This window comes from Myotis nattereri, assembly GCF_964212035.1.
Source record: "Myotis nattereri genome assembly, chromosome: 18".
In the NCBI taxonomy this organism is placed as follows: Eukaryota; Metazoa; Chordata; class Mammalia; order Chiroptera; family Vespertilionidae; genus Myotis; species Myotis nattereri.
Window position 1 is genome coordinate 27,180,681 of NC_138093.1, and position 144,179 is coordinate 27,324,859.

A 144,179-nucleotide genomic window follows, 5' to 3' on the forward strand; every position below is an offset into this window, starting at 1 on the left:
AAAGTTTCATTCTTCACCACACCCCCAATTGGGTACTCCTGTTGGCATTGAATTGATGCCAACAACCATAGTTGATATAAGTATTGTTAGAGCTTTAATGGTTTCCACTCAAAAGAAATGTTGAAGTTCTGACCCCTAGTATCCATAAATGTGACTTTATTTAGAAATTGGGTCTTTGCAAATGTAATCAAGTTAGGATCAGATCATTAGGGTAAATTCTTGACCCAATAGGACACCGCTATCCTTTATAAGAAGAGCAATTTGGAAGGCAGTCAGGTGAAGACAGAGACAGAGATTGGAGTTATTATACCACAAACCAAGGAGCACCTTGGTTTACCAGGAGCTGCAGGGGATGTGAAAGGATTTTTCCCTAGAGGCCTTGCAGGCAGCATGGCCCTGCCAACACCTTGATTTCAAGCTTCTTGCCTCCAGAATTGTGAGACAATAGATTTATGTTGTTTTAAGCCACCAAGTATGTGATACTTTGTTATGGGAACCTTAGGAAACTATTACCAGTATCTCCCCAGATAATCTCTTGTACATCTAACCTCATTTTCATATTTGAATGGAGGAAAGAGGAAGAGCAATAAAATGACTCCAAATATTTTCACCTCCTCCTTAATATAAAAATCTCATTACCCTTACTGGTTAAATCGCATGTATTAGTTCTTCCATCTGACCTCCTCCAAATCTAGCAGTTTCTTGACATCCATTGTTTTATGTCTTGCATTCTTTTTTTGGTATATATCTTAATAAAATTCCAATCAAAAACCGGTATGTATTATTTTTAAAGTGATACTAGACTATATCTGATTCCTTTTTTTATTGATTTGACAGAGAAAGGTAGAGGGAGATAGAGATTGAAACATCAATGATGAGAGAATCATTGATTGGCTGCCTCCTGCACACCCCTCACTAGGGATGGAGCCCATAATGAGGGCATATGTCCTGACTGGGAATTGAACCGTGACCTCCTGGTTGATATGTCAAACACTGAGCCACACCAGCCAGACTAGATATGATTCTTTATAATATTTTCCATAGAATTTAATGTGTGACATCCAGCAAAAGAAAGATTTATCTGTTTTCAAGTAAATGAGAATGGCATTAATATGAGGTTCTGGGATTCTGGGATGGTAAAATGTGAGAGAGTGGAGCAGTCTGTTTAAATCTATGGTAAAATTTGGTACATTATATATATATATATTGGAATATGGGATGATGAATTTATAGATTCTTTAAAATAAAATTTAAGTAATATATATATATATATATATATATATATATATATATATATATATACATATATATGTAAGGTTAATTCTTTTGTCTTACTCAATCCAGTTATGACTTATTTTGACTTGTGGTTTTTATTGAGCTATCCACATTCTTCACATAATTTCTTAATTATTTCAAGCAAATATCTTTAAAATGACTGGCCAAGAATTCTAGACTGTGCCCATGAAACAGAGGGCAACTCCTTGGCATTTACATTGTCATTATCACTATGCCTTGCCCATCTGAGCAAACTCACCCAAACAAAACTTAAACACCATTCTTGATGTGTTTTCTCTGCTAAGAGCAACTGTCACAATTTCACCTGAAAGCTAGAGAAGCATTTAACACTATAATATCTGGCTCTGCAGATTTGTCAGAGTTTATGTTTAAGGTGCATACCAACCTCTCATAGTACAATTGACACACCCTTGTTTTTTTACATTGGACAAAAAGGAGTCGTAGATCTTTTTAGAATTGTATATCTAGTCATAGAAAATATTTCCTGATGATAAAGTATATGCATATAGCATGTAAGAAAGTCATACTTAAATATTGAGCAAGGCAGAATGCATTTCACTTATGGGAAATCAATATAAGCTATACCTCTAATGACCAGTTTTCCTTTCTTTTTAGAGATTTACATTTTTTAAGTACGTATAATGGTTATGAACTATCTGAGAAGATCTGTCCAAAAACTTTTTAATATATTTTCATTGATTTCAGAGAGGAAGGAAGTGGGAGAGAGAGAGAGACACATCAATGAGGAGAGCATCATTGATTAGCTGCTGCCTCCTGCATGCCTCTCACTGGGGACTTAACCCGCAGCCCAGGCATGTGTCCCGACCAGGAATCGAACTGTAACCTCCTGGTTCATAGGTTGATGCTCAACCACTGAGCCATGCCGGCTGGGCCAAGAATTATTTTATTAGTTCACATTGTGAAAAGCTTGAACTTCTACCTGAAACCAAAAATGATTTTCTTAAATATGCAATGACGTCCAGTTGGTTTAATCATGAGAATTGGTGTCTAACAGATCTGTGCATATATTGCCTTCTGCTTTCATTTTGAAGATTCATATACTTATAATTCCTCAACAATTGTCCAAGGGAATGCTGTCCAGAGGTTCCTCGAGGGGAAATAAAAGGAGTATAACATAGCAATTCCCCAATTATGTTCCATTCTACAGGATTATTAGCTATGGTAATAGGTATTATGCTCAAAGCTTCTGTGGTCAAGTAAAGAAAATGATGGATTAAAACCATTTGTGATGGTTCAAAATATGTCCAAAAATAGCACTGTAGCTTCCTGCTTGCTCTCTTTCTCAGGCTACCCATTCTTTGGGAAGTGAGCTGCCATGTTATGAGGACACTCAGCAGTGCTGTAGAGAGGTAGGTGTATGTCTTGAAGAACTGATTCCTCCTGCCAACAGCCATGTGATGGAGCCATCTTTGAAACAGATTCCCCTGCCCCAGCCAAGCCTTTATATAACTGCAGCCCCAGCCAGCAGCTTGACTGCAACCTCTTGAAAGACCCTGAGCCAGTCTATGCAAGGCAGGTAAGTCATTCCTTGTCTTTAGAAACTTGATGAGATAACAAATGTTTGTTTTAGGTTGCTAAGTTTGGGGGTAATTACCTATCAACAATAGGACTTCTCAAAGCCTTTATAGTTTACTGATGTTAGTTGTGGATCTTTAAGTGAGTTGGATATACTCTATGATGTATCCCTTTTTTGTTTTTTTTTTTTTTGTTTTTTTTTTTACCACAAAACATTCTTCCCCTCCCCCTCCTGCCCCCAAAATCCTGAAGGGTAGTGTTTCACTAAATACTTTTGGGAAAGACTGATATAGAGCTTTGATTCTTCACAGTCATGTTAACAAGAGATCAGATTCACTTGGTTACGTAACAATTTCAGAGCAGTCAATTTAGAGAAATTTGGAAAAGCCCAGATGCACTAGACTGAGTGGTGCACTGAAGTGAAAAGCATTTCCAAATCTTTGATCTTCGGAGCATTTCCTGCAGTGTGCAGAGGGCATTGCTACACCTAATTGGCAGAAAATTATCAAGATTTGATTAAATAGATATTTTTCTGCAAAGAGCCGTTGCCAAAATAACTCACGGCAATTAGAGTCCCTCATTGTAATGCTGGTCATGTTCCACTGCCCATTGCAAGAAATTTTCAAACTATAAATGTTAAGCTTTTATAATTCAGCCTTGCCATGTGGAGGGCATTCACAAATTAATAGGAAATGTACTTAATTCCTCCATGGAAACTCAGCCTCATTTTACTGCAGGAAATTGCTATTTGGATTTGGATGAGAATAGGACCTATTGACTACCTTATTGCAGGAGGCTTCTTCAGGGAACTAGGGGGAGAAAGGCTCAAAGAGGATTTACAGGAATCTCAGGGTAAAAGGGTTTTCAGAAAGGCTTGTTCTTGGGCCACTGACCCCCAAAATGCAGACTTAGCTAATGCAGGCTTGTGGCAAGCATAGCAGATGGAACTGCTTACTAGCTAACCACTTCCCCTGGTTATGATGGTTGCCCACAGATGGACACTGTAAGAATTTCAGACCACAATGTCAAAAATGGCTTTGATTCCATTTAATCTAATCATGGGAGCTCTCTAGTGCTTGAATTCAAGTCCATTCAGAAGGAATTGCAGGCAACTTACCTACTTCTCCTCATTCTTTGGTTTCATTTCCTTAGTTTGAACAAATTTTGGGGCTAAACTGAAAAAGTTTCACTTTTCACTTTGGCTGCCTAGAAACTAAGAGCCATTGGGGTGTCCCAAAAAATGTATACACAGCTGATAGCTTTAGATTCTATTACATTTTGAAAATGAAATGTATTTTAATGAACACTGCCTTTATAATGTGTATACAATGAAATGTATTTTAATACACACTGCCTTTATAATGTGTATACATTTTTGGGGACACCGTGTGTGTGTGTGTGTGTGTGTGTGTGTGTGTGTGTGTGTGTGTATAATCGATTTTAGAGAAAGAGAAACATCAATGTAAGAGGGAAACATAGATCAATTGCCACCGTACCCAGGGATCGAACCTGCAGTACTTATATATGTGCCCTGACTGGGAATCAAACCAGCCACCTTTTGGTGTACAAAATGATGCTCCATCCAACTGAGCCACTTGGCCAGGGCTGCATTAACGTTTAGAATATTATTATCAACATTGACTGTGAAGACTTCACTTTGTCATTATTAATGTGCAAACTTCTAATGTCAGTAATTCCCACATTCATTTCCCTCCATGGGATTCCTGGCCTGAGTGCATTTGAGTATTCTAATTGCCCATTGAGGGTTTTCACTTGGGTGACTCCATAGGTGTCTTAAATTCAAAGTATCAATCTCCCCTTCAAACTTTCTCCTTTTTTTTCTGTAGCCCATGCCCCTAATGCTAACAAAAGGCCCCAGCATCCATCCAGTGCCCTGGTATGGTTCAGACCGAAATTCCTCTCTCAGGGACCCCACAGGTCCCCTGACTTTCTGCCATGCATCTCAGCTTCCCCCTCGGCACCTATTCCACACTTTTGCCAGAGTGATAAATCTAAAAGCACCAATCCATCCACATTATTCCCTATTTTAAAGTTGGAGATCATTACAGGCCAAGAGCTATACATGATCTTTCAGGCCCACCCATATGCAATGTCATGAGGGAAATTGGTATCATGGGGGAAACTGCCCTTCCCACAGTCGACATGCTGGGATTTTCTGGATGGAGTTGCAGGCTAGAGCTTAGACACAGGTGCTAGCACTTGGAGGCCTCCTTACTAGGGCCTATTGAGGCACTTTTCTCCTCCCTGACTCAGCAGCTTTCTGCTGCTAGCCCCTCCCCCTTTTCTTTCTGCCTCAGCCTCCTGTCCATAAAAAGGCCAGAGCCTTTTGTTCAGGGCTCCCTGCAGTTAGCAGACTCCTCCATGTGTGCTGCATGTCACTGTCCCACCCATGCCTGCATCTCCTTGACAGCAGATGTTTATTTGGCTGAGTATATCTAGTGATTGGCACATTAAAGGCTCTTAAAAAATATTGACTTAGTAAACCGTTTGTTTGCACATACAATGTAATCATTGAAGAGACTCATACACTTGGCTAATCTGCTTGTATATATCTAGGCCGTGGCAATATTAAAGTCAACTTTCTCAATGCATGTAAAAATCCTGAGTTGGTGCACCTGACTGAGAAACAAGATGGGTTAGTTAGATGTAACTCTGAAATATTTGGGCATGATAAAATTTGAATATGGACCAGACATTACCACTTACAGATGCCTGTTTAAAAAAAATTTTGTTGTTAAAAATACTACCCTGAGGATATTTTTCTAGTGATTTTTAGAGGGAGTGGAAGGGAAAGGGAAAGACAGAGAAACATTGATGTGAGAGAAACACATCGATTGGTTGCCTCTTGCACACTTCCCCACCAGGGCTGGGGAACCTGCAAACGAGGTATGTGCCCTTGACCGGAATCGAACTCAGGACCCTTCAGTCAGCAGGCCATCCTCTACCCACTGAGCATACCAGCCGGGCTTATTTAAATTTTTAAATAAAAATACAGAAACAGCCTAAAACAGTCTAATGCCATAATATTTAAAAGTCTAAAGTGTTTTCAAAACAGTATAATACAAATCATCTACATATTACTCAGTATTAATGGGATAGTGTGAAAGGGATACTATCTACAAAGTCAGGAATCAACTAAATGAAAACCAATGTTTATTCTATGAGTTAATTTCAAAATTATACCATGTAAGTGACTAACATTCTCTGTTGGATACAGTTCAAAATGTGCCTAATAATGGATTTCTTCCCAGACTCTTATAAATTTGTTTAAGCGTGAAAAAGCTAAATTTCATTTGGCAAGGATAATAAATGTGCATTTTGCTCTTTACTAATAAAAGACATACATTTAGTACTATTAGCAAATTTGTTTTGCAATTAATTTCTAAACAGATTTTCAAGATTAGATTATGCTTGAAAAGCTCTGATAGTATATATTGTGAGCCAAAAGTTGGAAGTAAAAAATAATGAAACCCTTGCTCATAAGGAGTAAGAGTATATAATGACAAACTGCAAGTCTGTCTAGTTAAAGAATTGGCTTTGACTTTTTTGGTCAGCTAATAGGAGAAATAATTGCTGTTTGTATTCTATTTACTACTAAGCCAGTAGAAGAGGACAGATAAATGTTTGTGGAACAGAGAAAATTTGGGATATGCATACACAAGAATTCTTCAGATGGTCACAATATTTAAATCCCTGTTTTCATCTTCATTCCTTTGTTCATCAAGTATTTTTTGATCATGTACTATATGTATTTTGCTAGTATCTGGGAAATAACTTAGTAAATTAAAACCAATGAATTATATTCTAGTGGGAAAGACAGATAAAAATCAAATAAGAAGAGTGATGAACATCTAATCATGACCTAAGGAAAGGAGCAGAGTTTTTTAAAAGAATATTATAAAGGTACCTGAATTTCTATCAGGGATGGCTTATCAGAGAAAGTGGCACTTGAGCTGGGTTCTGAAGGATAAGTAGGAGTTTAAGTGAAAAAGGCTGAGGAGCCAAAGGAGAACGAGTATTCCATACAACACATCAGCATCACCTTGTGATAAATGAGAGATCCAGTGGGACCGCTATACAGAGCGCTGGAGAGCAATACAAGATGAGTCTGGAAAGGATGGCATAAAGTAGACGAAAGGAAGGCCATGTGAAGGCCTTTGTCTTACTCCTAAAAAAATGAAAAACTAATAGTGGATATAAAACTGAAGGGTGTCCGGCCAGTGTTGCTCAGTGGTTAAGGGGTGACCCATGAACCGAGAGGTCACCAGTTCAATTGCTGGTCAGGGCACATGCCTGGGTTGCAGGCTCGATCCCCACTAGGGGGCGTGCAGGAGGCAGCCGATCAATGATTCTCTCTCATCATCGCTGTTTCTCTCTCTCCCCGCTCCCTTCCTCTCTGAAATCAATAGAAATATTTTTTTAAAGAAGATCCTGCATGTATTTAGTGAGTGTAGTAATACTGCATCAAAAATATTGGAATTTTTGAATAAAGGAGCCACTCAGCATAGAAAGCAACGTCCTGCAGTTCTACTTAGTCAGAATCAGATCTAAATTCTCAGCAGCAAGCAGGAGACTCAGAAAATGCTGACTTTAATTACAAACTTTATTTGTCATACAATTCACAGTTTATACATGGTGCAGTCCACCATATGAACTTTCAGAACAGTTACTGAGGAAATGGGTGTAGCTTTCTTTATCAAAGAGCCTGACCTTCTAAAATTTCAGTTAGAATTTAAGTTTATAAAAGTACCTTTAACAAATTAACTGAATATTTACATTTTGTAGCTTAAATTTAAATTTTGGAAAATAAGCATCTATTAAGATTTTTTAAAGATCCTGGGTTTATTATTAAGACTCTAATATGAATGCCAGTTATTTAGATATGCCCCCCACAATAGTAAAAGAAATGTTTTGCAATTATATTTAGGGAAATCATTTTCTTTCTGCATTTTCAAAAATTATATATACAATGTACAGCAGATCTAAGTATGAAAATAAAAGAAAGAGTAGCAATCTATTGGGCGCCTTTACCGAATTTCTTCCGAATTTTGGAAACATCCAAAAAGTTACAGGCTATGAAATGAAACTAAAAGGATTACTGGCCTTTCCTATCTAAACAAAAAGCTCTCAAGATTTAAATTGTGCTATAACAGCCTTTTCTCTAATGTCGGAGATGAATTATGCCTGCAATATGCATTTTCCTTGTGCAAAATCACAGTGATCCCAGTTTCAACTTCAGTCACCACTCCAGAGATACACCCAGGGGAGGCCAGGCCTGTGCCCAGCCCTGCCGGCTGCTTCGCCTCCCCTTGTCTGGCAAATGTCACCCAATGAGAGAAATCATACAAGCTTTTCATACACCAAAAAGCAAATCGATACTGGCAGTATAATGTTTATTAGCAAGTGCTCATAACACATTGTTTTGCTCTCTTCATCAAAATAGTAATTCACATCAATTGTCTTAAATTGCCTCCAATAATATCCGTTTTTAACAGTTTTCTTCTGTCAGATCACATATATAGATATATATTTTTCTTCTTCCACCTTTAAAAATGTAGTTATTAATAAATGATAAATTCCAAATACTGCCAGGAAAAAAGAGACTGGGAACAGCCAAATTTACTGGCCTGGTAATCATTCCACTGTGTATATGTGCCACTGGCACCTGAGACAAATAAATACTCAGAGGGGCCATCTGTGCACCCCTTGTGCTGCCGCGCCTTTTACGCTAGGGTTTCTGAGTGTTGCTTCAATATCCATCTAATTTGGCATCTAGTCCTTCTTCGGGCATCACCACTTCAGTCATTTTACACGCTGTTTCCAGCAAGGTATGGCATTCAAATGGGAGTCGTGGGGTAAAGGACTGCAGGTGAGCCTAGGGGTGGGGCGGGGAAGGAGAAACCACATATTAACTAGAGAGGTTCTGTTTCTTCGTAAGATAAGGCACTGACAGAAAATTTCTTAGGTAAAAGGCTGCATAAGAATTTCTTGCCATTTACAAAAAGAAATGTTGTCATCCATACATGGTCCGTATCTAGGCTCAGTTAGGTAGACCCTGAAAAGTTAAGGACTCATCCCTCGAAGCTACATTATGACCAGAAACAATTATAATTCATTCTGAAGCCTTATGGCACATTAGGAAAAAGGGAGAAAAACAGTCTGGGCACAGAAAGGCATCAGACATTGCTTGTTTTATTCCACTGGTCAAAGAAAATAGACCGTACAAGCATCATCAAAAAGATAGTGCTGGCTCGGAATTCCAAATTCTCTTGATGGTAGATGACCGTGATGGGTGTATCTATTTTCCCCCTTTTGGAGTTCATGCACAATTTTTAAAAATGCTACCAGCAACAGTCTTAAAGAGCATATAGAAGTCCTCACCTATGGCTATGCCTAAGGCTCTTCAAAGAGAGGGCTATTTAATGTTTTCAATAACGGCAATTTCCTCCCCTCCACAGTGTGGTGTCAATCCATTCAAATAGATACTTTCAGTTTTCAATAAGGGAGGCAAGACATCCCTCTCGGTGGCTAGGTGGTTCACGGACAGGGTCCTCCTACAAGGGGTCAGCTCCTGGTTGTGGTTCCCAGCCAGTTCTGCAGAGAGCTTCCGCTTAATGGAAGTGGCACGCTGGAACTTGTCATATATCTCCACACTCAGCCGCCTCCTGGTTTCCTTGAACTCAGCCGTGACATTGGCTGTCCACTCGGCAGCATGGGCTCGGAACTCTCCCACCTGGAGCATAGAGGCAGAGACAAGACAAAGAGACACCAATATGAGGGTGAACAGTTTGTGTGCTTTATCTTCTGGCCGTTGGATTTGGAGGGAGGGTTGTTAAACAAAAGACTAGCCTGTTGTAATGCTGGAGGTCTGAGAAATGATAAGACAAGATGTGCTGACCAAAGTTTCATTTTATATAGTACGGCTCTAAAAAGGAATCTACTAGTATGAATATAAACTCTTTCAATGAAATTGTGCATGAATCCTGTCGTTGAAACTTCAGATAATGTAACAAAAACAATCTCTAACCTTTTAAAACTTCGGGAGTTTTGTTTTTTTAATCTGTAATTTCAGGAAGTACTTGGATGTAGAATAGGCAGTAGCAGCAGCAGGGCAGAATAAAAGCTTGGGTGTGAACCCAGGTGACCTGGCTGATTCTGAGAGCACGAAAGCTGTTTACTCGGGATACAAATTCAGGTTTTAGAGACCAGAAGTGGTGTGTGCAAAAGCTTCGTATCCACCTCATACTGCTCATCTATGACATGTCTACTTCCTAAATAAGCAATAAAATATCTTGTTTTTGTCTTTAGGGGAAGCAAGACTTGGCAGGGCCATTTTAGAGAAAGAGCAAGTCCAGGGAACCGTTCCTCCGTGAATGCTTGTGGAGTTGGTGAGGGTGCTCAGCCTGTCTGAGCTCTTGTTCCCTCAGCTGTAGAGCAGCATCGTCACGGTGCACACCTACCAGGATGCTGGGCTAATGGGCTTCACCCCTTGTAAGAGCCTGTGGAGTCATCACTGTGCACTTCTCTTTCAAGGGGTAAAGAAAAAACATTGTCCTGCTGGTCGGTGTGGCTAGTTGGTTGGAGCATATTCCCGGTCAGGGCACATACCTAGGTTGTGGTTCAATCCCCAGATGGGAGGCAACTGATTGATGTTTCTCTGACCTCTTTCTCTCTCTTCAGTAAAACATATCCTAGGGTGAGGATTAGAAAAAGAAAAAAATTTCCAAGGCCTAAGCTTGTGCACAATGTTTCCTCACAACTCTGTAAAATTGTCTGCACTCTTGTGACTTAAAAAGAACAGTGCCTAACCTCCTGGAAATTTTATAATCCTTTTCGTAGCCAACTAGACTTTAATAATCTAGACTAACCTCTGCAGGAACCTCCTATTGTGGAACAACTCTCCCATCCCTCTTGCTGGCATTTCTGCCTTCAGCTTAAGGAGCCCCACAGAACTCATTTTCTAAGTGACATGGGCTCTTCTTTACTTGGTGAGCACATAACTATAGCTCTGTTTTCTTAGTGTTGTTTTAACCTCTGATGATTTTTGTTTTAAGCTTTGATATAGCTGCTGGTTTCTGCTATGGTCCGAATGTTAGTGATTGCTCCGATGGGAGGGTGGGGCCCTACTGAATGGGATGAGTGCCCTTATAAAGGAGGCTCCAGAGAGCTCCCTAGCTCCTTCCACCTGGTGAGGACACAGCAAGGAGGCTCTGGCTATCAACTGGATCATGCTGGTGCTCTGATCCTGGACTTCCTGCCTCCAGAACTGTGAGAAATAAATGTTTGTTGTTTATAAGCTTACCCAGTCTGTGCTATTTTGCCATAGCAGCCTAGTCAAACTAAGCTGGTTTCTAAATATTTATTTACTGAAGATTTGAATTTTAAGGGAATATTCATGTGCCCTGGCCAGAATGGCTCGGTTGGGTGTCATTCTGGGCACCAACAGGTTGCAGGTTCAATTCCCAGTCAGGGGGCACATGCAGGGGTTGCAGACTCAATCCTCCACAGGGGGCATACAGGAGGCAGCTGATCCATGTTTTGCTCTCACATGGATGTTTCTCTCTTTCTCCCTTTCCCTTCCTCTCTAAAAATCAAACATATTTTTAAAGAGGGGATATCTAGGTACATATATTTCAACATGATGTGTACATGCACTTGGGTAATCATAGATGTGTGTGTACACAAAAATGAAATGGAAACTGTTCAAATATCCTTAGAAGCTGGCACACAGCAGATCAGCTCTTCCTCATCTTTCCATAATCACATATACACACACATTTGATGATACACTTTATTTTAAAGAGGTCTTTTATTTTCTACTTGTATTCTCTTAACAAGAAAGAATTGCTTGTTGTCTGCATCTGGTTCTAAAAAGCAAAGCTGGAAAAATGAGAACTTCGTGGCACACATAATTGGAAAGATCAAGGGAGCATGCAAAGAAAGAGGTGTTAAGTTTATAGCAATTTAGCCTGAAGATTCTCACTGCTCCTGTAAGGGACCCTGTCCCACTATACTTTGGCATAGAAGAGATTATTGAATGTTTTTTCCTACTTTTCAGGGACTCTCTGGTTAGAAAAGCATAGGCAATATCAATCAGTATTAAGAAACACTGAATCGCTCCATACCCACTTATAAATACCCCCCAAACATTTGTATTGTTTTCTTGTTTACCTTGCTGTCTGCTTAGATTACCAGTTTTTGAGTCCAGAGTCTAGAGCAGTGGTTCTCAACCTTCTGGCCTTTTAAATACAGTCCCTCATGTTGTGACCCAACCATAAAATTATTTTCATTGCTACTTCATAACTGTAATGTTGCTACTGTTATGAATCATAATGTAAATATCTGATATGCAGGATGGTCTTAGGCGACCCCTGTGAAAGGGTCGTTTGACTGCCAAAGGGGTTGCGACCCACAGGTTAAGAACCGCTGGTCTAGAGCATAAGCAATGATGTGTCTGGTACTGAGAAGGCCCTTGGTAGAAAATTGTTGAATTGCACTGAATAAATAAATGCTGTCTATAGAATTTTAAAATAATACCTTTGCTATAAAAAGTTAAGTGATTCAGTTGTTTCTCTACCATAGCAGCCTGGTCAAACTAATTATTAAAGACTTATAATTGTAAATTGTGCTCAAATACCAAAAGAAAACCTGATTGATGTGGTCTTGAACAAAAGTTATTTTTGAACATGTTATTAAATTTTCCTAGTTTACTCAATAAGCAGACAGTCCTGACAGTGTGAAATTTGAAGTTTATAATTAATAATTAATGAAAAATTTTAAATCCCAACTAACCTTTATTAGCACCTTACCAATGATTTTTAAAAAAGGAATTAACCTGTTTTATTTGAAAATTCAGGATTTTCTCAATGTAAAAAGAACAAATGCTAATTATGACTATTATTTGCATTTTCTATGAACAGCTTTTCCTAATAGTAAGGTTAATATAATAAAAGGAACAGAAAAGAATATAAATTTTTGTTTAAATAGGACTCTGGCCCAGCCAGCATGGCTCAGTGGTTGAGCATCGACCTATGAATCAAGAGGTCACAGTTCAATTCCTGGTCAGGGCAGATGCCAGGGTGTCGGGCTCAATCCCCAGTGTGGGGTGTGCAGGAGGCAGCTAATCAATGATTCCCTCTCATCGTTGATGTTTCTGTCTTTCCCTCCTCCCTTCCTCTCTGAAATCAAAATATATATAAATAAATAAAATAGAGTGTGAAAAGTATAAGAACCAGCTACTATATTCAGTTTCCACCCACAAACAAGTGGTAAACCAAAAATAATCTCTGGCCTGGAAGACATCCATCGGAGTAAGCCCCTACATCAGGGCTTAAGTCCTGGGCACTATTAGAACTGATAGACCGAAAATTAGGTCTACTGCATTGGTTTTATGTGGTTACCAGCCTTTTACCTCCATGTTCTGAAAGGCCACTGACATTCCCTGGCTCTGCCTCCCTTTTTTTTTTTTGTTCATGGTCTCATCTTTTTACCTTAAATATATCTTCTTCTTATTCATAGTGATAGACTTTGCTTATCCAGAATTCAAATGTGCATCTATTTATTTGAAGGTTTTCTATCTCCTCTAACTAGAATTTAAGTTTTATGTGTATCCTCAGCAACTGGAATACACCTTGTATGAAGCAGACTCATAAAATCTGTGAAATGCATAAACACATCACTGAAAATGCATGTTCTCTGTAATCTCACACCTCAATGAAAAATTAGCAATAGTGTTGGCACAATTGGTTTTCTTCTTCGTATACTAACCTTTCTTCCTCTTCAATTTTATTGTCATTTTTTCAAAAGTAGTCTTATAATAAACACATTGTTTTGCAAATGCTCTACCCCAACCAATTTTAGTCTTTTCCCCCTGTTAGTACCCATTATTCTACCTCACAGTTGATATCAGCGGCCTAGCATTGCACAGGATGATGGCTATAGCATGCTACTATTGGTGAACTTTTTGGTGGTTTCTGTTGTTGACATTGGGGTATATTTATTTTTGCTATTGGTAATAAAACTTCAGTGAATATTCTTGCACCCATATCTTTGCTAACGTGTCCATGTATTACTAGAAGTAGAAATGCTGGTTCAAAAGACAGGAATATTTTCAGATTTTGAGTACACTGAAATTTCTATCTAACTGTCGCTGTTTTCTAACTCAGTGCTTGTAGTAGCCCCAATATTTCCTCCTTCTCTCCATGCTGATGCTTCCCACCCCTTCGTCACTTAGTTGTCTCGGTTATCAGATTGACTGTTGTGATATAACAGTGCCTGTGTTCAAGAAACCCTTATTTTACTACTAATGGTCCCAAAGGACATGAGTAGTTTAAACTTATCACAGGTATGTATATGTAGGAAAAAACTGTACATATAGGGCTCAGTCCTATCTGTGGTTCAGGCATCCACTGGGGGGTTTAGAACATATCCCTCAGGGATGAGGGAGGAGTGCTGTATTTGGTTAACACTTGAAAGAGCTTCAACTTTTCTTTAAAAAAAAATTCTATTTTTATGCAGATCTCATCATTGTCTTTGATGTGAGCAGAATAATGTGGATAGAGTCTTTTCCCCAAGGGACATTGTCAAGAGAATCTGAAACAAAACTGAACATTTAGGATTTCATGGCTACTAAGTAATTTTCTTCACCAGAAATAAAACTAAGGAAAATAAAACTAAGGTTTATCTCATCTTTGACCAATGCTGTTTCCTGTACCTCTGTCAGTGGGATTTTAATTTACTTTTCTCAGATACTTATAAACCTTAATGACTTGAAGAAAGTTAAGTATTAAAAGCAAGCGGGATAAATATCCCATGTTCATGGATTGGAAGAATCAACATAGTTAAAATTTCCATTTCACTCAAAACAATATACAGATTTAATGCAATCCCTAACAAAATCTCAATGTCATTTTTTAAAGAAATAGAATGAGAACTCATCAGATTTGTATGGAACCACAAAAGATTCAGAATAGCCAAAGCAATCCTGAAAGAAAAAAAAAAAATGAAGCTGGAGGCATCATGCTATCTCAACTCAAAATATACTACAGAGCTATGATAAGCAAAACATCATGGTATTGGCAGAGAAACAGATACACAGGTCAATGCAACAGAATAGTGGGCCCAGCTATAAAACCACACATATACGAACAGATAATTTTTGACAAAGGAGCCAGAAATGCACATTGGAGTCAAGATAGTCTCTTCAATAAATGGTGCTGGGAAAACTGAATTGCAGTTTGTCCCCACATACAAAAATTCAAATTAAATCAAAGACCGAAACATGAGATCCGAAACTAAGTCACATAGGAAAAAAAAAAGGTACCAAACTTATAGACCTGGGTGGGAGAGAACATTTTATGGGCTTGACCCCAAAGGCAAAGGAAGTAAAGGCAAAAATAAATGAATGGGACTATATCAAACTGAAGAGCTTCTGCAAAAGAAATGGACAACAAAACAAACAGGCAGTCAAACAGATGGGAGATAATATTTGTCAACAGTAGCTCTGACAAAGGTTTAATTTCCAAAATATATTAAGAACTCATAAAACTCAACACCAAACAAATAATTCAATCAAAAAGTGGGCAGAGGACCTGAAAATACACCTCTCCCAAGAAGACATACAGCCAATAGATACGTGAAAAGATGTTCAACCTCACTGGCAATTAGAGAAATGCAAATTAAAACTACAATGAGATACTACCTTATACCAGTTAGAGTGGCCATTATTAAGACAAGCAATGCAATAACAAGCAATGGAGAGGTTGTGGAAAAAAAGGAAACCCTCATTTACCCCTGGTGGCAATGTAGATTGATACAACCACTATGGAGAGGAGTCTGACAATTCCTCAAAAAATTAAAAATAGAGCTTCCATATGACCCAATAACCCCACTCCTGGGTATATACCCAAAAAACTCGAGATCATTTATACACACAGATGTATGCACCCCTATGTTCATTGCAGCATTATTCACTGTGGCCAAGATATGGAAACAGCCAAAGTGCCCTGTGGTAGAGGCCTGGATAAAGAAGACGTGGTACATATACACAATGGCGTACTACACGGCCATAAGAAAGGATGAAATAGCGTCATTTACAACAACATGGATGGACTTGGAGAACATTATGCAAAATGAAATAAATCAGACAGAAAAGCTAAGAACTATATGATTTCACTCAGATGTGGAAATATGAAACACAAACAGTGTGATGTTGCCAGAGGGAGGGGGTGGGGGGATAAAGGGGTCCTAGAAGAGGTGACAGGAGATTTGACTCTGGGTGGTGGACACACAGTGCAATATTCAGATTTGTAACTTAGTCATCCACACATGCAACCTATATGTTCATGTTAACTAATGTCACCCCAATAAAATTTCAAAAAATTTAAAAAAATAAAAGTGATGAGTTGGAAACATTAAATCTATAAAAGTAATTTGAAGCCTATTTGCATTCTACTTTCAGTGGTTGACTAGACTATAATTCTTGATAATTATCACTAATTCATTTTCTGAAGTATTGACATTTCATTGTATTGTTGAACTGTGCTGTTAAAAAGAACAATTCAAACTATTCTCTTTACCGACCAGGTTAATAAAAAAAACCCACTAAAATAATTACTAAGTGCCACATTATCTTGACAGAACAGTACATGATGTTTTTCTCTGGTATTCTGGAAAGTATATGTAATATTCATAAGGTCTTAATCTAAACTGCTTTTTTTAGTTAGCAATTTCTATACTTCTTAATGCCACACACAGTAACATAACTATTTAAAGATTAAGCACAATAGTTTTAATAAAAACAATACTATTAATACCATGATTTTAAATAATATCTTTTAAAATTTGAAAGTATTATGCACCATGTGGATACACAGTATTAAGAGGCAAGGCTGCAAAATCAAACATCCACTTGTTGTAAATGCAACGTCTTAATTTTTGTCATTGTAGTAACACATTGTCATTGTGTCACTGAACATCCTTGAAATCCTCCCCACTGGTCTGGTATTGGAATTACTTTAACAATCCATTTTATAGAGCTCAGCTAACTTATACAGCAGCTTATTGTATTATAAAGATGTGGATATTAAAATTCATGAAACAATATAAAATAATTTATATACTTTTTATGAAATTCCACATACGCTTATGTAATTGAGTTATAGTAACTAGATATTTGCTTGTCAGCACAATGGAAATTCTATGATTAGGGGTGGAGTTGAGGGGGTAATCATCTGTTTCAGTTCTTAAATGTGTATCGCTATGAAAAATATATCACATCAAAAGTAATAGCTGAATGAAGGGGTGTGCTGACACCTTAAAACATTCTGCACAAAATATATTCATTATATATTGAATAAAATCCAAACGTTTAATGATATTTCCAAACTTACTCAGGAAACCTAGATTTAATAGTTCACCTGTAACAAAAGGGCATTTTATGTTCACTGCAGGAATACATGACCTGGCCACTTAAAAAATGATGTTCTTTCCTCTCTCATTTTCCTTCCTAAACAAGGCAGCCCCAAGACGGGGTAAGCAGAACAAGGAAGGCAGGGCTGTAGTGCCAGAGTGGACTGTCAGAGGAGGACCCGCACAGGGGCCTCCACACAGGGCATGGCAGCCCCGCCCCCAAGAGAGGCCCAGCGTATAGTGCTGAGGCCCGAGCATGGTGGGAAGGGCATCCCTGCAGGGTAGGGGTGGTGGGAGAAGTGCAGTTCAAGCCTGGCTACATACAAGGAGACTGAAAAAATATATATATAATGAGAATAATATCAATTACTGTAAGAGAAAGGAATTACAAATATAAAAATGCAGAAAACTAGAAGGGAATTGGAATTAGACACTGGTATGATCTCAAGGTTTTCAAGGTATGTAGATATAAATGTAGATGGAAATATTTATGTGCATGAATATAAAATATATTCCTTAGCTCTACTTGCAGTACCAGGGAGAAGTAACAATCCATTAGCAACAAAAGCCCATATCTTTTTTTGTTTGTTTTTTTTTTTAATATATTTTATTGATTTTTTACAGAGAGGAAGGGAGAGAGATAGAGAGTTAGAAACATCGATGAGAGAGAGAAACATCGATCAGCCGCCTCCTGCACATCTCCCACTGGGGATGTGCCCGCAACCAAGGTACATGCCCTTGACCGGAATCAAACCCGGGACCCTTCAGTCCGCAGGCTGACGCTCTATCCACTGAGCCAAACCGGTCCCGGCAAAAGCCCATATCTTCATTTCTAAATACCACCATCCACTAAAAGAAACCATAATTCCTTGCAAAAACAAATAATTCCAGGGCTGGGGCAGAGAAATTGTTTGAATTAAGTTGAGCCCAAAACATCATCTTGTGTCAAAAAGTAACAAATTGCCCCCCAAATTATGGGATATACCAAAAGACAGCTTGAAGGTCTCTCACTGGCGAAGACTAGGGCAACTTGAAGATCAAAATAAATGATTATAACAGATTATAACCCATAGTTTTACAGCCAAAATCCATGAGTCTATACTGATGAAACTAACTAAATAACAAATTGAGAGTTCAATGAGGAAAGAATAACCATAAAATCATTAAGTACATCCCCACAAAGTATGCATTAATTTTACAGAGTTATCTATACAGTGAATAAAATTAACTGCTTTTTCTTTTGAACTATTCACCCGGATTTTATCAAAGTATTTAAATCACGCATATTTATGCATAAAAATTGAGTTCAATAGGTAAACTGAAGGTGATTGTTTTCAAATTTAAAGCCATTAAGTCCAGTTTGTAATCATGAAATGTAAGCACATTGGAAATTCCATTGCAAGCAGGTGCCAGATATGTATTCTTTTATTCTATGAAAGTCAGAGGAAAAAGTCATTTTGGCACCGAAGGCTAAACCAGTCTCTGAGCAGGTGCACTCCCAGCAGTGGTGTCAGGACAAGCTACAGATGAGCAGCTGGGAGTCCCGGAGTGTGAAGAAGAAGATGAGGCATGCCTACAAGGATGTGAGAAAAGAGCGAGTCTTCACTTTGTTGTTCTTTGTTGCCGTTATTTTCAGAGGTTCATGCACTGAGCTCTGGAAATGTGCTCTATCAGTTTAAAAATATCTTTATCATACTTAAACTTTGCAAATGGAATGTGGGAGAAAATATTCAATATGGTCTAAGCAGATCCAGGAAAATTATACTTCCAACTTTGGTTTCAAAGGGGAAATTGCTTCCAGAGGTTTCTCTCACAGAGTTAACTCTCCCATGTAGAATTGCACGGGTGTGGGTGGTCACCATATACAGAAAGCGTCTGAAATAATTGACAATCCACGTATAGCTGTTCACTTTGAAAAAGATGAAATGCAGGAAGGAGCAATAGCAATATAAGGGGCAAAGACGTTCTCCAAGTACTGCTACAGATTGGGAAAGGAGTAAGTAATGTCAGTCTCCCATTTAATCCACTGCCTTTGCAATTAGCCTTTTACCCTTCTCCTCTCTAACTCTTGGAAATGATATCAATTAAGGCCGATGAAATTCTGGGAGGAAAAACACAATCTACAGCACTAGCACATGAGCAGCAGCTTTGTTTTAAAAGATTACTGCCAGAGACTCTTAGTCTGTATTCTGTAATATAGACTATAATCTGTATTGTATTAGTCTATAGCTGTGCTGTCTACTTCAGCGGCCACGGTCACACTGGCTATTAGGGACTTCAAACGTGGCCAGTCTGATTTGAGATTTTTTTTTTAAAGTGTAAAATATATTCCAGATATGGAAATTTTATTACAAAAGCAATGTAAAATATCTCAATTATAAATTTTATAGTATTCAAAATAATAGTTTAGATAGATGGGATAAAGTAAAATGTATTACTAAAATTAATTTCACCTGTTTCAGAACTTTTTTAATGGGGCTAAGAAAAGTTATAGATGTGGCTTGCACATTTGTGTTTTGCATTATATTTCTATTAGACAGTTTGGTCCATAAAATGCCCTTCCATTGTACCATCTTTATTTTTATTTTTTAATCCTTACCTGAGGATATGTTTTTATTGATTTTTTTTTTATAGAGAGTAATGAGAAACATTGATCTGTTGCCTCCCATACATGATCTGACTGGAGATCAAACACATAACCTAGGAATGTGCCCTGACCGGAATCGAACCTGCAACTTTTTGGTGTATAGGACGATGCTCTAACCAATTAAGCCACCCAGCCAGGGCGTTTTTGCCATTTTTAAGTTGAACCATACAGAATTATGCTTTTATGAATGTCTAATAAAAGCAACCACCAACTTACACCATACACAAAAATAAACTCAAAATGGATAAAGGACTTAAACGTAAGACAGGAAGCCATAAAAATCTTAGAAGAATCCATAGGCAGCAAAATATGATGCATATGTCATAGCAATATCTTTACTGATACAGATCCTAGGACAATGGAAATTAAGGAGAAAATAAATGGGACTACATCAAAATAAAAAGCTGCATAGCAAAAGAAACCATCGACAAAACAAGAGAGGCCACTGTATGGGAGAACATATTTGCCAATAATATATCCAATAAGGGGTTAATCTCCAAAATTTATAGGGGACTCATACAACTTAACAAAAGGAAGATAAACAATCCAATAAAAAAAAATGGGCATGGCCCTAACTGGTTTGGCTCAGTGGATAGAGCGTCGGCCTGGGAACTGAAGGGTATGTACCTTGGTTGCAGGCACATCCCCAGTAGGAGGTGTTCAGGAGGCAGCTGATGGATGTTTCTCTCTCATTGATGTTTCTAACTCTCTATCCCTCTCCCTTCCTCTTTAAAAAATCAATAAAATATATATTTTTTTTAAAATGGGCAAAAGACCTAAATAGACAATTTTCTAAAGTGGACATACAGAAGAGACATGAAAACATGCTCAAAGTCATTAATCATCTGAGAGAAGCAAATCAAAACGACAATGAGGTCGCATCTCACACCTGTCAGAATGGCTATCATCAACAAACAACAAGTGCTGGCGAGGATGTGAAGAAAAGGAACCCTTGTGCACTGCTGGTGTGGAAAACAGTATGGTGTTTCCTCAAAAAATTAAAAATGGAACTCCCATTTGACCCAGTGATCCCACTTCTAGGACTATATCCCAAGAAATCAGAAATATCAATCAAAAGGATATATGCACTCCTATGTTCATAGTAGCACAATTTACAATAGCTAAGATTTGGAAACAGCCTAAGTGCCCATCAGCAGATGACTGGATTTAAGAAACTGATATACCTATACAATGGAATACTACGATGCTGTAAAGAAAAGATTCTTACAATTCGCAACAGCATGGATCGACCCAGAGAGCAGTATGCTAAGTTAAATAAGCCAGTCTGAAAAAGATAAATATCACATGATCTCACTCATTTGTGGAATATTATGAACACTATAAACTGATGAACAAAAATAGACCTAGAGACACAGAAGCATTGAACAGACCGTCCAACCTCAGAGAGGATGGGGGTGGTTTAAGAGATAAAACAAAGACCTTGTATGCATGCATACCAGCATAACCAATGGGCACAGACAGTAGGGGGGTGAGGGCATGTGCTGGAAGATGGGAGTGGCCCAGGAGAGGTCAATAGGGAAAAAAGGAGACATATGTAATACTTTAAATAATAAAGAATTTAAATTATTTAAAAAAGAATAAAAGCATTATTGGAAAACAATGCGAAACCAAAAATCCCCCCCCCCACTTGATTCAACAAGTCAAAGAAGCAGAGAGGGTTCAATAATGCAATGTATTCACTGCACACGAAGCAAGTGCTCAGGGCCACCTCTGCCAGACCCAGGAGAGCACTGCCAATTAGTTCTACAGAAACAGGACTTGCTCTGTCTTACACTCATGCCATTGAATTTCCATGAACTTGCCCAAACTCTAATGAGGCTGCCTAAGAAACAGGAAGACAAGACAGGAAATAAAAGAAGGAACGGTGGAAATACCAAGAAAGTGACAGCAAGGCAGGCTAGCTCAGCCTGGTGTCCTACAGGGGGATCAGACATGCCCTGAACCTGTCTCCCCAGCTGTGTCCAACTGATGGCTTACAGGTTTAGAATTTAGGGAAAAACAACTCCTCTAAGTGAAAGGATAAGACATAGGAGGCATCCATTGTGAGAGGAAAGTCAAAGAACTATATTTTAATATTCCTTCAGCAAATGCTTCTGACACTGTGTGGCAAGGCAGCATGACAGCAAACATGCGTCCAGCCCTCGCCTTCGGCATGGGAGCTGCCAAGAGCATCTTCTCAGATGACACAAATAATAAAGAGAGACAGCGAAATGGAACCCCTTCCCTTCCACACTCATCTCCTCGGGCAGGCTGACTTTCACATACAGCCCTTATGATATCACTTTATGCTTCAGAGGCACAATTTGACCTACTTCTGTCTGTATCCATTTAACAGCTGTATTATAGTGGGTTTCTATTATACCTTGGTCTGGTTATTTTATGAAGCCTGTATTACACCGAGTAATAAAGTGGTAAGGAATATTCAGGAAGGTGAGAAGGCGGGGAGAAGCAATGACAAATTCAAATCCCTCTCCAGGCATCTTTCCAGAGTTACTTATTATTTTTGATATTGACTGCAAACCCAGCTTCATTATCGCTCACATTAAACCAGCACTCACACTGGGGAGTGAGATGGAACTTTGCCTCAGTTTGATTATAACATCTTCAGGGCTCATCACAAAGCTCTCAAAGGCTTCAACTATTCCCAAGTTCCCCCCACTAGCCTCCTTATCTTCTTTTCCTCCAGAAGTAAAAGTTGGTTGCTTGTACATTTTGAATAATGGAAGGTAGAAAATTCCATGAAGAGAGATAAAAACAGTCAATTAACCAATTCATTTTTCTCTAGTTTAAAAATGTCCTCAAAATGCTAGGCTGTCCAATAGGGGACAAGCCACACATATGCCCAGCTACCCGAGAGCCCTAGAAAATGAGAACCTCACACTATTCATGGATGCCAAATGTGGATAGACAAATGGGATATATTTTTAATAGTAAACAGGTTCCAAGAGGCCATGATGAGCCATGTACATCTAAAGTTGTTTCTGGCTCCATTGGAAACGTTAAATGAGGGATGCTTGCAAAGACTCACAAATAGACAGTAGGAGAATTAAGTTAAACATAGGACATTTTTTGAATATCAAATTCTAGAACTTTCACGTTTCTTAAGAATTTTTGAAACAACACTTCTGAGTTATGGGCTTTCAAATTATAAAACTTGTAATCAGGAGAGCCTACAGCTTATTTGTCAAGGTAGGGATTCTAGAGGCAACTTCAAAATACATTTCCAACACTTCCTCTGTTTATGTTAAGGAAGTACTGTTTTATGAGATTCAGCTTTAGCATATTACTATGTAACAATAACTATCATTTCTCTTTTTTTCTTCTTTTTTTTTAAATATATTTTATTGATTTTTTACAGAGAGGAAGGGAGAGAGATAGAGAGTCAGAAACATCGATGAGAGAGAAACATCGATCAGCTGCCTCCTGCACATCCCCCCCTGGGGACGTGCCCACAACCCAGGTACATGCCCCTGACCGGAATCGAACCTGGGACCTTTCAGTCCGCAGGCCGACGCTCTATCCACTGAGCCAAACCGGTTTCGGCAACTATCATTTCTAATAATTCCATAGCGATAATGCTTATGAAATTGGGGAAGCTTTTTTGTAAAATTGAATCTGCTTATTTAAAATAAGAGCCCAGCTGGTGTGGCTCTCTCATCATTGGTGTTTCTACCTCTCTCTCCTTTTCCCTTTCTCTCTGAAATCAATAAAAAAAAATATATTTTTTTTTAAAAAAAGCAGGTTGCTCTATTTTACTTCAACTCTCACCTGATGTTTCTATTTATATAAAACCACTAGCAATTCTTAAGATAAATGCAAATATTATTCCAAATAATATACAGGGTGTCCCAAAAAATGTATATGCACTTTAACAGCTGATAGCTCAATTTTATAAATGAAATGTATTTTAATAGCACTGTCTTTATGTGTATACATTTTTGGGACTCCTATACCTGCAGATAATATAGCTAAATCTATCAGAGATTTCGAAATTAAATTCAGCAAATATGAGCACAGTGCATAAAGTTTAAATCTCCCAGATGATGATGATGATGACAGTGATGTTAATTCTCTCCTTAAACTACAGAAACAATGTTTATGCAGTTTACTGAATTATGTGAGGGCAGGAGAGATTATAATCTAGAACAGACAGCCCCTTAATCTTCGTGGTTTTAAACAAAGCTTAATTTCTCACTCCAGCTAACTGCCCATGCATGTCAGCAAGGCTACTGCTCATTGCGGTTACTGGGAGACCCAGGCTGACACAGCACCCTGATCTCCTATGGTCATTGTGCCAGAAGCAAGGAAGCTCTTGAGGGGCTCAAGGCGCAGTTCAGTTTTCTTCCCATTTTCTCATGTCAGTTCCGCCCACAAGTCATTGGCCAGAACTATTCGTATGGTGCACCAACCACAAGAGAAAGAGGAAATGCAATGCTAACAAGTCTGGAAGAAGAGAGAAATGGAAATAGTTCATGAGGAAGAACAAGGGTTCTCTGTCTTGATGAGAAGAGATTTTGTATATCTGTGTGTGTGTGTGTGTGTACATGCATATACATACACACATATTATTAATAGGAAGCTGTTCTTTGGTTCAAATCAGTTTGAGGCAGGAAGAACTAAATTTCCTTACTACAAATAGGGCGCCATCCACTGAACACTAATGAAATCCCCATACTTTGTTATAAAAGATGATCCAATAATTCCTGATTAAATGTCAATATTTCCCTCCTACTCTCAGCTCCAACTAACCACAAACTAATACTCTTTTAGAAAGAGCCATCTATGAAGAGGAACTGAAAACATTCATTTTGTTGACCCATCTTTGTAAATACACTTGCTTGTGTTCTCATCAAACATAGGCTTAATTTTTTTTTTTTGTACAAAGTGATTGATTTTAGCTCAGAATATAGGCAAGCACAATACTCTGGCTTGCTGCAGAGAGTCCAAAAACAATTTTAAAAGCAAAGTTCATAGTGGCTGCTTTTTCAAACACAAATTCTCAGAACAGATGGCAGTCTCAAAACAGTCAAAAGAGAAACATAACATTATATCTTGATGTATTAACTCCCTATAATGTGCTCTCTAGCTAAAGAAAATGAAATTACTTATATAAAGTGCTTTGAGGCAAAAACTATTAACTTACTTTCCCATTATGAACAAATGAATCGAAAAAATGACTCTTGCCATTACCAAATATTGCATTCTGTGAAATACTTGAAGCAAAAAGAAGCCATAATTTATAAATAGTGAGAATTCAACTTAAAATCTAAAAGATAAGGAAGAAATCTTCCCACATGTGTTTATTTTTTAAAGTACCAACTGAAATATTCTTTCTTGGCTTCATAAAATGAAAATACAAATGGATTCTACCTCAGTCACAATCAGACACCAGGAAATCTGTGGCTCTAATTCAGGAAAAGACTTAGGTAATCGCAATGGGTAGATTTAAGAAACATTTCAGGCAGAAACTAGTTTTTAAGTCCACAGAACATCCAACATAATGAAAATTCCTATACCTACTTCTTTTCCTAGGCCATTCTGGACTCTCTGGGTTTGTGATGAACTTCCAGCAATAACATGCCCTAATGTTTTCTTGTTTGCATTTACTTATTTCAACCAGATAAGATTTTCAGATATGTAGGCACTTACAGCATTTGATACTCATGAAGAACAATATCCTATATAATAAAAGCCTAATATGCAAATCGGCAGACCGGCAGAATGACTGACGGAACGACCGGTCGCTCTGATGTGCATCGACCACCAGGGGGCAGATGCTCAACGCAGGAGCTGCCCCCAGCACACAGGGCAGCCAAGGTGGGTACCAGTGGGGGGGGGGGGGGGGAGGGGCGATTACCCCGCCAAGGGAGGCGACCAGTGGTGACAGCAGAGGACGGGGCTGGCAAGCGGGCAGTGCCAGGCTCGCCAAGGCGGGTGCGGGGGGGGGGGGCCCTGATTGCCCCACAGATCAGCCCTGATCACCAGCCAGCCTAGGGACCCTACCCGTGCATGAATTTCGTGCACCGGGCCTCTAGTATGATGATATCGAGATGATAATCTTAGAACTTTACAGGATTAGGTGAATTGTGACAATATTGATACTAATTTCTTCCGAAACCCATGAAGAAAAGAACAAGCATTTAGCACATCCCACTCTCTACCAACTCAATCTCCAAGTAGTCTCATAAAGGAGGTTCAATCTAATTTTTAAGAAAATGGAGACTCAGAAAAATTAGGTGTTTTAATGAAGTTTATAGAACTATTAAATAGTTAAGATAGAATTATATCTCAATGGCCTCCAAAGCCCAGGCGTTTATTCAGAAATCATAAAAATCATCTCTATTCATTTGAAAGAATATTAAAACTTTAGGTTTCAAGATTCACTGATTGTATGGTAACACAATTCGTGATCAAACTATTCATAAAGCTCTTCTTTGTAGCTACATAGTAACAGATGGGTTAGACTGGAGTACTTCTAATATGTTGATATTACTTATGTATAAAATAAAAAGAAGAAGAAAAGAATGACAATAACAACAACATGACCAATTCCTTTAGCCTTTGGAAGGCAGCATAGCAAAAAGTCTGGAAGGCTGGGCGGAGGGGTCAAGCCTTCTAGGATGATTACTGATCCCACCACTTACCACCTACCAGCTGAGTGAACTAAGCAAATCACCTTACTACCTCCTCGTGCTTCCATTTCCTTATTGGCAATTATTACTTGACCGCTGTGGACTTTACATCATTATCTCAATATTTTTAAAGAAATAAAGTCTATTCTAGAAGAAACGTATTTCTGTTTTACCGCTCTCAAATCCTATTTTTGGCGTGTATTTTGACTTTCCTAACATTTGACCCTCAGTGGTTCATAGTCCACCGCATAATACTGAGACTATACAGAGACGTAACCTGGGGTCTTGGGTCTACAGAATGACGGTTCATAAAATTCACTTGGACATCAGACATGCACTCATGTGTGAGAGTTACTGTGGTCTTACAGCATAATATACGTCTTCTATATTATTTTATTTTTATTCTCCTTTCCTATTGCCTATTTACCAAATAAGTAACAACTTGCTGAGCCGAGTTTGGGGCTGGAAAGGGACGGAGCTTTCTCTTTCACCCAACACAGACCACTGGGTGAACAAAAGGCTGACTCTGACCTGTTCCCCCCAGCGCAGAGGGATAGAAATCAGAGGCCCTTCCTGGGCGCTGAGCTCGCGGGTGGCGGCGGCCCCCTTCCCGCCGGTGCTGCTCGCCTCCAGCTCCCCTCGGCCACCTTTCCCTGCTCTGGGGTGGGCCCGGGGCAGGCAGGTCTGAGCCTCCTCCCGCCCGCCTTGGCCCCTCGGCCTGGCTTACGGCTCCTTCCGACCCTCCGGGCCCAGACAACTGGCCGGTCCTGGCGCAGCCGAGCCCAAAGCAATGGGAACCCCTGCGCGGTGTACCTTTGCAATGCAAGCAGCAGTGTCTTCCAGGAAACCGGAGCCCCTGCTGGGGAATGGACCTGGGGCCCTGCGTAGCCTGACCTGGGCTGTCACGGATATGCTGGTGAAGGTGACATCCGCATTCTAAACCACGAAAAAGCCCACCGGAGAGACACGGCGACTCCCTCTCAACACACTGAGATGAGTCTGTTGCCTCACATTTTGCCCTTGTCACTGCACATGAAGACATCAGAAAACGACTCAAGAATTGAGAGAGAGAGAACTCTTTCCTAAAGAAAAGAGTAAGGTTTTTGGAAGAAAAGCTTACAGGCGCTCTATTAGATGAAGAAACAAGTTCTGTGGGGCAGAAGCAAGTCCCAGTAAATAAGGTCTATCATGCATATCGAGAGATTTGCATCGATAGAGATAATTTAAAGAGCAAATTGGATAAAATGAACAAAGACAACTCTGAATCTTGGAAAGTACTGCATGAACAGCTGCTGTCTAAGGAGGTAGAACTCCAGCTAAGAACAGCGGAGGAAACTCAGCAGGAGATGAGGCATTTAAATCCACCTTCATCAAGCTGGGAGGTGGAAAAGTTGGGTTGTGACCTGAAGATCCATGGCTTGGAACAAGAACTAGAACTGATGAAGAAAGAATGTCAGTCTCAGAATCCTATCTAATAAAAGAGAAACATGGTAATTAGCGTAGACTGCTACCCTTCCCATTGGCTAATCAGGGCGATATGCAAATTAACTGCCAGCCAAGATGGCGGCTGGCAGCCAGGCAGCTTGAAGCTAACATGAGGCTTGCTTGCTTCAGTGATGGAGGAAACCAACGTTCCCCGTTGCCGGCCTCTGAGCTAGCAGTTTGAAACATTATAACAAATATAGAAGCTAAACAAAACCCCAGAAACCTGCTTTCAGCCTGCGGGGATCTCAGAGCTGGAGTTATACATTGTTTCGATCATAGAACCCAAACAAACCAGATACCTGCTTTCAGCAGCAGAGGCCTCAGAGCTGGAGCCAGAGCTAAAGTTGGCCCAGAATAAAAAACAAAAAGAAAAAAAGGAGCAGTTGGGAGCTTCAGTCACCCACCAGCCTGAAAACAGCCCTCAGCCCCTCACCCAGACTGGCCAAGCACCCCAGTGGAGACCCCCACCCTGAAGGGTGTGTGACCAGCTGCAAACAGCCATCATCCCCTCATCCAGGCTGGCCAGGCACCCCAGTGGGGACCCCCACCCTGAAGGGTGTGTGACCAGCTGCAAACAGCCATCATCCCCTCACCCAGGCTAGCCAGGCACCCCAGTGGGGACCCCCACCCTGATCCAGGACACCCTTCAGGGCAAACCAGCCAGCCCCACCCATGCACCAGGCCTCTATCCTATATAGTAAAAGGGTAATATGCCTCCCAGCACCGGGATCAGCGGAGCTGTGAGGCCTCCCAGCACCGGAATCAGCGGAGCCAAGAGGCCTCCCGGCACCAGGATCAGCGTGACAGGGGGCAGCGCCCAAACCCCCTGATCGCCCTGTGGCTCTGTGTATGACAGGGGGTGGGGCCACAACCTCCCTATCCGTCCTGCTCTGTTCGTGACAGGGGAAGGCACCCCAACCCCCTGATCAGCCCTGCTCTGTGCCTGATATGGGGGAGCTCCCCAACCACCTGATTGCCCTGCGGCTGTGTGTGTGACAGGGTGCAGCGCCCCAATCCCCTGATCGGCCCTGCTCTGTGTGTGACGGGGTGCGGCGCCCCAATCCCCCCCTTCCCCCACGGGCCCTGCTCTGTGTGTGACAGGGTAGAGCCATAACCTCCCCATCGGCCCTGCCCTGAGTGTGAGAGTGGCGGTGCCCCAACCCCCCCTCCCCCCAACGGGCCCTGCTCTGTGTGTGATGGGGTAGAGCCATAACCTCCCCATTAGCCCTGCCCTGAGTGTGAGAGTGGCGGCGCCCCAATCCCCTGATCGGCCCTGCTCTGTGGGTGATAGAGGGTGGCGCCCCAATCCCCTGATCGGCCCTGCTCTGTGTGTGACAGGGGGTGGTGCCCCAACTCCCCTATCGGCCCTGCTCTGTGCATGACAGGGGGGAGCTCCCCAACCCCCTGATGGGCCCTGCTCTGTGCGTGACAGGGGGTGGCGCCGCAACCTCCCCATCGACCCTGCCTTGAGTGTGACAGGGGGCGGCGCCCCAACTCCCCAATCAGCCCTGCTCTGAGCCCGACCAGGGGCTGCACCTAGGGATTGGGCCTGCCCTCTGCCACCTGGGACAGGCCTAAGCCAGCAGGTCGTTATCTCCCGAGGGGTCCCAGACTGCTAGAGGGCACAGGCCGGGCTGAGGGACCCCCCCCCCTACCCCCAAGTGCACAAATTTTTGTGCACCGGGCCTCTAGTAGAGCTATAAAAAGCCAAACAAAGGGGTCAGGAAGGCAATCTGCAGAGCAGAGATCTCCAGAAACTAAGCATTTCAAGTGATGGCAAAATGTATACTGGGAGCTGGAGAGAGAAATGTCTAATTTACATCTGGTGACTCAAGTACAGGTTGAACTACTGAGAAAACTGAAAACCCCAACTGTGGTCAAGAAAGCCTGTGCCCCTGTAGGACTCATGGAAGAGCTTGGTAAAGACAGCACAAAACTGCACTTGACGAATTTCACTGCAACATACAAATGACACCCCCCCCCCCCCCCACACACACACACACACATCTTCCCATTTACCAGGAGACGTGAAGATTTTATCAGAGAAAGCAATTCTCCAATCACGGACAGATAATGAGACACGCATTCCTCACAACTTTTCAAACTTTCAGGAATACTACTCGTATGGCAGAAATTCTTTGGAAGACAATTCTTGGGTACTCCCAAGCCCTCATAAACCAAGTGAAACAGCATTTGGGAAGACTTTTAAAAATAAAACTTTGCCTTTACCCATCCTGCCACCCCCGCATAACTTGGATCAACGTAATCAAAACTGCCTTTATAAGAATCAATTCTGAAGAGATCTATGACTTGGTCATGGGGTTGCTGTACCTCCCACAAGGATACTCTTGAGAAATTACTTAATAAACTGAAAGCAGGTTTTGATTAAACTTTTGCAAAGTTCTTCAATGTACACATTTGCACATACTGTAACATACTATGTAGTTGATTTTCCAGTATGAGAGCGCAACCCTCCAACTTCACATTTTGGCTAAGAATCAAAAATACACTCCTGATAAATTAATAAACTGGAGGTGTTTCAAAAAGACGAAAGCAAACAGAGGCCCTTTATATATGCCTTATTTTGAATAGCCCATAGTGACATGGCTTGCCTCTATTTTATTCTTTCCTACTGTGCAAAAAAGAGTTATATGCATTAAAATATAAACCTGTGAAGTCTAATGATCATTGTATATTGTGCCCATAGTCCAACTCCAAATAATCATTCATGATTACTATCTCAACAAGAGAATAAGTAAGTACTAAGGAAAAATTGGAACTAAAGAATAATTCTCCATCCCCCAAAAATGTTAGAAATCAAAGCAACAACTACAAAGCCTGAAGTGCTCTCTGAAGATTAAAGAAAAAAAGGGAGGAGGGGGAAGTAAGTAAAAGCCAGCTATTTTAAGAACTAATCAAAGACTAAGTGCCTTTATATTCAAAACTCCGTTTTCCATCTCTAACGGAAAAGAAAAGCAAACATTATAAAGATCCATACGAAAAGGAATCACCATGTAACCCTTCTGATACAGAGATCAGCCCCCACTACCACAGGTGAAGACTTACTCCCAGAACCTAACACAGCACTCATGACAGAGTCCTTAGTATGTATCTTTTTAATGAATGAATAACTGGATGATTTAGGGATGAATCAGACCTTAAATAATCTCCTAACTGGCCTCCAAGCCTCCAGGCTTTCCCCTTTCCTGCTGCTTTGACACTGTCATTCCACAGCTCACCCCTCCATCTCCGCCTCACAACATCCATATGTACCATGTATTTGTGCCTAACAGTACCCTGGGTCAGGGCTGCTGCCTTGCTCAACTCCAGGGAGCACTATTCACAGCTTTCCACTTTTTGTGCTCCAAAGGATCCCACTTCCAGAAAATACACCACAAATGCTGCTCTTTGGGACTGTGCTTGATGCACCTGCCCAGAGAAGTATCTTATGATGTACGCACTCCACTGCACAATTGCAGGGGACAACATTTACAGAAGTGACATCCCTGGAGCACAGCCTCACTAAAAATTCCAATTACTTCATTTCTCTATTTTATGTTATTGTGTCAGCCTTTTCTTGGATTCCATTTCTTCCCCACAGTCTTTAGCCATTTGGATCCATTAGTTTAACTGTCTTTTCTTCAAGACCTCAACTCCTTTGACCTTCCAACAGACCCCTACTGTGAAAAAATTGATTAGACAATGTTTTGCTGTAACAGTCCTTTATAGTCTCCACATTCACCCTCTTAAATGAAGGTGTTACTCCAACTTCCAAAGGTAGCTCTTTTGTGGACTTACTATACAAATCTTCATTAGGTGAATTCATCTGTACTCACAACTTCCATTGTCATGTATGTCATGATCACCCCAGGCCCCCAAACTATTTCTCCAGCTCCCATCCTTCTGACATTCCAGGCATGCATATCCAATCATCTACACTTGAATTAGCCACCTAGACGTCCAACCATCCATCAATCAAAACATGTCCAAAATCTATCATTTTCTGTATTTTTTAATACCAGCCAAAGCTAGAATCATAAATGCCATCCTCTCTTTCTCTCTCTTTTTTATTGATTTCAGAGAGGGAGGGAGAGGGAGAGAGAGAGAGAAACATCAATAATGAGAGAGAGTCATTGGTCAGGTGCCTCTTGCACGCCCCAAACTGCAACCCAGGCATATACCCTGACCTGGAATTGAACCTGACCTCCTGGTTCATAGGGTGACGCTCAACCACTGAGTCATGCCGGCTGTGCCTCCCTTTCTCTTTACTGCCCATAGCTAATGAATCACCAAACCCTATTCCTTCTGTCCCCCAAATACTTTGAAATCCCTACTTTCATCTCTGTGCCAGTGTGATCAGGCAACAGATCTTTCTTCCATGCAATCATCTCCCAACTGATTTCCTGCATCCCGCCTTGTTTCTAAGCCATCTTCCTCACTGTGGACAAGGTCATTCATTCCTCTCAAAGTCCTTCCATGACTCCCTAGGGTTTTCAGAATAGTATTGTTTCAATGACATCTAAAGCCTTTCATATTAAAAACACTTCTCCCATAAGAAATAATGATAAAGTGATGCACAACAACCTTCCCAGTGCCCAGCCACAACCGCTCTTTAATTGCCCATCTCCAGACACGATAGCCACCAAATCCTGGCTTCGTCACTGGAGTGACTTTCGGAGAAGACCAAATGCTCTCTGGCCAGGTAACCAGTGGAAGAAAACTATATCCCTCCATATTCTTGGGCTCCTTCATAGTGCAGGGGCCAAATATCAGTTCTTCAAGGCTTCTTGGCTAGTGCTTCACAAGCAAAGGGAGGTTTCCTGATATGGCTGAGATAAGGTCAACGTCCTAAAGTGAGCGTCCGCATGTGCATGGACACCTCCAGACAACTGGTTAACAATTGATGCTTGGCTCGGCTGGCGTGGCTCAGTGGTTGAGCGTCAACCTATGAACCATGGTTCAATTCCCAGTTAGGACACATGCCCAGTTGCGGGCTCAATCCTCAGTGTGGGTGTGCAGGAGGCAGCCGATCAATGATTCTCTCTCATCGTTGACATTTCTCTCTCTCCCTCTCCCTTCCTCTCTGAAATCAAAAAAGCAGCGATGCTTGGCTATCCACCCACTATGGCCAGCTGTAGGGCCAGGACACCAGCATGTTGTGATAGGGGCTGTGGTAGTGTTTATCTCACAAATGGACAGGAACATTGCAAACACTGTGGTATATGTACATCAGTACAAGAACTGTACAAAAATCCAGGCCTTTCCCACGTGAGGAATGTAAATGGTAGCAAAATGAACTATATTTATGCATAATAAGGATGCCTGTTCCCTGCTTGCTTAGGAATTTACCTTCTGAATTTTGTGACCACGTCTTACTTTTATTTCTCCTGCGTCAGATATTAGTATCACTGTATTATCCAGAATACCTAAATAATCTTTATTTTCTAAATGGAAACATCAGTTCCTCAAAAGAGGGTACATGGTTCTAGAAAAAGGTAGTCATATCAATTCTTATTGTTACACATGGACCTACTTTCCATTAGAGATTTAAAAATAATGAAACAAACACTTTACAGAAAGTCGTTTGTCTCCATGGAAAAAAATATTGAGGTCATTACTATTTTCCTTGAGGAATGCACATCAATTGTAATTATATGTGACACTTCTAAAGCCTTGCAGTATCATTCCCACTGATTATCTCCTCTCCAACTATGTCAGAGGGGTCAGCCACACCAACATGTTTTATTTCAGCATGTTCATCAGAAGCTATTTCTCCTTATTTCTAAACATAATATTTTCATTAAAATTAGTCTTCATTGGAAACAATGTATTTTAACATAAAAACAGAAATAAGAGCACATATGATTGGTGCTATGTTTATACTTAAGCAATATATCATATTTGTTTTTAAACTATAACCTAACCAGATTATGTTACAAGATTATTTGTAGGTTTTTTTTTTAAATTACGTAAGACTGGGATTTATTATTTGTCAAAATCTTTTCATTCAAGGAAAGCATGTGTCTTAGCATTTTCAACTGGAGATTTAATGCTACTAGTATATATTACTTTGTATTTTTTTATGTTTTGTACTAGTTACATTTTTTAATAGGGAGGATTCCAAGTTATCAAAATGATCTGGCATTTTCATTCATCAAAATTAAAAACTAGAAATAACCTTGTTGCTTCTAAACATGTAGGGAGTATTTAAAAATTGGGGTATCTGGAACGATTTAGGTTAGAAGGTAAGAAATACAGACGGAACGGTCATGTGGCATGGTTCATCTATGTGAAGATGACAACTAGGATGCATTTAGTTGGTTTTTATTTAATTATGCCCTTTAGTGAGTTATTTCAAAATGAAAATGATCTAATAATCTTATTTCAAGAGTTGTAGAAATTCTAGTAGTATTTCATTTATAAAACTTTGGTCCTGATGATTTATAGATAAATTATAAATTGTCATTCCCTCTCTTTCTTTACATTTTCTGTTAAATTTGTGACCTGATTTTGTCACTTCCCTAAACAGCATTTTACATTAGAAAACACGCGTCTGCCTGAATTGACAGTCCCATTTCAACTGGCTCAACTGTCTGTGCAGCTGCAGCTCCGGAATATTCACATGAACGTGTTCATGGCCTTCACTCCCATGACCTTCCTACAGATGCAGCCACCAGAACGGATGTTACTCACAAGGCGAGGCACAAGCCAAAAGGAAAAAACACTACTACTTTTCAGTGTTTAACAGCATGAAAACAAAGTGATACATCTCACACTTTTGGTTGCGAATCATGAAGATCACTCATAAGTAGGCACACAAACTTGTTTTTCATGTGAAATAAACCAATTTATGTAGAAATTTAAGTTTATTTCAAATAATGCTATTATGGCCTGAATTGCATTCTCCACAAATTCAGATGTTGAAGCCCAAAGCTCCAATGGGACTGTATTTGGAGATAAGGCCTTAAAGGACACGGTTAAGGTTAAATGAGGTCATAGTGTGGAGCTCCAATCCAACAGTCCTGGTGTCCTTATAAGAAGAAGAAAGCCACCCGTGCACTCTCTCCCCACGCATGTGCACAGAGGAAAGGCCGCATGAGGACACAGCAAGAAGGCACCATCTGCAAGCTGAGGAGAGAGACCTCCCAGGCACCAAACCTGCTGGCACCTCCAGCCTCCTGAATTGTGAGAAAACCCGTTTCTGACAGTTCAGCCACCCAGTCTGCGGTGTTTTGCAATGGCAGCTGGAGCACTAGTACAGATGGCTATCTCATTACTCTGAAGAAGCTCTGTCCTATCCCCAAAGCACTGGTTTTTAACAGACAGCTTTTAAAACATTAATCAAATATTCCTGAATGTTTAATTAAACAGGGCAATGTGATGCAGATAAAATTTAGCCCTGTTCTATATGTGCCTTAGTGGCTTTCAAACTGTGATCCACAATATTATTAGTATGTACATATGTACATATGTATATAATATGTAGAAATGTATGTTTGTATATAATATGTAGAATGTTTATAATATGTGTATAAGATATATTTCACAGACTTACTTTTTCTTAACTATAAGAGATATATTTTGTACAGTTCTATTTTATTTAAAAGATAAAGGCATGTGCGTGTTTCTAAGAAACCATTTGAAAGAAAGCCAGTTGATGGCTAGATGTTTGAGAAGTTCTCCTTTTGGCTATGTCATCTAAAATAGTTCCTATTTACAATTTCTTTTTTTCCTTAGCATCTCAAGATCCTTCAAAGTACATTGAAAATACATTATAGTGAAAATAATCACAATTCATTCTTTCATCCTCTCTCTCTCTCTCTCTCTCTCTCTCTCTCTCTCTCTCTCTCTCACACACACACACAGAGAGAGAGAGAGAGAGAGAGAGAGAGAGAGAGAGAGAGAGAGAGAGAGAGAGAGAGAATGAGCTTGTCTAAGGCTAAGCCAAATAAGTTGATGTCCTATACCAGTGGTCGGCAAACTCATTAGTCAACAGAGCCAAATATCAACAGTACAACGACTGAAATTTCTTTTGAGAGCCAATTTTTTTAAACTTAAACTATATAGGTAGTTACATTGTTATTAAATTAATTAGGGTACCCCTAAGGCTTAGGAAGAGCCACACTCAAGGGGCTAAAGAGCCGCATGTGGCTCGCGAGCCGCAGTTTGCCGACCACTGTAAGTAGAACTTTTCACATGATTTAAAGTAGAACGTCAAGCAAATATTGTCTTGCTGATTTGTTCCTAATAAAAAGACTGGTTTTATGGTGCAACTAAGATATAGATGAATGCATACAGACTGAACATGTGAATGCCCAACTGAGAAATATAGCATCCATGAAGGGAACTACTGGATAACTTATACTCTTTCTAATCACCATGGGTACCTTCAGTATTTATAAGAAATCATATGACTTGAGGATTTCTAAATAAAATTGTTTTGTCTGTAGAGATGAATTAATTCTATCATATCCTATTTTATTCTATTTCTTTTGGGTGTGTGTTTAAAGATCATTGCTTGTATCAATCAAAGATTTTGACACTAATGTCTCTTGGCTTATGAACAACAGATAATGAATTGAAGGGGATAATTAAAGAAAAACAATGGGTGCACATTTTATAGACTTGTTCTCTGAAAAAAAATAGTAAAATTGGCTAACAACCAGAACAAAAAAACACAAAATTCATACTATTCTATCACATTCAAACTAACAGGACTTCTGGACCTAAAAATATTAAATCAAAATTTAATTTCAGAGCTCTGTAATTTCAAAATCAGATTTAAATTTTAAATTTTCTAAAATGTCATGAGTCAAAATTCGGATATTCATTTCTATATATACAATTGTTCAAAATATGTAAAAGTGTATGTTTTTGAGCAGCTAAAATTAGTAATAAGAAAATTGGCCATAACACATACAACTTTGGGGCATATATGTGTTTGTATACATCTGGACTACCACACATTTATGTAGACATAAAAAAGGAAATACTTGACTAAATTCAATATTCTACAGTACATTCACTTTTTCATGCTACTGATACCTTGACAAAAATATTTTTTATTATACTTTTCTCTTATAATTTTCTATTATACATATTTTGAGAGAAAAAAATGAAACAAACTAAAAAAAGAACTAATGAAAAACACACTTTAATTACATCCTTTTTAGCACAAATTACCCTAAGCACCTAGATAGCATCATGAAGATAGGAGTGTTTAGTATTTGGTAAGTGAATGAATTGTAACTCACATGATAGCTGTGTAAAACAAACTCATACCAAACATAAATGTTTAAAAATTAAATAATATTTAAATACTGCTTTAAAATATAAATGTAAAAAAATTGTTACCGTTTATTAAATTAGCTAAATAGAAGTTTTTTGAAAACTTCTTAATTCTTACCTCTTCCTTTGTCTTTTTCGAAATCACTCGGAGCCAGTCTCCAATCATGCTCAGGACAGCAGCAAAGTAAGCAAGTCCTACGAGGATCCAAAACCACACGACAGGCTTATAGAAGTCTAGGTATTCAATATCGGATCCACCTGTGAGAACAAAAACAAAGGAGAACAAAATAACTTTAAATTCATAAATGTTAACAATATAGACATTTGCTAAAATATGGCTTGCAAATCAGCAATTTTCTTGTCAATTGACCCATGTTATTTCCTTCACATGAAATTCCTCCTTTCCCTCATATACAATCATTATCTATTTTTTCAACAACCAGTTTAAATTTCATTAATTCTCCAGATCATAATATTTTCTTGTTCCTTGTTTCTTTTTTTATTTATTACAATGTGTCTTATAATTAAGTCTAGCACTTTACTCCAAGGTCTCTTTCCACCTCAGTTTTAACAAGGAGAAGACAGAGATGATATACATTAATTCTTTGGTATACATTTAATTGAGTAAAATTACCTTATTACCAACCAATTCATACTAACCAGTCACTACATGCCAATTCAATGATAACCTGGACAGAGAGTGGTTCTTATTTTAAAAATCATCAATCCAATAGATTGATAACAGAGGCAGAGACAATGCCTTAGTAGGTCTCATTTAAACAGTAATTTGCAGGTAATGCTGTCATTCTCTGTTCTCTGACTTGTTGGAATTCCCATGTTTGTCATAAATTTATATCTCTAGCTCTCAAGAAAAAAAAATGACAAAGGAGCGCTTTTGCTTCATTCTAATCTTTACTTCTCCATCCATTTGGTACAATAACTGCACCTATGAGAATGTGAATACATTTCAACACATCCCTCCTTCAGCACATTTTATTGGGACTCATATTAAAACCCAAACACTGAACAGTGATTTTTTTTTCACAAGAGATGAAAAGAAAGCTCTCTCTTAAGAAATTCGTAATTTAGCCCGAGAAAGCCTCACATAGACAATTAACCATTATGGGATAGATCCAGTGACAGCGAAAGAATAAAATTGTGCTAAGAGAAGACACAGAAGAAAGGATTTTTACTTCTGGAAGGAGGAAGGCGAGTAGACAGAAAATGAGTCTTAAATGATGAGGATCAAAACAGAGAAAAGTTTAGGTGGAAATGTGTGGTATATTCAAAAGATATTTAGTAGCAGCTAAATATATATGAGTGCCAGGGAGTAGATGGGTAGAAGAGAAGAATCTAGAAAAAGGAAGTTATGTCAGGTGGCAAGGACGGGCTCCTGACACCAGTGGGGAGTAGGTAAAAGTGGACAGAAAGGTAAGTCCTATGTTCACGTTTCACTATATGCACAGAAAGATCTAGTGGCAGAAAGGAAGGGCTGACAGGGAAGCCCGTTAGAAAGTTTTGTTCTAAAGGAGCTAAAAATTACTGTGCCCGAGTTGAGGCTGGAATGGAAAAAGAGGCATTTTGGAGACAGAATCATCAGGCATTAACAACCAGTTGGTTGGTGTGGTAAGTAAAAGGAAGGCTCTAGAATGACCAGAGGCCCTCACGTGGGAGATGTGCCAGCAACTGAACAGGAAACACGGGGGATGGGAGAGTGACAAAGAAGAGAGAAGCAACCTAAACTGGGACATGATGGGTTTGATGTGCTTGAAATACAAACAGGTGGAGATACCCAGTAGGATCCTTATATTTACAGGATCAATAGCAGAGACTGGGATGTTTAAACAGGGGCCCATCGTATCATAAAACAGCTAATAAGTAGCCACTATTCCAGTGATGGCGAACCTATGACACGTGTGTCAGAGGTGACACGCGAACTCATTTTTTGGGTTGATTTTTCTTTGTTAAATGGCATTTAAATATATAAAATAAATATCAAAAATATGTCTTTGTTTTACTATGGTTGCAAAGATAAAAAAATTTCTATATGTGACACGGCACCAGAGTTAAGTTAGGGTTTTTCAAAACGCTGACACGCCGAGCTCAAAAGGTTCGCCATCACTGCACTATTCATTAAAAAACTAATATAATGCCCTGGCTGGTGTGGCTCCATTGGTTGGAGCATTGCCCCATGCACCAAAGGGTCTGGGGTTCGATTCCTGGTCAGGGCACATACCCAGGTTGTAGTTCGATCCCTGGTTGGGGCGCATGCAGGAGGCAACCAATCCATGTTTCTCTCACATTGATGTTTCTCTCTCTCCCTCTCCCTTCTTCTCTCTCTAAAAGTCAATGGAAACATATCCTTAAGTAAGGATTTTTTTCAAATCAAGTATAAAATTTTGACTGTAACATTCCTTTATCTAAATTAAGCTTTGACTTGCCTGCAATGACATTTTCAAGAATTAAAGAGTCAGAGTAAAAGGCGACCATTTTTCTATCAGGCAAATACACTTCATTTAAGAATACATTTCAAAGTAAATAGTGTTCCTTCAAAATGTTGTGAAAATTGTTTTCCTTGTGCAGTGTTTGTTTAAAAAACATCTTTTCTGGAAAGGATTATGGAGGCTAAATGCATCTCAGGATGGTTAAGACTTGGCCCTAGGGGATGCAACTCTACGGATTCACAAAAGTGACTTAAGAAATGTGTGTGGAAACTTGTCACATGATAGGCTCACTAGCGAATTCTATTTTTCAAATGTTTCCATTTCAATAAAACCAAAATGACATTTTTTCCGAGTACTTTCTCTTTCAAAACCAGAAAATCTTCATCCAAATAGTTGTGACTCATTTAACACTTAAATTCACCAAAATGTTGATATGAGGAGTCAGATCAAGCTCAAGATGACTTTTTATAAATCTTCCTTCTTATAAACAGGATGTCACGGTTTGAAAAGAGTAAATTAGCTTAATCTCTAAAAGGTTTATATTTGGGTAAAATGTTTACCCCACATGTTTCAGCGGATTCTAAGCCACGGTCGAGGGGGCTGGAGGGGGCAATGTTTTCCCATTCTTAATTGCCACTCTTAAGATGAAATACCAGCAGTCAAAAGATCTAGGAAAAACTAATGTATATGGAGTATTGTCAAACAACTCCCAAATCCTGGCCACTTTCTGACAGCTGAGACTTATGAATTAATTTCCACCTTATTCAGTTCACTTGATACAAGAATCTTACCCAAATTAAATTATCTGCAGATAAGTTGCTTAAAAGAGCTATTGGATTTGTTTTAAATTAGAAAACATTCAAAAAATGTCTTGGCTGTTAGAAGTATTAATTTTAATCTGGCTACATTCAGGAAACCTATCCCTGGGTCTCTTGCTAAGTAAGGACGCAGGGTAATTTCTCTGTCCTGGATTCACTCCCTGTAAGCCCCTTACCCCCAGGTCCATTCTGCCACTCCATAATTTTTTCCCCCTCTTTCCACAGACTCCCGAGACACGGCCTGCAGGATGCTACAGCCCACTGTCCACTTTTGGGATCCTCACCCACTTGGCAGGAACAGTCACCTCACTGCTGTTTTCTTTGTTGCCACCCAAAATATGCACACAGATCCTTTCCATTTTAAGAGCTTTTGGCTAATCATTATAGGAGAGTAGGCAGATGGCAATAAAAATAGCAAAGAGGGGTGGAAGCACACAGGTTTCAGGAATCTGATAAACTTTTCCAAGTAGTTAAAATAACTCTCTTCCTGACTCGAATATGATATGTGACAGCCTCTTCTAAAAGTCGCTATTGCTCTCTGGACGTCTTCTCCCTGGTGCTTAAGGAAGGAAGCCAGCCACAGCCTGATCGCATCCAGCAGATTAAACTACAGGCACCACATGTAGCCCAGGAGAGGCGTGGGCTGTCAGTAATGCTCGGGACTCATTCTCTCCCCAGATGTGCTTCCTAAAAATCTGAGAGAGGCTGCATTCCCACTCCTGACATTTCCACTGACTTAGGACAGGGGATTAGTAAAACCATTTGTCCTCAGATTTAAGCCATAACTCCAGCTGCCTTTACAGTAATTTAAGCTAATAATTCTTTTTTTTAAAAAAAAATTAAATCTTTACTGTTGAAAGTCTTACATATGACCCCCTTTTTCCACCCACTGACCTCTTCTAGCCTGCCCCCACCGCCCACTCCAGGCTTTGACCTCCCTATTGTCTGTGTCCATGGGTTACAGATATATGCATACAAGTTCTTTTATCTCTTCCCACCCTTCCACCCTCCCCCGCCTTTCCTCTGAGGTTCCATAGTCTGTACAATGCTTCTATGTCTCTGGATCTTTTGTTCAGTTTATTTTGTTCATTAGATTCCACATATGAATGAGATAATGTAATACTTTGTCTTTCTCTGGTTGGCTTATTTCACTTAGCATAATACTCTCCAGGTCCCCCCATGTTAAGCTAATAATTCGAACTGCCATCTTTCTCACAGTCTCGTTCAGAACTCTGAAGTGAAAGACGGGTTTGTATTGGCTCCTTGAAATCTCAACAGCAAGTGTCCCCACTTTTCAACGGAGAAGACAGAGTCTCAGTAGGTAAAGTAACATGTCAGGTCTCCCAGGAAGGGAGGCAGCAGAGCTAAATTCAAACCCAGGCCCGCCTGGCTCCGTATCCCAGGCTTTTGCATTGACCTGGTTGTCCACGTCACCTATGATGCCATCCTTCATCCACCAGCCTTGTTTGCCCACACTGAATGGTAAACACCGAACTGGGCTGCAAACACTAAATCAAACAAGGCGTGCCTCTTCTTGAAGGGTCTTGCCTAGAAACCAGGTGAGTCTGAAGATAAGCATTATTTTACCAGAAGCCTCCTCACCTTGCTTCTGTCCTCATTCCAACAATTTCTAACAGTTGGCCCTATTTAAAGAACCTACCTATCCCATGCCCTCACCCCTTAAACTTAATTTTCTTTCCCTGTGATACTCCTGACTCAGAGAATATTACTTATAAAAAAATGATGATGAAAGGAGACTTGACTTGGAGTGGTGAACACACACTGTCATATACACATGATGTATTATGGAATTGTACATGTGAAACTTGTATAATTTTACTAACTAATGTCACCCCAATAAATTCAATAAAAATTTTTAAAAGCCCTAGCCTGAGAATCATCTAGCCATTCTGGGCTAAGTTATCAACATTATTTCTAAAATGCTATCTGTATTTTATGTTTGCTTGACTTTATTTTTATTAATCAAAACCATCCTGCCTTAATATAAAGGGAGAAAAAAAAACTTCCTGCTTTAGTATATCTTTCCTTTTTTATAGTAAAGCAATTTAACTGAATAAAGTGTTTTCTCCATGCTTCAAGGACTAAGAAGCTCTTTCAGTAATGTTATAAATTCTATTTTCCTTTTTACAAATGGAAATATGACTTTAGTATTAAACACTAGCTCACCCACTAAACAAAGCTTCTCATAAGCCATTGAGTCAGAAAAACACAAGGTTGCAAAAGATAAACCTGTCTAGCATTTGAACCTATATTTTGGGGAATTTCAATTTCAGCATTCAAGACATTGTCCATTTCCTGTTCAGCACTTGGTCTAAAATTAGGAAAACTGACATTAGAACATCTCACGACCATTAAGAAAGCAAGTCCAGACACTGCCTCACTCACTCATCCTTTACGAGGACGGAAACTTATAAGGTGGACACAATTATCATCCCTAGAAATTACTGTTAAGACTCAAGATAGAGCAATTTGGATTTTTTTTCATCAAATTTAGTACAATTTACTGCCAACCTCCCTAAGCCATAACTATTAATCATTGAATGATTTCCTTTTTTTTTTTGTCCATATGTTTCCACAATGCTACTAATATATCCATTCTGAATCCTGAAGTTACATAACTTCTTCTCTACAGTCCCTAGGACTTCTGAGCCATCTGGGTCAAATCCCATTTAATTAATCATGTAGATCGCTATCAGTTCTCTCATGAGTTCTCTGAGAGCCACTAGCTGAGTCAGGGTGGACCTGACTCCTTGTAGAATTTCCTACACTATCAAACAAAATAACTACCAGGATTGGTAGCTCTTCCTGCATCTCACACATTCTATCCATAGGAATAGGCAATCATTATCACTAAGTGCTAAGCACAGTATGGAATATACGTGTGCTCACTAAATTGCTGAATGAATGAATGATACAATACATCTGGCAGCCACATAAACCCTCTCTTTCCAATCAAAGCAGTTTTGGGGAGCCATTGCAGTGGTGATGGTAGTACTGACTGTTCTTTATCAGAACTCTTCCTCATCAGGCACTTTCCTTGTTATCCACTGAATTCCTGGCAAACTTTTATTAGAGACCAGCTCCATAATAGCAGTTTTAATAACTGGCCTCTGACATAGTTGCAAAGCTTTTACGCATCAGCAGGAACTGTTTTCTGCAGGGTTGCTATTAGAACAAACTGTTTTAAACAAAAATTTTAAAAAAATCTTGACGTGGTTTTTCAATAGAGATTTATATGTTTTCATGATAAAAATCCCCTTTCATTAATTAGGCAAGCTCTGAGCACTCCACTCAATGAGTCATGTTTTCGGTTATAAGGGAAAGCAATGGTGTGGTTACTAAAACCTACTTTTTCAATAATGACTTTGAAAATACGATTCTAAGAAAACTTAATTGTTAATATGAGATAAACAAATATATTTTTCCAACTCAAAAAAAATGTGATGCCAAATGACTATACAACTGTGAAAATTTGTAAGAAATAATAAACGTAAATGCACCAGAAGAAGAATCTGACCTGGGAAAGCCCCAAGTTATATTTTCTATATAGAGGAACATAAGGTACAAAACACAAAGTGAGCTTTCAATAACTAAGTGATATGAAGAAAATATCATTATTCAACTAAATATACTAAATTTCATGGATCAAAATTCCCCAAAGGGTATGTTTGAATAGCTAAATAAATGTATGTTCCAATGGGAAATGTGTTTTCATAATATCAACCATGAATATTTCTTAGAATATCTAAATTTTTGGCAAAAACTTCTGCTTTTTATTAATAAAATAGGTAATATGAGCTCACTGCTTTGTGAAACTATAAATTTGCATCTGGCTTTCATTCAGTCATATTATCTCTTATGAACACGCCTGGTTTACTAAAAGGAGTATTTTAAGGACTTCTTAGGGCAGCTTTTAAACAATTCATGGAAATACATTCTTGTCTTGCATGATCCACTCTAACCCTAGCAGTATATATTAAAGAAGCCACTAGCTTTGAAAAATATTTTAAATTGTGTTGCTAGATAATTAATTTTACTTTTCTCCAATTTTGAAGAACAACCAACTATGTTTATTCATATGTAAAAGAAAGGTCCTTTTTAGCCCTAGAAAACTGCACTCTAGAACACTGGGCCATCAGGAAGAAGCAGACAACAATCACTAAGATAGCCAACTAGCCACTAAAGCACACCCCTTGCATAAATATAAAATTAAAATTCACTGGGAGCACCCTTGCCAGTGTGGCTCAGTTGGCTGGGCGTCATCCATCACCAATAGGTTGCAGGTTCGATTCCCAGTCAGGGCACATGCCCAGGTTGCAGGCTTGATCTCTGGTAGGGGGCATGCAGGAGGCAGCCAATCTATGTTTCACTCTCACATCAAAGTTTCTCTCTCTCCCTCTCTCTCTCTCTCTCCTCCCTTCCTCCCCTTCTAAAAATTAATAAAAAATATTTTTTTAAAGAATTTGCTGGGAGGGCTCTTCCTGCAGAAAAATTAGTGAGTGCTGACTTCCTCTGTTCAGTCACATACACAGAGAAACCTAATGCTGTGTGGTTCTGTCGTGATGCGTGGTCTCTAAATGCTTTTGATTCGTTATCACCGCAATGAAAAGGTTCTGAGCATGCACATTTAAATATATGTTCTTATGAATTAGAAAACTATTATGCACTAATTTATATCATGCATTATGACATGTAAGGAATGAGGCCTACGAATACATAGAATCAGGAGCTGTCCTGTTTTCTTCCCGTGGTAGGAAGTCTTTCTGCACAGACTTCCTTGCCCATTCCCTGGGGATGAGCCCTCTGCTTCGGCGTTCTGGTCTAAAACACCACATGCTCACTGCCCTTGGGATGCTCCTAATAGTTACACCAAGGCTACAACCTGTATCCTAAACATTTATACATCACCCTCTCAAATTTACTTTTCTTTTCATAACACCACAGTTTGAATTTGTCTTCCAAGAAGTTCAATACAACAATGTAACTGATCCCTAATCCCTGTCAAAGGACTTGCAGGCTTGAGAAGAGCACCAGCCAATGAGGGTGCATCACAAGAGGTTCAACTTGCTTTTCTTTGGAGGTTGAAGACCCAATAGAAAGATGAGAAGTTTTAAGTTACAGCAGTGCCTCTTGTGTTTCCCAGCAAAAAATGCCAAAATGAAGTGAAAACGCTGCCTGCAGTGACATCTAAGAGCAAGAGAGAAGGTTCTAAAAAAGTAAACAGCCAATAGTCCCCAGGTGGGGTACTTGCCTTAACTCCAGGGCTAATTGTACTTGAGAGTCTCAAAGCACCCAGAAGCAAAGACTATTTTTACGTCGAACTGTATGAGGCAATTCTTTCCCAAGGTCCTTTTAAAAAACTCGTAATTTCTGTTTTTCCAAAGACTTTGGCAAAGGGCACACATTTCCTACCCAGCCTTTGCCACACACCTGCCCCCTCATCCACATTCTCATTCTCATTCCCAAAACGCTCCCTAGGCAAAAGGACCACAATACTAGCAGCAGGGCTCCAGTCTCACAAAGACCAAAACAGCCACAGCATACATCAATTAAGCAGACAGACAGACATCAGAAGCTGCTGTCAATCTGCCTCTTCTCTAATTTATCTTTCTCAGCATTTGCTAACGATTAGTAAAGTGTATTTCTACCATTTTTCGTTATTTCCTCTGTAAAATTAAAGTAATGAATTTAAAGAGGGTTACAACAAAAAGAAATCGCAGTAATAAGATGTTTACTAGACTAAACTCAATGCCATGCAAATACCATTTTGTTCCCGTTCCCCCACAAAACGGCGCCGTGGCTCTGAACTTCAGGGTCGGCACTGATCCACACACTTCACTCTGCAGGCAGCTGAGACTGAACATTAACAAGCCCACATGAGCTAGCCAGGTTCAGAGTGTTGATTTCTTAAAGTAAGTTAAAAAAATTGTTTTTCATCTTCTACAAAACCATAAAGTAAAAATATTTGTCCTTTTTTTTTCTCTGGTACTCTGGTTGCAAATATCAACATTATTTTAGGATTCCACCCACATTTCTTTTATTTATAATTTTTGTTGCCTTAGAGTCTCAGACCATGTGGTCCCTATACTAGATTGACACAGTCTGCCAATTGTTGAAAATAACGCATACACTGTATTATAGCATTGAAATTTGCTAAGAGTGTAGAACTTAATTGTTCTCACCCCAAAAAAATAAGGGACACATATGTGAGGAGATGGATGTATTAATTAACTAGGAGGCGGGAATCCTTTTACTAGTACAATGTCTATGTATATGAAAATGCCATGATGTATACTTTGAATATCTTACAATTTTATTTATCAACTGTATCTCAATAAAGCTGAAAAATAAAACGGTGCATTACCATAAAAATAAACATTAAAAATAAAATACAAATACAATGTTTTTCACCTAAAAATAGAAGATATATCACCTAATACATACGTATTCTAGTTATAAGCCCTTGTTAATTATGTTTATAAAGTGGTACAAGAGCCTAAGATTAACGTGCCATGAGTGTAAGCTTTGTTAGCATCAGTGTGTCTCACTTTCTCCTGTATTCATACACTTTCCACTTCTGCTTAAGCCAAGTAAATAGCTTTGATGAGAGGTAGAAAAATGGGTGTTTTAGGACAGAAGCGTGTAGTAGATGGAGGTACAAATGTCTGAGCTTCTTCTCTCCACATTAACCTGCCTCAGGGCCTCCATCCAACCCACAGATGTGTACACAGTATTTTTGACCAAAGCAAAGTGTCACTCATGAAAACATCCTCATCTTCAAAGATATACGTTCCCCGAGAAGGCAGGCTTTGCCAGGATACTGTAATTAGCCAATCAATAAAAAACATACGAACTATCAGCCTTCTGTGAGATTTTATAGAACACAACATGTTCTATAAACACATGTTCTCTTTCTGAAAACATTTAAGTGAGAAGTTTGGGTCAAGAAAGAACATTTTCTGATTCTGCATTGTTGGAGGTCTTAAGTCTTAGCAAGCATCGCCGATATTAAATGCCCAAAGTCCATTTAGACTTCTTTAAAGTTGGAGCAACTGTCTGTGTTTGAACAGATGAAATAAAAATATTAAGGACAAAACTAGGAGTGCCCAGAAGGGAAAACTGTACCAACTGCTAGTCTCCCTTGCTTAGGAGGCATGGCAGTTTTTCCAGGTGTTAATGATTAAATTAGAATGTGGCCACTTGTTAAACTTATGAGACTACAGTTCTTTATTTTTAGTTGAAGGTTTTGACTTCTGTAAAAATGTTATTTTGAATATATTTTAAATCGTAAGATTAAAGGAAAGAATTTTTTGTGCACTTTTTTTTTCATTTAATGGCAATGATTTTCAAGTTTCTACAAATAGGGTAATTGTAAAGCATTACGTATTTATTTGTGAAAAAAATGTATATATTCTCATTCCAAGAAATATAATAAATGAGCGAAGTTGAATAAATGCTTTAAAGTTTACCATATTGCCAATGGTTTCACAACCATTCTCTTGCATTTATTAAGTAAAATAAAAATGATTAAGACTAAAAAAAACAACAAGAAAACAAGAAAGAATAGTAAATAGCCAGAAAGTATAAAACTCTCCTAAAACTAAATTAGGCTGGTGAGTTTACTCTGGAAAATTTAACGGCACATTCCTACTATAACGTTCAGCATGTTTTTCTAATACTTCCAACTGATTTTTTTTAAAAGAATGGTTTAGATTTTCAGTAGCTGGTCAAAATGATCCATGACTACTTTAAATTACTTTTACCACAATTATACTTTACTTAAAACTGGAGTTAGAACAATATTAAATAATATAACAGGAAAAAGGAGAGTGGGAATGACAGAAATGTAAGTCCTGAGCGCTACAACAATAAAGCAAAAGCAAGGAGTCCGGAGCTGCCTCTTGCTTCAACAGTGTTTGGATGGAACAGACCCAGGGACGCCCCTTCTCCCAGCCTCCGGCCACTCTCCAGCCTCTGATCCAGTCACCACCGTCAGCACCACCTCCAAGACCAGCCAACACACCGGGTTTTTTCTACCTTAACTCCTTATGCCAAACAACCATGAGCTCCCAGATCCGTCAGAATTATCCCTCCTGCATGGAGGCTGCGGTCAACCACCTGCCCCCCTCCCCCTGCCTCTCTGAGGCCGCCCACACCTACCTCTCTCTGGGCTTCTATCTGGACCCTGAGGATGTGGCTCTCCAGGGCCTGGGCCGCTTCTTCCCCAAACTGGCAGAGAAGCTCCAGGGCTCTGAGCGCAAACCCAGCGCGGTGGCCGCACTGTCCCCCAGGACGCGCTGAGGCCTCCCCAGATGAGTGGGCAGAACTCGGGGCGCCAGGGAGGCCGCCCCGGCCTTGGGGAGGAACATGACCAGGCCCCTGTGGACCTTCGTGCCCTGGTTCTGCCCCCGCAGATGCTCAGCTTTAAAGCCCTGCAGAGCCGCTTCCAGGTGAGGAGGGGAAGCTCATCCAAAAGATGGGCCACACCTGGTTCCCTCTGCAGGCTGCGGCCCCAGGCCGGGCGGGGCGAGTGGCTCTAGGAAAGGCTCCCCTTCCAGCACCACTAGGAGCCTGTGGGGCCCCAAGGCCTGTGAGGGGCCCCTCTGCCTCCCCTGGTGTCTGCCTTGTGCCTGAGCCTCTCCCCGAAACCCCAGCCATTCTTTTAACCACCCTGCAGCCCTCTCCCATGCATTGGACTAAATGAAACAACAAAGCTTTTTGCAGCAATAAATAAATAAATAAGCAAGCAAACAGCAATTGAAATAACATATATAGAAAAGAAGAAATTTTAAAATGAATAAAAAAGTGGACACTTTAACAAAGGCCTAAAATATTTTCCCGAGAACTAAAAATTAAAGACGGTAAATATCGTAGAGAAACAAGTTCTTAAGTAGCTAAGAACATCTACATTTTGCAGGTGTTTTTTAAACTAAGATATGAAAAGGCCTAAGAAAAAAGAGCAAAGATAAACTCAAATTTATGTACCTCTAAAAAAAAAAAAAAAAAAGAAAAATTAAGAGGCAGGTATTTGGGTTTGAAAAAGAGGGTGGGAATATAAAATTCTGAATAACCTGTAATTAAATCTCTTTCTTAGAATAAAAAATAAATGTCCAACTGCACCAATCTGCTTACCTCCACTGTCATGGAATGGTTTATTTTTTTTATTTTTTATTTTTGGCTTTGTCATTGTTATGGATTAAAATGTGTCTTCCAAAAATATATGTTGAAGTCCTAACCCCTAGTACTTTGGAATGCAACCTTATTTGGAAATGAGGTCCTTAGAGATGTAATTAGTATGATGAACTCACACTAGCCTAGCATTAATCCAATATGACTGGCATTCTTCGGACACAGTGAGCGAGACACGGAGAAAGCCATGGGATGATGGAAGCAGAGATGGGAGTGATGGGGCTATAAGCCAAGAAGCAACAAGGACTGCTGGACAGAAGCAAGGCAGGATTCTGACAGAGTCTCGGAGGGAGCATGCCTTTGCTGGCACCTTGAGTTTGAACTTCCAAGAGAGAATGGATTTCTTTTGTTTAAAGCAACCCAGTTTGTGGTACCTGGTTATGGCAACCTTAGTAACGAATACAGTCACTGTGTTGTGCTGCAAACCCAAGTGAAAAGTCTAAAGAAGGGGCACGGGTTAGGAGAGCCGTGGCGGTGCCAAGAAAAACTTACCTGCAACGTAGTCACCAAATCCAATGGTTGTTAAAGTGATAACCACAAAGTAAATGGCGTCCAGAGCACTCCAGCCTTCTATGTGCTTAAAGATGATAGCGGGCAGGGCAACGAAGAGCACACAGCCAAACAGTATAAATATGATTGTTGAGATGATGCGGATCTTGGTCTGACTAACATTCCACTTCTAGGGGAGAGAGCAAGAGAGTGAGAGAGAAAGAGAAATTGACTGAGATTAGCTGATTATTGGCCTACGCACAAAGCTAACTTATGTACACTGTTATCAGCAAATTAGCAAGTGGGAATTTTATTTTATTCCCTTTTATGATTAATTTTCCATTGTCTTTATAAGTCAAATTTGGGTATAACGTAACTAGCTCAAAACATCCAATGCTAATAATGATACCACTTTAGTCTTACAGAGCTTACAACAGGTAAATTACTCTCCCAAGTAAATCACATTTGCTCTTAAAATACAAATTTCAGATTTATATCATCCTTTTGTTTACCGGAACTACTCTTAAAATATTTCCAGTCTATAGGCATACAATTGATTGTGGGGTACACACAATCTAGAAATATATGAAAATGGAAAAAAAACTGAACTATGAATTAAATATTTACTACTGATCAAATTATTCCTTCTCACTCCTATCACATTTCCAATCAATATTCAGTTTGATTAAAAGTGGATGTTCAGAGACATAAAGTTCACATTTAATTCCCAGATGAGCCTGATGAACTATCTCTCGGCCTATGGTCTTAAACTATAAAACTAAATATATCAAAGATGACATATAAATAAGGATAAATCTTCCACACCTCTAAGCTACAGCTGCCATCAGAGTACCCATATTTTTTCACCTCCTTCTCTTCTCAGGAATCTCCACAGTGTGACATGAAATGAAGACTGTACAGACAGCAGTTTATCTCCAGGTCTCTTTCTGAGATGAATCGCCGTGAATTATTCATCTCTAACTGAATCTGTCCTTTCTAGGTCACAGCCCCACCATAGAAGAATCACTGAATGGTAGAGCTTGAAATTTTTCTAGACATAAAGGTCAATGAAACCATAGAATGGAAAATAGAAAGAAAAGTTTCGCTAGTCCACCGTGCTTATCGCACACCTGAGAGCTACGTGACTTCACATTTGTAAAGTTCTCAGAAGTGTTTAGTGCTAAATGCAGAATCATGACCCCTGGACTGTATCCCCTTAACAGGGCACGGAATTTGTCTAATGCACTGATGTAGATGCAGCACAAAAGACACTGCCCAGCATCCAGTAGGTGCTTAAAACTCTGTTGAATAAATGAACAATTCAGTACTGTCAAGTTCACGCCTCTCCTCCTACCTCTCAATTAATATAAATACAAGATATTTTTATATCAATATAAGAAAAGTATAACACCATACAGAGGATAAAACTCCTGTTTGGGAATAACCACACCTACTCCACTCTTAACAGTAAAAATATTTGAGAGTGAACTTTGAACTTAAATATGAAACATAATAATGCTAAAAACTAGAACTATGATTTAAATTGAAAAACCATACTCGAGTCTTATTTCATCCATAGAGTTAAATGTAAAATGCTCTGACAATTTGGTGAAAATATGAAAATGTCATTTAATAATAACTAAAATGTATTTGGAATAGCGGTGACAGTAGTAATAAATCATTTATAACCCCATCCTCTCACACAATCATTTTCTCTATCCAGAATTTTCTTCAAGAATAGATGTTTGCACTCATGATGTTATTGTTTTTTACTTAAAACTGTAACAGAAGCATTTTCATTTTATTTTTTTCTATTGAATGTAATGTGGCCATGAACATCTATATATATATTACTGTTGGTTCTACTGAATTATATCACTTTGATAGATTTCTATCAATGACATTACTAAATTAGGTTGTATGGCCATCTTAATTGTGTTTGTCATATAGTTCTATATCCTTCATAGAAGGGTTATATGTTTACAGTGACACCAGCAATGAACAAGGGTATCAAAACAATTTTTAAATAATAAAATATTGCCAGTCTTTACTAGTTCTGTTAAACTTTAACCTATATTATCTCTAACTCTCAGAGTAATGTTTCATTGTCAGTAGTTCTACTCACATTAAATAAATTGCAAAATATAGCTAGGAGACAATATATCTAGAATTTGAACTAGGGCTGTCAGATTTCTACTTTTTTTAAAAAATATATTTTATTGATATTTTACAGAGAGGAAGGGAAAGAGATAGAGAGTTAGAAACATCGATGAGAGAGAAACATCGATCAGCCGCCTCCTGCACATCCCCCACTGGGGATATGCCCGCAACCCAGGTACATGCCCTTGACCGGAACCGAACCCGGGACCCCCAGTCCGCAAGCCGACGCTCCATCCACTGAGCCAAACCGGCTCCGGCAGATTTCTACTTTTTAATGCATATTTTAAGAGTTTTCTCATGCATTAATTTATTCATTCAGATAAGTATAAAAATAACTATTCAGTGAGTTACATGCTAATAGGAGTACATATAAATTGTTATGGAAAATCCAATAGTGAATGTATAGCTGCTCTGAGGTAATGGAAAAAGTGTAATATTTTAATACATTAAACAATAACCACATGTAGTTAAAAGGCTATCATACTTACAATAAACGTATCTTCCACTTTTGCAATTCCTTTCCCAAATATGGTCCCTAGCTGATCTCCAACTCCAGCCAACAGAAAACCAAAGAGGGGAATTCCCAGTAAGGCATAGATGATACAGAATATTTTCCCCCCTTCTGTGCGTGGTGAGATGTTTCCAAACCCTAGATAAATTTAAGAAAAAAAGAATTTGGTTGTTTATAAATGAGTACTAGTTTAAAACACATGACTTCAAGGTCAATTAAAAAATTCCTAAATATTACATCAATCACAGATTTCAATTAGTTTAAGAATCCTTTTGTATTACATAAACTTTTAATATATTTTAAATATAAAATACATATAAGCAAACATTTCAACAATCTACAAAGTAAACCCATTGTTCCAATTAAACTAGATAATGAGAACTGAGGGGGTAACACGTGTAATAAAGCAAATATTTAATTAAATGTACTTCTGTCTCTCTATACTTAAAATCCTGTTAGCTACAAGGTTTTCATTGCCAGTTACTGAGAGGAGTGTATTGCTTTAATGGGCCACTATCTGGTCACGTTAACCATACATTTTTCTCCCCCTAATATTTCCATCTTTCCCTTCTTCCTACTCAGGCAGTTTGGTGTTCATTGCTAGTCCACTCATCTACTGACGTTTTTGTTTTAATGTACGTATCTAATTTTCAAGAACTTTGCCTTTTGTCATTAGCCTGTTTTTATGAAATGAAAATAGTAATTATATTCATTTCTTTGTTTGTACCGTGTATTAACTCAATTCCTTGAGCGAAGTGCTACCCTTCCTTTATTTAGGTGAGTTTCTTCAAGTGTTTGCGAATTCCTGGCTGTATTTTCATACTTGTAAGCACAGTACAACACTAGATTGGTTAGTATTTGTGGCTGCAATGGATTTCCCAGTCTCAGTGAGAATCATGGTTGAGCTGGTGGTATATGTAAGATTCTCTTTAAAGGAGCCCTGGTTGAAGTAGACTTGTGTTGGCCAAAAAGAGGGAGACTCATGTCTGGCCAGGCTCTCCTAGTGGGTGTGCACTTCACATAACTCTTGAGAGAGAAGGGTCTCCTAATTCCTCATGATGGCCACCAACTCCCAGCCACCAACTGCCCTCTAGCCTGCTGCCTGCTCTGGGAATATCTCTAAACTTAACTCTGAAATGCTTGTATTTACATCTTTATTCTGGAGGTGAAGACTGGACACAGCTACAAAATTCCACAAATGTTGGTTAATTTATAGGCTACTGGCCCTGGGCTCCTTTCTGCTTCTAATTTTGGTGCCTTCAGAAAAATTTTCTCTATGGAATCCTCTGTTTTGCTTCTATGGGGGACGTGGGCTCCCCAGTTCAAAAAGAGTTCATTGTCAATCTGAATCTATACTAATATGCTCCATATCATCCCCCAAATCCATCCTACTGTGGTTCCCTCAATCCTTCAACCTCCAGCCACCTCCCTGCCTTCAACCACACTATGGAATTCTTTTCCCATTATTTTTATATGGTTTTTTTTATCATCTCAGTGCAACTTTTTGGGTATATGAGGTAAAATGCATGTTTATATCAAACAGCTGATAAAGTAAATTCATGTTGTATCAGATGAAGAATTAGATGTGTGAATTTAATGATGTTTTTTACGGTGGTAAATATTGATCATCTAATAAAACATCCACAGATTTAGAGTAAGATATGCAAACATCATGATTTTTAAAGCATTTTACTTAAAAGTCTAAGATTATCTGATTGAGAGAGAAATCGGGATGAACAGCCTGTAAAAATTTCACAATTTATTGTAGCCATTTCTGGATCTACTGCTCACTATATGTGTGACCCTGGGCAGATTATTTCCTCAGCTGGTGACAGGGTATGATTGTTATTATTATCTACTTCATCGAGCTGCAAATACTAAGTCAGCTGTTACATGAAGAGTGCTTAGAAAAATTTATTACACGGTATGCGCTCAATATACGTATGTTAGGCACGGTGATCATTATGATTATCATTATTATTGAAATAGTACCGGTAGGAGCAAAAAGTAGCCAATCGTGTATTTAACCCATGTATTTAAGAGCCAGTAGAATGGGTCATGATTACACAACGCTCTCCACTGCGTTCTGAAATGTTCTGTCAACCGTGGGGGCCATCCTTTGGAAGGAGCATTGGCAAACAGCACGCAGAGAGGAAGGCAACTTCTCACCCTAATGGCTGAAAGGATGGAGAATGTTCATGCTGAAGAAAAGATGGAGAAGGGAAGAATGCAGACCAGCTGCTCTCAACTATCGGAATGATCAAAACATGGGAAGGAAAGAGACCTACTGTGCTGCTCAAGGCAAAGAACAAAAGGAAAGGATGCAAGCTACAGAACGTGAGCTCACGCTGGGGTAACTACCACTTAAACGGTGTAAGTGGCTGTAAGAGGCAGGCAGTGACATTTGACATTTGGCATTGCTGTTTGACATTTTGGACCGAGCAGTACCACCATCACATTTTGCCACTGTCCTCTTAAAGGACACAGTTTTTCCTGTTCCAGGATCCAATCCAAGATTATGCATTACATTTAATTAAAACATCTTTTTTACCAGTTGTTTTTGTTTTAATCTCCTGGAATAGTTCCTAAGCCTTTCTTTGTCTTTCATGACTTTGATGCTGTTTAAAGAATACAAACCAGTTATTGCTATTTAATTGTGTCTGGTACATCCTCACAAACAGATTCAAGGGATACATTTTTGGCAGGAATATCACATACGTGATACTGGGTCTTTCTCGGTGCAGCACAACCAGAGGCACATGATGGTTTGTCTTAGGTGATGATGTTGACCTTGAGTAGTTGGTTAAAAATGTGTCCACTACATTTTCCCATTGAAAAGTTACTATTTTGACCTTTGCAATTAGTAAGTCATTAAGGGGGAAACACTTTGAGAGTATGTAAACATCTGTTCCTCAGACTTTTACTAATGAGTTATAGTATTTGGAAATAAACATGTAAACAGTGCTAGAAAACAAAATGTTGAAGGTAGGTGAAATAGTAGGATAGTAAATGAGATAATAATAATTTCACATAGAAGATAAAAAGCCCAGAATTACTAACAGATCCCAGGGTGCGGAAAAAGGAATCAGAGGAGTGAGCAAGGTTGTTGTCCATCCACTGTCTTGTTCTGAGTGGCTTCAGAAACCTCCATGGGTTGTAATGGACACACAAGTCCCTATATAAGAAGGAGGAGGGACTGGGAGCTCCTGAGTCAGGATAAAGAGCCTGCCATGGCTGGCCCTTAAGACCTAGGGGTAACTGGCAGGACCATGGGCTCTGATGTAAGGAGTCCACACATTTAACTAATTTACCTCCCACCTGCACTTATCTGCTCTTGAAACGTTCTCTATCAGAACAGTATGTGCAAAGGGTCCATCCAGGGCACATGCAAGAAAGGCCCAGAAACGTTGTATTGAGGCAGGTTAGTATAAAGCTAGGAAAATTCCTTGGCAAGTGGAATGGGGAAACGGACAGTTAAAGAGAAGGCTGAACAATTTACAGCCAGCTAGTAAATCACAAGATTTTGTCTTCCCTAACCAAGGACACTCAGAAGCAAATGGTTTACATCTTCCAGACCATGCCAGGGCAGACAAACCTCGGTCCTACTCCCTTTCTGGTGACGTCTTTGAAGGTAAAACTGACCAGAGAATGATCCTGATCCCTCTAAATGCTCATTTTGATGCACGAGAGTGTCAAAGAACACATCTGGAAAGCTGATGAATATTCTGATTGAGACCTCCCCTAAAATTCCCACCAGATAAAAACCCTTAAGACAAAGGACCCAGAGCGAGCTGTCCCTTGAGTATGCCTGTGCCTGCATCTCCTCCCCTCCCCGCCCCCCCCTCCCCCCCCCCCGCCTTCTTCCCTCAGGCATGTATCTTTGCTTTCTTTCTCCTAAGCTCTAAAGCTCCCAGGAGATTTGCAACCAGGGGAGCAGTAGGCAGTGGCAGCTTGTTCCTGGCTATACCCTGAACCTGTCTCCAGAGTCCTCCTTTTGCTCATGTACCTTATTTCCTGAGTCCATGCAGCCCAGCTGGCTCATTTCTTCTGCCTCTGAAACTTTCTTTCTAAAGGGCCAAGGCAGCTGTGCCTAGGATCACTCCTATTGCTATGATCTTGCTTCTATCTTAAGCCGTCCTTTCTTTCACTGTCCCCAGCTTTAATAAATGTACCCTCAGAGTTGCGTGGACTCATGTCTTTCAATCTGTCCTGCATAAAGTCAGGAACACACACAGTGCAGACCACCTGGGTCCTGGTCCCTTTCTGGGGACAGCATCAAGGTTATATGGAGAAGCCAAAGGCCATCCAAAGGTTAGACAGTCAGGGGATGTTTAACCAGAACTACTAGCATTTGGACCAGTGTACTATTTCTGTAACACTATCCAAGAATGGAACTCAACTGCTTTAACCCTGTCCTACATTCTAACATCAGTAAGTGAAGCACCAAGAACAGGAAGTCCTTGGCACTTGTCAAGGTGGACTGTTTTGACATCAGTTCTCTGATTATTCCAGAGAGCCCTGCTAGGGTCCAACGCTGCTCTTTATTGCCTCCCCAGATGAATATCGATGCGGCCCTACCTCAGGGCCATTACCCTATTCCACCCCATGTCCTCTTTTTGCACAAGAGGGCAAATGTCTTCAGTTATATCCATAAGAAGTATCGTGCCTCCCAGAAGGATGGGGGTCAAATTTTTTTTAAAAATATTTTTTTAAAATTCTGACTGTGGCATTGCTATAAATAGATTCTATTGTTTAAAAAATAAAAGCCTACCTTTCAGAGGGCTCCATTTGACCTACACCATGCAAGTTCAAAGGGCATCAGAAACCAGAGCTCTAGGTTTTCATCCATTACTGGTTCAGATTTGGCCCGGAGGCGACTGGGACATCTTCAGATAAGCTTATGGAGGATTTCCTCAGGAAGCCTGCTTACATCCCCAATACAATGGCCCCAAATCAAAAGAGAATTCTAGGTAGAAGGAAATCTACCTTTCATTGATCAAAAAATTGAGACCAGTCCCTTGTGGCATCTCCGTGCTGCATTTTTATCATCTCCCTAACAAAGTGAGCAGAAGGGCGCAGGAATGAAGGAACCTGACCTGGTTCTTCTCTGAATGTATCCTGCTCCACCTTATAAACAGTTGCATGGCCACCATTGTGCTGAGCTCTGCGGTTGAGCCTGTGCCGCAGGGTAGGCATTCCTCATTCAATCACCTCTCCCCAGCGCACACAAAGAGTGGCCTAGCAGTTTTCTGATGTAAAGGGAACACCTGCAGATCCCCACACATTTCCCCACACTTGACAGAATCAAGTGGCTATTGGGAGGAGGGAGGGGAGATTTCTCGTGGTTTTTCCCTTTCTCTTCTCTGTATAAAGTAAGAGTAGACTTCCCTCCAAGTTTTACCACATGTTCTAACCAGTGAATAGCTGCTAGACACTAGTTAACTGACTTGATATGATTAATGGCTTTATGAGTCACAGATGAAAGGTATCCATTAACCCTAAGCCATAGTTTGTCAAGCTTTTAAAATATTAATCTTTGTGACTGTCTGGCCAGCAGGCCGCATCTTCATTGCCCAGAGGTTTGACAGACTATAACAAGATGAAAAAGAAACAGCATTAAGTGGTGGTTTCCTTTAACTCCTAAATGAATGCTGTTCCCCCCTGAGAATGCAGCTATCAGTTTATGGCATCTCACATGCATAACAAGAGAGTGAAAGGAGTGTCAGTCATCCAGCTTCCAAAGAGCTCCAGGGACTAGGGCAGAGTGAGGAATGATGGGGCCTGGCCTTGGAGGAGGTGGGGTGGAGCAGAGACCAGAGAATGAGACCTGGGGGTTTAGGGGTGGGGTTCATTGGTATACCAGGATTGGCTTGAAAACCAATTGTTAAATTTTCAGGAATTTTTCAAGTCAGCTGACTTCACATTAGTAACTTGAAATCAGTTACACTAGGAATATTTTCCACTGCAGAAATTAGCATGTCCTACGATTGAGGGCTTCCCCACCCCCTTGCCACCTACTATTTACCAATATGTGACAGAATATAACAGGGTCAAAGTTAAGAAACTGTAAGTAGTCTGTGCCATTAATTTGGATGGAAGCCCAGCCAATACCTGTAAGTCAACTCTTGGCATTTATAGGAGTACATCACACAGAATAGCTATCATCTCTTCTCTTCTTCATATCACTTTCAGGGAAGGACCTTCTATAGGCAACTCCTGTAACTCCATTATGGATCATCTGGCAGGAGGCCCCTACCTTCCCCTGTCTGAACAGTCCCCAGTGGATAGTTCCATTTTCTGACGGAATTTATTGATACTACAGATAAATGATGCCCTCCTTCAAGCACTGCAAGCATTGGTAATTATTTAACTTGTCCTAATTTAATTAAATAAGGAAGCCATTAGACTGAGGTAGTTCAAACTAATACCTTAGCAGCCTACTTAAGCAAACCCAAACCTAACCTAGAAAATGCTCCAAGGTTAAGAAACCAAAACCTATGGACAACCAATCACAAACAGCCAACTGGAATTTCCCAAATAAGGCACCCCCTTAAGCGACAGCCAATCAAAGAACTTCTTTATAAAAATCTTTCCCTGGCTCCTGTCAGTGGGTCCCTTCTAACACTTCCTGTTTGGTATGGCCCAACTCAAATCCACTTTTGCTCAAATAGACTCTTAACATTTTTAATATGCCCCACTTTATTTTTTAGCATTTGCAACAATCCATTTAATAGCTATCTGATTTCATATGTAGATATATTTTTTTCAAGTAGCTTGCCACTTACCATAATTGACAACCAATAAATATTTCTTGACAAGCACATAAACCTCACAATATTCTATAAAGAGGGTAAAGATAAAGAAAAATATACAGACAAATACAGTGTTTCTCTGTGGGAACTCATAAAAAATTAAAAATTAAAAAGTTCTCCTTCATTAATAAATAAATGTACTATCTTTGCATTCAAAATAACCCAGTTTTTACATTTTACAACTTAATGAAATGATTCTAAAATGCATCTGCAATAAAATGAATAATAATAGTCAATAAATATTTAAAAGGAAGACTAATGTAAAGTTTACTGACAAATTAAAAAGATGCTATCTATAGTTTTAATTAAAGTTATGTGGCAAATTACTAAATAAAAACAATAGAAAACATAGGAAAGGTTCCCAGCATGCAAATGAATTTAATATTTTATAATATTACCAGATCGATTAAAGTATCAAATATTTTTAATACGATCCAAAACTATTATACCAAAAAGATAGGAGAGTAGTTCTCTAAGCGTAACTCCCAGGACAGAACAATAAAGAAAATGAAGGATAAATATGACTACACAAAAATATAAGAATGCTGTATGTGAAAGGAAGGGCAAAATCACTCTGTAAAAGCCAAACGTTTTTGCTGAGTCAGTGAAGAAAGACCCAAATGCTTCTAACTAGTCCGAGGAGGATCTCTCTTGATCAAAGAACTAAGCTTCCATTTCATTTTTAGGGCTGAAGTGGCCTGACTTTGTCAGGTTTGCACCTGTGATTTGAGATGTTCTAATTCAGTCTTTCACAACACTTACTTAAACCTTAGATTATTACTTAAGAATATACCTATTAACGGAAAACTTCAAATATCCATATTGATAAAACCAAAATACATTATTGGTTAAGTGTCCACGGGACATTTACCCTGTCAAATGGCCAAATTTCACAAATAAGTTCACTTTCGTTGAAAACTATCAGGGTAACCTTGTAATAAGCGATTATTTGGATAATAGCGGCCTTTCTACCCTCTGGGTGAGACTTACATAAAGTAAGTAACATAGTTACACTGTTTAGACTTGCTGGCTGCAGCAACATACATACTTTGTACTGAAGGGTTCTATTTGTCTACTTTGCATTTCATGAAATGACTCTTTTAGCCAGCTTTCAATGTGGAGGTAGGAGTTTATGGTTACTTTTATTAACAATAGAAATGATAAAAGCAACAATAAATTAAAATTGCATTTACATAAACCCTTTGGAAGTTAAGGACATTTTTTAACAATCTAAGTAATTCTGAGCAAAAATTTAGGATGTAGGACTCTAATACCCCAATTCCATGAAGAGAAGATTTGGGTAAGACAAAAAATGCATACTATTATTTTACTCAGTTGAATTCTACATGATAAAGTATGAAGCTATACATAGGAAACGAGGAATAAAATATCACCAGAGCAATTTGTGTGATTAAATTCGGTTCACTGAAACACTTATCAATAAATACTATATGCCAATCCCTGTGCTAGATACTGAAAACACAAAAGATAAAGAAATCACTGCTTTAAGAAATTCCAAATTATTCATAAAATCGATTAAATATGCTCTCTACCAACTTTTCTTTAAACATTAATGAAGGTAAGCACACAAATGGAGAAAGATTTGCCACACCAAAAACCAAGGATGGCAATATGTGCCTGAAAAACAGTCCCATTAAAACACTGGGTTGGCATAATGTGGGTCCTATGTTTATTTTGATCTCTGAAACAGCCAGCCTCCTGGGCCTATTCAAATTAGGTCTATTTAAATGTCGAATCTATTCAGAGGCGAGAACTGCTCTCAAAATGCAGCATTTAAGCTCTAAAGGTAGGACAGTTTGAGTTCTGAATAGTGCTGTTCCTTTAAAAATAATCAGACTAGTTTGTTTCATGTCCCTCCCGACAGTAACTCAGGTGAGTGACTATCAGATAACTATAGTGGCAGCTCATTTTGCCTTGCCACTCTCTTTGACTGACTTTTTTCTTCAATATCTCATGGGTTGTCTTACCAAGGGTTTCTTAGTGGAGTATTTGTTTTCATAGAAGCCTGCCCCTTTCCCAGCCCCTACCTCCCCACATCAGGAGTGCTGGGGAGGCCCCTGAACGCTGTCATCTGAAAAATACCCTGTTTCAATATTCTTGGCCATACCAACACTATCTTATTAGGTTTACATCAATCACCACGGGGCCAGTGTTCTCAAATCTCTGCCATGCCCAGATCCAAAGGCCATACAGCTCTGAAGGCAATAAGGAGACACCCTCACCACCCTAATGCTTCGATTCTCCTTCCGGCTTCTGAAAACTTCCACTGCCACCACCCCAAGTCATCAAAATAGCCTGACTGTGGTCTTTTCCCAGCCCAATCCATTTCATAACAGTTCATTCTCCTTAAAGCACAGCTTTCGTCCTGATATTCGGTAACTTTATAAATGTCCCAAGGTCAAGTCAATGTACAAGTTACCACTTCATATTTCCCAATTGTTAGAACTTCTAGGAATATCAGACTCATCATCACCCACTGAAAAAACAAAAAAAAAGCTGGACTTTTCTGACTCCTTACATTTTTTATGTTGTTTGCTCCTTCTAGAATATAAAATTGGGGAGCAAACTCAAGCAAGTGATGTGTCCTGACGCTCCACCCTCACTAGCCTCAAAGTAAATCTGCCTCTGCCAAATTATGATGTAGGATGACCTTGATTGGAGGACCTCTTCTGGACTGACTATGGTATTACTACTATGTTACTATACTGTCATTACTACTAATAAAATAATTCTCACTACCAGTAATAAAAGCAATGGTCAACAGGCCAACACTCTTATTTATTGAACACTCTCTCTCTCTCCGTACTATAGGCCAGATATAGCACTAATCCCTTCCTAGGCACACCTAATTTAATTTTCACAACTCTATGAGATTTAAGTACAACTAATTACTCCCACTCTCTGCATGTGGAAGCTGAGGTTTATTGAAGTGAAGTATTGTGTTCAAGATTAAACATACTAAATGCTGATGCTGAGATTTAAAGAGTAAGCATTTGGGATCAAGGCTATAGATACTCTTCCTCAAACTTAAAAGATTGTCTTAATTATATAACCACAGAGCAGGTATTCATACCTATGGCCCCACCATTCTGCCAATATCTGCTGTTTTTCCTAGTCGCACTGGGAAGGAATGTAGAGGTGCATCAAAATAAGTGTGTCCATTTATTAAAGTAACTAACTCAAAGGGTTGTTTTGATATTTTTAAAAAGAATATTTTTATGTATTTCAGAGAGGAAGTGAGAGGGAGAGAGAGAGATAGAGACATCATGATGAGAGAGAATCATTGATTGGCTACCTCCTGCACACTCCCTCATTGGGGATAGAGCCCACAACCCAAGCATGTGTCCTTGACTGGAATCAACCGGGAACCCTTCAGTCCGCAGGCGGACACTCTATCCACTGAGCCAAACCATCTAGAGCGGGTTGTTTTGATATTTTATTTTAATGTTAACATCACCAAACTTCCTCTTGGCCCAGAAGCCACTTGATTGACACAGTATTTCACAAGATGTCTCCCTTGCTATCTTTAGTTGCAACTTACATAATAAAATCCTACACCCCACTTGTAAATTTGCAATTCTTTAAGAAGTGACATGTTTCTTGCCATTGTTTATTGCATGAGCTTCTAGCAAACATATTTTCCTAACAACATACAACTGCAGTTAAAGGTGGAGGGGAAATTCCCCTGCAAAGGAATCTTGCCAAAGAACAACAATAATAATCGATCTGCATATTGTTTCCTAACTTACCCAGCTTTTTCTTCAATGCATTGGTTTACATCCTGTCCCCTTTGCACCTATGCAGATATGTGCTTGGTAAGTGGGGGGAGAGAAGGAGATAATGAGAGGGGAGCAGGGAGCAGGGGTAACAGTACATTTAAATAGTATTTGACCACCACCCAGTGTTCCACTGTGACAACAGCCTCCAGCAAACATGACCTGGGAGAAGTGAGACAGCTCATCTCAATGCCCTTCTCGAACCCCACAGGCCACTTACTGTGAGAGCATCTCACTTTTCTGGATTTGATTGTATTTAAAGATGTGCATTTTTAATAAGATGTGACCACTAAATGACCACTATTTTATCTTCAGCTGAAGCCAATAAACAGATCTGTTCAAGATGTAATGAAATAATCCTGTAGAAATGGCTGTAAATTTACATGCTATTAAACTGCCTCTTATCTGATTCTGCTCTCATCCCAAGATGCCATAAGCTTTCCCATGTATTGATAGAGATTGTAAGTCTGGAATCTAAACTTTTATGATAATGCATCTCCTGAATATCACACTTTAAAGGTTACTGTTGAAAGAATTTTCCTATAGGAACGTCAGTGTAACTTGATGTTATATTCCTGATCATACTTGGCATCAAACAATAAACCATGAAAACAATAAATAAAACTATACTGTTGATTAGCAACGATTCTCTCCTTGACCAAATTTGGGTCAGGCTCTTCTGAGCTCTCTTTTTCTCTAAGCCTTGTGATGCTATGGCCTTCCTCCTAAAGTCTACTTCTAGCAAGATTCCTGCTAAATCAGTTTAGCCAGGATTCCCCATCCTCAATATCTGATAACCCTTGATATCTAATCAGTTTTCTCATCTGCCACCACCAACCAGGTGATAACTGCCTTATAGGCCTTTAACAAGAATCCTATTAGGTTATTTTAAACAAAATCCTCCCTTATCCTAAGGCTTCCCTTTAGTAATTTTCAACCTACTGGCCCTACTTCTTGCTTCCTGGTTGTAAATTTCCACTTTGCCTGGTTGGAGAGTTAAGTCCAATTCCCCTCCCCTTTAAGAAGATTCCATGGCAGTGGTCCCTGCTCCTTCCATGATAATCCTGAATAAAATCTGCCTTACCATTCTTTAACGGTATCATTGAACACTTCTTCTTTAACACTATGAGCAGTAAAATGATAAAACTCACCTACTATCAAATTGCCCTAAAAGTAATATAATAGCAATAATAAATGCAAAATTCCTTTTTTTTTCCATTTTAAAAAGTTGAATCTTGGTGGATATTAACCTGAATTATCAAGAAAGCTATGCTATTTTTGATTTATAATAATTTTCCTCCGTTGCAAACAGACTCATTCAAATTTATTTTCAAGAAAGTGCTATTTATTTTATAGCATAGTGGTTAGGACTGCAGGCTCTTGAGCCCAAATACATTGGTTTGAATCCTTGCTTTGCCATTCTGCCACTGAGAAAGTTACTTTAAAAAAAAAGAAAATCTCTTGGTGGCTCAGTTCCCCCATTTTAAAAATAAAATTTTAATTCCTTCATGTGTATGTGAGACAATACACACCAAGGAATTAGCATGGTGCTGGGCACACGTGAGTCAATGAGTATTAGCCAGCTCATGGCACTTTCTTGACCGTAAATAAAGCATGGCTCGGGCACTGCCACTGATGCTCAGAATGTGTCCACTGTTGATAAAAATAATGCTGGTGATGGTGATGGTGCTGCTGATGGGCTCCTTTTTCCCCCTGAAACATCTTTATAGTAAGGAGTTGAGCCAACTTGCTTATTCCTGCTTTTTACTTTGCCAATTATACAAGGAACAAAAACAGCTATTACTTGATACTAATCAAAAAATCCATAAGGCAAGTGCTCGAAGTTACTGTAATTCACCTTTATTGTCATAGCCAAACAGGCATTGGCCTCCAGCAGAAGACTGCATCCTCCATCAGCAAGTGGCAAATGTAATCATTGCATCCCAGCCACAACTGCGATTTTGGAGGAATTACTTTGACATACCTCAGACGATTGCTAGACCGTATCTTATCTGAGATGACCCATTATTTTTCTATATTCATAATGCAAAGCACCAAGGATTGAGGGAGAAAAGGCACCTACATTTTTTAAAACAAAACTGTAAAATGTAAAAGTTGAAATGGCCAATAGAATTCTAATCCCTTCATTACCCATTTATGGAAATCTGAGGCCAAGAAAAATTGAAATATTGGTGATAATTAGGTAGCATAGGTTAAGGAGATAAAATGTGAAGTTTTCAATTGTTGAGTGTCTATCCTATCTAATAAAAGAGAAACATGGTAATTGGTATATGACCGATACCCTTCCCATTGGCTAATCAGGGCAATATGCAAATTAACTGCCAGCCAAGATGGCGGCCGGCAGCCAGGCAGCTTAAACTGAACATGAGGCTTGCTTGCTTCAGTGACGGAGGACTGCAACGTTCCCCGCCTGCCTTGCCGGCCTCTGAGCTTGCAGTTTAAAAAACATTGTAACAAATATAGAAGCTAAACAAAATCCCAGAAACCAGCTTTCAGAGAGCTGGGATCTCAGAACTGGAGTTGAGACAGAGTTTCGATTATAGAACCAAAACAAACCAGATACCTGTTTTCAGCAGCTGAGGCCTCAGAGCTGGAGCCAAGCCTCAGAGCTAAAGCTGGCCCAGAATAAAAAAAAAAAAAAAAAAGAGAAAAAAAGGAGCAGTTGGGAGCTTCAGTCCCAGCCTGGAAACAGCCCTCAGCCCCTCACCCAGACTGGCCAGGCACCCCAGTGGGGACCCCCACCCTGAAGGGTGTGTGACCAGCTGCAAACAGCCATCATCCCCTCATCCAGGCTGGCCAGGCACCCCAGTGGGGACCCCCGCCCTGATCCAGGACACCCTTCAGGGCAAACCAGCTGGCCCCCACCCATGCACCAGGCCTCTATTCTATATAGTAAAAGGGTAATATGCCTCCCAGCACCAGGATCAGCAGAGCTGAGAGGCCTCCCGGCACCAGGATCAGCATGATAGGGGGTAGCGCCCAAACCCCCTGATCGCCCTGTGGCTCTGTGTGTGACAGGGGCGGGGCCACAACCTCCCTATTGGCCCTGCTCTGTTCCTGACAGGGGAAGGCACCCCAACCCCCTGATCGGCCCTGCTCTGTGCCTGATAGGGGGGAGCTCCCCAACCCCCTGATCACCCTGCAGCTCTGTGTGTGACAGGGTGCGGTGCCCCAACCCCCCCACCCCACGGGCCCTGCTCTGTGTGTGACGGGGTAGAGCCATAACCTACCCATCGGCCCTGCCCTGAGTGTGAGAGTGGTGGCGCCCCAACCCCCTGATCGGCCCTGCTCTGTGCGTGACGGAGGGAGCTCCCCAACCCCCTGATCGGCCCTGCTCTGTGCCTGATAGGGGGGAGCTCCCCAACCCCCTGATCACCCTGCGGCTCTGTGTGTGACAGGGTGCGGTGCCCCAACACCCCACCCCACGGGCCCTGCTCTGTGTGTGACGGGATAGAGCCATAACCTACCCATCGGCCCTGCCCTGAGTGTGAGAGTGGCGGCGCCCCAACCCCCTGATTGGCCCTGCTCTGTGTGTGACGGAGGGAGCTCCCCAACCCCCTGATTGACCCTGCTCTGTGTGTGACGGGGGGAGCTCCCCAACCCCCTGATCGGCCCTGCTCTGTGCTCTCCCCCAAGTGCACAAATTTTTGTGCACCAGGCCTCTAGTAGTTAATAAAATTTAACTTGAAATTGGGGGGTAAGGAAATATGCTTGCCCTGGCTATTACCTTGGGGCAGTAATTCAGAACTCATCAACTGTTGTCAGTGTCAGACAGGAGTGGAGAGAGTGACAGACAGCCTACCTGAAAGATGCATAATTATGCTGACACTGAACTTGATGATGACAACTGAGGTTGAGCCATCAAAGCCATTAAGGGTCATCAATTAAACTCAGTTTAAATTCAACATCCATTAGCGTCCTTTTGATTCATCTCTAGTCTGAGATTAGATTCCCATGCATTCTTTGATTTTATATCTTTGAACTAATTTATTTGTGTACCTTATTTTTTATAAGGTATGCTATAGAGGAACATTAATAATGTACATCTTACATGCTTAAAAACTATATCCTCAGTAAGGCCATGTAGCCTCAATATCGTATAAGGTTTTCTCACACAGTGTAAAGGCAAATATACTTTGCTTAATTCAATATTTATAAGTAAAAAGAATCTTGGAGGACACATCAGAATCCAGTGCTTTTCAAGCCAATTTGTGCAAATTACTTGTGCATTTTCCAAAAGTAACAATGGCATAGCCTCTAGAAAGGCGGAATCTTAGTAGTAAGTCTCTAACTGGTACGAGACAGAGATGAATAGGTATCATCAGTTCACTTAAAATTTATGGTAAAACCCACATACCTACTTTTCTCAAGGTATGGTGCAATACCAGGGGTTACAAGCGCCAACATGGCAGCCAGGATCTGAGGGTTTAAAACCCTATTAATGCCATGTACTCACTGCATAACTTAGGCACATTATTTAATCTCTCAATACCTTTATTCACTTATCCCAAAATGGGAGTAAAGACAGCAAGTACCTTACAGAGGTCTTGTAGGGATGAAAGCTTTAGATATATAAAAAGCACTCAAAACAGTACCTGGAACATACTAAGAGCTACTATGAGTTTGTTATTAAGCCTGTCCACATTGAATTAAGTAGAAAGAACTTTTGTGGCCCCCGCCCCCAATCTATGTCCACAGATTAGAAAACCAAATCCAAAATGGGGGGAAAAAAGCAATGTAGAAAACTCAAAAAGAAATATCTTTTAGATTCCCAACTGCCACTCCCAGTCTATTTTCCTGGTCTACTTTTCCCCTAAAGCTATAGTGTAGTTAACAAATAGCATGCTATATAGCTTACTTCCTTGTTAAGTCTCATTAGATTTTTGTCTATTTATCTGATGTACTCCAACCACCTAGAAACTATTCAATAGTCACTCAATAAATATTTGCCAAGTAAATGACTCTGAAAATGGTATTACTGCAGGGCCCAGAATATGTTTTCAAAGCACAAAGGAGAGAATAAAACACCGTATCTACAATCTGGACCCTAAAAACCAACAACAACATCAAAAAAATGAATTCACTGGGATCGAAAGACAAAATTAAGTCAAGAAAAAGAGATGTATATGAGAATAAAATATGAAAGAAAGCTAAATGTCCAATTGAAAAATTAAAATCTATGTTCCAGATAATTAAGGAGCAGAACTGAAATAATAGAAAGTCTAATTAGAGCTGTAGCTTATAGAATATAAATGATTTTCCAGAATTACAGAAAAAAATAAAGGTAGAAAGAATTTTAAGAGGCAAATGATAAAGAAAACAAAGGAACAACATAAAAATTGTCAATGTCCCTAAAGGTGGAAAAACAAAATCATTATAATCGAATAATCAGAACTATACATAAACAAGGGTTTTTCTAAAATAAAACAAAATAAATGAAACCAGCACAAGATTAAAAGAAAAATCTCTCATCTAAAAAAAAGCGGGGGGTGGGGGAGGGGCTGGAAGGGGAGAGTTAAGGAGAACAGGTTACCAATTAAAGCAGAAAAATCCTCCTGTGTAACAGCAAGTGACAAAAGAACAATAGAGAAATATCTACAGTTGCGATAGGAAAAAGTTGCAATCCGAGAATTTTATACCTGACCATGTGTGCAAAAGGAAGCCAATTGCAAATATGCAAATATTTATTCCACTTGCATTGAAAAAATTGAGAATAATATAAGTCAATTGCGAGATAAATCCTCATAATAACAAGGTATTTCTACGGCATGCTGCATTCTTTCTCTCCCAGTTTAACTGACACATTTTGGATCTTACATAACAATTTAGATGACTGGATCGTGTTGTCTAGAGAATAACTGAGCAGAACTTTTTTTTTCTATACAAAAGTAAAGCAGCATGATATAACTGGTAGCTGTTATAAAAGACAAGTATATTAAGTAATGACTTTCTGTATCTTTGAAGTTCAGGTTAAAAAGCCTACTTTTATTTTTAGGGTGTTTTTTTTATTGAAAGACAAATAAGGCATTTAAGGACAGATATCTTATGGCAACAAGCTCAGATTCATAAGGATCATGGGTATTATTATATTAAATATCTCTAAAAACCGGCCATCATGATATGATACAAACTATATCAAGCATATATAGGAAAATCACGATAAGAAAACATGGGCATATCTAGTTATATTCTTTTTTATACATTTCTGGATTTTTCTATTAATCACATATTTCCATATATAAGGAAACAATTTATATGATAAATTTTTTGATAAATAAAATTTTATAAGTAAAATAGAGTAACAATCATGATTTTTTTTAAAAGCATAGGAAAAAGACTATGAAAAAGTGGTCCTGGGCTCTTGGCCAGGTGGCTCAGTTTGTTAGAGCATCATCCTGATACACTAAGGTTGCAGGTTCAATCCTCGGTCAGGGCACATACAAGTATCAACCTATTAATGCATAAATAAGCAGATCAACAAATTGACATTTAGCTCTCTTTTGCTCTCTTCCTTCCTTTCTCTCTCTCTAAAAAACAAAAAATAAATAAAATGGGGTACTAGATAAAGGAAAATAAATACAAGTGTATTTATTATATATGTTATATAATATTTAAATATCCAAAGAGCATTATAGTGACAAATAACTAATGATCATCAAAAAGGCTAACGATATGAAATGTTCTTTTCTTTTTACTGAATTTATTGGGGTGACATTGGTTAATAAAATTATACAGTTTTCAGTGTACAATTTTATAATACATCATCTGTATACTGTATTGTGTGTTTGCCACCCCAAGAAGATCTGACATGCTCTTAAATTGGAATAATATGCAGCTGCTAAAACAATGAAGCAAATCTCCAGGAAGTGATAAGAAAAAGAATTCCAAAATATATTATTATGTGGAAATAGTAAGATAGGGTGGGTTTCACTTGTATAAGGAAGGACCATGTATATATTAATTACACACATATACATATATACACCAATGATTTCTTGAATAACAGCATGAAACGGTAATAGTGATTGCTTCTGTATAGAGAATGAGATACTGGGGGTCAGCTGCAGGGGATTCTCCCTTTATATAAGGGGTCCTTAAAAGAGTATACAACATTTCAACAGCTGATAACTCAATTTTGAAAATGAACTGCATATTAATAAACACTGACTTTGTAATCATTCAAGTCTGTATACATTTTGGGGAACACCAAAATAAATAAGTAAATATATATACTAGAGGCCTGGTGCACAAAATTTGTGCACAGGTAGGGTCCTTAGGCCTGGTCAGAGATCAGGGCCAATCTGTGGGGTGACCGGCAGGCGATCGAAGGGCCCCTGCTGGCACCTGCCGTGGCTGGCCTGGGGCCTGCTGGCTGGGGGTAGCTCCTGCATTGAGTGTCTGCCCTCTGGTGGTCAGTGCATGTCATAGCAACCAGTCATTCTACCGGTCGTTCTGCCGTTTGGTCAATTTGCATATTTGGCTTTTATTATATAGGATATAAATATACATATTTAATATTTTTATTGCATTTGAGAGAGAGAGACAGGGGAACATCTATGTGATTGGCTGCCTCCTGCACACCCCGCACCAGAGACCTTGCCTGCAACCTGTGGAATGTGCCCCAACCAGGAGTCAAACCAGCAACCTGTTTGTGCATGGGATCATACCCAACCAACTGAGCCACAATGGCTAGGGCTGTCACTGTATGTTTTTTATCCTGCTTATTTGTTTCTCATTTGTTTGTTTAATTATGTAACTGTACTCCTCATTACATTTTTAAAGTAAAATTATACAGCACTTGATTTTAAGTAAGCACATCATTAATTGCTCACTATTTGCAAGCCCAATGTTCCCCTATAAAAGAATGTGATTTATTTTCTGTATTGACATAGGCAAACACCTATCCAGAGTTGCCTTGATTTATATATCTTTCCCAAAGTTTCCATGAATTTTGAAAGGCAATTAGCACTGCACATCTTCAGACTTTTGGCAAATAATTGTAAACTGGAACCAGAAAACATGGTATAAAAGACAAAAGAGTTTATTAAATGTGATTTACAATCAGGTCTAATTTTTCTCCCTATAATTACCCATAATTAAGAATGTCTTTATCATAACAACCTGCTATTATCATAAATCCATAATTTCCACGCTCTAATTTATACCCCAAAGAATATGTTGACTTATTTTTCTGGCACTTAAATTTCATTTTCTTGAGATTTTTTCCCCAAAGCCTGAATTTTTTAAACCCAGAATGTCGTGGATGGAGATTGGACTTTCATGTTCTAAACTATAACATTTCCCATCATGTTTACAGAAAACAACTCAGAATCTGCAGGAGCTCGGGACAACTGAAAGAAAATGTTTGACACTATAATGTCACTCAGAGCTCAACAATAGGAGATTGTTTTATTTTTAGAAACAGTTTCACATGGTTTCCTTTTGAGCTCTATCCTCAGGTCTTTGTTATTATTTAATCTGCTAGCATCTACCTGAGCATACTGCAACATGATATTTTCTCTCAATTTGTGAAGTGCCACTAAAATTTCATTTTTCATCACTCTGGAAAGTAGACTTATTCCAGCCAATGGTTTTAACCCCCTTTGAGGACTGTGAACGCTTTTGAGAATCTGATACACACTGTGGACCTTCTCTCCAGAAGATATAATCTTAAGCCCTCAAAGCTTATCCACATAACTTCCAGGGTTTACAAAAATTAAGCCACAAAGCTTATTTCAATCTTCATTGAACAATGTCAAGAAATGGAGAAATACAGCAAATTCTTTTTAAAAAAGAGTCAATATTATGTACAGCGTAAACATTAAATATATTGTCCTTTTAGTTTTCATAACATCCTATGAGACAGCAAGCACGTGTATTAATATTCACCTATTAAAAAGTTTAGACTAGCCCCATGAAGGAAACCACTCAGAAACGTAGTTCAATGATGTAGTCAAAAGTCACACAATGAATAAATATTAGACTCAAGACTCCAATCCACGTCTTCTATTCACAAACTGCATTCTTTTTCCTTGCTTTAAACTCTTTCCTTTAGTCCCTGGTTGGCAAACTTTTCCTGTAAAAGGCCAGACAGTAAATATTTTCAGCTTTGCAGGCCCTATGGTCTTCGTTCTAACTACTGGGCTCTGCCATTGTAGCAAGAAGATAGCCAAAGACAATACTAAAGTAGATGGGTGTGGCTGTGCTCTAATGATGACCTACCAGGTGGCAGGCTGGACTTTGCCCACTGGCCACAGCTTGCCGACCCCTGCCGTGTTTTGCCTCTACAGCAAAAAGAAAGTCAAGTTTTTAAATGTATTTTCCTGAATGGTTTGAATGTTTTACCATGAGTTTGACCTTATTAAGTGAACGTTACTAAAATGTGAGTGAAATCCCTAACTAATACCATCAATAACAGCAAAGTCTCTGCAAAAAAGAAGCTAAGATTATAACTTTACATATTTATTTTTACTTGGAGATAGTTTCCCTGGTGAAACCACTCTATAGGAAGGTAGTTCTGGGCCACAATCTCCTTCAATAATACATAGAGCCAACATTACATGTGAAAAGTAAAAAAATATCCCATTGCAGTAATGGGGTTAAGGAAACAGTTTGGAAAGCAAATTAAATATTTCCTTATAATGTTTAATCAGTTTGAATATCAGGTAACCCGGAAGGAGGGCATTCAAAGTTTTACAGAAGAATGTATTTTCTTTCTTTGTTAATACCAGTAATATAAATAAATGTGCAAAAGATAATATTGGCTTGTTTTCACAAAAGAAAAATGACTCTAACAGTAAAACCAGCTTCTGTAAATTGGTATACTGTCATTCAGTGTACAAGCTATTTTCACGTACATAATCTTATTTAACCTCCACAACAACTCTGACTGTGAGAAACACTAGGCCCATTTGACAAGGGATAGAATTAAAGATAATAGAACTGCGATTTGCTCAAGAATACAACCCTAGCTCATAGCAAAGACAAAAACCTAAACTTACATTTTCTGAAATGAAATTTGACATTCCTTCAACTATATCACTCCTTTGAAAAAAAAACAAACCAGGGAGGAATATTTTCATTCTAAGCTGTGCTAAGTAATAGTAGGCTCAGTGGCTGCATGAATACATATAACACATTATTTAGGTGTAGGAGCTATTATCTCCATCTATTTTTATGCATCAAAATAAGTCACAGCATAGTTTCCATTAAGGTACCTGCAGAAAGCACTGAAATTACCTATAAGAACATGTGTTTCTTTTTGATCAGAAGCTATTTAGGCAGATTATGACTTATTCCATACCCCTTCTTTTCTTTTTTTCTCCTCTTGCTGTTCGCCTGTGGGAATTTCCCTCTGCTAGCATCTTCAATAAGGGAAGGCTAAGCAGAGAGGGGAGAAGTATAACACTCACCTAAACTGGCCCACAGGTTGTTTCTGTTTTAAACATAAAGTTGAAAGGGGTAGAAGTGCAAGATTAGTCATTAGTAGGCATTTTTGATGACCTGTGACTTTGAATCGTTCCTCCTGTCAACACACGGTGGGGCAAAAGTAGATTGACAGTTGTGAGTAGATGAAACACAGAGTTTATTCTATTATTATCATTTATTTCTTTATTATGGTATTATTTTCCATACCAACAACTGTCAACCTACTTTTGCCACATGCTGTATTTCCCCCAATGGGATGTCAGAATCAAGAGTTGGCTGCATGGAATTCCTTTCCATTTGGAGTTGGCCTACTCTGCATTGGACTTTATGTGCACATGAACCACAATACTTACACATGACCCTCATTTGGCACAGGTACTTCTTTTGTAAACATTGTGCTGTACTTACAGTACCACATACATAACAATGCCAATTTTCCAAGAGTAACATTGCACAAGTCTAAAAATTTATTTTTAAAAAGGACTGGGAAGGAAACAAATATGTAGCATAATGACTAGCTGAAAGCAAGGCAGGCCCACACAAACGTTATGGCATTCCTTCCTTATCAAAGGAAATACTTGAGACAGTCACAAAACGTATTTTTCTGATAATCATCTCACCTAGTTTTAGTCACTTCCAGAGCCATACCTGCACAGCCAATGGTCAGTTCGATGCCCTGTAAAATCTAGAATTTATGACAAATGGTGCTAGATTTCAGTGGTTAGGAAGGGGGAGAAGACAAAGCAAAAATAGATTCTGTGTGTATTCAGGGCATTAACTTCATGATAATTCTTTGCTTCCAATCTTGGAGTAATTTCTTGATCACAAAATCTGACAGTGATTGCTTTCCAGAAGATTAAATATGTTACTGCAAACTTTTCAGAAGTATGCAGAAATATAGTGTGTTTTGTTTCAGAATACAAGCAAGTCCTGACCTGAACACACCCAAGATGTGTATGACTACCATAGCCAGCCCTCCTCTCACTGGGAGTTCCAGTTTCTGTTAGATCTATGCTCCCTTGTTCTGTGTTCTTCTACTACAAAACAGAAGAGGAAGGAGGAGGAGGGGGACAGGGAGGGAGGCAGGGAAGGTGGATGGGGAGAAAAAGAAGAGGGAGGAAGTGGGGAAGGAGGAGAAGGGGAAGGTGGAGGGGAAAGGGAAGGGGCAGGGGAAGGAGCAGCCACTTCCTCACTCCTGAGAAGATTATATCTCTAATCCTTCCAACCAGCACAAGATTCTGGGATTCTGAGTACCAGGTGCTCTGAACTGAACCTCTTTGTGACTGATGTGACATACATATGTAATGAGAAGAGAAGATGACTAATCTATTTCATTATTGCTTTGGAGTCTACAACACTATTAATGCAATAATTCAGTTTTATTGCCTATCAAATATAATTTTGAACTCTGCAAACTTAACTACCATTCATAAGACATATTCTCTGAGAAATGCATTTTAACTTACAAAATAAGTAAACCTCTGTGAATGGCAGGAACATAGGTTGTTAATATCCTGAGATGGGTTTTTATTTCCATTAATTTAAGTGGATGGGAAGAGAAACTGGGAATGAAAAACCCAAAATGATTTCTTAATTTCAATGTCGGTATTTCAAATGCCCAACACCAGAGTCACATATTTTGGAAAAAATAAACACACACTTTAACAAACTGGCATAAAGAAAAATACAGAAATTTCAGTTGGGGTTGGAAGTCACCTCGAAAGATTATCTACGTTTTAAGCTACCTCACAGAACATTAACTTTCCTTTAAAATGGGTTTCCAAAATCCAATATGCAGTTTTCTGAGACTGGCCAAGAGACCAGTGAAATGCCACAGAATTATGAGTGTACTAAAGTAATAAGGTAACACCCACCCACCAAAGTTGCAATGACATCACCCCCTGGGAAAATGCTAACTAGCAAATTCTACACCACTGCTTCAAGTGTATTCATTTCCCAGTTCAGAGAGTGGCTCCTTGAGATCACAGAATTGAACAATTTCCCGCTCACCCTCTAAATTGTAGTTTTTTTACCAAATCCAACAGAAAGGTCCTGGGCTCCCTGCTGAAGAATGTATAAGGCTCTACAGCTTGCAATAACCCTCTGCATTTCCAAAATAGACCTCTTCTAAGAAGATAAAAACCCAGATAAACTGTTTGATACAGTTACTCCAAAACTTTAATTTTTTTATTTCGTCTTGTTTTTCTAATCATTAAGCATGCTAAGCTAAACAGGCAAAATAGGGGTTTGCAGTAAATCTGTGACAATTGTTGTAACAGCTTTAGCAATGCAGCCTGGGTAGAAGCAAATTAAAAGTCCCCATGGCTGGACCAGAATATAGAAACTACATAACTGAATTCAATCTCCACACTCAAGTGGTAGAAAACGAGTGCTTTGTAACTGTGAGCACAGCTGGTCCAAGCGAAAGCTTCCCATAGGACTTAGCATGATGCTTTGGGACCCTGGAGCTGCTATACACCACGGTGGTACCCTTGTCGTTATGCATTGTGACAATCAGAGATCATGATGGTTAAGGGATAAGTTTGGGCAGATCTCAGCCCCAGCATTCCAATTTGCTTCCCACTGGGGGAAATTTTATCATGGTTAATGCCTTACTTAATCACATTACATTTTATTTCTATCTTCAAATTGACCTCAAAATAGAATGCAGTTGTCCATTACATCATTTTGACAATAGCCTTTCCTACATTATCAGTGATTTCCTATTAGCTTTAAAATAACAAATTTAAAACCCAATACCCCTATGGCAGTATTCTCGGAAATAACTATATCTACATCAGGAAACTTTCCTTTTTAAATCATGTATCTGTCCACTGTTCACCCTCCTTAGTTCAAGTCAACATCTTCTCTCCTGGTCTCCCTGCTTCCCCTTTGCCCTCCGAATGGCAGCCTGACCCAGGTCATGCCTCTCCTTCTGCTTAAATCATTCATGGTTTCCCACTGAATTTACAGCGTTCCCGTGACCTACCAGGTCCTACACACCCTGGCTCTTGTTAATCTTGCTAACCTTGCTTCTTCCGGGATCTGCCACAGGGACCCATCTGCAGTCCTTGAATATGCCCAAATCTGCCCCTCTCAAGGTCTTTGCCACTGCTGAGTCCTCTGCCTCAAATGTCTTTGCCCTCTTCTTCACCCCACTGCTTTCTTTCCATCGCCCAAGTTTCAGCCTAAATGTCACCTGCTCATATGTCTTCAATAGTCTCCATTAGAACCCCTCCCACTCCCTACCCAGTTCCATCATCTGCTCCCTATCGCTGCACATGAACTTCTTGTGCAGTGTTTATGGCCATCGATAATGGTCTTGTTTTTCAATGTGCTAATAATTGGTTGTTGGCCTCTTCAACCCAAATGTGAGCTCCAAGAGGGAGCCTGCCCACCTGTATTCCTCGTCTGTCTGAACTAAAAAATAAACAAATAAAAACTGAGGTGGGGGGAAGCTACTAAAATGAAGCTTCATGATATAACACAACATATAACATCCTGGCCATTGTTTTTCCTCCTTTCCCTTCACAGGATCAAGTAGCGCTCGCTCTCTATGAATAACAAGCTTGCTGCCTAAATATGCACTTCAATATTCAGCATTTTGACTCCTTTCTCTTCATTGTATTGGTCACCACGGCCTGTTGATTCTTGCATCTACTTATTTTAGCATTTTGTCCTACTCTCATCCTTCAACAGCAACTCTAATCACCCCAATACTCTCCTGCTCCTGCCATCGGTCACTGAAATGACCTCCTAATTGTCCTCTCAGATGTCAGTCTCCATGGATCCTCTTTCTGACAAATGCATCTTCTAAGGTCACTTTAACCTGTCCTTCCACTTGCCAAAAAAAGAAAAATCCATGTTCTGACTTACAGTAGGTCCAAAGTTCACAAAAATCAAATTATATTCAACTATATCCCCCCCCCCTTGAGTCAGTCAATAATATTTCCCACTATTCCTTTAAATAATTCCTCTGGTCTAGTCAAATGCTGACTTTTCTAATGCTCAAAATAAATCAAGTTCATTCCTCTCCTTGTATTTTCACTTAGCCACATCACAGACTCAGAGGCTCTATCCCCCGCTTCATCAATCGAAACCAAAACTTTTTCTTCAAAGCAGAGTTCACATTCAATTTCTCTAGTTAAATCTTTCCTTCCAGTTCCAGCCCACATAATATTTCCTTTTTCTCAATTCTTATAGCACTTAAACCATGGTTCCATGTACAATGTGAATATACTTGTTTCTGTTTTTCTTCAGTTATTTCACACGTGCAAATTTTACCTTGCCCATTGGACTGCAGGCAGACCATGTTTTTACACCCCTGGCAGTGGCAGAAGTAGCACTGATTCAACAGGAGCTACTTACACCGACTTACTAATTTACATGGTCCTGAGCATGAATCCCTTCAGTGACAAACAACAGTTCTAGATAACTTGCAATTCCCTAACAGAACATACTGTCTCTGACCCCTGATCTAGCCTACATGAACTCCCAACGCCTCAAATGTTTCCTTTCCACCTTTACTCACCTGGAAAATTCCTAGTTATCTTTCCAGTCTCAACTAGGACACTCATTAAGGAAAGTATTCCTTGCCCCTTTCCTCATCTACCCCAATATCTCTGTAAAGTGTCACTCCTACCCACTTCCATTAAAAATTCTGAAACATACCTGACACACTATAGGGTAAATGATTATTGGCTCCTTTGGCCCCTCAACTGGTCCTTGTGCAACTTAAGCTCAAATAATTGATCTTTTATTGTTGCAGTAGCAGAGTGATGTTGTTTTCTTATTTGTTGAGTCAACAAATGAACAAACAAAAATTTAGTAATGAAAGCTATTGAAAGAGCTAAGAATTTAGTATCATTGGTATCACTTTAGCATTATGTCATGTCTAGTAAGCCATGCTTCATACCACTTACAATGCCTAGTTTTTTATTCCAGAAATAATTATCAGGCACCCACTATGTGTTAGACATTGGGAATACAGAAAAGATTCAAACACATCAAATCCCTTAACCTCACAGAACTTGCATATCTGTGATGAGGTGATGAGAGAGGCAATGAAGGATGGTTTTTGCTCCAACTGAGTTGGAAACCACGGAAGGTTCTGAGCAGAAGGTTCCTTTCTGCAAGGATCCTGACACTGAGACAATGCCGGCTGGGACCAAAACGGTAGTTAAATGGTGGGTCTCCTTTAAAGGCAGAGTCAACAGAATTGGCTGGTAGTCGGAAAGTGAAGAGAGAGAGAGAGAGAGAGAGAGAGAGAGAGAGAGAGAGAGAGAGAGAGAGAACAGTAAAAAATGGATTTTAGTCTATACAACTTTGGAATGGAATTTGTGAAGGGTTTGGAAGGGCGTGATTTTGGAAAGAGTATATAGACATATGCAGAGATTCTCTAAAATTAGTCCTTAAATTTTAACATTCCATTTTGTGTAATTGAACTCTCCTTGGGCATCTTTCCAATGAACAGTAAGGGTAACTTTGGCCTCTAAGGCAAATTGGTAATATTGAATAGAAAAGTCTTGGACAATTGCAGCCAATGCAGCTCCCTGAAGCACTACCTGTACCAGGCACCTTATAAAATCCACTGCAATTTATTCTCCAAAACTGTCTCAAGTTCTAATTCTGTTTTTTTAGACAGATTATGTTTTTTTTACTTTAGAGCAGAAGAGAAAGGGAGAGAAAAAGATAGAAACATCAGTGATGAGAGTCATTGATTGGCTGCCTCCTGCATGCCCCCTACTGGGGATCAAGCCTGCAACCCAGGCATATGCCCTGGACCCTTCAGTCCACAGGCTGAAGTTCTATCCACTGAGCCAAACCGGCTAAGGCTCAAGTTCTATTTTTAAATGGCTGATACAATGCAACTAGTGCTAGAGGTTACAATTTCTATGATTGTTCACACAAGGCTCACACAATTATCATTAACATTATTAGTAATTGCATTTTTTCATTTTTAATTTAGGATTGTTTTATTTAAGTTTGTTAATTCTATGCTGTGTTTCAGTAAGAACAATACAGATTCTATATATGTGGCTCCAGTCAGATATCCGGTAGTACAAATTAGCTTCAAGTTACACATACTGAAAAAAAGAGGTTGAGTGAGCCAGGGGGTGGGGGTTGGGGGGGGGGGAGGGAAGGAGTAATTACATTTTAAATTTTCAAAAGCACACCTATGAAAGAGGCCAAAATGTTCACTGAACCATAGATGATAATCTAGTCCAGGGATGGGGAACCTTTTTCCTGCCAAGGGCCATTTGGACATTTATAACATCATTCGCAGGCCATACAAAATTATCAGTTTAAAAATTAGCCTGCTATATTTGGTCAGTTAATTAATTTACCTCTAACGCCTTGGCAGGGCCAGACCAAATTATTTTGTGGACCATATACGGCCTGTGGGCCAGACGTTCCCCACCCCTGATCTAGTGCAAGGTCAGAGGAGGTGGCCGTGACCTGGGAGTAAAAGACCATGAAATATTTCTGGATGACCTAGAATGACTTAACTCACCTAAGACTGAAGCCTGAGATAGAACAGTAGGAGATCTGGGCTGACAGGCAGCTACCTAAACAACCTAAATAATCAGTTACTGTGCTTAATGGCTATCATTTGGGGTAAGGCTGGTAATAATGGCTTATTTTTTTCATGTGTTGAGGGATATGTCTGCAAAACTTACTGAATTTGGGATTCAAAAAATGAGACTGTTTATAAACATACCCTGCAACAGGAAGGCTGCATAATGACCGAGTCTCCTGTGGAATAATTTAGTGGTGGTCATGATGAGTTATAACTTGGACTTTTGAGTTGTCACTGGGCAGAAACAAACCATTCTCACTCAGTCTGTGAGTTTTTTCCCTTCCAGACTCTAAGTAGTTTACACAATAAACAGTCATTTCCATAGTAGAAATGACCAAGATGCCTACGCGCCAAAGTTAACCTGTTATTATGGTTAGAAATCAAGGTTGCTATTCTTCCAGATTTTCACAGCCACACAACTTTTGACTTAGCTAATGGAAAAGTAAGAGTAAACATAGTTCCTTGACCTCTTGACGAAAGGCAAAAATCAACATGCTAAGGTATTTATTTCACTGGCAAGTGACCCAGCACAAAGAAGCATTCCAGTGGATTCATAATGGCAGGTCACTACAGATTCCTCTCAAAGGGAAATTTTAAGCGAGAGTTCGTCCATAAACTGTCCGTGCTTTCTTCTTTAGGGCTTTGATATAAAGTACTGATTTGAAACCTTATATACTTGATTTGTCATTTGTCAATGACACCAAAGAAGAAAATGAAAATTTTTAGAAACTTAATTCACACCCCAAAATCAGAGATCAAGCCCAGGAGAGGCATTCTCCTCACATGCATAAGTGGACGGGCAGAACTCGGTTTTGCACATATATTTTCTTTCACTTAAAATTCCTTCTTAACTGTGATGGCTCAGTTTCCTACCTTATCTTGAATACTATGCTTTAAAATGACCTCTTTCCATTAAACCAGACAGCTACAACTCCTCCTGGTCCCCAAGCCTGGCATTTATGTCCTCTGGGTATTTCTTGGGCATTGAATGACTAACAGAAGAGAAGTCATCCACACGCACCCAGTCTGCTGCCTAGAAGGTGCTGGGTGTGTGCACCCTCAAGATGAGGAAGAGATCACACTCCACTATGTACCCTTTATCATTGTAACAGGTGATATGATTAAGAGGCAAAACAGCAAGGGTTTAAACTTTAATTCTTTTTCGTGATCCTCACAGTTCAGTGTTAATTATATATATACTAGAAGCCCGGTGTACGAAATTCATGCGGGGGAGGAGGTCCCTCAACTTGGCCTGCACCCTCTCGCAATCTGGGACCCCTCGGGGGAATTCTGACTGCTGGTTTAGGCCTGATCCTACAGGGATCCCACAGGGATTAGGCCTAAATCGGCAGTCAGACATCCCTCTCACAATCCGGGACTGCTGGCTCCTAACCGTTCGCCTGCCTGCCTACCTGATCGCCCCTAACCACTCTGCCTGCCTGCCTGATTGCCCCTAACTGCTTGCCTGCCTGCCTGATCGCCCCTAACCGCCTCTGCCTCAGCCCCCGCCACGATGGCTTCATCTGGAAGGATGTCCGGAATGATGTCCAGAAGGTCGTTTGGCTGTCTGGTCTAATTAGCATATTATGTTTTTATATAGATATTATGTTTTTATTATTATGTTTTATAGATATTATGTTTTTATTATTATAGATACCAGTGCACAAAATTCATGCATGGGTAGGGTCCCTAAGCCTGGCCGACAATCAGAGCCAATCTGTGGGGCAACCAGCATGGTGATTGGGGGGCCCCCTACTGGCACCCACCTTTGCTGGCCTGGCGCCGCCCACTCGCCGGTCCCGTCCCCCACTGCCACCAGTCGCCTCTCTCTGTGGGGTGACTGGTGGGGCAACTGGGGGGCCCACACTGGCACCCACCTTGGCTGGCCTGGGGCCTGTGGGCTGAGGGAAACTCCTGCATTGAGCATCTGCCCCCTGGTGGTCAGTGTGCATCACAGCAACCAGTCTTTCTGCTGTTTGGCTGATTTGCATATTAGGCTTTTATTATATAGGATACTAGAGGTCTGGTGAATGGATTCATGCACCAGTGGGGTCCCTTGACCTGGCCTGTACCCTCTTGCAACTCAGGACCCCTCGGGGGATGTCAGAGAGCTGGTTTTGGCCTGATCCCCGCAGGCCAGGCCAAGGGACCCCATTGGTGCACGAATCCATGCACTGGGCCTCTAGTATGCATGTAAGATCTTTGGTTAATCTCGTTCTGCCCTCCCCCCCCCTTTCCTCTGAGATTCATCAGTATGTCCCATGTTTCCATGCCTCCGGGTGGTCATTGCGTGTCATTGCTACTGGCCAGTCAGCCAGTCACTTAGGCTTTTATATATATATTTATATATACTATTGGAAACACAATGTATAAAAAGAAAGCCCTGAAGTAGTTAAAATAGACATGCATGTAAGAACAGGAATAACCTGTTAAAATATAGAGTTAAAATCTATAAATTGAAAACGTTGATATCAAATCATTTTAAAAAGTCAAAATTGTACTCCAATCCTTTGTTTCTAAAACCAAGGAATCAAAGATGCAGGAAAATTTAAAACTATTTGCCCTCCCCCACCACACACACACACACACACACACACACACACACACGCACGCACATCATAATTTCAAGCCATTGCATGAAGTTCCTACCCATTAGTTGAACGACAACTGCATTGCCCTGGAGTTCCAGTGTATTGTAAATTTAACTCAGGGTTCTGAAACAATAACTAATTCATTTCCAGCATTCCTTTGTTCAAACCTTTAAACCTTCTTTCCAAAATTAATTCACTAAAATCTAGTTTTCTACCTTACGAAGACCATTTTGATCAACTGTAAAAAATAAAAAATTCAAACAAATGAATTTTAGCTCACAAGCTGTACCAAAATTAAAAAACAAAATAAGTTGTCTCCTACCTATGGTGGTAATAACAGTGCCAGCAAAGAAGAAGGAACTTCCCAAGTCCCAGTGACTGATTTGATTGGAGGTGTTTCCTAACGGTATAATCCCTGCATTTATTGCTGCCACTATTTGCTGCAAGTTTAAAAAGAAATTCATCAGTACACATGAATCACATGGAGGCATCAAACAGCATATATTCCACCCCAGATGACTAATTAGACAAGGAGTTTCAATTCTAAGGTTTGCTTTTCCACTTAAAGTATACAATATAGATTACAACTTTATACTAAAGAATTTAATAAACTCAATTCTATTTGATAGTAAGTGAGTGGATCTGCAGGAAGCTTATCATATTGTATCAATATGCATTCATATCATCCATTAACATATATAGTGACTTATTTACCTTAGCAACTAACTGTAGCAATGCATTTTTAGTAAACATCACAGAATTAAAATATCAGATGGTAAACTACAATTTAAATAATATATATAGCTTCATCAAAAACACAAATATTTCCAAAGTCCTAATCATTTTGAATGTTAAACATAAGTAGCAAAGCCTGGGAAGTGTGAAGCTATAGAGAACATATATCAATGAGGTCCAACAAAACAGGCTAAGATGAGATGGAAAATGCAACCACAATTCACTACTCTCTAAGTAAGTCCATCTATACTTGGGATTCTTAGAATCCATGGATCACGAGGATCTAGATGCTGCCTTGAGTAGTGCAGATAGACAGACAGATGATGACATTTTAAGCCCTTCTTCAATCATCAGATGTTGGGGAGGGAATGGGGAGTTCCACAAACACTAAACATAGAAGGGGATATGAGCCCGACCCCACATAGCTCAGCGGTTGAGCATTGACTATGAACCAGAAGGTCACAGTCCCATCAAGCTTGATCCTCAGTAGGGGGCATGCACAAGGCAGCCGATCAATAATTCTCTCTCATCATTGATGTTTTTATCTCTCTCTCTCCCTCTCCCCTCTTCTCTGAAATGAATAAAAATAAATAAAATAAAAATAAGGGGAATGTGTTAAGAGAAAATGTGCAGTAAAAGAAAAACATAGAGATTGTTCAGATAAGACATTTCTGTTGGAAATCTAGTCTTAGAAATCTTCATCACTTGACTTACAGATTTTAAAATTAGAGGAAACTTCATTTGATAGGCAAAAAGAAATTAAAGACTTAAGAGGTAAAGTGATTTATTTAAGGTTATATAGTTTACTGGTGAATGGGCAAACACTACATTGTACTAATATTTGGAGGCACTATCCAAGAAATTACTGTCAAATGTGATAAAGCAAGTCATCCAGAGCTGAAATACAGAACAAAGTCTCATTCATCTAATTTATTTTCATCTATAAATTAAAACTACAGTAGTTGTATGTAAAGTTAATTGAATTATAATTGTTTACATTAACTATGACATATGTTCACTGCAAAAAATTAGAAAAATACAGGAAGTTATAAAGGTATATTATGAATAAAAACTATTCATAATTCTAGAATCCAGAATCCAGAGATAACCACTATCAATTTATTAAGGTATCTTCTCCTGGCATTTTGTAACCCTTTTTACATAATTGGATTTATGAAATATATGAAATGTATTTTCTATTTTTAATCATTATTCTAGATGCAGTTTTTCCTTGACATTACCATATTTGTTATGGAAATGCCATTTCTCAATATGTAGACATTCTAAAATGTGTCTTATTATAAAAATGGTGCCATGAACATTTTTGTGTATAAATACTTTTGCATTTCTGCATATTCCTCGAGAGAGATTTCTAGAAATAAAGTTGCCACATTAAAGATTATGAATATTTTAAGCACTTGATGTATAGCTATCCAAGACGGTTATTACAATTTACCATTTCTTTCCCCAACGATTTATAAATGCTTAGCAATATTATTACCTCTAATATTAATATTTTATCTTCACCAAACTGATAAAAATTACTTCATTTATGTATATATCCTTTATGATGAGTGAGGTTGAACACTAATACTTCCTTTATCATATATTCAATGCACACAAATATACACATATCCACGTATATTCACAGTATAATGAAACTAGTTTTGAGTTAATAGGTTTTCCTTATCTGACTCTATATTGTAACTTTAATATCAGATAAGACAGGTCTACCCGATTATGCTTCTTTTAAAAATGTTTTTTTGCAGTTGCTACCTATTATTCTTGCACAAACTTTGGGACTCTTTAGTTAAATTGTATACAAATTTTCATTTCCACAGGCTTACCAAATCCATTGTTTGGATATATGTGAAATCTATAAATTAATTAAGGAGAATGAACACTAGTATAATAATAACACTTCCCATCAAAGAACATGGTATAAATCTCCATTTACTGAGCCCTCTTTAATATCCTAAACTAGAGTATTTTTATATACTTCACATAGGTCTGTAAGGTTCTTCTTAGGTATATTATTATTTCCATTTTAAATTATAACTGGGTTAATGCAGTATATTGCTCATTCTCTGCACCAGCAGGTCTCAATTTTTTAAAATCTCAAAACCACTTTACAGTTTCAAAAACTATTGAAGACATCAATGAGCTTTTGTACATGTAGTTATAACTATTGATATTTACTGCATTTGTTTGAATTTATAATTCTTGAAATGTTTTTATTAATTCATGCAAAAAAGAACAATAATCCCATTATATATCAACATAAGTAACCAACTTTTATGAAAAATAATTGTTTTCCAAAACAAACATTTAGTGATAAGAGGGGCATTATTCTGTAATTTTATAAATCTCTTAAATATCTGGCTTAATAGAAAACAGATTCTAATATATATTTCTTCTTTCAATATGCTGAGAGAGAACAACACATTGCCTGCGGAAAACTCATGAGATAATCAGACTGGAAGGCAAAAAAGATCTTAGTACTACTAAGAAAATAGCTTTGAGCTCATCAATATTCTGAGATGGTCCTGGGACCACATCTTGAGAATCGCTGCTCTATACTACTTCAACTCACTGCTATTATTATTTCTTTTGTTTTATTGCTTTTTTTTTCTACCAAAGTAAGCAAACGTATAGTTTACAAATAAGACATTTTATCTCAGCATCTTTCAATAACTATGTTTTATTACTTTTCATCTCTTATTACATTGCCTAGTATTTCTAAAGCATTGTTAAATAAAAATGATAACAGACTTCTTTGGGGGTTTTTTGTCACATAAATTTCTCAATGACGTCAGCGTTTTATCATTAAATATACTGATCATTCGCAAGAAAATGGTATTTAATTAAATAATTATGAGCAGACAAAAAAATTATAAGGACAGATACACTTAAAAAATGTAAAATGGTAGTGTTTAGGCCAGATAGCATCTCCCCCACCCCTCAATCCCACCCCCACAAAAAAATGTAAAATGTCTTTGGAAATATCTTAAGATAGGAACACACACTTTGTAAGCACAGGCTCAGTGATCTCTAGCCTTATGATTCCCAGGAAAAATGAACATTTCCAGTAAAAATCAAGGAAGAGGGTTGGGATTTAGATTATAATTGCATCCAAAGTATATTTTTATATTTTACATTCATTTATTCAAAAAGATAATCAATTGCTTAAGGTATTAGGCAATGGGGAAGCAAGAGAAGTAAAAGCATGGGCGATACAGATGAGAAAAAATAAGGCATATCTTTAGACCCCACCCTACTAAGTAAATTATTTTATTGACTAGAAGCAAGCTAATTCCTCCAACAATTGACTTAATATAGTTTTCATGACCAGCACCATCATCTTTTAGCCTGTTCTTTTACTTGTCTATGATGAGGTGCGACATTAACCAGACACTTGGATAAGGGCCACAAATTATTTAAATGCAAAATAAGCAAAAGTAGACTTATAAACAGTATGCCTGGCAATGTGTGGGTTGTAAATAGTTATCACAGAGCTGTGATTATTGCAACAGAAGCTTGAGATGGAACTGAGAATATGTCAAATCACTATGAGAATGAATCTACCATGAGGTCCTTTTTCTGGAATATTCTTGTAAATTTATTTTATATTTTTGTACAAGTTCTCTTGGTCACCACCCACAGGAAATTGAATGCCCTTGGCAAGTGCACTGTCAAAGATCTAAGAGTCTGCAGTTTCAACATAAATTCAGGCCATTAGATCATTTAACAAATACTTTCATTAGAACTGTTTCTGTATATGCCATATAATGTGGCCAAACAATCACTTCATCAATAATAAAAATTCACTTTTCCATTAAAGGCAACTTTTGTGGAACTGAAGTCACGTTGACAACTGATGACTAAGTTGAATTGTTTAGGTTAGGGTGAAGTAATGTTGGGTCCTATGCATTTAATCCTAATATATTATGATTACCTGAAGGGCTTCCAAACTTAAAATCTACAAAAGACATAGTAGATCTTGGTTGGATTTTCACTCAATTTTGCTCTTCAGTTTATAGTCAATAATAGAATGTGCACAGGGAAAGGAAGTTGAATCATAGTCAAGATTATGAGCTTATACTTAGAGTTCTAAGAGGCTTATACTCATAGAGATGATAAAAGTAATTACTCAAAATTATGAAAATCTTAGTTTCCACAACAATGGCTTTAGAATCAAAGTTCACAGCATTCTACTGTAAATTTGTGCATTCTTGAATTATAAAAAGTTGATGTCTCAATGTTATATGTCTTTCTAGAACTATAATCAGCTTTAACACCAAATATTGTTAAGACACTTGCTTGTAATCATAGGAAACTAGCACAGGCTTGGAACTCAAGAAAATTACTGACAATCATAAAAATGTTCCCATGAGTTCAATGCATGAGGTAATATTTCTGGGACTATTGATAATCCAACAAGAGAGCAAACAAATTCTCGAAAGCTACACCATATTAGCATAATATTCCACAAGTATACTCAAGTGCAGTTCTCAGCTAATGATAATACTGGGTTGAACCATATAATATTACCAATATCTAAGAACTTTTTGGCAAACAAAATGACAATTTCATATTAACATGCAAAATAATAGTACTGATATTTTCATGAATAGTGTGTTAAACATGCTACATTTCATTGCAGTGTGGTATTTATTACTGGAGCATTAAAGCTAATTCCCATAAGCAGGAAACTTCATAGCAAAACAATCATGACCTTAGAGTTCTACTGTGAAGAATATATACCTATTAGTTTAAGTAAAACCCTATATGGCTGAGAATGCTATTCTAGGAAAGCATGGATTACCTAATCCTTATGGGATATTCAAGTTGTGTCCAACTTTGCATATATATGAGAAATCAAGGGATATTATCTAATATTTAAGATGATTACATTTTACAGAAGTAACTTTGTATATTCCTCTTTTGATATCAAATATTCTATACTAATATACATTCTAGCCTCCAATTTGATAAATGAACTTGAGACACATTCCATATAACTTTGTCTGTCAGAAATTCTGTAGTTATATGAAGATGGCATTTATGGTTTTTATTTGTTTATTTTGGCCTAGAAAAAACAGAGGCAATCTACATAAATACAAAAAGAAATTCCACAATTATATCCCATAGTTAAATGGACTATTATAAGAATTGAAAAAGGTGAGATTTTTCTAAATCTAACATCAGTAATCTTTTTCTTTCTACAATATATGTTTCTCATTTCATGCAGAAAAAAAGATGAAGTACATTTGCATATTTTATACAGAACACAGGGGATTCAATATGCTATATTTAGAGTCTACTAAAGAAACAAGTTTTCAAGGTTTTCCCAGAGTATATCTTTTAAGTGACCAAGACAACATGCAATAACATTTTTAATCTATCAATTTTTTTCATAGTTTCTTTAAAAGACTGTCAAAGACCTAGACTGTTTCCAAGTAATAGATGACCTAAGTTTAACCACACATTAACTAGAAATTCTTATAAGGCAGACTTTTTATTTACTTTTTAAGGCACCCTTTAAAAAAAAAAACCTCAAAAGCCTTAATTCTTATAACGTAGAAAGGGTAGCATTTCCAACAGGAAGCAGTATCTGCACAACCATCTTTGGAAAGTACCTCAAAACGTCAACATCTCGATTACCTTCCCAGGTCTCTCCTCCTATTGGGGATTACGCACTGCATGTCAAAGCTATTTTTATACAGACTAATGAAGTGCACACCCTTTTTCTTGCTCTTTTGAAAGTGCAAATTGATTTCCCATTAATAAAAACAAAAGCTTAAAGTCCAAAACAGGGAACCACAGAATTAGTTGGAGGTGGACCGGAAGCAGGAGGCGTACTGCTGGGTGTAGGGCTGTATCCCTTGGTTACATCCACCTTGGAAGATTTTTTTCAATCATAAAAGTAATATACATAGTACTGAACATTTGGAAAAAGAAGAATTACAAAATCACCCACAGTCTGTAAAAGAGATTTTTTTTTTTGCAACCTGCATGTATTTTAGTTTTGTTAAAGGTTATAATCATCAAACCTGCTTTCAACTATTTTCATAAAACATAAGCATGTTCCAAGGCATTTTGAAGTCATCCATATCTCACTTCATAGACATCTCATTGAGTAGCTACAGGTAACAGTTTACTTAACCACTTCTCTATCACTGAGTGAATCTGTTTAACGGCATCCAAGGGTCATCAGGGACCATCTTCCGAGTTGCTATAGAGATGGTTTATATATCAAACGAGGACTGAACTTGAAACATTGGAATTCTGCTGTTCTGTGAGCCCTGCATGGAATGACACTGTGGTGCAGTGGGCTAGCACGTGGTTGGGACCCCCGAGTCACTGCAACACGGAAGGAGCCAGAAAAATACACGTGAAGCCAGCATACCGAGACCTGCATTTCCCCAGCTGTACGTGCTTTCATGAGTTTTCCTAGATCCCATATTATTGTATGGTATACTAACGGTCTATCAGAATATTAATCTCTATCTTTCTGGCCCCTTTCATCTCAGCATAAGTTGGGGGATAAGATTAACAAAAGAAAAGAAAAATATGGAGAGAGGAGGTTGAGTGAGAAGTCACAAAGAAACAAAAGGGCATAGAGAAGGGAGAAAGATAAAGGTTGCTGAGATAACAAAGAAGGGACAGTTCTACAAGCATAAGCTAGGAATTAATACGACTCACAGTCACTCTATCTAGGAAGTTCTATAAAAGAGGTTGTCCTTAAAATAGGATTTGTGTGGGCAGAAGACGACTGAGATCAAGGAGACACAGCATCGATGAACACGGAACATTTTTATACCATTTAGCCTAAGGCCAACCACACTAACCAGCATTTATTCATGCACTGTTTCTAAGGCCTGACGTTCTAAACTGATGGAAAAAAATAGCCCAAAATGGAACGAGGGAGTTTTACTGTCAATTACATGTATCCATAGAGTCCCCAAATTTGGAGATTCTGTTGGCTTTTTCAATAGAAAGCCACTGATTTTTGCTCATCTGATTTTCCAGTACACATAAGCATATATTTCCACAATAGCTACAAGTTTAAACAGATTTCATGGGTTTTAAAAACAAATGATTTTTTCCTGCCCTTCCTAAATATGCAACTAAAAGATCATAACCAATCTCAGCCTCTGTACACACACACACACACACACACACACACACACACACACACACCCCAGAGACCAGTTAATCTGAGTTGTATTTGAGTAAATCTAACTTTTCACAACCCAAATTAGTCATTGATAAAGGTCAAATATCACAATACTAAAACATTCCAATACTATTCTAATAGACACTTCCTCTGCTTCAAGCCCTGTAAAATTTATGTATTTCTCACTTCCACGGAGTTGACTCATTGCCATTAAATAAGCCTACAAGAAATGTCTGTGCTTTCAGGTTCCAGGTAGAATTTCCTCATACACTACAGATAAATGTACTGATGACTTGCTAACATTATGCAGAGAAAAGGAAGTCTTACAAAACTGTTTAATATGTTTATATTTCTTGGTTCAATGTCACCCAATCAAGACAGCAAAAATAGCATATGAATTACTTCCTAAAATGTAGTGATTCATACTCTTTCTGTCTTAGCTTCTTAGCTTTCCTCCAAGTTTCCCCATCATTCTCAATTACACACCCATACACTCCCCAGTTAAAATAAATACTGAATTAGCTGAAATCTACTTTGTTGAGAAACAGGAACATGATAGAATTTCTTATACTTCTTCAAGCCAAATGGAATGACAGGGCTACCTTTTGACAAGTGTCCAATAGCTATTGCACAAAAATGCAATTAAACCCTTCCCTCGGGCACCTCTCAGACTGACTTAAGAGTGTCACACCACAACCATCAGCACCGAAAACGAGCCTGGCATCTCTCCCCATGTTTTCTGCATTAGTCATTCACAGATGCTGTATTATTCATCTTTATTCACACAAGGAGACCAGTCCCAAGAGCATTTCAGGGCACAGCAACCAACCTATGAAGATGCCATTACTAGAGCCATCTTTTTTTGGTATTGATTTCCTGCCCTTCCTAAATATGTAACTAAAAGGACATAACAAGGATTGAAGATCTCAGCTTCTGTACACACACGCACAATAAGCAAAGAGACCAGTTAATCAGATTTGTATTTGAGTAAATCAAACATTTCACAGCCCAAATTAGTTATCAATAAAGGTCAAACCCAAAACCTGGCTATGTGCTCTGACAAGGAATCGAACCAGCTACCTTTTGATGTACTGGACAACACTCCAACCAACTGAGCCACACAGGCCATCCCTTTAAGGGATGATGGATCTCATGACTGGAGAAGTATCAAGTTGGACCAAACATCCTCAGTGATATTCACTTCTCTCCTGCCCTCAGACTCCCTCGAAACAACAATATATTTATGCTGGTGGAACGAGCAGGATACATTTAAACTGGGCAGAGAGAGAGAGAGGAATGAAAAGTCACAGTGAGCAACATGGAGTTTCTTGAGGACCCGGGAGATGCATGAAGGGGGAAGAGTGCGCGCGTCAGGAGGTGACTGAAAGCATTTGAACTTCACCCACTGTTTCACTTTTACTCGGCACTGTGCTTCTACTGAGTGTCCTCTGGAGTCTACTTGGAGCCAGCACTGGAAGACCGAGATGCTTCACCATCTCATAAAAACAACCCAGTGACCATTATCCATATGGCATCACATCACAGAAATCAGGTACCTAGTATTTATCTTCCACCAGAGCTGAGGCACACAGGGGTTAAATGGATCACTAGTTCCAAGAAAGTAAAAATAGTAAAACAAAAATAAACGCAAGCAGTAACATTTAAAAAAAAAATTTTTATGGTTTCAGCCTCAGGTCTTGGTGTTACAGTTCAGCTATATCATAGCCTTGGTTGCCTAGCTGGAGGCATAGCTATTGCTTGTAATTTATTTCTGTGTGAAAACACTTTAAAGGCTCCAAGTAATACATAAATGTATAATTAAATTTTTTAAAAGAATCCATGCATAAGTTTGAAAGTGGGTGAACATCCTGTTTATTTTATCCACATGTGTATAATGTGTCCCGAATGGTCACAGGACTTATCTTGTATGACTGTGTCGTATACAGCCTGTGTGTTTCGTGTTTGAGCTAACTGCTCAAAAATTATTTGTGTCATGTTTGGGCTTAATGATTTCTAATTATATGTAAAATTACTATCATGAATTTATAGACTAAGTACCAATTGACTATTACAGAGCATGGTAAAGAGAGGAAGACTTGGCAGTAGCATTTGACAGATCTGGTCTCCCCCACTTTGTGACATGTCTTCACTTGGCTCATAGAACACCATGCTCTCTAATTTCCTCTAATCTCCCTGACTACTGTCTCACAACCTTCACCTCTGAGTGCCTGGTCCTGTCCTTCTCCATCCATCCACACTCCTAGGTGATTTCATGTAGCATCACCAAGATGCTCATAACTCCCAAATGTATTCTTCACTCTGGACCACTCCCCTGCCTGAGTGTCTGAAAAGCAACTCAAACCAATCATATGCCAACTTGGACTCCCGAGCTCATCCCTGAAACTTGCTCCATTTGAGTTGTCCCCATCTCATTAACTGGCATCTTCATTTTTCTAGTTCTTCATCCTTGATTTCTTTCTCGCACACCTCACCTCAAATCCTGCCAAGTTTATTTTTGAAATCTCCCAATTTGATCACATCTCATCACATCCACTTCTTCTGTCCTCACCCAGACCATCCACCATCTCCCCACAGGGTTCTTGAGTGGATCCCCAACGGCATTCTAGTCTCCCAGGACAGACACTGTGATTCTTTTTAAAAAATATATGTTTTTAATGATTTCAGAGAGAGGAAGGGAGAGAGCGAGGGAGAGAGATAGAAACATCAAAAATGAGAGCCCGGCTGGTGTGGCTCAGTAATTGAGCATCAACCTATGAACCAGGAGGTCACAGTTCGATTCCAGGTCTAGGCACATGCCCAGGTTGCAGGCAGGATCCCCAGTAGGGAGTGTGCAGGAGGCAGCCGATCCATGATTCTCGCTCATCATTGATATTTCTATCTCTTTCTCCCTTTCCCTTCCTTTCTGAAATCAATAAAGATATTTTTTTTAAGAAAAAAATGAGAATCATTGATTGGCCACCTCCTACTGGTTGAAAGCCAAGATCAGCCAAAAGGGATGCCTCCTGCACCAATTAGCCAAGTTGTGAATGCAAAGAAAAAGTTCTTAAGGAAATTAAAAGTGCTACTCCAGTGCGCACATGAATAAGAAAGTGAAAGAACCTTATTGCTGATGTGTAGAAACTTTTAGTGGTCTGGATAGATCAAACCAACAATCTTCCCTTAAGCTAAAGGCTAATCCAGAACAAGGCTGTAACTCTGCTCAATTCTATGAAGACTGAGAGAGGTAAGGAAGCTGCAGAAGAAAATTGTGAAGCTATTTTGGTTCATGAGGAATAAGGAAAGAAGCTGTCTCTCCACAACATAAAAGTGCAAGCTGAAGTCAAATAATGACAATACAGAAGCCACAGAAAATTAGCTAGAAGACCCTGCTAAGATAATTAATGAAGCTGGTTACAGTAAACAACGGATTTCCAATGTAGACAAAACAGCTTCCTATTTGAAAAAGATGCCATCTAGAACTTTCATAACTAGAGAGAATTAGTCAATGGCTAATGGCTGGCTTCAAAGCTTCAAAGAACTTGCTGACTCTCTTGTTAGGGGTTAAATGCAACTGGTGACTCTAAGTTGAAGCCATTGTTCATTTACCATTCCGAAAATCCTAGGGCCGTTAAGAATTACGCGAAATCTACTCTGCCTGTGCTCTATAAATGGAACAACAAAGCCTCAATTATAGCACATCTGTTTACAACATGGTTTAAAGGATATTTTAAGCCCACCGTTGAGACCTGCTGCTCAAAAACACAAAATCCTTTCAAAATATTACTGCTCATTGGCAATATACCTGGTCACACAAAAGCTCTGATGGACATGTACAGTGAGATGAATGTTGTTTTCATGTCTTCTAACACAACATCCATTCTGCAGCCCATGGATGTAATGTCCACATTCAAGTCTTATTACTTAAGAAATAGATTTCGTAAGGCTTTTGCTGCCATAGATATTGATTTCTCTGATGGATCTGAGGAAAGTAAATTGAAAGCTTTGGAAAGGATCCACCATTCTAGATGCCATTAAGAATATTCATTTGTGGTCCATGAGAAGAGGTCAAAATATCAACGTTAATAGGAATTTGGAAGAAATTGATTCCAACCCACATGGACGACTTTGAAGGGAGACTTCAGTGAAGGAAGTCACGGCAGATGTGGTGGAAATAGCAAAAGAACTAGAGTTAGAAGAGGAGCCTGAAGAGGTGACTGAATTGCTACATCTCATGACCAAACTTGAATGGATGAGAAGTTGCTTCTTATGGATGAGCAAAGAGTGGTTTCTTGAGACAGAACAAACTGATGGGGAAGATGCTGTGAAGATGGCTGAGATGACAACAAAGAATTTAGACTACTACATGAACTCAGTTGAGAAAGCAGCATCAGGTTATGAGGGGACTGATTCCAATTGAGAAAGAATTTCCACTGTGGGTAAAATGCTGTCAAACGGCATCACATGCTACAGAGAAAGCAGTCATGGAAGGCAGGGTCCACTGATGTGGCCACCTTCAGAAACCACCACCCTGTTCAGTCAGCAGACCTCACCATCCTGGCAAGACCCTCCACCAGCAAAAAGATGGTGACTCACTGAAGGCCCAGATGATGGCTAGCATTTTTTAGCAATAAAGTGTTTTTTAATTATGGTATTTATGATGTATTAAGACATGATGCTATTGTTTTAAGACACTAGTCTATAGAATATTGTAAACAGAACGTTTACATGCACTGGGAAATAAAAAAATTATGACTTGCTTCATTGTAATATTAGCTTTGTTGTGGTGGTCTGGAACCAAACCCACAGTATCTCCATGGTATGCCTGTATTATCTTTCAGATCTCCAGTTTCCCCCCACTTCAACGCAGCCTGATCAGAGGAAAACTCCCAACCCCTGGTTTCAACCTGGGAAGGGGAAGAGTTGGAAAGTGCATCTAATGTTTTGGGTTTCTAGGGTACTACCTAAGGGACTGGTTTCTTTAAAAAAAAAAAATAGCCCTGACCGGTTTGGCTCAGCGGATAGAGCGTCGGCCTGCGAACTCAAGGGTCCCAGGTTCAATTCCAGTCAAGGGCATGTACCTTGGTTGCGGGCACATTCCCAGTAAGGAGTGTGCAGGAGGCAGCTGATGAATGTTCCTCTCTCATCAATGTTTCTAACTCTCTAACCCTCTCCCTTCCTCTCTGTAAAAAATAAATAAAATATATTTGGAAAAAAATAATATATATATATATTATTTTTATTCCAATTCAGAAAGAATTTCCACTGTGGGTAAAATGCTGTCAAACGGCATCACATGCTACAGAGAAAGCAGTCATGGAAGGCAGGGTCCACTGATGTGGCCACCTTCAGAAACCACCACCCTGTTCAGTCAGCAGACCTCACCATCCTGGCAAGACCCTCCACCAGCAAAAAGATGGTGACTCACTGAAGGCCCAGATGATGGCTAGCATTTTTTAGCAATAAAGTGTTTTTTAATTACGGTATTTATGATGTATTAAGACATGATGCTATTGTTTTAAGACACTAGTCTACAGTATACTGTAAACAGAACGTTTACATGCACTTATATATATATAAGGATCCACCAGCAAGTCACAATTTTTATATATATATATATATATATATATATATACATATATATATAAAATTTCAGAGAGGAAGCGGGGGGGAGAGAGATAGAAACATCAATGATGAGAGAGAATCATTGATCGGCTGCCTCCAGCATGCCCCACACTGGGGATCGAGCCCAATACCCAGGCATGTGCCCTGACAGAGAATCGAACCATGACCTCCTGGTTCATAGCTTGATGCTCAACCACTGAGCCACGCTGGCTGGGCGGGACTGGTTTCCATCTTGCCTGTTTCAGAGAACTGATGGAACCCAGCACAGTCTAGTTGCCTGGGGGACACTGAGAACAAAAGTGAGCTGGACTTCTTGCCTCCGCTCCAGAGGGCCCATGGTACAACAGACAGAGGCCAACACAGCTTGGCAGCCTGTCCATCGTGGGGCAAGAAAAGAGTGGAGCGTGCGTCCAACATTCTGGCTTTTGGGGGGCTACCCAAAGAGATGGTTTCTGTCTTGCCCAACACAGAGTAAAGACAGAATGCAGCACCCTCTGCAAACCTGGGGACCACTGAGAATAAAAGTGACTTGAATGGCTTCCAGCAGCTCCAGAAAACCTGCAGTACTGCAGACAGACACCAGAGGTAGCAAGAGATTACAAGCCCCTAAAAAAAAGAGAAACTGGCAAATCCATGTAATTGGGAATTTACATGCACAAGTCCAGAGAAGATGAATCTATGGCAAAGGTTTGAGAGGCCTCTCAAGCTCGGCTAATTGGTGAAAGTCTTTCCCTACACATAGTCATTCGGTAAAGATTGAAGAGGTGGCTGTTTTTTCAAATGGATAGATCACAACAGAAAGAGACAGGGAAGCATGGCTCAATGAAAGGAACGGAATAAATCTCCAGAAACAAAGTTATAATAATGTATGTATTAGTGAGGTTTTAAAGGATAATTAACTAGGAAAATAAATGTGTAAAACACTTTGAAATTTATGAAAATCAGATGAGTGAAATGTAATTCTAATATATGATTACTGGCTCATTTGCCTTCCTCCCTATTAAAACACTGATCTTGGTCCTTGAAGCCTCGCCATTATAAAGATTTATTTTATCAAAAAGAGAGAGAAAATAATTTATTAAAGCCAGATGCTTATAAAGGTGAGTGATGTAACAATAAATAATGGGCAACTTCTGCGTTGAAAAAATACTAAATAAGCACAAAAATCCTCAGCCAGCAGTGAATCTTAATGAAGCTAAAGTGGATTGCCTCTGTGGGGCAGAAAGAAAAGAATTAGGTCATATATTGAGCTCTGTTTGTTGGCTTCCAAAAGCAATGTAGCAAAAATGACCAGTCTCCACCTCCAGATGGTCTCCACCTGCCATGACCTTCAAATTGTTTGCACGATCCTGGGTACTAAATCTGGGTGGTGCTGAGGAGTGGGATCATCGGAATCACAGTTACCTCCAGCAGCGCCCCAAAACCCCAGGCCTTGTTCTCCTGTCCACGACCAAACACATCTCAATTCAGAGTCTAAGAATCAGATATTTCAACCCCCAAAATGGGATGGAGTAGGAGTATGGGATAAGGGGATAACAACAGCAAACAAAGCCAACATTCTTTAAGCACTTAAATGCTTTACTTGAATTACCTCTTTATTCTTCACAGCAACCCTATTTTATAGGTATTCTTTCCTCAGTCCGGAGAGATCACTTGAAGTTTAGAGAGAAAAATTACTTGCTCAAGTTGGCACCTCTAAAAAAGGACTCAACTGCAGTTGAAAACACATCTATCCCCAAGTTCAGGCTTTTACCACTACTCTGAGCTACCTCCAAGACAACCTAGGGCTCTTCTTCTTCTTCTTCTTCTATTTTTTTTTTTTAAATTAGAGCTCTTCTTCTAACACCCAAGGGACATGGGGATTCTTCAGAGATTTTTAGTACCTCTTAAGATTATGAGGCACAAAGAGAGTGAAGTGATCAAGATCTTATGTAGGAACAGGCAATGGAATGGGTGGAACAATGATATTAGCTGTCAGGTGTACTGTCTACCGAAAACATTGCTATCATCTAAAAATAATAGAGAATTCAGTATATAAGTATATGAGGAGCCTTTTCAAAATTTAAGTCAAATAAGTGAGATGCAGAAGTGTCTGAATGTGGTAGGAGCTAAATGAGGGTCAGAGAATATTAACTTTGATAATTTTGAATAAAACTTGAATAATAACTTGTATGTGTATTCTACAAATACAAAGGACTACGAAGGGCAGAGGTAGCGTTTGGGAATCCATGGCCAAAGGAAATAAGAGAGGAAAGGTCTTAGAACACGAAACTGGATTAAAACCAGTAATAATTTCTTCCCTCGGTCTGTTTCAATTCATTCAAATGATGTAAAACCAACTATAAGATGAGAAAGAGTGTTTTCAACAATCATTCAGATCTCTCCTTAAAAGAAAGTTCTAGGACTTTCTTTTTGACCAGGATTCTTGGTATGGCTTATTTTTCATGCAAAAAAAAAAATCTACAACAAATATATAGCTATCTCCAAGGAGCCTAACTGAAACTTGTAAATCACTTTGGGATTATATTTTAAAACAAAGTGTTTTTCCATAAAGATACTATTCTGCTTTTATAGAGTAAATTAAAACTAAATTTGTTTTTATTCAAGAATTCTATTTTTCCATACAGTGTACATTGCTTTTAGTTGGGGTTTAGAGAAGCAATGATTAATCACTTGTCCCTAGGTACTTAGAAAAGGCAGTTATCAGTTATATTGGGCTAGATGAAAGATGGGAGTTACAACTTGTTAACCTCGAGGGGTGCCAAGCTCAGAGGATCACACCACAAACTCCTCTTTTTTATCTTACGATGGCCACTGCCACAATGAACATGGCTCTCCTGCCTTATGTTTTCCTCTCATTTGCCACAGCAAATTTTCTCAGGCGGCAATGTCCACTTAGCCAGAAGGACGTCCAGCAAGTAACCCCAGGTCCGCAGGGGTCCACTGGCAGTTCTAAGGCAGGGCAAAGGGACAGAGAGCTGGGAGAGGCCAGGACAGGAATAACAGAAGAGCAGGAACAGAAGAGGGTGAGAAGGAAGAATGGGAGGGAGGCATAAAGGAAAAGGAGAAGAAAAGGTGGCAGAAGTAAGAAAAGAGGGAAGACGTATCGAAAGGAGACCGTCTGCAGAGAAGAAGTCTATGCGAAGGAGGAAAGTGGACCAGGGGCCCGCACAGGCAAACCAGGACAGCTTTGTGAGTTGCCTCCTCTCTGAGTCTTTCTCCCCCCACGGAGGAAGCAGAGCAACGACCCCTCTGTGCCATTACCTGGATGAGCTCGTCCAGCTCAGTCGAGTTGACACAGGAGTGCTGGGAAATGAAGGTTTGCTTCTGGATCACGATGGTGGTCCTCTGGGAAATCTCGTGAGGCTGCTCCAATGCTTTGAACACGGTGGCTCCGATGATCAAGTAGAGGACAACCACCAGGAAAATCGTGGAGACCGTCTTCCATTTCATAACATTAATGGTCGTGTCACTCTCCACCCGGGAAGCAAGCACGGTGGGTTTCGTGGAAAACGAGAGCCTGGGCTTGGAGTTCTGAGCGGCAGATTTTGGATCCAGCAAGTCAGGTGCCGCCACTGATAAGAGAGAAGGAGGGTTAGGCTGGAGGAGGTCAGTGGGGTAACGGCTGGGCTTGTCTAAGGGGTGGCAAAGGTTGACGGAATTCTGCTCTCCTGGTGGAAGCTCTGGAACCAGAAAGGCACCCAGGAGCATATAAATGGGTTCAAGGGAAAGGGGCTGGGCCTTCGCTCTCTGCTGCTATTGGGGATCCAGATGGGAGGGGGAAGAAAAACAAACAGGAGTTGGACCGAGAAACTTAAAAAAATAAAAGCACGCCCGCCCAGCTAGTGTGGCTCAGTGGTTGAGCATCGACCTATGAACCAGGAGGTCACGGTTCAATTCCCGGTCAGGGCACATGCCTGGGCTGCTGGCTCCATGCCCAGTGGAGGGCGTGCAGGAGGCAGCCAATCAATGATTCCCTCCAATTGTTGATGTTTCTATCTCTCTGTCCCTCTCTCCCTTCCTCTCTGACATGTCTGAAGTCTTCCTAACGAATTTCAAAATTTGCATCTGTCCACCATGAGTCAACAAAGACTTACTGAACTGCTAAGAGTTGCTGATGCTAAAGTAGATATTTGAATACTTATGAAGAAGGTTCCTGGATACCCCCCTTCTCTAGCACGTAACACTCTATACCACAGCAATCAACGTAAATAACGTTCTCTACTTTTGCCTTTAAAAATTCATTATAATAAAGGAATCATATTATAAGTGAACTTATGACCCAGACGCTATTGCTCAAAGTAAAACATTAGTAATTTTCTGGTAATACATGATGATGGTAAATAAACCACAGTAGCCCAATCATTTCTTTTTGCTTAAGCATTCTCTATGTTTTGTTATTCAATCTCTGACATGTGTATAAAAACAAGAATATCGCTACCCATTGTGGCAAAATCCTTGGTGCAGCCAAGACATGACAAGTTCCTTCCATTTCAACAGTGAACATTATCAAGAAAAAAAAGTTTAAAGCCTTGTCTCACACCTTGGGCCCTACATGCTCTGTACAAAGCTAATTGCTCCATTAGCATGAATTTCTGTGTTCCCTTACAAATTCCCATATACTCTGAGGTGACTCTAACTCCATTTATTATTCATCTGAGCTGTTCAAAAATATCATTAATGGATTCCTTTTTAGCTAATACAAGAGATACTAGCCTTCTACTTGCTAAGGGGAAAATAAGCCATCTATTACAATATATTTGATTGGAAAAATAACATTGAACCAAAAGGGGTAATAGAATGGCCAACAAAGAGGTAATTTTAAAAAGCCACCAACTCAACTAGAATAATCAACTTGTTGTCCGTAATTGTTATAGAAACAAGTAAAAATAGTATCTATCATACAGGTCTAATAAAATGATAACCTAATCTAAAAGACACTTTGGGGTAAGTATTGGGGAAATCCCAATGGAATTGCCCCCAAATACCCTACAGGAACCTGAAATTACTTGAGGAGGAGAAGGAAATACAGCAGAGAGTGTCAATTTTCACATGGCTACATACCTTGCCCTCTTGACTACCGCTGAGTTAAATTTAGGACGACCACAGTCTGAATTCATAAACTAAGTCTTCAGTTGCCCATCAAAATAGAAGCTTTGCAAACAAAGCTATTTGGAGCACCAGTGCTAGGCAGTGTTGTAAAATGATGGCAGATAACAGAGGGATCCTCAACCAGCAAAGCTCTGAGTGGTTCTGACTTGGAAGAGAGGAAGCCAGCGCTCTGACGGGGTAACAGTGCCTGTACATACGTGGGATCGCCACATCCAGTCCTGACAGCGGTGAAGTATAGGTATGTACACGTTTCTCCCCTGGGGCACTCCTCTGCTCCAGAAAGCCCCGAACTAACAGACACTTTTAACATCTCGTGTTCGAAAAGGCAACTTCACTCAAAATTCACACTAGCTATGTGTTTAGAATTTTCATTTTTTTTAAAAAAAACCCACTTTTAAAATAGAAATGCTGATAATAGCTAAAATCAGTCATCTGCTGTCTAACCGCCCCACCAGGCCTCCACGCTGCCTTATGAATTTGAGTGAAAAATAAAGGTCATAACCTAAAATTTAGCCATTTTTGGAATAAAAATTAACAAAATCACATAGAAGCTCAACATTATGTCTCTCTTGCGGAAGCTCCCCTAGCCTTTCTCGGCATTGCTCTGTTCTCTCCTGTTTCTGACTGTTCACATCAGTGGTGTCCAGTCTGCAGACTATGTACCTGGATGCTCCCCAAATCCCGTCCCTAAATCCCCACGCCAAACTAAACATCATTATAAGCTTTCGGAGGAAGGGGACAGGTATATTTTTAAAAGTGTGTGTGTGTGTGTGTGTGTGTGTGTGTGTGTGTGTGTGTGTGTGTTAAGCTAATACCTTTCCTGACGGAGTTTATTTTAAGCTATTGCCGTATCTTTTAATTAGCAGAAATACATACGATGCACATTTGGCAGACCGAATGGGCGGGAACTGGTGAGATAGCAAAATGAAAAAACAACAGCCTTTCCTCTCCATCTAATATGAGAAACCCTCCGGTTTCCATCTCCAGTCCTTTGGGGTATGATCAGCAAGAGAAGCTACTCAGCACAAGGAGTCAGGGGCTGGCCCCCCCACACGCTCTGGGCACCACCACTGCCTCCCTCCTCTGCCCCCAGCCATCAACCTCCTCTCAATCCTGCTCTCCCATCCTCACCCAGGTATGCCTTCTCCGCTCTGCTCCCGGATTCAATGGGCGACCCAACAGCAGGAGAAACGAGCTTTTTTCAGCACCACCGCCTGTCCCACCACGCAATGGGCAACAAGTGTGCCCGGGGTCACCACGCGTCCTGCCTGTCGGCTGTTCCCTAGGGTTGACCCTCCTCCTTCGGAAACTAGCCACCCACCCCCCACCCCCCAACACACACACACACACACACAGACAAGGTGTCTCAAACCCATTCCCAAGGCAGATGCAAAACCTCCGGGCACCTGCAGGAGACACGGGAGAAGCAGCAGGAGAGGAGCAGGGGATAGGTTTGCCTCCAACCCCAGATTATGACCCAACACCTAGGACGGGAAATGAGGGTGGAAAACGTCCGCTTGCAGCCAGCGGGGCATCAGCAACCCTCCCCGGACCAGCTGGGGCGGGAAAGCACGGGGCGGGCGGGCGGCGGAGGGGGTCCCCGGGGTCTCACCTCCTGCGCTAGAGCCGGCTTTCTCCGGCGAGGCGCTGGGCAGCATGAGGCATGCAGCATTCAAAACGTTTTTTTTTTTTTTTTTTTTTTGCAAAAGATGGACTTGAACCTTTTACGCACACGCCAGGGTACTCACTTCTTATTCAGAGACGGGCTGCGCGCTCCGAGCTGCACGGGCAGGCATTTTCCCCGGCTTTGTTTTACAAGGTGGGGAGCGCGGGGCTGGACGCGGGAGGGGGTGGGGGCAGCGTGAGAAGCCACGAAATCGCGGGAAGGAGGGGACACCCGCGGGCTGGGCAGAGGGCGAGGCCGAGGCCAAGTTGGGCTCGGGCGCCGCCGCCCCCGCGGACGGGCCCGGGTCACCCGGAGAGCGCGGGCGACCCGGGTCCCGCCGGCCCGCAGCCGCCGCCGCCGCCGCGCGCTCCGCCCCGGGCTCGGCGCTGGCCCGGCCCCGGCGCGGCGCGGGGGCGGTCGGTGCAGCCCCAGCGGCCGTGCGCCCCGGCGTCTTTGTGCGCGAGCCTCGCTCAGCCCCTCTTCGCATGTCTTTGTGCGTCTCCCCCACCCCCACCCCCCCGCGAGCCCTCGGTCCCCCGCGCGAGCTGCGGCACCGGCTCGGTTTGGTCGCCCTCCTCCGCGGCTCTCCCCTCCGGCTCGCTCTCTCGCCCCTCGCCAGCGCTTCTCCCTCCTTTCGGAACTCCCTCCCCTCCGCCCCTTCCCCACTCCCTCTCGCCGCCCCGGGCTCGCCTCCCCGCAGCCCTTCTAGCCCAACCCTCGCCTGCGTCGCCCCTGCCTGGGGCTCCCTTCCCCAGCCCCGCTCGGCCCGCCTCCCCGCCTGCGGACGCAGCCCCGGGACTCACCTGCCGCCTCTGCTCCTCTCGGGCCCTGGCTCTAACCCTGCCCCCTCCCCGGATCCTCACTCTCGCTCTCCTGCCCGGTCGGGGTGCGGGATGTAGAACCCAGCGACTGGCGGGAGTCCCCGGAGCCCTTGGCCCCCAAGGGTTGTAGGGAGAAGTACCCTCTTTGGCGCCCTGAGACCCCTGGATCGGGGGGCTGTCAGGAGGGTGCTGGCTACCTCTCGTCTACGCCTGGGGAAGGGTTAAGTCACCAGCCACCCCCTCCTCGTCTCTAAGGTGCTTGAGCTGGGGAAGGGGCTCTGCGCAGAAGGTTCCGAACCAAAAGGATGGGGAACGCACCGGGAGCCAGGGTGAAAACATCGAGGGATGCGGAGGGGATGGAAGAGAAATCGATTAGGCTCTCAGGAGCAAGACCCCTTTGCTGGGGACAGGGGCTGCGAATGTTCTCGGCGGAGCAGCCGCGCGCGCGGGGGCAGCTGAACTCTTGGGGACACGATGCGTGCGGGGAGCGAACCTGCAGAGGAGGGATCCGCAGAGTTGAGGCTGCAGCGGTGGGAGGCGAGTCTTCTCCCCGCACGCAAGAAGCGGCGGAGCTTCTGGCCCTTGGTGAACTCTTCCTTTCCACTTGGGCAGCCGGAATCCCCGGCTGACCTCCACCCTCCCACCTCCACGGCTGGGTGAGGCCGTTTATCTCGCAGAAAGGCTGGCTGCGCGGCCAGATTGGAATCTTTACCCGGTTACAGGGGAGGCTCCTAGCGACAGCTATAGACGTGAGAAACCGGTGAAAGCTACAAGCCCCGAAGGAGGTCAGGTAGAGCAGACAGACTCCTGGTTGGGAAAAGAACAATGTCATTCTTTTGCAAGACTGTGCCCACCAATGACTAAAAACGTCAAGTTATGTTTTTCGATTCCCAAATAGAGTCAGCACCTCTTTCTGCTAGTAAAAAGGACTTGCTTGTGAGGAATTCCTTCGTGCTGGAATTGAAACATGTTTTTCCTCACTTCTGCTCTCAAGAGTAATATAATCGGACGTGCTTTCTAAAATGTGGATCTGGTCCTCCCACTCCCAGTCCCCAAACCCTTGCAGACTCTCTAGGTCACATATCATGTGCTTCCTGATCACTTCGATTCCTGGGTACTGTCACTCCCCCCACCTTCCCCATCCTTTACCCAAGCCTACATGACTAAGACACTATCAGTGCAGTTCTTCAGAGAAAACAGCTCAACAGGGTGTGTGTATAAAAGATTTATTTTAAGGAATTGGCTCACAGGACTGTGGGACTGGCAAATCCATCCGAAACCCCCAGGGCAACTCTGGAAACTCAGTTGAGTTGATACTTCAGGCTTGAATTTCATCCTTTCTGGGAAACCTCCGTTTTTGCTCTTAAGACCTTCAACTGATTATATAAGGCAGTGGTTCTCCACCTTCTGGCCCTTTAAATTCAGTTCCTCATGTTGGGACCCAACCATAAAATTATTTTCGTTGCTACTTCATAACTGTAATGTTGCTACTGTTATGAATCGTAATGTAAATATCTGATATGCTGGATGGTCTTAGGCGAACCCCTGTGAAAGGGTTGTTCGACCGCCAAAAGGTCGCGCGACCCACAGGTTGAGAACCGCTGCTAAGCTCAGGGAGGGCATTAACCATGTCTCTCCATTAACCATGTCTCTCTATCCCCCATAGTACCCACGATAACCAGTGACTGACACCAGAAAGGTGTTTAATAGACATCTCGATGAAAGTGTGATTGCTGACATCACTCACCTGGTCTCCCTCCAGGTGCTCAGAACCGGAGTGTCCTACATGTAGAGGACAGGAGATGAACTTACCATCTCAGCGTTGTTTTCTACCTTGCTACAGGCTTTTTGTTCTCTCGGTGAAATGATCCCAAACACTGTGGGTATTCTGTTTGGGGATGTGTATTTTGGTTGTTTGGTTGTTTATTTTACTTTTGCCCTTTTGTTCAACAACTTGGTGATTCTTTTTATGTTCCCTCGGGGTCTTTTGCAAGTTTAACCACGCCTTGCCAAGCTCTGGTCCTCGGTCAAACTGGCTAGTGCGTACTGCAGTGGGGGGTTAACTCTCAGTGTGTACAGTGAGTACTTCCCTTTTCCCAAACTCATGGGATGCAGGACTTGCCACCAATCCCCATGCTGAAATGCCACGTTCCCTCCTTTTCTTCATCATTTCGTACGTAGCAGTTGTCTTCCATGTTCCATTTGCGTTATTCTCACATTAAGCACATATGTAGGCAGTGTGGGGAGGGGTGGATTTACGTTACAGAAACATTAAAAGAAGATTTTAAAAACAAATTTCAAAAAAGCGGAACATTAACAGGGATCACTCCACCAAGCCAGCCTCAGCCTCGCAGATAATTCAAAAGAACCAAAAAACCAGTCATCTAGCCCTGCTTTCCCCTGCAGTCCAGTCCCTGCACAGGCCCCTCAAGTAAGTACTCCTACCCCTTTAAGAGCCTCTGTGCCAAACACATATTTACTCATGGTCTTTGGAGTAAGAGTCAAAAAAGGAAGTAGACTAGTTTGCATATCATTGTAACTGGAGAAACAAGGAAATGGGATGGTTTATCCTGTTTAATTTTATGCCTGCATTACTCAATACATGTAAATTCCATCAAACGTGGAACAGAAAGACTGGGTAGACTCCATTTCTTTTCTGCTGTAAGACACTCGACACCCCTGAACTTTATTTCATATGTTGCCCTCATTCCAGTGACCTCAGGGCTGTTCATTTTGATTTCTGACTTTGGCCTGCTCAAAATTTCATAGTTTTAAAAAAAAATGAGCATGCCACAGTCTTCCCCATAATTCCAATCAGACCCGGAATTTTGACATCTGAGTGACTTCTGTGGTATCCTAACTCTACCACTTCTGAGCCATGTGAGTTTGAGGGAGTCCCTTTAGATCTCTGGCCATCAGTTTCCTCATCTACAAAATAAAGATAATACACTGTCCTCACAAGCGATTGTTGTAAAAAGTAAAGTGAAACAATATATATGTCTAATATTGTAGATACTCAAAATAGTTTTATTCACTCCTGTGCTTGACCTAACCCATGAACCAGGGGGCTCCTGGCCAAGCAAGACCACCAACAAATTCCAAGTCTATAATAAATCTTGCCATTTCTTTGATATTCTGGATAACAGAATTGCACAGGTCTAAGATAAAGGAAGAATAAATCACACTCATCAACTATTTGTTGAAGGCCAACCAGGTGCCAAGCAGGAGTTCTGTGGCTATAATAAGGTTGCTGCCTTCAGTAAGAGGGAAGCTGCTGGGCCTTGCTGTTTTTTCTCAGTGGTTAGAGCACCAGCTGGCAGACTGAGGGGTCCCAGCTTTGATTCCTGGTCAAGGGCACATACTTCAGTTTCAAGTTCATCCCCGGCCCCGGTCAGGGCAACCAATCTATGTCTCTCTCTCACGTTGATGTTTCTCTCTCTCTCCCTCCACTCTCTTCCCTTCCTTTCACTCTGTCTGAAAATCAATGGGAAAAATATCCTCAGGTGAGGATTAAAAAAAAAAGGTGCTAAATGAATACAAATTTCAAACTTGAATACAAGCAATAAAGAATACAGGGTACTGTGATAGACTCGAATGTTGGAGGGTAGGGAAAGACCTGGCTAAGAGGTTCTAGTTGCCTGCAAACTCGGGGGGGGGGGAGCGGGGGGCACAGGAGGGACAACAGGACAGGCAGTACTTCAGTGAAACCTTGCCTGATGTGGTCTGAGGGCACTTACCTTCCCCCTCACAGCTTGTGGAACCCTCCCCTGATTGTGGGTGCAGTGTGTGTCCTGGGTCTGAACCAATGCAGTCACGATTCCTCAGTCTCTCAGTTGGTTTAGGCAAGGATCTGTGAACCATGCAGCCAATGGAATTTATGCCAGAGTTTCTGGGAAAAGAGACTTTCATGCTATGCCACTGACTTTGCACCTGAGAGCCTTGCAGGTTTTTATGCCAATAACAGAGAAGAAGCTATCTGAGAATGGAGCCGATACAGAGCAAGCAGAACCAAGATGAGCAGATCCAGGTGACAGCATTTGCTCAGTCCCCTATATCACACCACACCATAAGGTGCACACATTTCTGTCTGGATAGCCAGTTTGTGTTGAGATTTCTGACACTAGAAATCAAGAGTCCTATTCGAAACATTGCAATGCATAGAATTGGACAAGGTGAGAAATAATTTGCCTATAAGTTAACCCGCAATGATTCCTGCCTCGTGATATTCATGCCCTTAGGTTATGCCCTCCCCTTGAATGTGGGCTGCTAATGAATAGAATACACCACCAGTGAGAGGGACATCCCTCCCTCCCATGATTCGGTTATAAGAAGACCTTGGCTTCATTCCTGAGTGCGCTCTCACTCCCCCTTGGATGGATACCTCCGATGGAAGTCAGCCACCATGTCGTAGGCAGCCCTGAGGAGGGGCTCACCTCAGTAAGCCTGAAAGTGGATCTCCTGAGGTCTCCCAATAGCCATGTAAGAGAACATGGAAGTGGATCCTCCCCAGCAGAGCCATGAGATGACTGCAGTCTTAGACAACACCCTGAGTGCAGTCCCTGAGCTAGAACCACCCAACTAAGCCTCAAAAACTGTGAGATCATAAATGGTTCTAGTTTTCAGCTGCTAAGGTTTGGGGTCATTTGTTATGTAGCAATCCTACATAATAAAAGGCTAATATGCAAATAGACCAAACAGTGGAACAACCAAACAACCGGTCACTATGACGTGTGCTGACTACCAGGGGGTGCATGCGGAATATGGCGGGCATCAGCAGCAGGTGACAGAGTGCGGAACATGGCGGGCGGGCGTTGGCCGCGGCAGGATGGTGGAGCAGGTGAGTGGGGTGCCAGACCAAGGCAGGGCTTTGGTCACTGTCATCGGGGCGAGCCTCTGGTAGTTACTGAAAATTCGTTGCTCCTGCACACCGCGGTTCCGCGCCGTGGTCCCACCCAGCGCTCGCACCTGCAGCCAGCACCAGAGCCGCTGCTCACACCCGCTGCCGGCGCCTGGCACCGGTCCTGATCACTCGGCACTGTTAGTGGGTATGAGCGGCGGCTGCCAGCCCCAATAGCCCCTGAGGGCTTCTCCACCTCCCCCTGCTCCTGAGGGGCCATCGGGGCAGCAGCCACCAGCTGCACCCGTTGACAGAGCCAGCCCTGCTTACACCTGTTGGTGCTGGCCCCAATCACTCTGCGCAGTCAGCAGGTGCGAGCAAGGTCTACACCAGTGATGGCGAACCTATGACAAGCGTGTCAGAGGTGACACACGAACTCATTTTTTGGTTGATTTTTCTTTGCTAAATGGCATTTAAATATATAAAATAAATATCAAAATATAAGTCTTTGTTTTACTATGGTTGCAAATATCAAAACATTTCTATATGTGACGCGGCACCAGAGTTAAGTTAGGGTTTTTCAAAATGCTGACACACCGAGCTCAAAAGATTCGCCATCACTGGTCTACACCATCAACGCCTAGGAGCAGTGGCAGCTGGAGTGGGGCTGCCGGCAAACAGGGGAACAGGGGCCACAGCGGGAGGGGCCAGGCTGGGGCACGGAGGATGGGCCGAGACCCACCCCTGTGCCCACCACAGCCTCGTGGCCCACAGTTCCTTTCAAGGTGCACAAATTCGTGCACTGGGCCCTAGTAGATAACAACTTCTAAGAGTTAAATTCCAATCAAGCTTATAAAGATTTTGGCCTGAGCTATGCAAATTACTTTAAGAAGGCATTCCTCAAAGTATTCATGTCCCTAAAATTAGATTGTGCCAATTAGAAGGGAAGTCGGACATCACTGGAAGAAGAGAAAAGGAAAATAAGAGGTAGATGTTAGCCATGCCTATCCAACCATCGTCTCTAGAGCAACGGGTCGTAAACTTGAGCCTGCATCAGAATCGCCTGGAGGGTTTGTCTGACATGGGTTACTGAGCCCATGCTTAGAGTTTTTGATGAATCCTCTTTAGGTTGAGACCTGAGGGTTGGCATGAATAACAAGTTCCCATGTGGTGCTGTATCGCAGGGAGCACACTTGGAGAATCCTGGATGAACAACAGAATTTTTGGTTCATTGTGCTCTGATATCTCACAGTTACAGAGGCACTGATGAGAAACTGGGCCACTGGGCAACTCAGGTCCCCTGCCAACTAGTTTGGCATATCATGGCAGGCACTCGCACGTATCAAAGGGGCACAGTTCAGAAGTTCTCTCCATTCACAGTACCACCTACCTGCAGTAAGTCATTGATGGTACAGGAAATGTATTTCCTCATTCATTCAACTAGCACTTATTAGGCACCTTCTGTGTACCAGGAAGCATTTTTTCTAGCACTTAAGGATGTACACAAGCAACAAAGATATACTGACTTTCTGTAATCATGGGGTTACAATGAGGGAAGAATGACACTGGTAAAATTATGTCTATGTCTATTTGGCAAACATCTTTGAGCTGCTGAGAAGATTTCTAATTAAAGCACCTCACCTTGAAATATTAAAAAATGCCATTTGAAAACTTAGCAAAATTTATCATAGTTGAGCAGTTCATTTTGTAAAAAATAAAGTCACCCTAAAATACACAACTTAGCAATGTCATTTTAAATGGTCTTATGCATTGATCCCTTTCAAATAAGTGCATATAAGAAAATATGAAGAAAGATAAGGTTTTTCAATGTAAACAAGAATCTCTTTTATAATGGTATTTCTTAGTCCCCATGTGATTTCTTTTTCGTTTTAAAAACTCATGTAAGTCAAAAATCCCGTCTTTTACATATAAACATGGGTGCTTTAATCAGTGCACACACAAGAGTTTATTAAAAATAAGCTAATATTCATATATAATTTTGTTCAACAGGGAATAAGATAATGAATAAGGGCATTGTAAAAAAAAAAAAGAAATTCTTATAAAATGGCACTCTATTATAATAGAGTAAATTCAGGAAAGATTAGAATTTTCTTAGTTTACAGAGAGGAAATTTGGCTCCAAATTTCCTTTTCCCTTTCAAAGCGGAGTGTCATAGACTGTCACTTGGAAATGAACATTTTGCTTATATGTTTTTAGACTTTAGACATTTTCCACCTCTGGCATCACAGGTAAATTCTCCACTAACAATGAACTAACTCATTAGATAATTTTTTAAGTCTGCCAATATTAGTCTGCCAATTATATCAAATTGATACTTTGTATTAAAGTCAACCATAAATCCAGAGAGAATTAGAGAATTTTCCATTTTTCTTGATTGCTTTCATTACCTAATGAATTTTCAGCACATCCAGTACTTTATTTAAAACATATTTGTTGTGAACATTTGCCAGTCCAGCATTTTGCCTTCACCTAAGACCACAAATTCTGATAGCAATGAATGTGGCTTTGTAAAGAACAAGTCAATTCAATTTCTCTTCTAAAATGAAGGCACAATACATAAAAGCAATAAAAAAGCAAATAGAGAATGAGAGTATTTTAGAAGCAACTAAAGACATTTTTGGATGGGTTCAACAACCAGGGATCTTAATTTCACCATGTATTAATCTGGATTTCCTTTATATCTGTTTTGTATCTATAATTAAATGAGCACTTGCAAGTGCTAAGTTTTTGGAAGGATTGAGATAAAAATCCATGCATCACCCGGGGCGTATTTGTTCTAGAAGAAAACCCTAAAATATAGAAGAAAGCAGAATTTTGTGGAATTCCAAATTTTCTTAAGATGGATGTGTGATCTCCAAATTCTATGAAGTGATCAAGGCCGAACTGCCACCACCAACACCCGTCCCCAGGAACTTTCTCCAGTGGCCTCGTCTCCACTGATCTCCATTCTCCACACTGGGGCTAGATGGATCTTTTAAAAGTAAAATCTGGCTAAATTGAAGTCCTGATGAAAAACACACACACGCTTCCCATTGCCTTAAGGATAGAGATCAGCATGCTAAGGGTAGCCCGGGGCCCTGCATATCACTGTCCTGTTAATACTGATGGTAACAACATGAACAGCAGGAATCAAACAATAGATAGAATCAAACATCTATGGAACCATATGTGCCAGCCATTCTTTTAAGACTCGTTCATTTACTATCTCACTTAATCCTCATAATCACCATGTAAGAACTATTATTATTCTCAAAAAGTTATATAATTTCCCCAAAGTCAGTCAGTACACTCCACTATACAGGGCCCACTTCATCAGGTTCCACAGTTTCCTGCCTGTAGTTCAGCCACCAGCTGGGTTCCAGTTTCTTGAATACACCCTACTCTTTCTTTCTTTCAAGCCTTCGCACATTATCAATCCCCCTCATCGTGGCTGTGCCTGTTTCCCTCACTACTAGAGAGTGGCTCCTGCTCATTTTTTTTTCAGACCTCGGCTAAAACACACCTTCCTCAGAAAAGACCCCAGAACCTCCTAACTTCCTAACAAGACCAGCCATCCCGCCCACATGCACTTTCACTACATTCTGTACTTGCCCTTCACGATTCTGGCCACAATTGTCATTAAATTGACTTGTTCAAATCATTATTTAGTAACTGCCTGTTAGGGCTACTGAAACAAAATACCAAATACTTGTGTGCCTAAAAACACCAGCTTCAGTTCTGGAGGCTGGAAGTCGAGGTGTCAGCAGGGCCAGGCTGTCTCAGACAGCTCTAGGTGAGAATCCTTCCTGGTGGCTTCTAGCTTCTGGTGTTTGCCAGCAGTCCTTGGCATTCTTGGCTGGCAGATGCACCACTCCAGGCCCATGGCCATCTTCTGCCTGTGTGCCTGCACACTGTTTCCCCTCTATTTGTGTCTGTCTCTGAGTCCCAGTTTCTCCCCTTTTAAAGACACCAGTCATATTGGCTTAGGGCTCATTCTAATGCCTCATTTTAACTTGATTACCTCTGTAAAGACCCAATAAGGTCAGATTGCGAGGTACTGGGGCTAGAACTTCAGTGCACCTTTTTGGGGAGATACAGTGCAACCTATAACATTGCCTAAGAGATTAAAACAAGTTCCAAGAGAAAAAGTACCATGTCATCTTGTTCCTTAGGCACATATTATACATAATAGGCACAAAACTAGATAGTTATTAAATGAATGAAAGCCCATATTTAAGAGGTATTATTGAAAGACTCCTGCAGTTAATCAGGACTCAGAAGCTCAATGCCTCCAGCACCAGGCAATACCATAAGCTTATGAAATGGGCCCAGTGAACTTGAAGAGGTGGTCTAGTCAGCTTTGGTTGATTATTGCCATGAAAAAGCATAGGCCCAAATGTTCGTGAGAAGTCGGATATCCACATTGTTTTAGAAGGCACCTTTCCATTTCAAAATGAAGGCAGCTCAGTATTCAAAAATAAACAATGTTGGTGGCAATAATACATGTCTACAGGATGAACATGGTCTTGAAGGCCCTTGATGGCAGCCTCTGGGTTAAGGTCACATCAGAAGCCCTGTGAGGTGATATCTACAATACAGTGCAATGACTCTTTTGGGCAATGATATGTGTGCAAACCTCTCACCTCAAGAACAATCTAGGGTTAGGGGGCTGAAGCACTTTCTTCAGCGCAATATTCAAGATGTCAAAAACACCATAATCAAGATAAACATTCTAATACAATATTTTAAACATTGATATTAATGCAAACAAAATCCACAATGAACAAAAGTTCAAAATTTGAAATAAAGACAGGGTTGATCTCACCCTATACTTGCATGTGTTGGTCTCACTCGCTTTACCCAACCCCTCACCCTGCTGCCCTATTTCAGGAATACTTACCTTCCCTGCTCCACCATACATGGGACTCCCCCTGCATCAGCTCCCCTCCCCTGGAGCTCCAGGTCCTGGGCTACGTTACATAAGAAGCAGCCCTTCACCACTCAGAATGCTGTGCCCACACATTCCCTGCACTGCCAATGTAATGAATTAACTTACACTTCCTGTGGGTTCTCCAGGATCACAGGGGGCACCTGAGACTTTTCCTAAGCAGCCACTGAAAATACAGACCTTTTCACCCATCATCACCACAGACTCCCCCATGCGATGAATAACGTGCGTGATTAGGTAACAGCAGAGGGCAAAATGTTAACTCGTGGTTGTCACAATCTCTCCAGGCTTTCATAGACCTTAAGAGTCACAAGACACATCTACATCACAGCAGGACTGACATAACCAATTCTGCAAGTAATTCTATGAACTGTCAAAGTGCCCATTGGGAAAAGAATTCAAACTAGCATAGGACCTGCAATACTACATAATCCCTGAAACTGTAATTTAAATTAAAAGCAGGATATGATGAGGAAAGTTAAGCTTGGCCCCAAGTTCCTGTGAAATCTGCTCCTTTATACTCTTTTAGAAGATAAAAACACACGATTAGACAATTAATGTATTTTGATCAGGACAGTTACCTGATCATATATTCTGACAGCACTCCTCTGTGAACCTTCCCTGTTCTTTACTTCTGAGAAATTTGATCACAATTGCTGTGTGTCCTGATTTCAGCTCATAACACTTTTTACATTTGTCTCTATGTCTGGCTTCCTCTACTAGACTGAAAGCTCTCAGAGGGCAGGTATTCCATCTGAATTCTTTTTTATTTCTTAGAACACATACTAGGTATTAAAATGTCTGAATAAAATACCACCACTATCACAACACACAAAATCACCAGCTTTTATGATGGTCAAAGGATTTCATGGTAACTCTGACATTTATCATCAAAAAGCATTTAAATCACATCAAGGTATTTTTGTTACAATGAAAGTCACCATATTTCTTCCAGGCCCTTCATTACCCAGGTCATCCTACTATCATGAAAGTCAGCATAGTCATTGGTGAAGATTACCAGCTGCCTAGATTCGGGTCCAGGCCTAGTCACTTCTTAGCTGTTCCTTGTTTCCTAATCTGTGAAATAGGGATGAAAAAAATATCAACCTTAACTTGTTAATGGGACCTCAAAGAGTTAATATTTGAAAACTGTTCAGAACAGTGCCTGCAATATAGTAAGAACTCAATAAACATCAGTCCCCATTAATACTCTCATTCCCATTGATAGCCCCGAATCATGGAGAGAAGGGAAAGGAAAGTGGGTCTGAGATAAGAAGGGAAACAAAAAAGGAAAAGGCCTATTATCTGCTAACGCTTGGCCCAACAAACACGGAAGCTGACTTTTAGGACCCAAATCAGCAACTGGGATTCAGGAAGGAATCAGGAAATCGAGGCTGCAAAAAAGGGAGTCAAATTCCAGCCTTTCTGTTCTAGATAGAAAAGGACTTCGCAACTCAGGCAACTTCTTTCTAGGGCAGGGAGCTTGTCCAGAGTCCCTGATGTAGGAGAAGTCCCTACCAGGATACAGCCAACAAAGGATGAATAAGTGGGATCCAGTTAAGTTAGAAAAAGAGACAATGGCTGGGTTCACAAGGCTACAGTGGGGGCCCAGAAACAGGCATCAGGTTCTATTCTCACCATTATAGGTGCTGTGTTGCCACTTTCTCTACCATGCACATGCTTAGCTCTCCCTTTGACTGGCCCCAATATTTCGGACAGTTGCTATCTGAAACTGTCCCTTCAACTGTGTTGACTTGAATTTCTATCTCCTTAGCAACTATGATTGCTTTAAATGCTCCTGGGTTTACTGTCTCCCCCTTTTATTGTTATCAATGTTGTTTTGTGTACACACATAAGACTCTTCCTTTACACAGCATATTTTTGATTAAAGTAAAACTTTTGCTCACTCCAAGTTGTAGGTTGATGTGGAGACAAATGCATGCAAATAACATGTAAACACAATAAGGGCCCCAGGAATGAAGTTTTCTGTTGCGCCAACGGGTGTAATGTGTATTCACTATTGTGACTCAGATATTCTGCCTGCACCCTCTTTGCTGATTTATCAAAGATCTCTTATTACTATCACCCCAGTATCACACTGAGATGTCAAATATTTACTATTCTATTTTTAACAATTATTGATGAAAATCTGTTAACATTATTGCTGACCAAGTATAGCTATAAATAGAACATACTGGCTTTTCTCCTGTTTTTTATTTTGTTTTGTTTTGGTTTTTTGTGTGTGTGTTTTTGTTGTTGTTTTTTTTATCTACCCAACAGCGGCAGGCTGAGTTTTGTGGTGGTTTTACTTTGGATGAAAGTTGAGTAGAAAAAAAACTTTAGTGTTTTCCATTAATATTTTCTCAAGAAGGGGGACCAACAGTATATTGTTTATATTTCAACATGCCCTGCCAACCTTCTTGGTAATTAACTGTTGTGTTTCTTTTGCCTGAAATAATGGGTGTCATTCGCACCATTTTCATCCATGGCATTATATTCTTTCTATACTGTATCTGCGTATTTTGGACAGTGTAGGTCTTAACTCCAGGTGTCTCCCTTCTGCCCTTCTGGCCTCAAATACTGAGTTTGGGATTAAGTCTCCCTTTCCCATGATTCCATAACACATAGTATATATTGAGTAAAAACTGAACCATTACTATTGCTTATGTAGAAATATACTAAAAACTACAGAGGTTGGGCAATACAAATATGAAAAACAGACAACCCTGTCTATAAAGATTTGATTATCTATCTTGGAAGACAATATCTCTATGAAAAATAGGATTATAAAGCAGACTTGGAAGGGACCACAAAGGAAACATCTGCTAAGGTACATAATAAATATTTATTTAAATAAATTACATGGGAGCCCTTGCCAGTGATATTCTGAAGACCTCGGAGAATATGATGTTAACAATTCGTTTGAAATATGAAATAAGAAAGTAAGCTATTTTTTAAAATCAACTCGTGATGATTTCTTTGTCATTAATCTTGTGCAGATTTCCTCAACATTGTCTAGTAAAGTCGTCATCATAGAGTCAATCATTCTACTTGGATACCATTATGCATAACATGATTGAGGTTACCACACTTCACTGTGGGTATTTGTTACATCTCTCATTGCTGGAGTTCCTGGGGGTAGGGACTGTGTCACCTTCATGTCTGTGTCCCCAATGCCTAAGAGATAGTAGTTTCTTAATAAAGGCTTATTGAAATAAATCCAAGTAATCTCAGCAACCTCAGAGTCTCTTTTCTATAAATTCTGCAATATTTTTATTATTAAACATTCCAAAAGTATAGAAAATAGCATAAACCTGAATTTTTAAAAGCACTAACATTTTGCCATATTTGCTTCAGATATATTTTTCTCTGTTTTTGAGGGAAAACAGATTTCAACCACAGTCCCAATTCATTCAGCCCGCACTGTTCTGTACTTCTGTCTCCCTCTTCCCAAATAACCACTCTCCTGGAGTAGATGTTCATCCTTGTGGTGAATACAAATATGTCTTTCCAATGTATGTGTGTACTCATAAAAATATCAAAATATAAAGTATTTCAAAACTCACATAAATGGTATCATGTTATGTGAATTCTTTTCAATTGCCTGTCCACCACCCCCCCCAAACGTATGTGGTCACCTTGGCTGGTATGGCTCAGTTGGTTGGAACATCTTCCCATACACCAAAGGGTCCTGGGTTCAGTTCCTGCTCGGGACACATGTCCAGGTTGTGGGTTCAATCCCTGGGCCAGGGCATGTACAGTAGGCAACAAATCAATGTTTTTCTCTCTCTCTCACATTGATATTTCTCTCTCTCTTGTTGTCTTCCTAAGAAAATCAATAAAGAACATGTCCTTGGGTAAGGATTAAAACATTTTTTAAGCCCTGACTGGTTTGGCTCAGTGGATAGAGCGTCAGCCTGCGGACTCAAGGGTCCCAGGTTCGATTCCGGTCAAGGGCATGTACCTTGGTTGCAGGCACATCCCCAGTGGGTAGTGTGCAGGAAGCAGCTGACCGATGTTTCTCTCTCATTGATGTTTCTAACTCTCTATCCCTCTCCCTTCCTCTCTGTAAAAAAATCAATAAAATATTTAAAAATAAAATAAAACATTTTTAAAAATTTATGTTGTCAAGATTTACCCATGTTGAGATATGCAGAGCCTTTTCAGAGGGACCCATTTTCCTGGTCCTCTGTACTATCCTAAATCTAATACTTGGCCTTAAGTAATAAAATGAAAGAAGGTCCTGTGAATATGAGGCACAGAGAGAGGAGCAGAGGATCTCTTTCATGCCTTTCCACCCTGTCAGACTACCGTGGCCAGCCCTCTCTACAGACTACTGCATCGGGTCAAAAAAATCCTGAGTTAAGAGCCAGGGTTTTGAAATGACAGACAAGGAGTGATCTGTGCACACTGGCCCGACGATTCATGCCAAAAACAACCCAGCAGTCACCAAAATCACACTCAGCGTAGAGCATTTGGCAAGGAAAGAAGGTGGGAATTTCTCCTTTGAAATTTCAGAAGAGACATCTTTCCTCTAAACTGTTCTTCCAGACCACCTTAGTCCATGGGTTGCTAATGCAAGGCGCCTTTAAGTAAGTCCTCATATTGTAATACCTGCAAATTTATAATCCCTCATCACCTTTAATTTTCAGTTTCCCAGATGAAATAATAATCCAATCTGTTCCATAAAACACAGCTGATATTTAAACACTGTACCATAACACTGCACAACCCACAAACACAGTAAGTAAAGAGAGTATCAAGGGGATGGGGGCGGGAGGGAGAGGAACCATAGCAGGAAGAGGAAGCTAGACCTTCTGTATTGGAAACTACCAAGGAATTCAAATATAAGCAATACAATGACCAGAGATGGACTTCAGCCTGGACACCTGAATAGTAAACAAGCCTGCCCTGAATGAAGCTGAAACTTGGCCTTGGTGTTTGAGGAAAACAGATTGGCCTCCGTTCCCCAGCCTCCTGGGAGAGTGGACTCGGGGGTAGTTTGGTGTTCTTCTTCCCTGGCCCAGCTTCCCGCTGTACCTGAACAAGCCCTGGTTTTCCGAGTAAACTGCATCCCTGCCCAGAGCAGCTGGGTGCCCAAACCCTGTGCTCCCTAGAAATTACTGGGCAAGTCCAAGCATGTTGGAATCACCCAGGGAAGCAAACGCTGTTCTAGACGTTGGATTCTGCAGCCTCATCACCAAGGTGATACAGCCAAACACCCGGTGCCTAGGGCTTGGCCCCTTTCTGAATTTTCTGCACTACGTGAAATCCAGTTAATTATTTTCTTTGGTTGGATCCATATTAAACACACACACACATGCACACACGCGCACGGAGGCAATTATTCATAGCACAAAAGCTTTTAAAATGCAAAACTGACATACCTTTGTCTCGCTTATCAGAAAATTTCAGCTATTTCAGGTAAAGGCGGAACTTTAGTTTGAGGGACTCACGTAGAACCTCATTTCACTGATTCCCTTTGCAGAGCACATGGGAACCTAATCGATTACTTAGATTACAACAAAAAATGCTAATAACCTGATAGATGACTGATTTTTGTCCCCTCAGTCATGTCATTCCCCACAGCATGTTATTTTATCATATGTTAGGACTCTACTCAAGGAGATTCAGCCATGAGACCTTCCTTACACCTTCTATGGGCCTCTGGCCACTCTGGTCACCTTAGAGCTGTCACCTTTACAAATCTCATCAGCTGTTCATTGGGGTTTTCCCTTGAAAATATTGTGAAGGGAGAATTTTTCTGATGCCTGGTTGTTTTGTTTTTTTTGGGGGGGGCGGGCAGGGGTGTTCTTCCTCCATTTCTATTTGGCATCCTCTCCCCCAGGTTCCTAATGCATCCCAGGACCCCGGTTATAATGCTCCATTGGGGCAATGAAGGCTAGTGTATCATGCATTGTATGTTTTCTCTAACCTCCTCCCAAGCAAAAGGAACCTGGTCTCGTGCCACTCCTTCAGTGGGTCCTGAGTAAAAACTGACTAGCTGGCCTGGCATGTTAATTCACCAGGGGTACTTCTTCCAGGCAATGGGGGTGCATTACAAGGACGCTTTCTTCACAGCGTTGAAAGGTAACATTTTCAACCATTATGGCAGGTTGATAAAGTGATTTAATCATCTGCAAGGATGGTTTTGAGAGTCCTTCAAATCTTAAAGCATCTGGTAGCTTATAGGAATGGTCCAAATAATTGTTCATGAACAAAAGTCTCACTAAGCCCAACAAATTGGAGGAAATACAGCTGAAATTAAAGAAGGGTCTGTCTATTTTTAAGGTAGTTTAAAGAAATGCTCCCTTCCCTTGCTTGGCTCCCAGAATGCTGACAGTAGGCTTAAGTCACTTCCCTAGAGCGAGGATTAGGGAATTCCTCTGTGGAGAAGCTGACAGCCCGAGAAGAAAAGTCTGTAGCTCGCTATCTGCCTGATTCTTATTGTGAAGCTGCCACTCAGAAACTCACCTCCCCACAAGATCCCCCACCACGCACACACATTGCTATTAGTTCTCATATAAATGGGCCACCAGGGATTATCCAGCATAAGAGGAAATCCCTTAACACCTGAAAAGACTGGAACAATAGAAAACCAAAAATGTCAGACAACAGAGAGCAAAATAAATTTCCAGAGAAACCATAACTATTATTCTGAGAGCTAAGAGAAGTAACTAGGTGAGGTGATCAATATGCTAATTAGCTTGATAATGGTAAATATGTCACCATACAAATATAAAACCATCACGTTGTATACTGAAATATTATATATGTTTTTTGTTAGTTGTTTACACCTCCACAGAATTGGGGGGAAGAAAGGAAATAAACCTGTCTTTCTAAGTGAAAATTCAATGACATAAATTAATAATCTTAAAAAGAGAAGATGGTCTTGGTCTTTGGCCTGGGTCTGTGGAGCACAGCAGTCATGGCCAGCTACATCGCGCTCTCCAATGCCGCCAAAATGCCCATTTTGGGGCTGGGCACCTGCTTAGGCTATCAACTGTTTTTTTTTTTTAAATATATTGTTTATTGATTTCAGACAGGAAGGGAGAGGGAGAGACAGAAATATCAATGATGAGAGAGAATCATTAATAGGCTGCCTCCTGCACTCATCCCCCCCCCTCCCCCGCCCACCACCACCACTGGGGATCGAGCCCGAAATCCAGGCAAATGCCCTGACAGGGAATTGAACCATGACCTCCTGGTTCATAGGTCAATGCTCAACCACTGAGCAACACTGGCCTGATATAGGCTGTCAAGTCTTAACTGGAGGCAGGTGACTCCAGCTGAGGGATCACCCAGGGTCCACTGGGGTCAAGTCCGGGGCAGAAACTTGAACACTGTTGGGTGTGGGTCACTGACAGTTCAGTAAGCCACAACACAATCAAAATGAAGCTGGGGAGAGTGATCGGGACAAGGGAGAGGAATTACTCAAACAGCTATGTTCCTAAAGACAGTAATGCCAGCAAAGAGGCAGTATGGCAAATGGGTCAAAACAGACTCTGAAACAAGGTTCTATCTGCTTTGTGACCATTTTGTTCCTTTTCTTTTTATTCTCTAGAATGGAGATGATAATAATACTTTCTTCACAGGGATGTTATGTAAATGGCATAACTGGTGACATATAAAGGGTTTAGAGTTGCGTCTGCTTGCAGTAAGAGTTCAACAGATAAGAAGTATTATTATTCACACAGTTACTCTCAGAAAAGGTAGGAAAAGTAGCTTTCAAATGCTCATGGCATGTTGAATGGAAAACCCAAAATGCCAGCAAGCATGGACCTGTGGACGGGAACTGGTTAAGCAAGACGAACACGTTACCTCATTATTTTTCACCTGAATTGCGGCAGTAATTCCAAGTTGGTGCCCTTGCGCCCACCATATATCTTTTTCATCTTTTCTCCCTGCTGTGGTCAGAATACTATCTTGCTGAAAACCTTCCAGTGGCTTCCCACAGCCTTGGGAAAAAATTCAAGCTACTGGCAAGAAATAAAGGCTCTTCACTTGTACGTTTGTCCAGTTTCATGTTCTATCTCGCTGCTGCATTACGACCCTTATCCCTGACCTTGTTACTGCTATATTCCTTCAAACAGGCCAAGGTTTCCTATGCTTCACTTCATTTGCATGAGATCTCCTCACTCTTTGACCCAAATCCATCTGGCTAACTTCCACTCAACTCTCAGAACTCCTTCCAAGACTCCGCATTACCTTCGCTGTCTTCTTCTCTCTCAGGAAACTTGCTGGATTCCTCCTCCTTCTACTACCAAGTTCACCCTTTTGTTTGTGGGGAGGTTTTTGATTATTGCTACAATCTCCCTGCAAGTAGTTAATCTGTTCAGATTTTCTATTCAGGCTTGGTAGGTTGTATGTTTCTAGGAATTGACCCATTTCTTCTAGTCTGTCCAATGTGTTGGTGTATCTTTTAGAATTCTTATCTGACTATGGTATATTCATTGGTTTTTCTGGTGTGTTCATCCTCTTTTGAAATCAGGGTCTATATCTTTCACTTCTTGTATCTCACAATTTCTGACAAGTGCCCAACATATAGTGAATGTTGTAATAAATGTTGGAAGAATAAATAAATGCATTTAGGATCACCAAAATTTGCTTTAAAATACCAGAAGATTTAAAAAATAGATCTTTGGCTTAAACAAGCCTCCTGTGATTTTATTTGTACAACTGCCTAACCAACAATCACTTAACAGTGCTGAATGGGGGAACAACCCATCTCATATCTAATTATTATGAGCACTGGCTTAAGGATTTTATTAGGTATTTCTGGCTTAGGGCTCTTATAGAGTCTGTGTTTATCCTACCTACCTCCTCAGAATTGCCCTTTTTGAAGCTTAATACCATATTCATTTTTCCCAGTGTGTTCTACTTACACAGAAATGTTGTAGAATGACTACAGTATTATTCACACTGGGCTCATGAGCTGATGATGTCTCATATTTATATCTCAAGGTGTTTAAATTGATCTGAAGTGGTACTTAAAAAAAAAAAGGTTATAGCTATTCAGACCATTACCAGTTCTCTTTGTTTACTGCCCAGAACTCACCTCTTTTTTAAAAAATATATATTTTATTGATTTTTTTACAGAGAGGAAGGGAGAGAGATAGAGAGTTAGAAACATCGATGAGAGAGAAACATCAATCAGCTGCCTCCTGCACACCCCCTACTGGTGATGTGCCCACAACCAAGGTACATGCCCTTGACCGGAATCGAACCTGGGACCCTCCAGTCCGCAGGCCAACACTCTAGCCACTAAGCCAAACCAGCTAGGGCCCACCTCTTCTCTTTAAATTAAAGTTCCACACTCTTATCTATGTCTTTGGTTTCCAGCATAATGTTTTGATTCCCTGAGAGTAATTTCTGACCTTCTGAGCAGGTTTAGACAATTTGTCAGAGCCCTGTGTAGTATTTAATGTATTGGCTAGAGCAGAAAGATAGGATGTTAGCATTAAAATCATAATATTGTCTTGCAGATTATTAACACCTATTTTTATACTGGAAAATTACTTCAAACTGTCTTATAATTTGTAATGTTTAGAGTTAAAAATTAGTGTTGAATTAAATCTCCTAAAACGTCAAGATAATTTCCTTTTAAAAAATAAAACAAACACTAATAAGCCCTCTTTTCACCTACTCCTTGCCTATCTGTTCCCAAGGAAACAACCTGAGCTAGTGACTCGGTTTTAACCGCAATAGTTAAAACTAATTACAAAGACAACCTTTTTTTTGTTATTGGTATTAGAGAAAAAAATTACTTCTGGAATATTTTTAAAGAATTTACAGCTCTTTTAAATCCATACAGTTATTCAAATTAACTCAAAATATTTTTACAGAAGGCCCCAAGAGTTAGCGCTTTGTGAATTTATTAATTTTTAATCCACAAGACTGTTTGCATATCTGACAGACTATCATAATATTTTAAAGCGGCATGAGTAATTTTTGAATCATAAAAATCCCACATCAAAAAAAAGGAAAAATTCATTCTTTGAAGATTTTTTTATACTCTTAAACATAGAAACATGTGATGTCATATTTCTGAGTAAAAAAATACACAAAAATATAAAAGAACTTTTAATGAGAACGTTGAGACTTAATTTGAAAAATAAACTATATAATTGCTGGAGAAATCACATGTATATCTAATTTCAGAATTTTAAGTCTGTCCAACCTCATTTCTTTTATGTAGAAGCTGAAAGCAGATGCTTCAGAACATTCTGGGAATAAGCAAAGGCCATCTTGTTTGGAGGTGATAATAGATGGTAGCAGATGAGTCCAAAATACTAAACTGTCAGTCTCATGTGAGCTAGTTAACAAGCTACCATATCTTGACTAATGGAGTATTATGCACAAAGTTTTATGTATAAACACAATATTTATTACAGAAAAAAACCCACATTAGATCTGTGGTCAAGTAAATCCTAAGATATACGTATTACTTACTGAATGTTACTTACACTTTAAAATTGTTTTTGAAGATATTTTAATGGCATGGGGAAATGTTCTCAATATGATTAAATAAATATTTAAAGTGCTTAGAAATTGAGCATAGTACATAGAATGATATACAAATTAGCTACTCTAACATCCACTTAAAAAAGAAAGTTAAAAAAAGAATATACAACATGCTAACAATTTAGTATTAGATTTACTTGTATTAATATACTAGAGTCCCAGAGCACAAAAATTTGTGCACTCGGGGGGAGGAGGGGGTCCCTTAGCCCTGCCTGTGCCCTCTCGCAGTCTGGGACCCCTCAGGGGATGACCACCTGCTGGCTTAGGCCCACTCCCCGGGGGATTGGGCCTAAGCTGGCAATCAGACATCCCTCTGGCAGCCTGGGAGCCCTTGGGGGATGTCCACTTGCCAGCAGGGAGCAGGCATAAGCTGCAGTCAGACTTCCTTAGCGCTGCTGAGGAGGCAGGAGAGGTTCCCACCACCACCTCTGTACTGGCAGCCGTCAGCCTGGCTTGTGGCTGAGCAGAGCTCTCCCTGTGGGAGCACACTGACCACCAGGGGGAAGCTCCTGCATTAAGCGTCTGCTCCCTGGTGGTCAGTGTGTATCATAGTGATCAGTCATTCCCAGTCGTTCTGCTATTAGGGTCAGTTTGCATATTACCCTTTTATTATATAGGATAGAGGCCTGGTGCATGGGTGGGGGCCAGCTGGTTTGCCCTGAAGGGTGTCCCGGATCAGGGTGGGGGTCCCGCTGGGGTGCCTGACCAGCCTGGGTGAGGGGCTGATGGGTGTTTGCAGGATGGTCACACCCCCTTCAGGGTGGGGGTCCCCACTGGGGTGCCTGGCCAGCCTGGGTGAGGGGCTGATGGCTGTTTTCAGGCTGGCCAAACCCCCTTTAGGGTGGAAGGTCCCCACTGGGGTGCCTGGCCAGTCTGGGTGAGGGGCTGAGGGCCATTTTTAGGCTGGCCAAGCCCCCCTGGCAACAGAAGCTCCCAGCCTCTCCTTTTTTTCTTTTTCTTTTTTATTCTGGGATTTATTTACCTTCTATAATTGAAACTTTGTAGCCTTGAGAGGAGCTCAGAGCCAGCCAGGGCGGGTGGGAGGGAAGCTTGGCTTCCTCCATCACCAGAGGCAACCCAAGCCTCCTGCTTGCTCCAGCTCTGTGGCTGAAAGCAGGTATCTGGGGTTTATTTACCTTCTATAATTGAAACTTTGTTGCTTTGAGTGGAGCTCAGAGCCGGCTGCGGCAGGTGGAAAGCTTGGCTTCCTCCATCATTGGGGCAACCAAGCCTCCTGCTTGCTTCAGCTCCATGGCTGCCAGCCACCATCTTGGTTGGGTAATTTGCATATAGTCACTCTGATTGGCTGGTGGGCATGGCTTAAGGTGTAGCGAAGGTATGGTCAATTTGCATGTTTGTCTTTTATTAGTGTAGATAATTGTATGTAAATCAACTTTTCCTAATATGCATATGTCTTCTGTAATCAGAACGCCTATACAGAAATTAAAATACATGTATATAATCTTCTAGTTGTATAATCACGTATTCTTAAACTGAATATTTAACATAAAGAGCTACATCTTTCCAAACTTATTCTTTCATATTTTTATATCCACACCAACAGTGATAAACTTAAGAAATCAGATTCTGTGCTAATATTGTTTAGTCTCATATTTTCTGGAGAAGGTAATTTGTATTCAGTGAACACCTAAGGCGTCAACATTGTGGAGTGGGTTACACAAGTAACTCAGTTATGTAGAGAAAATATAGGCTCATAATTTTCTCTACAACTACTCTGGTTTTCCTACAATCCTTTATCTGCTTCACAGCATAAGAAAAAGAAAGAGAGAGAGGGAGGGAAAGGAAAAAGGGGTATCAACTCTTGACTACTCTGGTTCATATACCTCGAGTCTTTTTCCTCTGTTCAGTTTGGGTCAGGTCTTGCCTGCTTACTCAGCCTCCCCTGAGCACTTGCTGGCTGGCTCTGCAGACCTCCTGCGTCTTGCCGGGTCTGCAGGCCTCAGGCCACAGGGAAACTGAAGACAGGCTTGCAGACACCCTCTGTATATCCAGATTGCAGTGCCCCAAGGCCCTACTGACTACGATGGTTTGTGCTGTCAACTGTGCTGGAGGCCCTAAGCTTACCTCTCTGTGTTGCACTAGCACCTTCCTGGGTGGTGGTATCTCATCACAGAAGGGGCGCAGGGCCAGAGAACTCTGCCATGGGTATTCCCTAGGTTTCTGTAACACACCCTTCTGCAGTCCCGGGATTCAGACCAGAGCGGGGTGAAAAGGATGTGTTTCTGACTTTCTGCCTTCTGTATCGTCTATCTGTCTTCTTCTTTTCTAGGGCTAGAGCAGAGGGACTTTCTCTTACCTCCCTTTTTTGTCTATCACAGATTGCCTGTAAATAAGATTCTGTGACCTAGTTTGCCCAGGTTCAGCATTTTAAACTGTTAGATATTTAGAAAATTATTTCCCTTTCAGCAGTCTCTGCCTTTTAACTCCACTGATTTATGGCAACATTCTGTTTTAAAAGTTATCATATATGAGCTGTACTTTGAAAGCCCGTGTGTGTGTGTGTGTGTGTGTGTGTGTGCGCGTGCATACACACACACACACACACACACACTAGAGGCCTGGTGCACGAAAATTTGTGCACTTGGGGTGGGGGGGGGGGGTGTCCCTCAGCCCAGCCTGCAACCTCTCCCAGTCTGGGACCCCTTGGGGGACATTCACCTGCCATCTTAGGCCCGCTCCCTGGGGGATCAGGCCTAAGATAGCAGTCAGACATCCCTCTGGCAGCCTGAGAGCCCTCAGGGGATGTTCGACTGATGGCTTAGGCCCGCTCCCCACAGGGGCATCCTTAGTGCTGCAAAGGAGGTGGGAGATACTCCCACCACCGCCGCTGCACTTGTAGCCATCAGACCAGCGTGTGGCTGAGCGGAGCTCCCCCTGTGGGAGTGCACTGACCACCGAGGGGTAGCTCCTGCATTGAGCATCTGCCCCCTGGTGGTCAATACATGTCATAGCGACCAGTCATTCCACCATTAGGGTTAATTTGCATATTACCCTTTTATTATATAGGATTTTTTCAAAATAGTGTTTTGTTATTTTTATCACTATTGACAGCATATTTTACTCGTCATGAACTTATATAATTAGGAGAAGGATGGAAAGGCTTTCTGAATTAATAGCTTGAATAAAATACTGGTTACCTATAAATAATCTTCTAAATTTTTTCTTTATTTATTGATTTGAGAGGAAGGGAGGGGGAGAGAGAGAAAGAAAGAAAGAACGAGAAAGAGAGAGAGAGAGATTTGCTGTTCCAGTTTTTGATGCATTCATTGGTTGATTCTTGTATGTGCTCTGACGGGGGATCAAACCCACAATCTTGGTGTATCAGGACAATGTTCCAACAAACTGAGCTACCTGGCCAGAGCCTACCTGTAAAGAATTTTAAGGATTCTGTATTCAGAGGCTGAATTATATACTTAACATGTTTCTTATTGAGTTTCTGTTAGATACTAGACCAGGGGTGGGCAAACTTTTTGACTCTAGGGCCACAATGGGTTCTTAAACTGGACCGGAGGGCCGGAACAAAAGCATGGATGGAGTGTTTGTGTGAACTAATATAAATTCAAAGTAAACATCATTACATAAAAGGGTACGGTCTTTTTTTTTTTTAGTTTTATTCATTTCAAACGGGCCGGATCCGGCCCGCGGGCCGTAGTTTGCCCACGGCTGTACTAGACACACTCTTGACACTGGGAAAAGACTGCAAACAATACAAGCAAGGCCTCTGATCTCGTAGAGCTGAAATTCTGGAGACAAGGAGACATACCTATATGTTTATCCATACATAATACACACATACACCCACACACACACACACACCAGAAAAACAAAAGTGAGAACATGCTTGTGTGATCCAGGAGACTGGATGGCTTTTACAAGGGGTGGCACTCTAAAGTTGCTCAGAGAGTGACTTTAAGCTAAAATCTGAATGACAAGAAGGAGTCTGGAATACAAAGATAAGAAAGAAAAGAAATAGCCATTCAAAAGGGCCTAAGGGGGGGAAAGACAAAACTTGGCAACTTCAAGAAACAGGAGAAAAACATCTTCAGTGTGGCCTGAGGGTAAATGGCAAGGAGAAAAGTAGAATGAAATTGGCAAGGTCAACAGGGGTGATTATGTACAGCCTTGTAAACAAGGAGAAAGGGTTTGGGTTTTACACTCGTGCAAAGGGAAGCCATTGGGCAATTTTAATGGGGGAGGGGGATAATTTTATCTTTGGAGAAAGACTGAAGAAGACAAAAGTGGAAGCAAAGGTTATTATAGAAATCTGGGTGGTCGCCAACGTGGCTTGGGATGGTGAGACCTTAGGATAAAGAAAGTAGATTTTGCCCTGGCCAGTGTGGCTCGGTTGGTTGGGCATTGTCCCATGGGAGGTTGCTGATTTGATTCCAGGACAAGGGCACATGCTTGGGTTGTGGGCTCAATCCTCGGTGAGGGGCATGCAGGAGGTAGCTCAGCGATACGCTCTCACATTGATCTCACTCACCTTCTCCCCTCTTCTCTCTCTAAAATCAGTCAATTATTTTTTTAATGGATTTTTGTGCATGTTTTGGAGGTAAAGTGAACAGGACTTAATGATGGGTGAGGGAGAGAGAAACCAAGAATAATTTCTTTGCTTTTGGCATTTTCTGGGAAGATATATAGAGTTAGAGTGAGCATATGTGCATTCCAGTTCTGCATAACTATGGTCCTGGATTCTGTCATCAATTCAGTTTCATCTCCTGCTACTAAAAGGCGCACGTGTAAGACGCAATTCTGTCCCTACTAGAGAGAAAAAAGAAGAGGGCAAATAGCACAAATGTGAGGAGTGAGCACCTCTGCCAGCCAGTGAATAGGTAAACGGAAAGTGTTTATCTGGTGTGGGGACATGGCCATGGGAAAGAGAAATAGGTAGTATTCCTTGAAGGCAGTTGGGGGCAAAGTTTCAATTGGGTTCACCTGGCATTTGAAGAAATAATCAATTTTGTTTATGTTCACATTTTCCCTTTTTTATTTCTCAGGCTTCTTCTTCATCTCCTATTTTTACATTTTTTTACTTTTTATACTTGTTAATTTTTGCTCTTTATCATCATTATCACATCATAATCATCATTATTAAGCCAGTACACCTTTATGGTTGGAGTTACTTCTCAAAACCTCCCTGGGGGAGATATGATTAGCCCCTTGAAAGCATCCTTAGGCTTGGAGAAATGAAGCAGCCTCTCCAAAGTTACAGGGTAGAAAGTGGGGGAGCCAAGTATGAAAACAGGCTTGCCTGCCTCTGTAGTCTATAGTCTGTGTCCTCAACCTATTCTCAAGTGCTCTTGGCTCCTTTCTCCTTCCTTCACACTCACTGCCTTCCTCCTCCTCCTCCTCCTCTTCTTCCTCTTCTTATTATGCTTATTATTCCTCTTCTCTCCTCCACTTCCTTCTCTTTCTCCTTCCTCTTGTCATTCCATGGCATTCTCCTGGCCTATTTACCTCCCTTCCTTCTGTCTCTTCTCCTTCCTTCTACTTTAGTCAGACTGCCTTGCTTGGTCCCTTGCCCCTCTCTTGCTATTACTAATCTGAAATTTGATACGGTTACAAATAGAAAATAACACATCATGAACTATTAGAGCTGAAAAAACTCCAGTGGGAGACTCAAAAGTTAAAAGCAGGTCCATGCAGCTTCTACTCCACAAAACCCTAACATGTAAATACAAACCAAGGCAGGAACCATCCTTGTTCATTGTCGCCCACGTGGATCCTGCCTCAGCTCTCACACCCAGAGCTGTGCCATTCGTAGAGACCACTAGCTCTGCCTGACCTCTAGTCAGCCGGCCTGCACTTCTGGAAACTTTGTCACACACCCAACCAGAGTTGTAAGTGCTGAAAAAATCATGTTCACTTCCCTACATTGCCCATGTATAACTCAAAATGAAACACTGAGTCAAAAAGAATAATCCATGTTCAACAAATTATGATTATCCTATTATACTTCTATGCTTCCATATGCACAGCTCAACTTCATTCTTTAAAAAAAAAATGTTTGTACCTCTGGTTTGCTATTGCTGCAAGCACAGGTTTAATCTGGCTATTGGGTAATTCAGCCGCATCATCAAGACAACTGGAGAATGGCTAAGGGCAAGTTAGGAAACGAGCACCAGGGATGCTATAGATAAGTAATAAACATATATCACACACTCTGAGCTAGACAAGGGATAAGCCATTTACATTTAGCTCTTATGACAAAAATTTGAACTAGTTACTAATATTATTCCTATTCCACTAATGAGTCTCAGGGACAGTAAAGATGGTTCCAGGAGTTGGATCCGGTTCTGTTCTCTCCACAGCTTGAGGGAGCTTTTAAGGCACATCCCCTCTTACAAACATGTTATAAATGCTACTTGTTTACAACAGTTTTATACATTAAAACATTTAGGTAACCAGGGTATTATTGTCTTAACCTGTTTCTCTTTTTCTTAACAAACTTTCAGAAAGTCATTATGCCAGAACTGCATATTTAGTCAGCACTTTTGATAAACACTAGTAATAAATAAAGTTGCTAGGAAAGTAGCTACTCTAGATCTCCTTATACTCTTGGTTTTCCATGGCTTTTAGTCTTCAAGTAACATGGCACAGTTTAAGAAAGTAAACACAGAGTGATTTAGCTTTCAGGTGGCCTTAGGCTTTAAATGTATGGTTTAGGATTTGCAACCCACAAGCCATTGTATATAAGAAAAATTTCCAGTAATTTGCTAAGCTGCCAAGCAGGAATCCTTCAAGGACAGTGCAATATATGATCCCTGGATTTAGATTTCCATGTGAATTTGTTGCAACCATTGCCCAGGTAGACCAGAAAGTCAGTGGCTGGTGACAAGAGTTCCTGCTATATGCCCAAACAGCATTCCTGCCAGATACAGAAATCCAACCAGAAGGAAAAGGATTTAAACTGCAATGAATGGAGGGTGGGAGGGAAATTTGGAGAGAAGAAAGACTAGAAATATTATCTTTCTTTATTCATTTAGGGGAAAGTAAGACCCGTAGGAAAGACTGCCGAGGGCATTCTGGGGCCTATTTTATGTCCTCATACTAAAATTAAAGCTCTTCAAACAGTAACTAGGCAAGCTCTTCCTTTTCTCGGCTAGACCACCCAAGCTCCAGAGAATACACCTGTTACCACGGAAGCAGTTCTCTGGGAATGCCTTATCGTATCTTATTTAAAGCAATGAGCAGTGCAATCAATATTTATTTATTAGTCCTTTCTCATAGTTTGAAGAACTGATATGTGTCTTTGTCTCCCTGAAATGGGAAGACATTCTGAGTATGCAGTGAGGATTTCTTTTCTTTTTTTAATTTTAAAATTGATTTGAGAGAGGAAGGGAGAGGTAGAGAGAGAGGGAAGGAGAAACATTGGTGTGAGAGAGAAACATCAAACATCGGTTGCCTGCCGTATGCACACCAGGGACTGAACCCGCAACCTGGGCATGTGCCTTGACCAGGAATCGAACTGGTGACCTTTCAGTGCACAGGACAATGCTCAACCGACTGAGCACACCAGCCAGGGCACAGTGAGGATTTCTAATCACAGATGGTGACTGGGAAACATACAACCCTTGTCTGAAGGAACTATAAGGACACCCAGACACTGAGAAATCTTAGGTCTTACTCTATTGTTTTACTCATGAATAATGGTAATATACTTTAAGAGATGATGCACCACGGACATTTCTTAACATAATATGAACAAATTATTCATGGTCACACTTTAAAAATTCTGTTGTATTTTAGATTTAATGCTAAATTGTGATATTTGTGTAATATCCTTAAATAAGCAGTTCATCTAATTCAATTCCCTTGAAATTTTAATTCCATGTTTACTATTCAAATGAGTGATCTAACACTTGAATCATATGCTCAATATTCATATTATTGATTTAAAGATATGGTTTCTTAAACATTCACAGTATTCAGTAAAGACAAGTAAAAACAAACCCAGTGGAAAGAACGTGCTAGAAAAGAAATGAAAAATGGTTTAAAATACATGTGCATAGAGAATAGTCTTTCTGTACAAGACTTAATTGGTTTGTGTAGAAAAAGACCAAAAGGCCCTCTCTTTTAACTTAAAAAAAAAAAGTCTTCAATCAGGTAATCATTTTCTAGTCTCCACACATTTTTTGTGATTTGCGTTATGACTTTGCATATCACATTCTATTTATAGAAAGACACACTAGGGACCTTGACCCAGGACTTGCAGACTTTTGCTCATGCGCAATAACACACAGTCGGTGCCTCCCTGCCCCTGGGTAATCTCAGAACATGGCGGGTATGCAACACAGCCCACAGGAGAATCAACCATCTCAAACATGCACTTGGAACATTTGGGGGGAAGCTAAGTTACACTGAACAGACTATGGCAGCTTTTATACTCATGTGATGAAGTATGTGTTCCTTGTGGAGGGATGGTGCCGAAAACAAAGCCACTTTGAGACCTCGCAAAGCTTTTCAAACTGGCTTGGGGGCTTTGGCAGTCAGAGCTAACCGTTTGAAAGAGAAATCTCAGCAACCATAGATTTCTTTAATCATGGAATTAAAACTAGCAGAAATATCAAAGCTCCAAATAACATAGTTTCAGCTCAAAAATTACAGACTTTACGGTGTCTATGTTATCATTCTTTGAAGGTGGAGGACCACTTTGATTTACCTAGAAGAGACACCTTTGAAAAGTCATGATTCTTTAAAAAAATGCCAATAACATGAAACCAAAGCACAATAGTCAACCAATATCTATCAAATGCTTTCTTTCTGTGGCTGTAAGCTAGAAACACCACACAGAAGAGGGAGGATTCATTTACTGTTCCATTTTCCATTTCCTAGAATTTCCAGTTACAATTGGGATTTGAGTTCAAGCATGAAACATCACTTTTTTTTTCCAGGTGAATTTTCCATTTTATAAAACACATTTAACACCTTTCACGTGTGGTTATAATTTGCCTTGTCCATTTTATCTTTTCACACCCATATTTATTCATTGTTATTCATTTTTTTATTACTCACACATTTTTTCACTGCTCATTCCACAAATTTCCCAGTGTCTAACCTCACGTCCTCACATATAGCAGGGCTTCACACATTTGTCAGCTGACTAATTGACTTCTGATACCACCCTACAAATCACCCAGAATGCCTAGGAAAGATATATCATTGTCGCTATTATCCAAGGAGAATTGCCAGGAGACAGGTAGCATCTTCCTGCTGGAGAGGAGTTTTCCATGTCTCTCCATGGATGTGTTCATCTTGCCTCCATTTTATAGACGGGAGCCTCAAGCTCATCACCAAATGGTTGAACCTGGAAATCCTCATGCCAAAAATTCCTGCAAGTGAAGCCATGAAAAGCTCTCATCCCTCTGGGCTGGGGGGGAAACAAGAAGCCTATTGCTGATCTCCTGAATCTCCCCAGTCAGACAACTGCAACCTAACTACCACTTACAGAAAAGAAAGAGAGGAATCTAGCACCATGGCAAGAACTCAAATACCTACAATTATCCTCATCTACAGCACACTCCTTAATTCTACATAATAGTCGTGCTGCAAAACTTCATGAACATTATATAGCACCTTTGATAATCACATGATGAAGTATGTGTCCCTGGTGGAGGGATGGTTCCAACAGCAAAGCAGCCTGGGAGACCTCTCAAAAAGTGTTCAGGTTGGCCTGGGCGCTGTTTCTTCTCCCATCACAAAATTAACCCCTCGAGTGCCGGGGAGCGCGATCGTGCTCCTCCTGTCTTTCCCCAAAAGTGCTGGGAGCGCTATCAAAGCTTCGAAATGGCGTCCAGTTCTAAGCCTGCTTTTATTAGTGATGATGATATTGCTAAATATGTCAATGTAGTAAAGGTTTCCTTAAGTTTTTGAATATGTAACTTCATTTACTTGCGATTCACAATTTTTTTCCCTAAACTGCTGTAAAATCAGCAAAAATGCCTCAGCAATTTTAGCATAGTTCCTAGGATATTGGTTGGCACTCAAAGGGTTAATGGCTAATAAACCCATTCCTCGCTGATGTCCAAAACCTAGGAATTATCACTGATTGCTTTCCCGCAACATCTAATCCAGGGGTTCTCAGCCTTGGCCCTGTTGGCGTTTGGGGCTGGAGAATTTTTGCTGTGGGGCCTGTCCTCTTCGCTGTCGGGTGTTTGGCAGCATCCCTGGCCTCCACAAGCTGGTAGCACATCCCAGTCATGACAACCGAAAATGTCCCCAGACATTTTCAAACATCCCGAGGGGGAAGGGAGGGAGGAAGGGGGTGGAAATCACTCCTCATTGAGAACAAATGACTCTAACAGCAAGTCCTGAAAGCTGAAATTCCAAAATCTATCCTAAGTCTAAATGTCTCTTCCAAAACCCCCATCCATCTGCCCCAGACCGAAGTCCTCACCACTCACTCAGACCATGGCAACAGCTCCTCACTGTGCCCCTTCAGTCCACTGTGGGCTCTACAGTCAACAGGATCTTTTACAAACCTCAGTGAGATTATATCATTTCTCTTCTTCAAACCTGCCAATCAATGGCCTTTCACTCCACTGGGAACTGCTCACCATCCAGCCCCCCCACCCCGCACCCCGCACCCCTGCCTCCCCCCGGCCTGCGCTCTCCCCTGTTCACGTTCTCTAGTTTCTCTGGCTTGGATGCTATTTTTCACACATGCCAGGTTTTCCCACTTCAGGATATTTATACACACTCTCCTTGGAATGCAGACTCTTTTGTAGTATTCAAGGTTTGTTCAAATATCATTTCTCAGCAGGTTCTTCCCGGACCCGTCCCTATATAAATAACTCCCCTCTCCCCCAAATACTATATGCCATTCCACCTGCATTAATTTTTATTGTAGGTACATTCATCATCTCTATTTGAACTGACATTACTTTCCATTTTTTACTTGTTTTACCTAATATAATGTCAGCTCCATCACATGAGGGCCCTTGTCCATCATATTTACAGCTATAAGACCCATGGCCGAGATAACTCACTTGGGATATAGTAGGTACTTAATAAATATTTGTTGAATAAATGACTGAATAATGTGTTTTCTGTTGAAGGTGAGCATATTGTTTTCATATATCTTTTTATCAATTTCAGAGAGGAAGCTTATACACACACACACACACACACACACACACACATCAATGATGAGAATCATTGATTGGCTGCCTCCTGCATGCCCCCTACTGGGCATCGAGCCCACAACCCGCGCATGTGCCCTGATCTGTGATGTAAAAGCTATCATTTCCACATCGTGAAAGCAAAGGGGGAAAGTTTGATGATTCCAAATGTAAAAAAAAAGAAAAAAAGAATTGTCAGAAGAGTTGGAATAGTTTTGCGAGCAATTTGGAGTTTTAATGCATTAACAGAGGGGGCCCTGTTTTTGCTTAATTTATATATTGTGAAGTCACAAGCAAGGTCTAGCCTTAGGAATCTAGATTCTGTCATTTGAGAGATGTGTGATCTTGGGCAAGTTACTTAATCTCTCTAAGCCTCAATTCCTATACCTTGCTAAACCCATCTCTAAATGAAGATAATAATCCAAATTGCTTCACTCAGTTGCTTTGAGAATTAATTTATTTGAAAATCCAAAGAAATCAAAGTTCTGAACTTTCAAAATTAATGCAAAATGCTCAGCACAATGGTCACATGGTAAGTGTTCAATAAGGTATTGTTATCATTAATATTGTCCAAACCAGCTATTACCATAGGAATTGATGCCAATATATCTGTCTATATTCTGAGGAAAATCTTTTTATGGAGAACATGAAATTATATTTAATTTTCCTGCTAGTTGAACTCAAGCACCATTTTTCTGTCATGATGCTGAAATTTCCACATTTGAAACTTGTAAGGAACCATATTCTTAGCCATTTTAAATCTTTTCTGGGCTCTAGCTAAGACATTTGGAAATGAAGTTTGACTTGATCATCTTAGATAATTGCTAGAAAATCACTATAGAGATAGATATCAGTTTCTCTTTTGCTACAAGCTTAACATTGAAATTGACCCACACTCTGCTCAAACTTCAATACCTCTTTGGATAAAAAAGCATATTGACAAGCAAGCAAAGTCAAGGCTCAAATTTATATCCCAGGGTAAAGTCAAGAAATATATCTTTTGATATATATTTTACTTTACTGTTGCCTTCATTTTTGTCATGTTATTTATAGAATTTGAATTTTTATGTAATATAAAAGGACATAATATTTTGTTTTTATAAAAGAGCACAGGATTTTAAAAGGCTAAGAAAACTGATCTGAGCCTACGAATGTGGTACTAATTCAGCATAACCTGTATCTGTTTATTCTAAGCTCGGCCTCTTCGGACGTTGCTGCATGTAGTTATTTGCCTGTGATCCTTCGAAGTTGAAAGTACAAACATCAGAATGAGTATTCTATAGCAGAAAATACAGCCTCCCTACATTCCATATTTTTATATACTAAGGTCAGATTTGACCTTAGTCCAATATAGTTCCCAACCATATCTAAAACACCTGGAAAATATTAAATTGATATGTATATATATAATCCTTTAAGAATTTTTCTTCAATGATTCTCTGTGTTTCTCTCTCTCCCCTCCCCCAAGGGCCATCTCTAGAAAATATATTGTTGTTATATTTCTCAAATCATATTTTCCAAATCAAATCCATTAGTTAATAGAGACTTCTATTCACCTCAGGGGACAATTCCATTAGACTCTATTTTTCTGGGTATGACCTAGAATGTACAAGTCTGAGTATAACGTAAAATGTAAATGTTTGTTAGTCAGTCCTGTTTTATAACCAGTTCTTGCTATACTAGAATTTCCCATGAATCCTTGAATTATTGATATGTGTAATTCATCATACAGAAAGCTGTAGAATTCTATGTGTTACATTTGGAGCTCTTTTTACAAGATAATGGATGTTTGTGTTTTGCCAATGGTGAGTCCTTCAACAAGGTAATTACTACAAATCAACTGTACTGTTATTAGCATCAAGGGACATATTCATGGAACACATCAACACTTGTAGAAGTCATGCATTTGTTAGTGTGGCAAAACTAGGAACCACAGAATGGAAATTTTTATTTATAGGTTAGAGCCCAGGCTAACCTACTGGGAACACACAGACCACTTTGGATAACTAACTACTCAGGGGCCTTTTAAAAAATTACATTTATAGGGGTGACATTGGTTAATACGGTCCAAGGGCATTTTTAATTTTTTTTTAATTTTTTTTAAACAAGTATCCAAGGCCAAACTACATATAGATTGTAGGAAAGGACTTTCAGATAATAATTCAAGGGCAGAATTTCAGATGCTATCTAAATTAAGCCAAGATTATATGTATATTTTGAGTCATTTCATATGCATGTAGGAAAAACCCAAGATATTTATAATCCTTAAAAATTATTTTCTCATGTATTACTCACAAGGTCATCCTTTGATGAACAGCAACAAGCAAGATTACAGTTCTCTTTGAATTTTAGTTTGCAAAGGAAAATTGTCACTTTCAGAAAAGAGATTAAATCCCTCCAGCAGCTTCTACAGGGACATAATTAATGGCACAAAGACCCAGACAAATTACTCCCCCAGGCCATTACTGAGTTCTACATGAGACCACAAAGGTTTATCTTATTGGTAGTAGTTACTGCATTATAGTTTAGCTAATCCCCAATTTGTCTTTAACTCTGTTCATCTGTTAATAAATCCTTGCCAACTCACCATCAACACACATGTACACACACACACACACACACACACACACACACACACAAACACACACTAGTTAACTCCTGTGTAGCTAGTTATAGAACACAACTATGGCCAACCAGGATCCCCAATTATGGCTCAATTTTCATATCTCCCCATCAAATTGTGACCTTTTGTAGACCTACTCTTTCATGATACTACAGATGAATCAATTTAATCAACTAACTGATTATTTTGCCAAACAATCATACCTTCTAGTACTCAACCTTATAAATATTACTATTCTCACTTTATAATTTAGAAAATTGAGACTCGGAAAAGTGGCATTCAAACCTAGGTCTGCCAACTAAAAAATATCATGTACTTTTAACTATACCATTCTTTCCACAGTATGTTTTAGGATAATAACAGGTGTTTTTGTTCAAATAAATCAGGGGAATTAACAGTCTTTTGCACTGTAGGAATTCCCAGAGCTAATGAGTTTTATAAATCATAAAGAGAGTAATATTTATATTATTTATAAAATGTATTAATATGTAGTCACCCTTTCTCCCTACTCAGATTGTCATATAGAACTAGTATTTTTTTAATGCACTTTGGGAAAAATTGCACCATGTGTTTTCTCTATTCATTAATTTGTTGTACTAAAGATCCTATACATTTTGCAAACTTGTGTTCTTTCCCAACTCAGAAAAATTTTCTTCTTCTATTGACCATCTTTATCTTATCCTCTTATTATCTGCATGTTTTGTGAATTTCTATTATACATCTATCTTTTCTCTCATCTTTTTCATTATATTAACATTTTTTTGCCTCATTTATGGATTCCTTAAGTTTATCACCTATCTTGCTAACTCAGTTTTGGGGAGTATCTAACTTGCTATTTACTACTCAAATTTTATTTTTTATTGTGGTAAAATATACATAATATAAAATTCACCATTTTTAGCGTACAATTCTGTGGCATTAACTACGCTCCGACTGTTGCACAACCATCACCACCACCATTTATCTCCAAAACTTTTTCATCTTCCCAAACTGAAACTCTATACCTGTTAAACACTAACTCTCCATTCTCCTCTCTTACTAGCCCCTGGAAGCCACCATTTCACTTCATGTCTCTGAACTTGAGTACTCTTAGACCTCATATAACTAGAATCAGAGCATTTGTCCTTCGGTGACTGGTTATTTTACTTAGCATATTGTTTTCAGGGTTCATCCATCCTATAGTATGTGTCAGAATTTCTTCCCTTCTTAAGGCTGAGTAATATTCCATTGGATGTGTATACCATGTTTTGTTTATCATTCATCCATCAGTGATACTTGGGTTGCTTTCCCTTTGGCTATTGTGAAGAATGCTGCTGTGAACATGGATATGCAAATATCTGTTCAAGTCCCTTCTTTCAATTTGGGGGGCATATGCCCACAAGTGGAATAGCTGAGTCAATTCCAAGTTTAATTTTTTTGAGGAACTTCCATGCTGTTTTTCACATCAGCTGCAACATTTTACATTCTCACCAATAGTGCACAAGGATTCCAATTTCTCCACATCCTCACCAACATTTGTTTTGTTTTATTTTTGTTTGCTTACAACAGCCACCTTAACCAGTGGCTATGACAAATACTGATTGTGGGATTTGGAAAATTACTGTGGTTCATGTTGTCACCATCTACTATTAAAATGGACATTTAAATACTGGTTATGTTAGCCCATAAGGGAGCATATTGGTTTGCCATATGTTTGTGGGTACCCAGGAGAGTATGTGATACATGTTGGGTGCTTAGTAAACATAGATTATATAGTAAGAGATTAGATTAGATTCAAGGAGAAAGCCTGGAATGGAAAGAGAAGTTTGTATTTTGTCCATTGGTTAAGTAGAGTCCTTATAAATTTAGAAAAAGTAAATGCGGTGAAAAACGGGTATTTGTTTTGGGAAATAATTTTTCCAAAGATGAGTCCAAATAGGAAATGGTAGGACAGTCACGAGTCCATGAGAGAATAGAGTAAAACCAATCCAAGAGGATTTGATAAAAGAAAAGAAGTAAAAGTTGACTCTAAGTTTAGCATCTTGAGCAATTTTCAAGCAACAGTGCCATTGACAGACACAGACAATAATGTGGTGAAGGACTGGGGCAATGGGAAGGGTGGGGAGAGGCTAGAAGGGGTAAATGGGAGGGGGGGAAGGAACATATGTAATCTATACTAATAAAAGGGTAATATGCTAATTAGACCGGGAGACCTTCCAGACAAAGCCATGGTGGCGGGGCCGAAGCAGAGGCAGTTAGGGGTGATCAGGCCAGGAGGGGAGGGCAGTTGCGGGTGATCAGGCTGGCGGGGGGTGGCGGGGGTGGCAGTTGGGGATGAGCAGGCCAGCAGGCAGAGTGGTTAGGGTCGATCAGGCAGGCGAGCTGTTAGGAGCCAGTGGTTCCGGATTGCGAGAGGGATGTCCCGCTGCTGGTTTAGGCCCGATCACACCCACAGGGATCGGGCCTAAACCAGCAGTCGAACATCCCCTGAGGGGTCCCAGATTGGAGAGGGTGCAGGCCAAGCTGAGGTACAACCGCCCCCCCCCCCCATTGCTTGAATTTCATGCACTGAGCCACTAGTACTGTCAATAATAAAGAATAAAAAAAGATACTTTAAAGTTCAATGGAAACATAAGGCGTTTTTACTTTCTACTCTCCTGCTATTATTTTTAGGCGAATTAGCTCCCTTGGTCTATCTATTCTATTTCTGCTGATGTCCTTTCTCATGGTTATATTTTGGATAAGAATGTGCTCTTCTTTGTGTTAAAAAAATTATCAGGCTCTTTTGACTCCATTCCTGACCCATCTTATAAAATTATAGCTCTTATAGGAACCTTCTCAAGTTTGTTTTCCTATCTATTGTTTCCTGAACCACCACCTCCAATAATACACCCTCTTTGGATCAGCCATGCCCACAGTGTAATTAAATGATTTCTTCAGTACTTATTCCTTTGTCTTTATGTCCTCCCTAGGAATGTCTTCATAAATATTGTTTGTGAAGCTGTGAACTCCCACAGAAAATAAGACCATTCTCTTCGTATGCTCTTGGAAAGCCTCAAACCTGATACTATAGACAAAACCATGTTTAACAGGCTGTGCCCCTTGCTGATTAAGTTACATGCCTCAGAAAAGACTTGTGAACTCCATGATTTATCTGAAAATCATCAACGGCACATTCTTTAGTTTTAAAGAATTCAGCACACAGTTTTGAGTGGAAATATCTGTTTACAACTCAACATTTTCAGCAAAACAATATCAAAGTTTGACTATGTGTTGTTTTCTTATGTCCATTTTAATGGTACATAGAAACAACATGAACCACAGAAAACATCCAAATCCCATTTTAGGCAAAGAAAAAAAAAAAAGTTGGTCTTCCCTATCCCCTTGGATCAGAGTTATAAACAAAATTATACATTTAAGTTTCATTTCATTTCATATTCTCTGAGCTCTTCTCACCGGCTAACTACCAGTTAGCACATCATATGAGCCAGACACTCTGTTAGCTCTTTATATGTATTATCATATAAATTATACTGTCACATTTAACTTTTGGAAGTGGTTTTTTTATTTTATTTTCAGTTTACAGATAAGAACACTGAGGTTGAGGGAGGAACATGACTTACTCAAAGTAAATCCCTAAGAAGTGGCAGAGTCACTTACTTTAAGCTCCAAAAATGTAACAAGAGAGCAAAGTGGAAAGTGGCTTCATCCTCTGAATATCTGGTTCCTGGAACACTGACCACTGATGCTGAACATCTAATAGTTTTCTTAGTTCCACTAGAAATGAGATGGTAGACGAGGAAGGAAGGTGTGAAACATACAAATGCAAAAGTACAGAAAGACGACAAGCCCTGGCCAGTGTCACTCAGTTGGCTGAACTCCATCCCAGGCACCAAAAAAAAAAGGTCCCCAGTTTGATTCCCAGTCAGGACACATGCCCAGGTTGCGGGTTACATTCCCAGTCGGGTATGTGGGGGGCAGCCAATCAACGTTTCTTTCATACATCAATGTTTCTCTCTCTCCTTCTCCTTTCCTCTCTCTCTAAAATCCATTAAAAACCAAAAAACAAGAAGACAAACCTGGAACCAGAGGTCCAAGCCTTGTTCAGACCCGACTGCTTGGCCAGTTCTGAGTCAGGAGGGTTGGCAGAGCTGTCCACCCAGAAGACAGTCCTCTTGTCCGCAGAGCACAGAACCTGTGCAATCAGCAGTTTCGGATCAAATGTTTTATTTGATCCTCCAACGGCCTTCAGGGGTTGACATACCTGTGGATATTATTCTTACCTGATATAGTGCTGGCAGCCACTGAAAATTGATAGCTGGCTGAATCCCAATCAGACACGAGAACACTGATTTTGCCCAAGACCTCACAGCTAGCAATAACCACGCTGTGTCTAAAACGCCAAATGGCTTCCTATCGTCACGCCAGTTCACTTCTAGTGACGGGGACTCCCCCCTTCATTAGCAGAGACTTCCACTAAGTGGGTTGATCTTTTGTTTATATTAAGCCCAGGATCCCCCTTAGTCAGACAGTTGTGGACGTGGAGGCCCGGGAGGGTTAACTGTCTTTGCCAGTATCACATTCTGCCAGAAGCAGAGCCACATCTGGTAGAATAAGAAAGTATAATATCTTCCAAGTCTAACAGAGCCTAGGTTTATATTCCAATCTTTCCATAGAAACCTGGACAAGCTATATAACCTAAGCATCTGCTTGGTCATCTGTAAGTAATAATAGTACTTTCTTTATAGGTTTATTTTAAGAAGTAAAGGTAATTGCAAATATTATGGAGTATTGATTGTGCGCCTTGCCACAAGCGGGTAAGGTGAAAGAGTGCTGTTTTTCTACCGGAGAAGAGCGAGAGGCAGTGCTAGGTTAATTAGCTTGGCCAGCATTCCATAATAATCAGAGTAAGTGAGGAGTGTAGATTCAACCCCAGACTATTTGGCTCAGAAGCATCATATTGCTGTCATCTACTGTAAAGTCCTTCGCAGAGGAACTGGGCTTATTAAACACTCAACTCAGAGCTCCTTCTGTCACACCATGGTTTCGCCGAGGAATGGCATTCCACAATGTTGTGCACAGTGACTCAGCCGGATTGCTCAGTCCCTGGTTAACGGCAACGTGCTGCAGAAAATCAGTTTTCCTCGGAGGCAACAGACAATGATAGAAAGAGCCTTCATTCATTCTTCCTCCGTCCAAAACACTCCCATCTCAGGAACCTTAGAGCAGGTGAGCTCTCCAGAGTATAAATAACAAATTATTAGAAAGCAAATTGTATGTGATGGCAATAATCCAAGTACTAAACTATTTATAGCCTAACAAGAGAAAAGCACTTGTGGAAAGAGAACTTAAAGAGAAAAGTTCCAGAACAGTCCATTAAATAGAATTGTGTGTGGTTTCTGACAATAATTTCTAAAATATCTTGAAGTAGCCTGGCCGGTGTTGCTCAGTGGTTGATTCCCCAGTCAGGGCATACTTTACAATTTAAGTATCAATTTACTTCTCTGCAATACACAATGCTTATTTGAAATTTATGTATTTCTAGTTTGGCCTTAGCCGGTTTGGCTCAGTGGATAGAGCATCGGCCTGCAAACTGAAGGGTCCCGGGTTCTATTCCGGTTAAGGGCACATACCTTGGTTGCAGACTCGATCCCCTGCCTTGGTTGGGGCCTATGTGGGAGGCAACCAATTGATGTGTCTCTCTCACATCGATGTTTCTCTCCCCCTCCCTTCCACTCTCTCTAGAAACCAATGGAAAAATATCCTTGGGTGAGGATTAACAACAACATCAAATA

At 40.3% G+C, this 144,179-nt stretch overlaps 1 protein-coding gene and 1 pseudogene across 2 annotated transcripts; one reads left to right on the forward strand and one right to left on the reverse strand.

Annotated features, from left to right (window-relative positions):
* Nucleotides 1–7,435: 7,435 nt before the first annotated feature.
* KCNK2 (potassium two pore domain channel subfamily K member 2) lies at nt 7,436–103,887 on the reverse strand. The gene is made up of 8 exons (XM_081112196.1): nt 103,458–103,887; nt 99,998–100,308; nt 83,519–83,636; nt 52,945–53,105; nt 50,300–50,486; nt 37,454–37,593; nt 9,235–9,586; nt 7,436–8,728 (listed from the first exon to the last, which is right to left on the reverse strand). Exons 1-7 carry the CDS (start codon nt 103,501–103,503, stop codon nt 9,269–9,271), a joined length of 1,281 nt encoding a protein of 426 aa, XP_080968322.1. The 5' UTR covers nt 103,504–103,887; the 3' UTR covers nt 7,436–8,728; nt 9,235–9,268.
* Nucleotides 18,789–30,344, forward strand: LOC308534657 (5-azacytidine-induced protein 2-like; annotated as a pseudogene). The gene is made up of 3 exons: nt 18,789–18,845; nt 27,451–28,052; nt 29,765–30,344. The product of its transcript is annotated as a 5-azacytidine-induced protein 2-like (transcript).
* Nucleotides 103,888–144,179: the final 40,292 nt, after the last annotated feature.

What these genes read in the sequence shown, in the direction of transcription:
- KCNK2 (XM_081112196.1), bottom strand. Translation starts at nt 103,503, where the DNA reads ATGCTGCCCAGCGCCTCGCCGGAGAAAGCCGGCTCTAGCGCAGGAG. An exon ending in CACTGTTATTACCACCATAG is followed by an intron (nt 53,106 to 83,518) that starts GTAGGAGACAAC and finishes AAATTTATCTAG; the next exon opens with GGTTTGGAAACATCTCACCA. An exon ending in ATTTGGTGACTACGTTGCAG is followed by an intron (nt 37,594 to 50,299) that starts GTAAGTTTTTCT and finishes TTGTTCTCACAG; the next exon opens with GTGGATCCGATATTGAATAC.